The 144,179-nt window shown below is 33.7% G+C and overlaps 1 non-coding gene across 1 annotated transcript; it reads right to left on the reverse strand.

The window, feature by feature from the left end:
* Nucleotides 1-83,122: 83,122 nt before the first annotated feature.
* Nucleotides 83,123-83,229, reverse strand: LOC139856610 (small nucleolar RNA R71). The gene has a single exon (XR_011762081.1). It is a non-coding gene; the product is annotated as a small nucleolar RNA R71 (small nucleolar RNA).
* Nucleotides 83,230-144,179: the final 60,950 nt, after the last annotated feature.

Genomic DNA, 144,179 nt, shown 5'->3' on the forward strand with positions numbered 1-144,179 from the left:
AATTTTAACTTCTACCATGAGCTAGTCAACTAACTAGAACTCCTTTTAACCCCACTCACCACTCACCAATTACCACTCATCATTCACTCCATTTCACTTCCAATTCTCTTTCTAATTCTCTCTCAACACACCCACACTATTATGAACGTATTTTTCCAGTAGTTAATCATCATCTTCATCAAAAATCACTTCAAGAATCAAGCTATAATCATCATAGGAAGAACACTTCAAGAACACTTCAAAAATCCCTTCAAGTTTACTAATTTACTTCCAAGCTTTCTAATCCTTTCCAAGTAATCATCTAAGATCAAGAAACCTTTGTTATATACAGTAGGTTATCTTTCTTATTTAAGGTAATATTCATATTCAAACTTTGATTCAATTTCTATAACTATAAACTATCTTAATTCGAGTAAAAATCTTACTTGAACTTGTTTTTGTGTCATGATCCTACTTCAAGAACTTTCAAGCCATCCAAGATCCTTTGAAGCTAGATCATTTCTTGTCACTTCCAGTAGGTTTACCTACTAAACTTGAGGTAGTAATGATGTTCATAACATCATTCGATTCATATATATAAAACTATCTTATTCGAAGGTTTAAACTCGTAATCACTAGAACATAGTTTAGTTAATTCTAAACTTGTTCACAAACAAAAGTTAATCCTTCTAACTTGACTTTTAAAATTAACTACACACATGTTCTATATCTATATGATATGCTAACTTAATGATTTAAAACCTGGAAACACGAAAAATACCGTAAAACCGGATTTACGCCGTCGTAGTAACACCGCGGGCTGTTTTGGGTTAGTTAATTAAAAACTATGATAAACTTTGATTTAAAAGTTGTTATTCTGAGAAAATGATTTTTATTATAAACATGAAACTATATCCAAAAATTATGGTTAAACTCAAAGTGGAAGTATGTTTTCTAAAATGGTCATCTAGACGTCGTTCTTTCGACTGAAATGACTACCTTTACAAAAACGACTTGTAACTTATTTTTTCGACTATAAACCTATACTTTTCTGTTTAGATTCATAAAATAGAGTTCAATATGAAACCATATCAATTTGATTCACTCAAAACGGATTTAAAATGAAGAAGTTATGGGTAAAACAAGATTGGATAATTTTTCTCATTTTAGCTACGTGAAAATTGGTAACAAATCTATTCCAACCATAACTTAATCAACTTGTATTGTATATTATGTAAACTTGAGATACCATAGACACGTATACAATGTTTCGACCTATCATGTCGACACATCTATATATATTTCGGAACAACCATAGACACTCTATATGTGAATGTTGGAGTTAGCTATACAGGGTTGAGGTTGATTCCAAAATATTTATAGTTTGAGTTGTGATCAATACTGAGATACGTATACACTGGGTCGTGGATTGATTCAAGATAATATTTATCGATTTATTTATGTACATCTAACTGTGGACAACTAGTTGTAGGTTACTAACGAGGACAGCTGACTTAATAAACTTAAAACATCAAAATATATTAAAAGTGTTGTAAATATATTTTAAACATACTTTGATATATATGTATATATTGTTATAGGTTCGTGAATCAACCAGTGGCCAAGTTTTACTTCCCGGCGAAGTAAAAATCTGTGAAAGTGAGTTATAGTCCCACTTTTAAAATCTAATATTTTTGGGATGAGAATACATGCAGGTTTTATAAATGATTTACAAAATATACACAAGTACGTGAAACTACATTCTATGGTTGAATTATCGAAATCGAATATGCCCCTTTTTATTAAGTCTGGTAATCTAAGAATTAGGGAACAGACACCCTAATTGACGCGAATCCTAAAGATAGATCTATTGGGCCTAACAAACCCCATCCAAAGTACCGGATGCTTTAGTACTTCGAAATTTATATCATATCCGAAGGGTGTCCCGGAATGATGGGGATATTCTTATATATGCATCTTGTTAATGTCGGTTACCAGGTGTTCACCATATGAATGATTTTTATCTCTATGTATGGGATGTGTATTGAAATATGAAATCTTGTGGTCTATTGTTACGATTTGATATATATAGGTTAAACCTATAACTCACCAACATTTTTGTTGACGTTTAAAGCATATTTATTCTCAGGTGAATACTAAGAGCTTCCGCTGTTGCATACTAAAATAAGGACAAGATTTGGAGTCCATGTTTGTATGATATTGTGTAAAAACTGCATTCAAGAAACTGATTTCGATGTAACATATTTGTATTGTAAACCATTATGTAATGGTCGTGTGTAAACAGTATATTTTAGATTATCATTATTTGATAATCTACGTAAAGCTTTTTAAACCTTTATTTATGAAATAAAGGTTATGGTTTGTTTTAAAAATGAATGCAGTCTTTGAAAAACGTCTCATATAGAGGTCAAAACCTCGCAACGAAATCAATTAATATGGAACGTTTTTAATCAATAAGAACGGGACATTTCATGCGTGTCCCAAATAAAGTTTGGCGGCAAAGGTGCTTTGTCGATCTTGGTTAGTTTGTATGATGGGTTGACAATGTGAGTCATGGTTGAAGCGACCCGTCCTAACCCATCCGGACGAAGTCCATATCGATTACAAACGATTCACAATAGTTGGTTACATCGCGAGGTACTTGACCTCTATATGATACATTTTACAATCATTGCATTCGTTTTTAAAAGACAAACTTTCATTACATCGACAATTGATGGCATACATAACATTTCATAATATATCCAACTATAATTGACTTAATAATAATCTTGATGAACTCGACGACTCGAATGCAACGTCTTTTGAAATATGTCATGAATGACTCCAAATAATATCTCTAAGATGAGTAAATGCACAACGGAAGATTTCTTTCATACCTGAGAATAAACATGCTTTCAAGTGTCAACTAAAAGGTTGGTGAGTTCATTAGTTTAACATAAATAATCATTTCCATCATTTTAATAGACCACAAGATTTTCATTTTCAGTTCTCATAAATAAACGTCCCATGCATAGAGACAAAATATCATTCATATGGATTGAACACCTGGTAACCGATATTAACAAGATGCATATAATAATATCCCCTATCATTCCGGGAAATCTTTCGGACATGATAAAAACAACATCGAAGTACTAAAGCATCCGGTACTTTGGATTGGGTTCATCGGGCCCATAGATCTATCTTTAGGATTCGCGTCAATTAGTAGATCGGTTTACTAATTCTTAGGTTACCAAGTAAAAGGGGCATATTCGGCTTCGATCATTCAACCATATAATGTAGTTTCGATTACTTGTGTCTATTTCGTAAAACAGTTATAAAAGCGCATGTATTCTCAGTCCCAAATATATATATTGCAAAAGCATTTAAAAAGGGAGTAATGAAACTCACCAAACTGTATTTTGTAGTAAAAATACATACAACGACATTGAACATGTGTAGGGTTGGCCTCGGATTCACGAACCTATATCATTTGTATATTTATTAAAACATATATTTGTAATTGAACAATTTCATATTTATATCTTATTTATCTTTTATATACATATATATATATATATATATATATATATATATATATATATATATATATATATATATATATATATATATATATATATATATATATATATATATATATATATATATTCAATTTGTGTATATATTCAAATTTCTTATTATTTATATAGTTACATTATTATATATATATATATATCTGATTAGTATTTATAAAATAGATATTAATTTGTTATTTATGTAAAAGTCATTAATATCATTAGTACATACTTATATGTATTGTTATTTATAATGTTTTTATATACATAATGTTTATTTGATAAAATAATATTAATAATAGTAATGAAAATTGTATCTGATTATAATGATAATATCAATAATAACATTACTAATAATAATAATATTTATAGCAAATTTTATTACTAATAATAGTTAAGATAATAATTTTTAATAATATAATAATAATGATACTCATATTATTAATATTACTACCTATAATTATCTAATTATATTGATCATAATGATATTGACAATAATATTACGTGATGATAATACTAATAAATTTAGAATTATATTAATACTAATATTTATGATAATAATAGTAACTTATATTATATCCATAACAATAATAATAATATTCATAATGGTATCTAATATTATGATAATAAATGATAATTTTTATAAATACACCTATGTTAATAATATTACTAGTAGTAAGTATAATACATGTAATTATAACAATAATTAATAAGTACAAAAATAATGATAACAATAATAATAATTATAATTATAATAATGATAGATAAAAAAAAATGGTTATACCCTTTAATAAGCTTCTAAAAAACACGTTTGCCCATGACGGGGCTCGAACCCCCAACCCCTTGCACACCTGCTAGCAACCTTAACCACTCGTCCGGCCCTTGCTTTTCTGATATAACTTACAACTAATATATAATTAACCCGTTTAATACGTTCATCATTTTCTTCATCAGAAATCAAGCAGAAATTATAACTCGTTCAATCCCTCAGCAAAACCATTAATTTATGACTTGTAACAGAATGTGTAAATTAAATAGAAAACGACTTGTGATTGTTGTTTAATTAACAGAAAAAATAAAAGTTCATAACAGACCTGACGATCCTTCATATGAACTTAATTTCGAATTTCAAAATCTAGAACGTTTCAGCTCATGATTTCTAAATGAAATACATTCTAAGTCATTCCTTGAAACTGATCAAATCTTTAATTTTAACAGAAACGAACCATAAAACTTCAATTTAAGTGAAGAACACCGTTTTGACTTTTTGAGACCAAAACTTTGACTCGCGATTTGACGATCAATAAGAAGAATTGAAACTTCAAGTTTTGCAGAAAGTTTTCCTATAGGATTCCTAACAAGACCTCATTTATGGATTTTCAAATGGTTTTCGAATTTTGAGTTTTGACATTAAAGATGAAGAACAGAGCTTTTTACGGGTCTGTTTCCATTATTTTTAATTTAATTCGATTTGGTAACATTGTTGTGATAATAATTGATAGTGGAGATAATGGTTTAAGTTTAATTTCGCCTAAAGTGAGCTCAATACTCGTTATATAACTGGATGAATTCACAGATCCTTTAGGTCAACGAATAAAAAAAAATTAAATAAAAAGCTGATACAGACATCAAACAGATTTTTGGATTTGTTGTTTGGAAGAGAATCTGATTAGTACAAATTGTATCAATTATCTACAGAATGGAAAGTGATGTGGAACTGATTTCTAATCCTGAATCCAGTTAATCGATTTTATATATAATTGTATTTATATGTAAATATATAACTGTATATATATATATATATATATATATATATATATATATATATATATATATATATATATATATATATATATATATAACTTGTTTTTATTTATTCGCTTATATATATATATATATATATATATATATATATATATATATATATATATATATATATATATATCTGAATCTAATTCGAAACTTTGGGAATCAATAAGTATAATTATATTAATACTATAAATAATACAGTAATAATATTATTATTAACATTAATATTATTGATAAAAGAATTAGTAATAATAAATGATAATATGATAATATTAATTACTAATAAAAATGATAACTTTAATAATAATGATAATATTATTCATTTAATAATAATAATTCCTAATGATAATGGTAATATTACTAGATAATAATACTAATACTAGTCATATTAGTTAATAGTTATAACTTTAATACTAATTATAATTATAATGATATTAACAATGATAACAATGATAGCAATGATAATAATAATCATAACTAATCAAATTGTATCAAATTTTCCATTTATGTATAATAATAATAATACTGATATTTATATTAGATATTCATTCTAATATCAGTAATGAAAGTAGTAATAATAATACTTATTAGTAAAGATAACAAATTACATGTCTTAAATTTCATATTTATATATTATCTTTAATAATATAACAAATACTGTTATTAATTATTAATGTTAGTAATAATAAAGAAAGTAATAATAATATTACTATAACATCTACATTTTATCATGTTAATAGTATTTTATTAATTATATAATATTTAATAGTCATACATTATAATAACTTTTATAACATGTAATAATTACACATAGAAATCCTATATATTTATATATATAGATTCATTTTTAATTTACACTTAATTATTTTGTATTCTATTTTACATATTTAATTCTAATGCTTAAATTATATTTAAAATTTCAAATCAATATACATATACTTACATTTGGATATACATATTTATTTACAAATAATTGTTTGTGAATCGTCGAGAATAGTCAAAGGTCAATGAATATATTAAACACAGTCCAATGTTTTTAAGATTTCAACATTACAGACTCTGCTTATCGTGTCGGAAACATATAAAGATTAAGTTTAAATTTGGTCAAAAATTCCCGGGTCGTCACAATGGTTTTGACTATCTTCAAGTGGGAGATTGTTGGATGTGAAGAATATCAAAACAAAAGGATTCGGACGAACAGGGAGGTGCGCTGCGGCCTTGGAAGGCGCGACGCGGTCTAACATGTGAACAAAGCATCAGATTGGAAAACCTACTGTCCGGAGTTTTGCCTTTGAGGCGCGGCGCGGCCCCATATGGGCGCGACGCGGCTTGGTCTGACGGGAAGTTTCCATATTGACGTTTTTCTTGTTCTCCAAGGTGTTTCTTTGTTGTTTTTGGCCTATATAAGCATCCTATTGTAACCCTCATCTGTATTTACGAATTATATCAATAAAATTTCCTTAGTTGGTCCATGGATTAAAGTAATCGACATTCGATTACATATAACCAGGTTAAATCTCGTGTTCTTTAATTTTTCTTATTATTGTTCTTTCATTTTTCGAAGTGGGTGATTAATCTCAGGGATTAATCTTATTGTTTGAGTCCATTAATCCTTACAAAGGTTACCTTGATTGTTAAATTAGGTAACTTAGGTTACGTTTTCGAGCCATTTGCCTTTTATTTAATTAATATGAATGACATATTAGATAATTCACAAACATTTATTAAACCTCACAAAAAGTCAAGCATGGTACTCGTAGTAGTTTTAGAACGGAGTGAATATTATATACGCAAGTAGCCGTTATATACAAAATTCAAGTGTCAAAATGGATAAGGCATAAAAGGAAAGTTTCAAAATTAAGTGTCAAAATGGATAGGACATAAAAGGAAAGTTTGTACCACTTTTAAATGTATTATACTTTAAAACGATTGTTTTAAAGGTTGTCGTTAAAATGTAAAAAATATTTATATTTTATAATAAGTTATATGTAAATATCAACATTAATCACTTTACACAACACATCAACATATTAATCGTAACATCAATCACTAATGGAACTTGAATGGAAATTTGGAGAGACAAAAATTATCTATGATTAAATTATAAACGAATAAATAAATAAAGTTTTTCTTGTTTCAAGTTTCTCAAGAAATGATGGTATTTTTATTAGATTTACGCGGCATAATCGTGTAGTTCCATATTGTTTTTGACATTTACCCTTCCATCCCATAATATATAAGGTTTGAATTTAAAACCTCTTCTAAAATAAATTGCTAGTAATGCAGTTTCTATTTGCTTTTATCATTTTGGTAATAACATTTTCATATGAACTTAATTGATCTAATACCTCAAACCTCAACTCGAAGGACTAAAAGTTTCATTTAATAACCCAAACCTCAACTCAAAGCAACTCAAAGGACTATAAAATCCATTAGTTCCTTAAATCTCGGGGTTGCCCTCACAAAGCTTCACACTTGACATCAGTGATGATTGTAATTAATGAAGAATCTATTTGTATACACCCAAAATGAATACTTTGACTATAATAATGTGATTGACAAGCCATATATAGAATGTCAACTATAACATGCAACCCGACGGTGAGTGCAGGACGGCTTATTTTATGTATGAGCCTAGCCTTGGTCAACTCTTTCATCATAGTACTTGATCGATCATCATCATTTTTTCACGAGTATGTCTTTTATATAATTATATTAGCCGTTATGTATGTATTACACGACGTGTCATTTTTATATATTGTGCAGAAATTAAAAACATCTGAGTTTTTATATTTTTATTAACTGTAAATTGCAAGCCGATGATGATCGGTACGTACATGGCACAAGAGGGATGGCTTATTAACTTATTTTATGTATTGGCTAGGTTAGCCTTGGTAAATTGTATCATCATAGCATTACTTGATTTATATCTAGGGATGACAATGACCACCCGATCTAGTGGATTTTCACTCGACTCACCCGCTTTGTGATGGATATGGATGAACCTAAATAGATATGAATACGGATATGAATGAAACTAAATAGATATGGATCTATATGGACATGGATGAAAAGTTTCATCCATGGATATATCCATTATCACCCGAAATACATTTAAAAATACATAAATATAGATATATGCTTACATATATATTTACTAATATAAATGTATTACCGTTAAATTTACCAACTGCTTTCAATCTTATAATAAAATAACTATGATATTTTATAATAAAACACGTTTTTCTAACAAAATAAAGATACAAATTACATATTTAGTTTTTCATAATTTATGATTGATAATAATTCAATAAATTTTGTTCTATCTTCGATAAATATTACACATTATTGTGGATATAATTTAATTATGTCATGTTATAGTTGTTGTCGTTACACTACGTTTTGATTTTCATCGAATGTTAGAAATATTATAACGTTCTTTTAATATCCATTGGATATTCATTGCTTAATCCATTAGATATGTATATGAATGGATGAATTGAAATTAAATGAATATGAATATGGAGAACAATAACTAAATGAATATGGATATGAATACGGCTTCACCCGATCCACATCCGATCCATTATCATCCCTACTTGTATCTTGTAATGATAATTAGCTGGTAGAGGACATCAGATATTGGGTGAATCATATATGAATGTCGCATGCAATACATATAATGCTCGTACCCTAAAAAACATGTTAAAAATACAATAGTTATATCTTTTGTTACCTAAACAATTTAATGTGCCTTCAAAAAATTTAATCTCGTGTTTTGTTAGGAATCTACCATCGACAATGGTATGCCTTCGTTATCCAATTACTGAATTGAAGTGACGAGCACCCACAACCACTCACATGATCTACTACTAGATTGTTCAGAAAAGAATTCCTAATAGGTAAGATGGGTCTCTCGTGATGAGGTTAGGTAATGTAATGGAATGACATATATAGAATCAAGAACATTGATTTTGGCAACATATATAGCACAACTTATATTGAGACGGTAAAAAAAATGCCACGTGGCAAACCGGTATTTGAAACGCCGATTTGTCTTGTCACGCTGCCATCTGGACAAAGTGGACAAAATCCGACGTTTGAAACGCCGGTTTGAGTTGCCACGTGGCAAACCTACTTTTAAACTCCGGTTTTACTAGTTTTGTGAAAAAAAATTCCAAAATTCTAGTTTATAAACTTCTTTCTAAAGATTACTATTTAAAAAAAAAAACTCAAATTCCGTGAACTTTCGATAATTAATCATTGTGGATTTGAATTTAGGTACTAATGTTAATAGTGAAGATTTGTTGTTAGGAGCTTAAACGAGGAAAATGTCATAATAAATACGAAATTAGGCCCGTATGTGATGTTTTAAGCTAAAGAAACCTGAAAAATCTGGATATATAAACTACGCCCGTCAACCAGGCTAGTACATTGACATAACAGCCCGGTACTTCTCGAGTGAAGCAACTATTAGGGTGCAAACCAAAGTCCCACATCGGCCATGAGACAAAACAAATATATGTATATAAGTCTAAGGATATACATTTATTTATTTTACGCACTTTAAATAACGGGACACGTATGCAAGGTTTCGACTTATCATATCGACCCATCTATATATATATTTCGGAACAACCGTAGACACTCTATATGTGAAGGTGGGAGTTGGCTATACAGGGTCGGAGTTGATTCCAAAATATATATATGGTTTGAGTTGTGATCGACACTGAGACCGGTACACGGGTCACGATACGTATTAATTAATTCGAATATTATATATATTATTTATATATGAATTTGTTGGACCATTGGACAATCGGACTATTGGACTGCTAACTTTGGACAATTGAAATGAATTAAAATGTCGATTATAACATATGAAACTAAACAATTCTTCAAGTTTGCCACTTGATCCCATCTTAAACCTCATTTGTACCTCGACAGTTACAATCCGCGTTCAAATCTTTCTTGAAAACACCTCGATCGGAAGGATGAACCAGCCGCACTTTATCTACGTTTATGCACCTGAAAATTTTTCGAAACCGAAGTTATAGTTAAAACTTATCCGCGTCGAATTCCTTATCATTCATTAGCAAAAACAACCATACAATTCCTTTTCAAGAAGCTAATTTTGTCACAGCTCCACTTTGACTTCTCAGTAAAACTACTCTTATTATAACTTCGATATATACACGTTGTTCTTTCGCTATCGTTACCGGAGAACCTTTTATATTCCACCATATTACCATCAGCGTTTAATCATCTAAAAACACAATTCTTCTGAAACCACCTCGGTTTGAAAACCAATGACCCAGATCCATTAACTTTGAAAATGCTGACGAAGCAGCATGTTGTAGATGGTCTTAAAGGCCAAAAGTTGATGATAAATAATGGAGTATTGGAAACGCTCAATAGAAAAATTTAGTACTGAAAAGCGGTTTATGCGAAACTATGAAGGAAACTGTGAATAAATCACAAAGAATAAGTTTGACTTCAAAGGATCCAAATGATTCAGTGCCTGCTGAAATCATTAGTATGAACCCTACTCCTTATTCTAAACCTTTCCAGATGATGTCCTTCGTCATCATCTTATCTTAGATATTATAAGATATCTTCATATCTTCTGTTATACATATTCTCCATATTTCTGGAGATATTTTCACAACTATTCCTATCTGAGATCATTTATCTCTCCGTAACATCTGCGTTACAACATAAAAGAAACTGTGTTAGTTTCTAAGTTCTAAAACCTTCGAGTTTAAAATAGGAATGTTTAGAAGCAGTGTTGGGAGATGATGCATGAATTAGTATAATATAATGAAACTTGATCAACTTCATTATATTACAGTAAGTCATGTTGAGTTTCTAATGGAATGTGATGATTCACAGTACCATCATCATGTGCTATGTTATACTGCTCTTACATTCTATCTAATCTCTAAACACATCAAGAAAATATTTTTCTTGGTGACTCGGTCTTTTCCAGAGTATTCTGGTAATTTAACAAATCAGATCGTGCTATTACCTCTTCTTTCTGATTAGAAGATTTTCTCCAAATCCCTTAAACTCCGAAATCAATCCTATCTACGTCAAAAGATATGACGAATCTTTATCTTCTCATTCCACTCTTTTATAATAGCTTCATTCGTACTCTTCACATAATTGAGTTGTTTTATCCATATTATTTAAAGATGATAAAACTTTAAATTCTAGCTCATATGCGTCATGAAAACATTTTTATTGTTAGCCATGACGACCTCGACCAAATTTCGGGGACGAAATTTCTTTAACGGGTGGGTACTGTAACGACCCGGAAATTTCCGACCAAATTTAAACCTTAATCTTTATAGGTTTCCGACACGATAAGCAAAATCTGTAATGTTGAGTCTAGAAAGTTTGAAATCTATATTTGGTTAATCAGTTACCCTTTGACCATTTCCGACGATTCACGAACAACTAATTGTAAATAGATGAGTAGATAGTAATTAGTGAAGTTTAAGTGTGAATTGAAAATAAGGTATGGATATAGATATATTCAAGTAGCAGACATACTAGATTGACCATTAATTAGAGATGTAGTGGAATTGCTAATTAATCTAGTTATGTGTTGGGGTAAATTATAACTAGTACACGAATCTTGAAATATCATCCATATCTAAATTAAAATACCAATTAATCTAATCTAAATGATAAAAAAAAAACAACAAACTTATGGAAGTCAAACATTCAAGAAACGTACATAATAAGTTACACAAGTATTGGCTTAAGAAAATTTAAATGTTAGATTAGCTCAAGCTTTGATCCACTCATTGTCTATTGTCCTTCTACTCCGTATTATTTATTTGTTCACTTTTGTAGACCCATGCTCACTTGTCCTCACACAAATTGTGAAACCCACTAATTCTTTTATTACCTGATTGATTCACGTTTATTTTTTTCAATGTAATATTATATTATATTTCTTATATTATATATATGTATGTTATAAGCATATGCATAGTCACACACCACATTCACTGAATCAATCTATATTAGTGATTGAATTATTATATATAAAATTGAATTAGGATACTGTGTTTGATTGTCAACTAATACATGTGATAATGCTAAAAACGAACATATATTTCATAGCATTATTCCTCAAGAAAGACAAGCTTTTAGTTGCAGTTGTTCTATTTACAAGTGATATTCGTTTAAATAATAAAAGGTGAAGACAAAAGACAGATTCGACGAATTGAAGACGCAAACGACCAAAAAGCTCAAAAGTACAAAAGACAATCAAAAAGGTTCCAATTATTGATAAGAAACGTCTCGAAATTACAAGAGTACAAGATTCAAAACGCAAAGTACAAAATATAAAATTGTACGCAAGGACGTTCGAAAATCCGGAACCGGGACCAGAGTCAACTCTTAACGCTCGACGCAACGGACTAAAAATTACAAGTTAACTATGTATATAAATATAATATAATATATAATTAATTATATTAATTATATATATATATATATATTATATTTATATATAAAAAACCGTCGGCAGAGAAAACTCCAAGGACTGAGCTGTAAATACATCCTCCGCGACTCGCGGAGTTTGAAGGGGATTTTGCCGCGAGTCGCGGAGCCCCAAATTTCAACTCTGGCTATAAAGCAAACCGAATTCTGATCAAATTTCATATTCTATTTTTCTCTCATCTCTCAATATATACGATATATATATATATATAATTTATATTTTAATTTTAATTTTAATTATAATTCTAATAATAAGGGTATGTTAGCGAATGTTGTAAAGGTGTAAGTCGAAATTCTGTCCGTGTAACGCTACGCTATTTTTAATCATTGTAAGTTATGTTCAACCTTTTTATATTAATGTCTCGTAGCTAAGTTATTATTATGCTTATTTAAAACGAAGTAATCATGATGTTGGGCTAATTACTAAAATTGGGTAATTGGACTTTGTACCATAATTGGGGTTTGGATAAAAGAACGACACTTGTGGAAATTAGACTATGGGCTATTAATGAGCTTTATATTTGTTTAACTAAATGAAAGTTTGTTAATGTTAATATAAAGATTTACAATTGGGCGTCCCTATAAATTACCATATACACTCGATCGGACACGATGGGCGGGGTATTTATATGTACGAATAATCGTTCATTTAACCGGACACGGGAATGGATTAATAGCCACTAGAATAATTAAAACAGGGGTGAAATTACATTCAAGGGTAATTGGTGTAATTGTTAACAAAGTAGTAAAACCTTGGTTTACACGCAGTCGATAACCTGGTGTATTCATTAAACAAAGTATTAAAACCTTGTTACAATTCGAATCCCCAATTAATTGGAATATTTAACTTCGGGTATAATAATAATTTGACAAGGACACTCGCACTTTATATTTATGACTGATGGACTGTTATGGACAAAAACCAGACGGACATATTAAATAATCCAGGACAAAGGACAATTAACCCATGGGCATAAAACTAAAATCAACACGTCAAACATCATGATTACGGAAGTTTAAATAAGCATAATTCTTTTATTTCATATTTAATTTCCTTTATTTTATATTTAATTGTACTTCTAATTATCGCACTTTTATTTATTGTTATTTAATCGCACTTTTAATTATCGTACTTTTTAATTATCGTAAGTTTATTTTATCGCACTTTTATTATTCGCAATTTCATTATCGTTATTTACTTTACGCTTTAATTTAAGTCTTGTATTTATTTTATATTTTACATTAGGTTTTAACTGCGACTAAAGTTTTAAAATCGACAAACCGGTCATTAAACGGTAAAAACCCCCCTTTATAACAATAATATTACTTATATATATATTTGTATTTTTATAAAAGTAAACTAATATAGCGTTGAGCTTTGTTTAAAGATTTCCCTGTGGACTTACTAAAAATTACACTACTGTACGATTAGGTACACTGCCTATAAGTGTTGTAGCAAGGTTTAAGTATATCCATTCTATAAATAAATAAATATCTTGTGTAAAATTGTATCGTATTTAATAGTGTTTTCTGCTAAAATTAATAACTATTTTATATACACCTCGCATAACATCAAGTATTTTTGGCGCCGCTGCCGGGGACTATCTTAAAAGCCGGAAGCGCAACGCTAATATAAAAAAAAAAAAAGATTTTTAGTTAACTTTTATTAAAATTCGTTTTTGTAAAAATACGTTTTAATTATTCAAAAATATAAAAAGAAAAAACAAAAATATAAGTATTTTTAAGATTTTGTTAAATATTTAAGTTTTATAAGTTTCTTTATCTTTATTTTAGTTTATAAAAATATAAGTTTTATTTTAAAATCTTTTATTTATTTAAAAAACAGAAAACAGAAAATAAAAAAAAAATAAATAAAGAAAAACGCGTAAAAATTCAAACCTGTCAGCTGAATTCTGGAACCCCGCGACTCGCGGGGTTTGATGCAATAAATGCCGCGACTCGCGGAGGGTATCTGACAGGCGACAGGAAGCCCTAATCGAGCATTAATTACGGGTTATTATTATTAATTATATTTATTATTTAAACCTAATTATTATTATTATTATTATTATTAGTTTTATTTTTATTTTTACTTTTTATTTAATTTATGTATTTAGTATTAATTAAGTTTTATTAAATTGTAAAATTAGTAGTTTTATTAAAAAATAATATAAAAATAATATTTTTATAAAAATTGTAATTTTTACAACTTTTTGTATATTTTTATATTTTGTCCCTTTTTAATCGTTGTAGCATAACTTTTGTATTTTAAGCTCATATTTAATTTTAAACTTAGTTTTTGCTATAGTCATTTTTACTCCTAGATTTTTAGGCTTTGCCGTAGAATTCCTTAAGTGCTTTTTCTTTAGACTAAGATTTAGGTGCTTTAGAATTTTGCGACGCCTTTTTAAGTTTTAGTTTCTTTTTAAGTTATTTCCATTTGGGATTTAGTTTTTCCTTGTAAGCTTTAATATTTTTAGACACCTTTTACTATGTATCAATTGTCATTCTAATTAGTAATCTCAATTTGCGATTATAATTTTAAGTTAGTTGTAGTAATAAGGTTAGGTTAGTAAAGTATTTTTAAGTTTTTATAAGTTTCTTTTATTTTTCCGTCACCTTTTATTTTTCAACCATTTTTCTTTTTCGACCTTTTGCGACGAACTCTTTTTCTCTCTTATTTCTCGCCATTCTAGTTTTTAGGACTTAGAATTTTTTTCTACTTCTTATCTAAATTTCTTAAAATTACGAAAATTTATTTTAAGTGGTTAAATTGATAGACATCAAAATTTTCTGGTTCGTAGTAATAGTTGGATTTGTACGTGGACCGGGTTATTGGAGCCAAACAGTCCTCAATTATATTGAGACCAAACGAATCCTGCCCCTCTGCTGCATCTTTTGGCTATTCGAAACGTGGGCAAAATCAGAAAAGTCTATTAATTGGATAACTTATTATAATTTTTCTTTCCTTTTTAAAAACTAATAGGATATTCAGTGAATGCACCGAGCAAGACGTTCATCACCTTTTGTACGTTCACCACCTGTAACTAGATCAAGACATTTAGAAAATATAACCGCCGTTGATTTTTCTTTAGAATCGTCATCCAGTCAACCAAGTACTTCAGTTCAAATTTCCGATAATCCATTTTTTGAACCCAACCTCACAATTGAGAATCCAGAAAATATTCAGGAACGGTTCATAGATCCTGAACCATTAAACTTTCCTCCGGAATCACCAATCATTCAAACAGAGATTGTTGAGGAACGAACTATTAAATCAGAATCATCTAGTGATACCGATTCAACAAATTCAATTATGGAGAATTTGGAACCTTTAAGTATGGAAGACCGAATGAGAGCTAAACGCACTGGCCAAGGTCACGCAATTACTCATCCAGACATTAATGCGCCAGATTATGAAATCAAAGGACAAATTTTACACATGGTGACTAATCAATGCCAATTTAGTGGTGCGCCGAAGGAAGATCCAAATGAACATCTACGTACCTTTAATAGGATCTGCACACTATTTAAAATCCGAGAAGTGGAGGATGAACAGATATATCTCATGTTATTTCCCTGGACTTTAAAGGGAGAAGCCAAAGATTGGTTGGAATCGTTACCTGAAGGGGTGATCGATACATGGGACGTTTTAATTGACAAATTTCTTAAACAATTCTTTCCTGCATCTAAAGCCGTAAGACTTCAAGCAGAAATTGTTACGTTCACACAGAAACCAAATGAAACTCTATATGAGGCGTGGACAAGATATGGAAAGTTATTAAGAGGATGTCCGCAACATGGTTTAGACACCTGTCAAATAGTACAAATATTCTACCGAGGATGCGACATCACTACAAGGAAAGACATAGATATAGCAGCTGGTGGTTCTATTATGAAGAAAACCGAAACTGATGCTTACAAAATTATTGATAATACTGCTTCCCACTCACATGAGTGGCACCAAGAAAAAGATATCATTAGATCATCTAAAGCAGCTAGAGCCGATTCTAGCCATGACTTAGATTCCATTTCCGCAAAGATAGATGCTGTGGAGAGACGAATGGAAAAGATGACTAAAGATATTCACTCAATACGAATTAGTTGTGAGCAGTGTGGAGGACCACATTTGACAAAAGATTGTCTCAGTATTGAATTAACAATGGAACAAAGAGAGAATATTTCATACATAAACCAAAGGCCTGGAAATAATTATCAGAATAATTATCAACCGCCAAGACCGATTTACAATCAAAACCAGAATTATAACCGAAATATTCCATACAACAACCAACAAGGTCCTAGCAATCAACAAGTATCCAATAATACTTACAATCAGCAAAGACCTAATTTTCAAAACAAACCACCACAACAAACCGATGATAAAAAGCCAAATTTAGAAGATATGATGACGAAGCTAGTTGAAACTCAAACGCAGTTTTTCACATCTCAGAAACAAACCAATGAACAAAATGCTCAAGCATTTAGAAATCAACAAGCTTCTATTCAAAATCTGGAACAAGAAGTAAGTAACCTAGCAAGGTTAATAGGTGAAAGAAAACCGGGAAGTTTACCAAGCGATACAAATGCTAACCCCCGGAATGAAACAGCTAAAGCTATTACCACAAGAAGTGGTACAACACTTAAACCACCTGAAATACCTGTAACTTCTGATGAAACTATTCCTACTCCACAAGAACCACAACCTGATCAAGATAAGGAAAAAGAACCGGTAGTTGAAAAGGTTAATGAAGATAACACAGTTAAGGATAAACCTTATGTTAAACCATACCAACCACCACTTCCTTACCCGAGTAAAATGAAGAAAGAAAAACTTGAAGCCGAGCAATCCAAATTCTTGGATATGTTTAAACAGATAAATGTAAATCTTCCTTTCATTGATGTGATTTCAGGAATGCCAAGATATGCTAAATTCTTGAAAGATCTAATCTCAAATAGAAAGAAAATGGAAGAACTCTCGGCTATTACTATGAATGCTAATTGTTCAGCAGTACTGTTGAATAAGATACCAGAAAAATTATCTGATCCAGGAAGTTTCACAATTCCATGTTTTCTGGGTAGTCTTAGTTCAATAGAAGCATTGGCAGACTTAGGTGCTAGTATAAATCTAATGCCGTATTCACTATACGCTAAACTAGACCTTGGAGAATTGAAACCAACCAGAATAAGCATACAACTAGCCGATAGATCAATAAAATATCCTAGAGGGATAATGGAGAACATGCTAGTTAAAGTTGGTACTTTAGTATTTCCAGTAGATTTTGTTGTTTTGGACATGGAAGAAGATTCTCAAGTTCCTCTCATATTAGGAAGACCATTCTTAAATACGGCTAAAGCAATGATAGACGTGTTCGGTAAGAAACTGACCCTAAGTATAGAGGATGAGAGTGTTACCTTTTCAGTTGATAGAGCAATGCAACAACCACAATCTGCAGATGATACATGTTATTATATTCAAACTATAGATGCACATGCAGAATTATTAGAAGAATTTCCAGAATTACAAGGAACAGGAGAATGTTCTTTAGGAGAAGGTAATGAACCAATTGATGAAGCTGAAATGTTAGCTACACTTATAGCTAATGGATATGAACCAACAACAGAAGAAATTCAAATGCTAAAAGAAGAAGACAGATATCAATATAAATCATCGATAGAAGAACCTCCGAAATTAGAGTTAAAGCCACTTCCAAACCATTTGGAATACGCTTATTTACATGGTGAATCTGAATTACCTGTAATAATATCGTCTTCTCTTACTGAAAATGAGAAATCACAACTCATTTCTGTGTTGAAAGCTCATAAACCAGCCATTGCATGGAAGATTCATGATATTAAAGGAATAAGTCCTTCGTATTGCACACATAAAATCCTTATGGAAGAAGGTCATAAAAAGTATGTGCAACGCCAACGAAGACTAAATCCTAATATGCAAGATGTAGTTAAGAAAGAGATTATTAAACTGCTAGATGCAGGTTTGATATATCCAATTTCTGATAGCCCATGGGTAAGCCCAGTTCAATGCGTGCCTAAGAAGGGTGGCATGACTGTCATTACAAATGAGAAAAATGAGCTTATTCCTACTAGGACTGTAACAGGATGGCGTGTATGTATTGATTATAGAAAATTAAATGACGCCACCAGAAAAGATCACTTTCCCTTACCTTTCATAGATCAAATGTTGGAAAGATTAGCCGGAAATAGTTACTATTGTTTTCTAGATGGATTTTCCGGATATTTTCAAATTCTAATAGCACCCGAGGACCAAGAGAAAACCACATTCACGTGCCCTTATGGTACTTTTGCTTACAAACGCATGCCATTTGGACTTTGCAACGCCCCTGCAACCTTTCAAAGGTGTATGATGGCGATTTTTCACGACATGATAGAAGAATGCATGGAAGTTTTCATGGATGACTTTTCAGTCTTCGGTGATACATTTAAATCATGTCTAGTTAATCTGGAACGAATGCTAATTAGATGCGAAAAATCAAATCTAGTACTTAATTGGGAGAAATGCCATTTCATGGTTAAAGAAGGCATCGTTCTTGGACATAAAATTTCAAAAGAAGGAATTGAAGTGGATAGAGCTAAAGTAGATGTAATTGCTAAACTTCCACATCCCACAAATGTTAGAGGAGTTAGGAGTTTTCTAGGGCATGCCGGTTTTTACCGACGTTTCATAAAAGATTTTTCTAAAATTGCCACTCCTATGAATAAACTCCTAGAAAAGGATGCGCCATTCATCTTTTCAGATGAATGTATCAAATCTTTTAATATTCTTAAAGAAAAACTCACTAATGCACCGATCATGATAACACCAAATTGGAATCTACCATTTGAACTAATGTGCGATGCAAGTGATTTTGCAATGGGAGCCGTTTTAGGACAAAGGATTGAAAAACGATTTCAACCTATATATTATGCTAGTAAGACGTTACAAGGAGCACAAACGAACTATACAACTACTGAAAAAGAACTCCTTGCTATTGTCTTTGCTTTTGACAAATTTCGATCATATCTCGTTCTAGCAAAAACGGTGATCTATACCGACCATTCTGCTCTTAGATACCTATTTTCAAAACAAGATGCTAAACCAAGATTAATCCGTTGGATCTTACTCTTACAAGAGTTTGATATTGAAATCCGAGATAAAAGAGGAGCAGAAAATCTCGCCGCTGATCATCTTTCTCGTCTTGAAAATCCTGAGTTAGAAGTTCTAAATGAATCGGCCATACAAGACAACTTTCCTGATGAATATCTATTGAAGATAGATTATAAAGAAATCCCATGGTTTGCAGACTATGCAAACTACTTAGTTTGTGGATTCCTTGAAAAAGGATTATCGTACCAAAGACGAAAGAAATTCTTCAGTGATATAAAACACTATTTCTGGGAAGATCCACATCTGTTTAAAAGTTGTCCCGATGGAATAATACGCCGATGTGTATTTAGAGATGAAGCTAGTAAAATTTTAAACCATTGTCACACAGGACCAACAGGAGGGCATTATGGGCCTCAACTAACAGCAAGAAAAGTTTATGAAGCTGGATTCTATTGGCCTACAATTTACAAAGACGCACACCTTCTTTGCAAATCCTGTGATGCATGTCAAAGGGCCGGAAAAATAAGTCAACGTGATGAAATGCCACAAAATGTCATCCAAGTATGTGAAGTATTTGACATTTGGGGTATTGACTTTATGGGTCCATTTCCAAAATCTCATAATAATCTATATATACTCGTAGCCATTGATTATGTATCCAAATGGGCGGAAGCACAAGCTCTCCCAACTAACGATGCACGAGTTGTAGTCAACTTTTTAAAACGTATTTTTGCAAGGTTTGGAACACCGAAAGCTTTAATAAGTGATCGGGGTACTCATTTCTGTAATAATCAACTTGAGAAAGTTCTTAAAAGATATGGAGTAACTCATAAAATCTCCACCGCATATCATCCACAAACAAGTGGACAAGTTGAAAATACCAACCGAGCTTTAAAACGTATTCTAGAGAAAACCGTAGGATCAAATCCAAAGGAATGGTCCATTAAATTGGAGGATGCACTCTGGGCTTTTAGAACAGCCTACAAAACTCCAATTGGAACCACACCTTTTAGACTTGTTTATGGAAAAGCATGTCATCTTCCAGTAGAAATTGAACACAAAGCATTTTGGGCTTTGAAGACATGTAATCTTGATTTACATGAAGCTGGACGTCTACGATTAAGTCAACTAAATGAATTAGAAGAATTAAGACATGAAGCATACGAAAATTCGTTAATCTATAAAGAAAGAACGAAGAAATGGCATGATAAAAGAATCAGAAGTTCAAAAGAATTTAAAGAAGGAGACAGAGTTCTTCTTTTCAATTCACGATTCAAGCTATTTCCTGGAAAATTGAAATCAAGATGGTCTGTACCATTCATAGTCAAAAGAGTTTTCCCATACGGAACGATAGAATTAATAAATTCAAATGGGATTGAATTTAAAGTTAATGGTCACAGAGTTAAACATTACATACATGGTCCGATGGAAGTCGACAACGAAGTTAATCACAATTTCGATACCACAGCTAACTAAGTGTGGGGAGAATCAAGTCTTTAAAGGATAATATGTATTTCTGTTAGAGTTAGATTGTCTGTTTTCGTGTAGTTCTCGAAAATGGAACCCGAATGGTCTTTCCCTAGCAGACCCTAAAGAACTAGTCTTCTCCCCCCATTCTGAATTTTTATTTTTTTTAGGTTTTTACAAAATGAAGACTGCCTGTGAACTAAACCATGGTCTAATGCTACACGCTTTGATCACTAAAAGAAATAATGACATACTACCTAGTGAAATAGTATCAGTAATCAGAGAAAGAATGGACGGAGTTAGAAAAGAATCCAGATGCGAAGATAATAAGTTACAATTTGGTAAAGGAAAATCAAAATCCGCAGCAAAAAGAAGAGCACGACACCTAGAAAGATGTCACAAATGCGGAAAATGGTCACATGGAGGTAAATGTTCAAATAATCAAACCTATTCAAATACCGAATTTGTTACTTTATGCAGAGACGGACCGTTCATATGTTTAGAAGAAAAGACACTGAATGCTCGAGGTTACGCTTATGTAGCAATGGAAAATCAATTAAACCGACTATCTTATGAATGGAATAGATCATATAACTAAGAAATCTATTTCACAGGTATGTCTGTACAGTTTTTATTTTTATTTTTATTTTTAACCTTTTGATAATAAACGCTAATTTGTTCGCTAAAAAGTATTAAATTGGTATTAAATAAAATTAGGTTTGGCGACCGAAATTATTGATATCATTCAAAAATTTATTACATCACTGCGAAATTTAACGTTTATTCTTAAGGTATAAATATCTTTAATCAATCAACCCAAAATATTTCAAAAATTCGTCATGAGTTAAATTAGGTCTTGGAACCGAAATTACTTTACCGAAAAGAGGGGCGCATATTTTTGATAATATTTGATTGATTAAAGTGGGATAAAAAGACAAAAAGATTTTTAATTTTATTTTTACCATATTTTAAAAATTAATATTTAAATCTTAAATTAATATTGTAAACTTTGTAAAAACAATATATTTAAAATTGTAAATATTTGAAAAATTAATATAAGTTTGATATGAATTTATAAATTTTTAAATTAAGTTTGGTGTGAATTTTTAATTTTTAAAATATGAAATTTTAATTTTATGCATTTCAAATTTTAAGTTTGGTGTGAATTTTTAATTTTTAATTTTGAATTTTATATTTAAGTTGTGTGAATTTAAAAACAAAAATTTACTTTATCTCATTAAGTTAAGAATATGATTTTTAAATTCGTCGTAAGTTGAAGACTAGGTCTTTGAACCGAAATTGCTTTACCCGAGGGAGGGACGAGAACTTTTATTATCATTATTTTTAATCTTATTGATTTAAAGTATGCCAAAAAAATTAAAAAACCCAAAAATCTTAGCTTTTAAAACAATCGCTACAAAAAAAGACAAATTTTAAAATTTTGTCGAAGGACGGACTAGGACATCGATCCGAAACGACCTCGTCCTAAATAACAAGGGAAACAAAATTTTAAAATTAATTTCTTAATTGTTTTCAAAAGTTAATTATTATAAAAAAAAAAAAAAAAAAATACCAAACTCCGCGACTCGCGGAGTTTGGTGCTTAAATCTCCGCGACTCGCGGAGGGACCGAAAATCAGAAAAAAAAATATAAAGAGCTGAACGATCAGTTCACTCCCCCCACACAAAAACACCCGAAAACTGCTGCGAAAAACCCCGAAAAACCACCCAAAAACACCCCAAAAATACCAATTTTTAACCGTTAATCACCAAATTTTTTGCTAAAATCATGTTGAGAAGGATGCTATCTAAGAATTACTCAAGAAAAACGGTAAATTTCTACACCTAAACACCATTTAATCCGAATTTTGGTGTTCTTGAGCTATTTTTTCCCCAATTTGATTTTGATGCTTTTTAGTGTAATTAGACTTAAATTGTTTATGTATTATGCTTGTATAACCTAGATTGATGCTGTTTAACATGATTAGAAGCCTTAAACTTCAAATTTTGAATAATCTAGGGTTTGTGTTCTTGAGCAATTTGGGGCTTTTTGATATAAACAGGTTATGGCCGATTTTTGTCATGAATTGTTGCTAAATTGAGTAGTGTAACATGTCTAGGTAGTTAAATGATCCAAACTTTGAGCCTAAACATGATTTTGAGAATTAAAGTGGACTTTTTCAAGTCTAAAATTCATGAACTTGATTTTTGAAAGATAATGCCATTTGAGACTTGTTTAATTGCTAGTAATGATTATTTTGACATGTTATTTGAGTTGAATGCTTATGAACTTGGCGAACATTTTCGTATATGCTTATATGAAAAAGTGTAGATTTGATAAAAATGTGAAAATGAGCTTAAGTTTGATATAAATTGATAATGTCATTGTAATTATTTTGATTAATGATTTTGCTGACACTAATGCATATTTGGATGCACAAAAAAATTGTGTTTGATGTGTTTTGCAGAATGAAAGGGGTGAATCTTCATCCCAAGCCCGCAATGCTCCTGCTGAGAATTTGGAACAACAGGAGGTGGATAACTACTACAAATAGGATGTACCTCATCCAGTCATGACCTTTTCCGATATGCATTTGGAAGAGTTGCACCCGAACCTGAGATTTGACAGACTTTGGATAGATTATCCAAAATATCAACGGGGTTTGCATACTCTTCATTCCAAGGTTGTTGAGGTACCGAGGGTCATAGAATGGGGACCCTTAGAAGCTGTAGAATTGGCCGGGCCAATTAGGGAATTACTTGTACAGAGGTATGGTAATTCTTCTTTTAATGACTGGATATGTTTATTCACCATACGCAGACCTGTATATAAAGTATGGTGTGAAGAGTTGTTATGTAGTATAGAGTTGAATGATCGGGTAGCTAGTTTAACCGATCGTTCTTTTATTAGATTTTTGTTGGGCGGTTCAATGCGCCACATGTCTTTACTGGACATGGCTCAGGCTTTACGTATATATACGCCTGAGGAGTTAGCGTCTGCCGATTGTAGAGGATTGATACTAAACGGTAGAAAGATAGATGAAAATTTTGATACACACGGTGTGTGGAGTCAAATGACAAGCCATCACCGTTTCAAAGGGGGAAATTACTCTTATTTGGATATAGATAGAGCCAAATTAAGAGTGATACATAGGTTTTTAGCTAATTCGATTACACAAAGGGGTAAGAACAAAGAAAAAGTAAATGAACAGGATTTGTTTTACCATATGTGTATTCGAGACCCACAAAGCGCTGTAAGTATACCATATTGTGTGGGTTATTATTTATCAGCTATGGTTCGGGGGATGCGACCACATAGCATAATAGGAGGTGGTATTTTTATTACTTTGATTGGTGAATATCTCGGTGTGGATATAAGTCGGGGGGGATTATTACTAGAAGAGCCGGAACCCCGCGATACTATAGGTTTAAATGTATACCATGGTGCGAAAGTTTTGAAGAGGCGAAATAACGCCGCAGTACGATACCATGGTAGACATCCACAGGTGGAAAGAAACCAGCAACAAGGTAATGTAGGAGGGGGGAATGAGATGCAAGAAATGCATAGGTTTATAGCTTCTCAGGAATACGAAAATGCTAGACAGAGAGCATTTGAAGATTGGCAAGTTCATCAGAACCAGATCATAGCTCATTGCCAACATATAGGTAGAAACTATATTCCTACACCGAAACCCGTCTTCCCTCCTTGGTCGATAGAGATGCAGCCACCATATCCTACGTATGACCCTGCCGAAGCATTCTATAGCACTTATGGTTATGCCTGGAACCCCTATTGGTACCAATATCATCCTTAGTTTACTTATTATTTTTTATTATTTTGTAATTTGTAATTATTGATACATTTAATATTTTTTTTAATATTGTAATCATTTTTATAATTATCTAACTTTTATTCTTAGACTTTAATAATTTTTGAATGTGGGGTAATATACCAAACTTCAAAAATATGTATATATGTTTGCAGTTTATCTTATGTACACAACAGGGTAAAACAACGCATTTTCAAAGACTGACATTAAGTTCAGCAAAAGCAACTAATTTTGACGACAAGATGCAAAATATATGTGAAATAACAACAAGACGGAATGAACAAATGATGTGCACCATTTATCATTCAGCAAACAAACGCCAATATATTTGGAAATTTTGGTAAAATTTAATCATTTTCACACAAATCACCCTCAATAATTTAAATTGTTACTGATTTCTTGCAAATGAGGGCATTGCAAGATCTTAAGTGTGGGAAGGGGTTAAATTCTTTCGGATTTTAAAATTTTTTACTTTATACACTTGGTTACCATTAAAAATACTAGTAAAGCAGTAGTTGTATTAGAATCTAGTGCTCTCTGATAAAAAAGAACAGCCCTAGTCTTATATACTGACTACCCAATTCTAGTAAAATTTTTCAATTAAATGAATTCAAATCATGTTTATACATATTTATGAACGATAAAACTAGGTTTTAACACCGAAATTATTGTTACCTCGGAAAGGACATAAATTAAGAAACAAACTAAAATGTTAAAATTTATTTAAAATGGAATAGAGGACGATAAAAAGGAAAATAAAAGCCAAGTGTGGGAAAATTTACCAAGTTATTTTAAACATATGTCACATATATCTGTAACAAATAACTGAAAATACTTTTGCTTTGGACTAAACTAAACTGTTTTACCCGATGAAAGAAAAGAAGAGATGGATCTACATGATGAATCAATTCCATCATTAAAAGGAAGTAAAGTCTTCCGAAAAAGACACGCGCTTCTTGATTTAGGTCATGAAGTTGTCGTCCAGACCAGCTGTAGGTTGACGAAAAATCTAGAAAAGTCATCACTAAAATCAGCAGGAAATCCACGGACCTCAGCATTAAACAGGGTCGCCAAGTGGTCAGATTTATCCTAACCATGAGAAGGATTTATCTCGTACAATGGGGGGCACCATGCAAATTAGCTGGATAAGACTAATGAATCAGATCCCCAGAAAGGATAATCTTCTTAAAGATTAAAAATCAGCTTTTAAGACTGATATTACTCAATCCTAGAGATTGACCTTAAAGATTGAGAATTACAAACTCATGGAATTCGATGATATCTAAACTCGAGCTTAAACGAGAAAATATTTTGATCAAAATTATAAACCGATTTGTTTTCTGAAAACCCTATTTTCAATGCGTTCATTACCATTGAATGTAAAATCCTAGGAATTCACCTGGAATTCATTAGGTCACCTGAACTAAATCGGGTGTCAACCGTAAGAACGGTGGTTGCATAGCATGGTCAAAGACAGGACCTTGTGTCAAACCGACAAATTATAAGGGTGAGCTTTACTATTGCTCCTACCAAGGATAGTAATTGCGTCCGACACGTTATAGACCATAATCAAAAGCATGTCACGGGACATTGCCTTAACAGTTGCTTGTTCAACGCTTTCCTTTACAACCGGACGGTAGTTTGCCGAAAGGTAATATACGGAACAAGTAAACTGGACGTGTTGCTTTCCAAATACAAGGTTAGCAAGTGGGTGACACAAAACCGCAAGTTTGAGCTAAAATTTTCAAATCTGAAACCCACCAAACCCACAAAAATATTTTGCAAACACCGGTAAAGGGTTATTCCGGAAAACTTATCTAGGGTAAAAACTAGATTTCAAAAGATCAAATGTTTTCATAAAGATCCAATTTCCTTAATGGATCTAAATTTTTATAGTCATGTGGGACTGTAAACCATATCGTTACTACCATTGTTTATACCGCCGTATAGAAATCACTGATATACAAAGTGTGAAGAATAAAGAAGTGATTCTAGTATTTCAAGACAATATTGCTTGAGGACAAGCAACGCTCAAGTGTGGGAATATTTGATAATGCTAAAAACGAACATATATTTCATAGCATTATTCCTCAAGAAAGACAAGCTTTTAGTTGCAGTTGTTCTATTTACAAGTGATATTCGTTTAAATAATAAAAGGTGAAGACAAAAGACAGATTCGACGAATTGAAGACGCAAACGACCAAAAAGCTCAAAAGTACAAAAGACAATCAAAAAGGTTCCAATTATTGATAAGAAACGTCTCGAAATTACAAGAGTACAAGATTCAAAACGCAAAGTACAAAATATAAAATTGTACGCAAGGACGTTCGAAAATCCGGAACCGGGACCAGAGTCAACTCTTAACGCTCGACGCAACGGACTAAAAATTACAAGTTAACTATGTATATAAATATAATATAATATATAATTAATTATATTAATTATATATATTATATTTATATATAAAAAACTGTCGGCAGAGAAAACTCCAAGGACTGAGCTGTAAATACATCCTCCGCGACTCGCGGAGTTTGAAGGGGATTTTGCCGCGAGTCGCGGAGCCCCAAATTTCAACTCTGGCTATAAAGCAAACCGAATTCTGATCAAATTTCATATTCTATTTTTCTCTCATCTCTCAATATATACGATATATATATATATATATATATATATAATTTATATTTTAATTTTTATTTTAATTATAATTCTAATAATAAGGGTATGTTAGCGAATGTTGTAAAGGTGTAAGTCGAAATTCTGTCCGTGTAACGCTACGCTATTTTTAATCATTGTAAGTTATGTTCAACCTTTTTATATTAATGTCTCGTAGCTAAGTTATTATTATGATTATTTAAAACGAAGTAATCATGATGTTGGGCTAATTACTAAAATTGGGTAATTGGACTTTGTACCATAATTGGGGTTTGGATAAAAGAACGACACTTGTGGAAATTAGACTATGGGCTATTAATGAGCTTTATATTTGTTTAACTAAATGAAAGTTTGTTAATGTTAATATAAAGATTTACAATTGGGCGTCCCTATAAATTACCATATACACTCGATCGGACACGATGGGCGGGGTATTTATATGTACGAATAATCGTTCATTTAACCGGACACGGGAATGGATTAATAGCCACTAGAATAATTAAAACAGGGGTGAAATTACATTCAAGGGTAATTGGTGTAATTGTTAACAAAGTAGTAAAACCTTGGTTTACACGCAGTCGATAACCTGGTGTATTCATTAAACAAAGTATTAAAACCTTGTTACAATTCGAATCCCCAATTAGTTGGAATATTTAACTTCGGGTATAATAATAATTTGACAAGGACACTCGCACTTTATATTTATGACTGATGGACTGTTATGGACAAAAACCAGACGGACATATTAAATAATCCAGGACAAAGGACAATTAACCCATGGGCATAAAACTAAAATCAACACGTCAAACATCATGATTACGGAAGTTTAAATAAGCATAATTCTTTTATTTCATATTTAATTTCCTTTATTTTATATTTAATTGCACTTCTAATTATCGCACTTTTATTTATTGTTATTTAATCGCACTTTTAATTATCGTACTTTTTAATTATCGTAAGTTTATTTTATCGCACTTTTATTATTCGCAATTTCATTATCGTTATTTACTTTACGCTTTAATTTAAGTCTTGTATTTATTTTATATTTTACATTAGGTTTTAACTACGACTAAAGTTTTAAAATCGACAAACCGGTCATTAAACGGTAAAAACCCCCCTTTATAACAATAATATTACTTATATATATATTTGTATTTTTATAAAAGTAAACTAATATAGCGTTGAGCTTTGTTTAAAGATTTCCCTGTGGAACGAACCGGACTTACTAAAAACTACACTACTGTACGATTAGGTACACTGCCTATAAGTGTTGTAGCAAGGTTTAAGTATATCCATTCTATAAATAAATAAATATCTTGTGTAAAATTGTATCGTATTTAATAGTGTTTTCTGCTAAAATTAATAACTATTTTATATACACCTCGCATAACATCAACATGCATATCCAACTCATCCCACTATCATTTGCTAACCAAAAGTATAATTGATTCTTTCATCTAAATTCATATGATATTATATATAAGACCACCACTCTTTATTTATATCAACATATACATACATACAACAAATTATCTCTCTCTTCCCTTCTTCCTTCCTTGTGAACCCCAAACCATCGAGAACAGTCACTAACAATTACCACACATGATCACCTTCAACGATGGAACCCATTTAACCACCCAAACCCACAATTGATTGCTCGAAAATCACCTAGAACTCGTGAAGGACAACTGCTATAGTGTACCACTACTATACCGTACCAGTAAACTGCAGCTATGACTTGCTATTTCTATTCGATTCAAACCAAGAAGCAAACATTAAATCGTCACATAGCCACCGCCATACAAAGACGATTGCAACTGCTATCCCCTACAACTTGCAGCTAAACCGAAACCTTTGTGTTGCCTAAATGTGTTCTTGTTCAAACTGCAAGTCCATTTTATATTCGGTTTCGAAAGCAGGCTGCTCTCGTCTTTTGTCATCACAAACAACCACCCATGATCACAGCAAACAACCCACTACCCCAATCGCGTCTGCAGCCCCTATTGCTACTCGATCATCCATAACAACCACCACTACTTGCTGCTGTTTTGCAGCCATCAACACCATCATAAAACAACCATTGTAGCCGTCCCTATTGCTGCTACTGTTTACTGTTAAGTTTCCGAACCAACACCAATCTGTTGTCCACGAAAAGAACTACCCAAACCCAAACCAACAAAACAACACTGATGAACCACCACATCAAATCAAACCAACACATATACGATTACATATATATATATATATATATATATATATATATATATATATATATATATATATATATATATATATATATATATATACCATAAATTGAAAACATTATTGATCAATCAAACAATTATCAAACCTGCAAGATTCCTAGTAGTATACTTTCTGCTGCAACTATCCCTGTTTCGAACCCCATCATTGAACCTATTTTAGTTACAAGTGCTGCTGCTGTATTTGCATTCTGCTTCAGACTCAATTCAACCTATTAACAATCCACCAAGAACAATCATTAATTAATGTTCTTATTCACCCAAATAATTATACAGATATTGTAAGGAGGATTAAAGGAATTAAGTGAATACTTTTGAATCAAAAATATACTTGATAAATTAATTAACCGATTACCTGGAATCAATCAATGAACCGATTGCCTGAATAATCGATGACGAAGGCCAATGATAACGGTGTTGAACGAGGATAACGACAAATCGATTGACCTGCTACTCCACGATGATTGCCGTTCGATTAATCTGTTGATGATGATAACGATTGGGGATTGATTATCCGATGATGATGTTTTTTTTTTCTCTGATATATTTTTTTACCTCGATCGGTTTTGAGCAGCCATTAGAACGCGTTTTATATATATGAGGTATAATTATAATTACTATAATTATTATTCTTATCATTATAAGTACTTTTAATATTATTATTATTATTATTATTATTATTATTATTATTATTATTATTATTATTATTATTATTATCATTAAAATTATTTGTTTTTTTTAATTTAATATTAATAGTAAAAATTATCATTTTTAACATTATTATTATTATTAATATTATTATTATTATTATTATTATTACTATTATTATTACTCTTATTATTATAATTATTATTATCATTATTATTATTATTACAACATGATTTTTATTATATTTATTATTTATTATTATTATTATTAATATAAGAAATAAATATTTTGTATATAAAAATATACTTAAACTATAGTTATATTAATATTATCTATAATTATATATTAAAAATATTAACATTCTTATATACAAAATAGATACATATATAACATAAGATATAAAAAAAAATATATAAAATAAAATATATATTCGAATTTAGTACAAATTATATATAAACTACAATACAAAATATATATAAACACTATATAATTAATAGATGGAATTATTTGAAGTTCATTATATGTGTTAATATATATAAATGATATAGGTTCGTGAATCCGAGGCCAACCATATACTTGTTCAATGAAGTTAAATGTATTTTTACTACAAAATACAGTATGGTGAGTATATAGTCCCTTTTTGAACTTTAAATATTTTGGGCTGAGAATACATGCGCTGTTTTTATAAATGATTTACGTTATGGACACAAGTGATCAAAAATAACTTCTACGTTGAGTTGTACCATGGCATATTTCTTTATACTTGGTAGCTAATATTTACGTGAGGAGCGTAAACGCGAATCCTGTTGATAGATCTATCGGGCCTGACAACCCCAACCGGGCTGGACGACCAGTTTTAAACGGTTGCACAGTACTTCGTTTCGTTACTACACTTGGTACGGTGTAGGGTTTATTTAAGAATATGCTGCTGTGATTTAAATGTTAAGTATGGTTACCAAGTGCTCAACGACTTTTCATACACGAGGAGTGTATTATGTATAACATGAAATCTTGTGGTCCATAGTTATAACGCTGCTAGCATCAAACCTATATATCTCACCAACTTTATGTTGACTTTTAAAGCATGTTATTCTCAGGTACGAATTAAGTCTTCCGCTGTGCATTTACTCATACTAAAGACGTTACTTGGAGTCGATCACCGCAATGGAACCAGAAATTGATGATTTCGTCCAGGGGGAATTGGACGGGGTTTGACAGAATGGTATCAGAGCGGTGGTCTTAGCGAACCAGGTCTTGCATTAGTGTGTCTGACTAGTAGTTGTTAGGATACATTAATGAGTCTGGACTTTGACCGTGTCTACATGTCAAAAGTTTTGCTTATCATCTCTAGTCGGAAATCATCTGCTCATCATCCTTAGGGAATTGCCTGCGTATCATTCATAAGTCTAGACACGTCTTACTGCATTCACTGCATTGATAGTGTATAGACAAAAATTCATATCTTAGCGCATCTGTAGACTTGCTCGTCATATGCCGTAGATTCCTATGTAGGCTACGAAATCTTTAGTATTATATATAGATATTCTATGAAGTTGGAATATCATCCTATATTCAAAAATCATTTCACATTGAAGATCCTTCTCATTCATCAAATTGCCCTTTTGGCGATGAACCTGAAAGCACCTATCGGCGAATCTGTTCGAGAAACCATTTACCCTCTCATTTCTAGAATATCCCGTCACGATTATATAATATCCTATATTTTGAATCTTACTCACCCGCTCGTTTCAATCGTCAATCATCCCGACATAAGATAAGAAGTTAACGAACTACATGCTCGAGAATGGCTTTGGAGAATCTGGTGCGGAGGTTACAAACACCAGCAGCAGCACCAGCAGCATAATCCGTACCACCATCATCAACGCCGACAATACTCTTATCACCTTCAACCACAATCACGTCATAAATCTCAACGTCACGATCTGTACCTCGGATATCAACATCACACGCTTCAATATCATCATTTGTACTTCAAGTATACTCCTTGTTTTACATATCATTCTACATCGATTAATTTCGTTCTACGTATTGTTCTACCTCATTTACCCTCGTCTGGCATGACAATTATGTAATCTCTAAAGTTTTAGAGATCATGTAATCAAGTGCTAACAATAAATCAAATGAGTATAAAATCTTAATGACTCATTAAATCCATAATTACATCTGAAGAAAATATATATGCAAGTATATTTTCATAAAGATCGTAATTAAAAATTCTTTCGTACAAACTGTTAATGATAAAAATATTTTAACGGGTGGGTAGTACCCAAGGAATATTTAAAATTCACATTAACAAGTTACACTGTACATTCTTCGAATCTGATTCAACGGTCATTTACTATCCTACTTGCAATCACCGATATACGTATCCGTTCATCACAGAATAACCATTTCCATTCGAATTTCATATTTGGATTTTTACCTATCCGAATCCAACAAGTGGCATAAAGAAGAAACATTGGACAAATTAAAAATTGTTAGAAACACACGAATTAACTAATTGAAAATCTGTTCAGGATTCCACGCTAACTGTTCCGGCTAACTGTTCCCAGCTAACTGATTAACATTTAATTTATCGCAATTTACATTCTCGCAATTTTAATTTCTGCACTGTCGGGACACATGTACAACAATACGTCGGATTAATTCTGAGACAACACGTTGTATAATGGGTCATGATATACATTTATTTATTTTACGCACTTTAAATAACGGGACATGTATGCAAGGTTTCGACTTATCATATCGACCCATCTATATATATATTTCGGAACAACCGTAGACACTCTATATGTGAAGGTGGGAGTTGGCTATACAGGGTCGGAGTTGATTCCAAAATATATATATGGTTTGAGTTGTGATCGACACTGAGACCGGTACACGGGTCACGATACGTATTAATTAATTCGAATATTATATATATTATTTATATATGAATTTGTTGGACCATTGGACAATCGGACTATTGGACTGCTAACTTTGGACAATTGAAATGAATTAAAATGTCGATTATAACATATGAAACTAAACAATTCTTCAAGTTTGCCACTTGATCCCATCTTAAACCTCATTTGTACCTCGACAGTTACAATCCGCGTTCAAATCTTTCTTGAAAACACCTCGATCGGAAGGATGAACCAGCCGCACTTTATCTACGTTTATGCACCTGAAAAATTTTCGAAACCGAAGTTATAGTTAAAACTTATCCGCGTCAAATTCCTTATCATTCATTAGCAAAAACAACCATACAATTCCTTTTCAAGAAGCTAATTTTGTCACAGCTCCACTTTGACTTCTCAGTAAAACTACTCTTATTATAACTTCGATATATACACGTTGTTCTTTCGCTATCGTTACCGGAGAACCTTTTATATTCCACCATATTACCATCAGCGTTTAATCATCTAAAAACACAATTCTTCTGAAACCACCTCGGTTTGAAAACCAATGACCCAGATCCATTAACTTTGAAAATGCTGACGAAGCAGCATGTTGTAGATGGTCTTAAAGGCCAAAAGTTGATGATAAATAATGGAGTATTGGAAACGCTCAATAGAAAAATTTAGTACTGAAAAGCGGTTTATGCGAAACTATGAAGGAAACTGTGAATAAATCACAAAGAATAAGTTTGACTTCAAAGGATCCAAATGATTCAGTGCCTGCTGAAATCATTAGTATGAACCCTACTCCTTATTCTAAACCTTTCCAGATGATGTCCTTCGTCATCATCTTATCTTAGATATTATAAGATATCTTCATATCTTCTGTTATACATATTCTCCATATTTCTGGAGATATTTTCACAACTATTCCTATCTGAGATCATTTATCTCTCCGTAACATCTGCGTTACAACATAAAAGAAACTGTGTTAGTTTCTAAGTTCTAAAACCTTCGAGTTTAAAATAGGAATGTTTAGAAGCAGTGTTGGGAGATGATGCATGAATTAGTATAATATAATGAAACTTGATCAACTTCATTATATTACAGTAAGTCATGTTGAGTTTCTAATGGAATGTGATGATTCACAGTACCATCATCATGTGCTATGTTATACGGCTCTTACATTCTATCTAATCTCTAAACACATCAAGAAAATATTTTTCTTGGTGACTCGGTCTTTTCCAGAGTATTCTGGTAATTTAACAAATCAGATCGTGCTATTACCTCTTCTTTCTGATTAGAAGATTTTCTCCAAATCCCTTAAACTCCGAAATCAATCCTATCTACGTCAAAAGATATGACGAATCTTTATCTTCTCATTCCACTCTTTTATAATAGCTTCATTCGTACTCTTCACATAATTGAGTTGTTTTATCCATATTATTTAAAGATGATAAAACTTTAAATTCTAGCTCATATGCGTCATGAAAACATTTTTATTGTTAGCCATGACGACCTCGACCAAATTTCGGGGACGAAATTTCTTTAACGGGTGGGTACTGTAACGACCCGGAAATTTCCGACCAAATTTAAACCTTAATCTTTATAGGTTTCCGACACGATAAGCAAAATCTGTAATGTTGAGTCTAGAAAGTTTGAAATCTATATTTGGTTAATCAGTTACCCTTTGACCATTTCCGACGATTCACGAACAACTAATTGTAAATAGATGAGTAGATAGTAATTAGTGAAGTTTAAGTGTGAATTGAAAATAAGGTATGGATATAGATATATTCAAGTAGCAGACATACTAGATTGACCATTAATTAGAGATGTAGTGGAATTGCTAATTAATTTAGTTATGTGTTGGGGTAAATTATAACTAGTACACGAATCTTGAAATATCATCCATATCTAAATTAAAATACCAATTAATCTAATCTAAATGATAAAAAAAAAAACAACAAACTTATGGAAGTCAAACATTCAAGAAACGTACATAATAAGTTACACAAGTATTGGCTTAAGAAAATTTAAATGTTAGATTAGCTCAAGCTTTGATCCACTCATTGTCTATTGTCCTTCTACTCCGTATTATTTATTTGTTCACTTTTGTAGACCCATGCTCACTTGTCCTCACACAAATTGTGAAACCCATTAATTCTTTTATTACCTGATTGATTCACGTTTATTTTTTTCAATGTAATATTATATTATATTTCTTATATTATATATATGTATGCTATAAGCATATGCATAGTCACACACCACATTCACTGAATCAATCTATATTAGTGATTGAATTATTATATATAAAATTGAATTAGGATACTGTGTTTGATTGTCAACTAATACATGCATATCCAACTCATCCCACTATCATTTGCTAACCAAAAGTATAATTGATTCTTTCATCTAAATTCATATGATATTATATATAAGACCACCACTCTTTATTTATATCAACATATACATACATACAACAAATTATCTCTCTCTTCCCTTCTTCCTTCCTTGTGAACCCCAAACCATCGAGAACAGTCACTAACAATTACCACACATGATCACCTTCAACGATGGAACCCATTTAACCACCCAAACCCACAATTGATTGCTCGAAAATCACCTAGAACTCGTGAAGGACAACTGCTATAGTGTACCACTACTATACCGTACCAGTAAACTGCAGCTATGACTTGCTATTTCTATTCGATTCAAACCAAGAAGCAAGCATTAAATCGTCACATAGCCACCGCCATACAAAGACGATTGCAACTGCTATCCCCTACAACTTGCAGCTAAACCGAAACCTTTGTGTTGCCTAAATGTGTTCTTGTTCAAACTGCAAGTCCATTTTATATTCGGTTTCGAAAGCAGGCTGCTCTCGTCTTTTGTCATCACAAACAACCACCCATGATCACAGCAAACAACCCACTACCCCAATCGCGTCTGCAGCCCCTATTGCTACTCGATCATCCATAACAACCACCACTACTTGCTGCTGTTTTGCAGCCATCAACACCATCATAAAACAACCATTGTAGCCGTCCCTATTGCTGCTACTGTTTACTGTTAAGTTTCTGAACCAACACCAATCTGTTGTCCACGAAAAGAACTACCCAAACCCAAACCAACAAAACAACACTGATGAACCACCACATCAAATCAAACCAACACATATACGATTACATATATATATATATATATATATATATATATATATATATATATATATATATATATATATATATATATATATATATATATATACCATAAATTGAAAACATTATTGATCAATCAAACAATTATCAAACCTGCAAGATTCCTAGTAGTATACTTTCTGCTGCAACTATCCCTGTTTCGAACCCCATCATTGAACCCATTTTAGTTACAAGTGCTGCTGCTGTATTTGCATTCTGCTTCAGACTCAATTCAACATATTAACAATCCACCAAGAACAATCATTAATTAATGTTCTTATTCACCCAAATAATTATACAGATATTGTAAGGAGGATTAAAGGAATTAAGTGAATACTTTTGAATCAAAAATATACTTGATAAATTAATTAACCGATTACCTGGAATCAATCAATGAACCGATTGCCTGAATAATCGATGACGAAGGCCAATGATAACGGTGTTGAACGAGGATAACGACGAATCGATTGACCTGCTACTCCACGATGATTGCCTTTCGATTAATCTGTTGATGATGATAACGATTGGGGATTGATTATCCGATGATGATGTTTTTTTTTTCTCTGATATATTTTTTTACCTCGATCGGTTTTGAGCAGCCATTAGAACGCGTTTTATATATATGAGGTATAATTATAATTACTATAATTATTATTCTTATCATTATAAGTACTTTTAATATTATTATTATTATTATTATTATTATTATTATTATTATTATCATTAAAATTATTTTTTTTTTTTAATTTAATATTAATAGTAAAAATTATCATTTTTAACATTATTATTATTATTATTATTATTATTATTACTATTATTATTACTCTTATTATTATAATTATTATTATCATTATTATTATTATTACAACATGATTTTTATTATATTTATTATTTATTCTTATTATTATTAATATAAGAAATAAATATTTTGTATATAAAAATATACTTAAACTATAATTATATTAATATTATCTATAATTATATATTAAAAATATTAACATTCTTATATACAAAATAGATACATATATAACATAAGATATAAAAAAAAATATATAAAATAAAATATATATTCGAATTTAGTACAAATTATATATAAACTACAATACAAAATATATATAAACACTATATAATTAATAGATGGAATTATTTGAAGTTCATTATATGTGTTAATATATATAAATGATATAGTTTCGTGAATCCGAGGCCAACCATATACTTGTTCAATGAAGTTAAATGTATTTTTACTACAAAATACAGTATGGTGAGTATATAGTCCCTTTTTGAACTTTAAATATTTTGGGCTGAGAATACATGCGCTGTTTTTATAAATGATTTACGTTATGGACACAAGTGATCAAAAATAACTTCTACGTTGAGTTGTACCATGGCATATTTCTTTATACTTGGTAGCTAATATTTACGTGAGGAGCGTAAACGCGAATCCTGTTGATAGATCTATCGGGCCTGACAACCCCAACCGGGCTGGACGACCAGTTTTAAACGGTTGCACAGTACTTCGTTTCGTTACTACACTTGGTACGGTGTAGGGTTTATTTAAGAATATGCTGCTGTGATTTAAATGTTAAGTATGGTTACCAAGTGCTCAACGACTTTTCATACACGAGGAGTGTATTATGTATAACATGAAATCTTGTGGTCCATAGTTATAACGCTGCTAGCATCAAACCTATATATCTCACCAACTTTATGTTGACTTTTAAAGCATGTTATTCTCAGGTACGAATTAAGTCTTCCGCTGTGCATTTACTCATACTAAAGACGTTACTTGGAGTCGATCACCGCAATGGAACCAGAAATTGATGATTTCGTCCAGGGGGACTTGGACGGGGTTTGACAGTGAAGGAAATCATAGATGGACGGGAAATCCTGTACGAGGGTGATCATTGACATGTGTGTTCAGGATTGGACATGTCTAGAGTGATTGGTGAGGCGGTGTAGTCTCATGAAGAATCCTATATTTGAAGTATCGCATACTTCGATTGGTCTTCTAGTGTAAGAAGATGATCTTCGTGTTAGAAGATGGTGGCGATAGAAACCGAGATGGCCCAAGCTAGTAACTAAGAGATTGGATTATCGCTCAGCGGTGTTTTTTGGTGTCGAAAGACTTCACTTGCTCGTGGGTTAACGAGTGAAGTGCGGCGTGATTCGGGTGTCTCATCCGGCGGTATCAAAAGGAGTTGGTAATCGACTAATCTGGAGTTATTGTGGGTGTTGAATGAACATAGTTGACGAGTTGGCGAAGGTTGTTTAATGTCTCCTTCGAGTGGGAGATTGTTGAGTGCGAAGTCGATTAAACAAGGAAAGTAAATCAAGATAACTTGAAGGATAAGTTTTGCTTGGAGGTCAAGATAACTTGTGGAGCAAGTATCTAATTTATGGAATGTTCTTTAGCTTGAAGGAAAAGTCATACTTGGGCAACAAGTTGTTTCCTTTTATCGTTTTGCACTATAAATACAATCATATGTAACCTGTAATTGTGTGCACGAAAATTATAGTGAAAAATCTCTGGTTTGCGCCCGTGGAGTAAACCCTTCTCCGTGTTTTGGAGTTGGGATATAACCACGTTAAATCCCTTGTCGTTTATCGTTTCATGCTTTATTTTATCGTTTATCGTTGTGGGTGTGTGATTGGTTTAAATCACCGGTCTTGTTTGGGTCCATAATTCCTAACATATATTGCAGGACATTGTATTTGGGCTATGCGATCCTTATAACTGGTATCAGAGCTACGCTATAGCCCCGATGTGGTGGACGGCGTAATAGGCGCACCCCTGAGCGCACGCAGCGACGTAGCGCACCCCTGGCATGATGAGTTGATCCTAGAGCCTTGTATCGAAATCTCCCTGATCCTGGACCCAATCAGGTGGAGAGTTCCGAGGTTGCGGCGGTAAAGGTTGGATCCGGACTATCGTTGGAGGGGAGGCCCAGATGAACTTGGATTTGAGGGGAGGTTTGTTAGGGTGCAAACCAAAGTCCCACATTGGTCTTGGGACAAAACAAATGTATGTATATAAGTCTATAAGTCTAAGGGGAAGTCCCTCTATCACCAATTAGTTTTAGAAAAGGATGGACTCTTGGGCTTATATTGCAGGACATTGTGTTTTTGATTTTAGAAAAGGATAGACTATTGGGTTTATATTGCAGAACATTGTGTTTGGACTATGCGATCCTTACAACAACCAGACGGCTACAGATAATTAAAAACAAGTTCATGTACTTTTCCAAATACCAGCCGGGTCAGGGTCAACAGCTGAGTTACTTGGCTATAACATTACATATCACCTTTAAGGCATGGCCCTTGATTATTATCTCACAGTTTGAAAAACTGCTGGCTATATGACAAAATTATAAAACAATTTGGGGTAGCATGTACGTGTTTGAGCAACTCTGACTTGGTCATGCATGGGAATTGACCGAGTATTATGGAACGTGAATGGTGGTTATCCGAGTATTATGGATCATTATGGAGCTAGTTAGTCTGTCTAGTGGAATTAGTCTTAGAAGTTATTTTCTTTGTTATTAAAATCTAAATGCATTTTATTTATGTGTACGTGTAACTCATCTTCAGTATGATATATATTAATGAGAAAATTGCCCAAACAGTGTGTGTCATCTTAGCCTACATTCATACATATTCGATCCGTATTAAATTTGATTTAACCAATTAAATAAACTTGTTAGAATTATTGAAGATTTTAATTAATTAGATAGTGATAAATTAGTTTTAGTGTCGATGGAAAAAATAGTGATGGATGTTATCTTAAATATTATGAGGGGATTATTGTGTTAAGTACTAAATAGTGTAGACTTAGATTTAGAAAAGAAAGTCTTTTTATTACTTAGATTTGGTTGTGTGTTTGTTGTACATCAAGTTTGGTACATCTCTTGGCTATATATAGAGCTTAACTAGTTTACGAACCCTCGTTTTGCGTCGGGGGTTCGTTTTGCAACGTATTTTATTGTGTTTAGTCTGTAAAATTATTTCGTGTAACGATGATGTCGTTGAAGTGCAACTCGAGTCGAACTAAAAGGTATAATCCGTGAAAGTTTTAAATGTTATTTTAAATTAACAATACATGTGCATCTCCGCGTTTCGCTATGAAATTGTCGACTTTTAAAATTTTAACGCAAAATCAACGTGTATGAAAAGTACCTCAAATATTTAGCGTTTTTTAAAAAACGTCCGTTTTGCGCACAGTTAGTGACATTATGTTCCTAAAATTATTTCGAGTTTAACGATGGTGCCGGATAAATTTAACTCGTTGCGAGCGAGAAGATATGACCCGCTGAATATTTGGCTAGAGTTTATTTAAGATTTTTTATGAAAATATGTATTTGACACTTTACCCCCCTGTTTGGGGGGTCGATTTTAATTTTTGAAAAAAGTGTGGGTTTTTTTTGAAAAATAAAAGAAAGGTGGAGAAAAAAGTGAAAGGACGAAAATGCCCTTGGTACTATTCATGGATTTTGTCTCATATTAATATGGTAATAAGATTTTTTATGAAAATATGTATTTGACACTTTACCCCCTGTTTGGGGGTCGATTTTAATTTTTGAAAAAGGTGTGGGGTTTTTTTGGAAAATAAAAGAAAGGTGAAAAAAGGTAAAAGAACGAAAATGCCCTTATTACTATTCATGGATTTTGTATAATAGTTAGTATGGTAATGTCGGTGATCAAATGTGTCTAGCAACTACTAATATTTTGACTAGCTATCCTTTAGTAGCTTCTATAGTCGATAGAACTTAAATATCTTAACTAAATATCTAAAACAAGCTACTAATTCTAGACTAATCTATATTAATCTAGAAAAAAACATTATTATATTTTAACACTCCTCCTTAATGTTTTTCGAAGTTACTCCGAGCATGTTGCGTAGAAACTCGAAATTGGGTCTTGGTAGTGCTTTGGTAAAAAAAAATTTGCAATCTGCTCTTCGGTCTTGCAGTATTTTAATTCAATATATTTCTTGGCTGAGACTTCTCGTAGAAAGTGATATTTGATGTCAATATGTTTTGTTCTACCATGAAACACAGGATTCTTAGCCATCGAAATTGCACACTTGTTGTCGCAGAATATTTGTGTAGCTCCATCTTGTTTCTCGCCCATATCTTCTAGTATTCTTCTTAGCCATATAGCTTAATTAGCTGAGTTTGCAGCTGCTACGTACTCGGCTTCGGCTGACGATTGTGTCACCGTTTCTTGTTTCTTTGATGCCCATGAGAAGACACCAGATCCAAGTGAGAATGTGTATCCAGAAGTACTTCTCATGTCATCCACCGATTCTGTAACATCCCGCCTTTTTCCGTTTGCTTTCCATTTAACTATTTTACAGTCCGTTATATATTTATAACATCTCCCGTTGATACTCGTTTTAAATTATCTCGTTTAGGTAATTCACGCACCCGCAACCGAACTCGAGGGACTAGTTTCGCCAATTGATCAAAGGTGTGACTAGATGGATTAGTCAACACCCACCACCTCTTTTCATTTTCCATTTCATTTTTTCCTTTTTCTTTAATACTTTCACCAAATTCTCTCAAACACCAATCCAAAGATTCATCATCTAAATCAAATCGAGCAAGCACCAATCCAAACAAATTGCATTTTTGGAATCCTTGCAACTTCCTCTTCGATTCCATACCGATTTCATTACATTTGGGTCAAGACTAGCATTCGTTCTTGCACACGTTTACTTGTTGAAGTACTTTTACATACGTGCACTCAAGGTGAGATCATAGTTCTACTTTTACTCTTTTGAACTTACATTTGGGATGAGAAAACATAAACGTTTCTTTTTACTAAGTGAACACAAGTACAGGAAAACAAACATTCTACATACGAGTTTAGAACAAAATCCTCAATTCGATTATCATTAGTTACACTTGCCGGGTGTAAGCGAGAACTTATGTTGTATGGATCCATATGGGTTTGACAAACCCTCATTCAGACGGTTCGCTACCGTTTACGAATGAAATATATTTTTGAGAAACAGTGTATGTTCTAACACTATTGTGATGGGGTTCTATGGAAGGAATGTTAAGCATTGATAATTGGGTGCTCGTGAAATTAACTTTTAGAATGTATTACTATTATATCAATGTTACAAATCTTGTGGTTCACTTGTACTTACTTACTTAAACCTATGATTTCACCAACGTTTTCGTTGACAGATTTCTATGTTTTTCTCAGGTCCTTGAACGTTTTGTGATACATGCTTCTGCTCATTACTTTTGATACTTGCTTGGATGTCGAGTATACATGCATACATGGAGCGTCTTTTGGCTACTTTTAAATTGTGTCGCATATGTTTCAATTGTACTTTAAACTTTGTAATGTAACTAGTTGTCGAACTACCTTGTAAACCTTGAAACATCTTTACTTTTGAAATGAATGCGACATACTTTTGGTCAAACGTTGTTTTAAAGACTTATGACCACGTAACGAGACCTAAGTAGACGGCGCCGTCAATGACGATTTTGTCGGGTCGCTACAGATGGTATCAGAGCGTTGGTTGTAGGGATTTAGAGTTCATTGGTGTCAACCCCGAGTTATAGGGTACATTAGTGAGTCTAGACTACAACTGGCATATAGACTTGAAGTAGGAATTACTTGACTACTTGTGCATTTATACTCGAATGTTTCTACTCATAACTACTCTTAATTCATCTTAATCTCACGTTGTTTAATTTGATTGACACGCCACCTTGACTTAGTGAAATAATGTCGAATGCACATATGAATTAGGGTAATATAATTTCTGGGATTATATTACGGTGACTCATATGAACGTTCCGACATTATGACACAAAGAATTTAAGGCGAGTCAAGGAATTTTTTTTTTCTCTCTATCCTTTTTCCATATCATGATTAGTATTATTGAAAATACTAATCAACGGTATTCTTATGTTTTGAAGGAACAATGCCTCCTCGCCGTGTGCCACGCCATGAGACTCCCGAACAAGCCCTTCAACGGATGATAGCCACCGCCGTGGATGCGGCCATGGCCGGCTACTCTTCCAACAATAATAACAACAATCACAACAACAACAACAATGGAGCCGGTAATTCAAACGAGGGATGCTCCTATAAAGCTTTCATGGGGTGCAAACCTCATACTTTTGATGGGACCGGGGGACCGGTTACTCTCACTCGATGGTTCGAACAAACGGAGGCCGTCTTTAGCATAAGCGGTTGCCAGGACCAAGATAAGGTCAAATACTCCACTCACACTTTCGCCGGTATCGCCCTCACATGGTGGAACACCTATGTATAATCGGTGGGTACCGATGAAGCTCACGCCCTCTCTTGGGCCGACTTAAGGGAAAAGATGATCGTCGAATATTTCCCTCGTGAAGAAACCCGAAGGCTCGAACAAAAGCTAAGAACTTTGAAAGCGGTCGGAAACGATCTCAAGGCCTACAATCAACGATTTTCCGAACTAGCCTTGATGTGCCCAAACCTTGTGAACCCCGAATCTTTAAGGGTTGAACTTTACATGGATGGTCTTCCAAAGAGCATCAAACACGGGGTAATGTCATCCAAACCCACAAATCATCAAGAAGCTTTGAACATGGCCCGCAAATTGATAGAAACGGTGGACGAAATCGTAGTGTCGGCACCTAAAGCCGAGGATAAGTCTGGTAACAACAAAAGAAAATGGGAAGTCCCCCAATCAAGCAACAACAACTTTGCCAAGAAGCCTTTCACCTCCGACGGCAAGAAGGGTTATGCCGGAAACCTACCTCTTTGCAACAAATGCAACAAGAATCACTTTGGTGAATGTGGCAAGCTAATTTGCCATCGGTGCCAAGGAGTTGGTCATAAGGCCAATGAGTGTAAAAGTGTCGCCTGTAGTGACCCGAACTTTTCCATGTTTATATATATTAAATGAAATTGATATTTATATGATTAAGTGTTTCCAACATGTAAGCAATCAAACTTGTTAAGACTTGATTAATTGAAATAGGTTTCATATAGACAATTGACCACCCAAGTTGACCGGTGATTTACGAACGTTAAAACTTGTAAAAACTATACGATGACATATATATGGTTATATATATAGTTAACATGATTTTATTATAAGTAAGTATCTCATTAGGTATTTTTACAATGAGTTATATACATAAAAATGAGACTATTAAATTAAGAAACTCGAAAACGATATATATAACGATTATCGTTATAACAACGTCTTACTAGGTACATATGAATCATATTAAGATATTGATACACTTGGTTAATTATGTTAAATGATAAGTAAATATATCACTAAGTGTATTAACAATGAACTACATATGTAAAAATAAGACTACTAACTTAATGATTTCGAAACGAGACATATATGTAACGATTATCGTTGTAACGACATTTAACTGTATATATATATCATACTAAGATATATTATATATCATAATATCATGGTAATGTAACAATTTAACATCTCATTTGATATAATAAACAATGGGTTAACAACATTTAACAAGATCGTTAACCTAAAGGTTTCAAAACAACATTTACATGTAACGACTAACGATGACTTAACGACTCAGTTAAAATGTATATACATGTAGTGTTTTAATATGTATTCATACACTTTTGAAAGACTTCAAGACACTTATCAAAATACTTCTACTTAACAAAAATGCTTACAATTACATCCTCGTTCAGTTTCATCAACAATTCTACTCGTATGCACCCGTATTCGTACTCGTACAATACACAGCTTTTAGATGTATGTACTATTGGTATATACACTCCAATGATCAGCTCTTAGCAGCCCATGTGAGTCACCTAACACATGTGGGAACCATCATTTGGCAACTAGCATGAAATATCTCACAAAATTACAAAAATATGAGTAATCATTCATGACTTATTTACATGAAAATAAAATTACATATCCTTTATATCTAATCCATATACCAACGACCAAAAACACCTACAAACACTTTCATTCTTCAATTTTCTTCATCTAATTGATCTCTCTCAAGTTCCATCTTCAAGTTCTAAGTGTTCTTCATAAATTCCATAAGTATAGTTTCATAAAAATCAAGAATACTTCCAAGTTTGCAAGTCTACTTCCAAGCTTTCTAATCCATTCCAAGTAATCATCTAAGATCAAGGAACCTTTGTTATTTACAGTAGATTATCTTTCTAATTCAAGGTAATATTCATATTCAAACTTTGATTCAATTTCTACAACTATAACAATCTTATTTCGAGTTAAAATCTTACTTGAACTGTTTTCGTGTCATGATTCTGCTTCAAGAACTTTCAAGCCATCCAAGGATCCTTTGAAGCTAGATCCATTTTTCTCATTTCCAGTAGCTTTATCCAGAAAACTTAAGGTAGTAATGATGTTCATAACATTATTCGATTCATACATATAAAGCTATCTTATTCGAAGGTTTAAACTTGTAATTACTAGAACATAGTTTAGTTAATTCTAAACTTGTTTGCAAACAAAAGTTAATCCTTATAACTTGACTTTTAAAATCAACTAAACACATGTTCTATATCTATATGATATGCTAACTTAATGATTTAAAACCTGGAAACACGATGAACATCATAAAATCGGATATACGCCGTCGTAGTGAAACCGGGGGCTGTTTTGGTTTAGATAATTAAAAAATATGATAAACTTTGATTTAAAAGTTGTTCTTCTGGGAAAATGATTTTTCATATTAACATGAAACTATATCCAAAAATATTGGTTAAACTCAAACTGAAAGTATGTTTTTCAAAATGGTCATCAAGATGTCGTTCTTCCGATGGAAATGACTACCTCTTTAGTAATTGACATGTAACTTAAATTTCTGACAATAAAACTATACTTTTTCTGTTTGGAATCTTAAATTAGAGTTCAATATGAAACCATAGCAATTTGATTCACTCAAAACGGATTTAAAATGAAGAAGTTATGGGTAAAACAAGATTGGATATTTTTGATCTTTTTAGCTACGGGAAATGTTAAACAAATCTATACAAATCATATCCTAGCTAACTTATATTGTATTATACATGTATTCTAATATATTATGTAATCTTGGGATACCATAGACATGTATGCAAATATTTTGACATATCATATCGACCCATGTATATATATTATTTGGAACAACTATAGACACTCTATATGCAGTAATGTTGGAGTTAGCTATACAGGGTTGAGGTGGATTCCAAAAATATATATACTTTGAGTTGTGATCTAGCCTAAGACGTATATACACTGGGTCTTGGATTGATTCAAGATAATATATATATATATCGATTTATTTCTGTACATCTAACTTTGGACAACTAGTTGTAGGTTACTAACGAGGACAACTGACTTAATACACTCTAATCTTTAAAACATAATAAAAATGGTTGTAATTATATTTTGATCATACTTTGATATATATGTACATATTTGTATAGGTTCGTGAATCGATCCGTGGTCAAGTCTTATTTCCGAGCAAGGAAATATATGTGAAAGTGAGTTATAGTCCCACTTTTAAAATCTAATATTTTTGGGATGAGAATACATGCAGGTTTTATAAATGATTTACAAAATAGACACAAGTACGTGAAACTACATTCTATGGTTGAATTATCGAAATCGAATATGCCCCTTTTTATTAAGTCTGGTAATCTAAGAATTAGGGAACAGACACCCTAATTGACGCGAATCCTAAAGATAGATCTATTGGGCCTAACAAACCCCATCCAAATTACCGGATGCTTTAGTACTTCGAAATTTATATCATATCCGAAGGGTGTCCCGGAATGATGGGGATATTCTTATATATGCATCTTGTTAATGTCGGTTACCAGGTGTTCACCATATGAATGATATTTATCTCTATGTATGGGATGTGTATTGAAATATGAAATCTTGTGGTCTATTGTTACGATTTGATATATATATATAGGTTAAACCTATAACTCACCAACATTTTTTTTAACGTTTAAAGCATGTTTATTCTCAGGTGAATACTAAGAGCTTCCGTTGTTGCATACTAAAATAAGGACAAGATTTGGAGTCCATGTTTGTATGATATTGTGTAAAAACTGCATTCAAGAAGCATATGTCGATGTAATATATTTCTATTGTAAACCATTATGTAATGGTCGTGTGTAAATAGTATATTTTAGATTATCATTATTTGATAATCTACGTAATGTTTTTAAAACCTTTATTGATAAAATAAAGGTTATGGTTGTTTTAAAAATGAATGAAGTCTTTGAAAAACGTCTCATATAGAGGTCTAAACCTCGCAACGAAATCAATTAATATGGAACATTTATAATCAATATGAACGGGACATTTCAGTTGGTATCCGAACGTTGGTCTTAGAGAACCAGAAAATTTGCATTAGTGTGTCTTATCGAGTTTGTTAGGATGCATTAGTGAGTCTGGACTTCGACCGTGTTTTCTTTAAAAATGATTGCTTAACATTTTTGTTGGAAACTATATATTATTAACATGTAAATATTATGTGATATATTAATCTCTTAACATGTTTGATATTGTGTGATAGATGTCTACCTCTAGCACAAATCCCATTGACTCACCTAATAATAACGAAGAGTCGAATATATATTGGCAAGATTCACAAGTTCCCGAAGAAACGGAAGAAGAGGAAACGGAACCGGAAGAAGAGGAACCGGAAGAAGAGGAACCAGAAGAAGGGGAACCGGAAGAAGAAGAGGTTCCGGAGGGGGGAATAGTAGGAACCACAGAAAACCGGTCAAATAAAAGAAAATCCTCAACCAATGGACCAAAGTTAATAATGGTCAATGGTGTTTCCGCTAAGGAAGCAAAATATTGGGAAAATTACCAATTTTCCGATGAATCGGATCCTGATGAGTATTCCGATGATGTTATAGAAATTACCCCGACCCAATTTAATGAGGTAAAAGAAAATAATAAGGGAAAAGGCATCAAAATAGAGAAATTTGATTCCGACCCCGATGAACTTTATATGTACCGTCAACACCCGTATTTTCAATATCGTGACAATAACCCGGGAACCTCTAAACCACCAGGTTTTTCTAAACTAATGTGGAAAACGACGACTCGTATTAGAGGAACATCATATATCCCTAGAAGATTAGGAAAAAGAACCAAGTCCGAAGAAGAAGAAACCAGTGATTCAGATTAGAGGGGTGTGAGCATGTTGTGTAATAAATGTATTGTAGTGTGCTTGTACTTTTATGTTCTATGTAAAAATTTCTTGTATTGTTTGTTATTACGAATCTAATCCTTGTCTATTTTACAGTATAAAAACAAAATGGACGTTAAGGGTAGACAACCGAATATTTTAGAAGACCTACCAGAGGATATGATTGAGGAAATCTTGTCTAGAGTCGGTCAGAATTCATCAGTACATTTAGTTATGGCGAAATTAACTTGTCAAACATTTGAAAGACTTTCCAGAAATGCCTTAGTTTATAAAAGGCTTTCCTTTGATAGGTGGGGTATATCACATTGGGGAGACCGTAAGTTACGCCGTGTTTTCTTTAAAGCATTAAATGCGGGGAACCCAAATGCAATTTTACACTACGGGTTAAGAACCTACTTTGACTCAACATATCCCAACATAGGATTTCGTGAATTAGAAAGAGCTTTTAACATGCAACATAAAGAAGCATGTTATGCTTACGGGTTAGTGATGTTCGCTTCTTACCAAAGTGAGAAAAAGAACATCGGATTGCAGCTTTTAAATAAAACTTTCCCACAAGTGACGGATTCAGTAGTTGGGGTGAGAAACAAGGTTTTTAGATTATTACGGGGCTGTTGGACATTACGAAACCCTCGTCCTTTTGACGACATTACAACATGTTGCCTAGCTAATAGTCATAACGGTTATTTTCCACAAGACCAAGGATGGGAAGTCATCTTAGTAAAACCAGAATGCATGACTTGTTTATGGACTTATGAATTACGTGTCTTTATTTCCTTTGCTGAACAACTTGCGTATTAACTAGATTTATCTTCAAAACTGTCTTGTATCATAGTGTACTATATTTCATGTTATATGTAATATAGCGAAGTTGTAAGTTTGAAGAATATTTGTATGTGATATATTATTATAATTAGTTTTTCATATGGAATTGTAGTAGTTGAATTGTATATTAGCTACTAAGTATGAACTTAACGGGTAGGTAGTACCCGAATTTAAACTTATAAAACGCTAATATGAAGAAAAAGCTTTTATAAATGAGTTCATATTATGCTACGAGATACTATTGACTACTCTTAATATTATGTATGATTAAATTGTTTCATTTGACTATTTTGAAGGAAATGGCACCGACTACTCGACACACCTTGAATATGAGCGAAGAGGAATCTCATGCCTTTCTTGCTTCAAACATAGCCGCAGTACAGGCCGCGCTACATACCAATAATAATTCCGAATCTAGCAATACAGCTAATGGCGCAAGAAATCGTGTAGGATGCTCCTACAAGGAATTCACTGCCTGCAAACCTTCAGAATTTGATGGGACCGAAGGACCAATTGGATTGAAACGGTGGACCGAGAAAGTTGAATCGGTGTTTGCCATAAGTAAGTGTACTGAAGAGGACAAAGTTAAGTATGCTACGCATACCTTCACAGGTATTGCGTTAACATGGTCGAATACCTATCTAGAGCAAGTGGGACAAGATGCTGCTTACGCGCTACCGTGGTCAGCATTCAAGCACTTGATGAACGAGAAGTACCGTCCGAGAACCGAGGTCAATAAGCTCAAGTCAGAACTTAGAGGGTTACGAACACAGGGATTCGATAGTACTTCGTACGAAATACGATTCACATAATTGTGCCTATTGTATCCGAGAGCGTTCGAAGATGAGGAAGAGAAGATCGACGCGTTTGTGAAAGGGTTACCGGAGAGAATCCAAGAAGATATAAGTTCACACGAGCCTACCTCCATACAAAAGGCATGTAGAATGGCTCACAAACTAGTGAACCAGATTGAGGGAAGAATTAAAGAACAGGCGGCCGAAGAGGCCAACGTGAAGCTAGTCAAAAGAAAGTGGGAGAAAAACGGTGATAAGAGTCACCAAAACAACAACAACTATCCCAACAATCGCAACATCAATCGCAACTACAACAAATGGCAAAACAACAACAACAACAACAATAACTACAACAATCATCCCAACAACAATAACAACCGCGGCAACAACAACAATCAGAAGCAGCTATGCCAAAGGTGTGAAAAGTATCACTCGGGGTTCTGTACCAAATTTTGCAACAAGTGTAAAATAAATGGTCATAGCGCGGCGAAGTGTGAGGTCTACGGACCAGGGGTTATTAGAACGAAAGGAACAAATGGTGTCGGAACGAGTAATGGTGGAGCAAGTAGTGTCGGAGCAAGTTATGCCAATGTAGTTTGTTATAAATATGGAAAACCGGGCAACATTATTAGAAATTGCCCAAACCAGGAGAACACGAATGTACAAGGCCGCATAAGAGTTTTCAATATTAATGCGGCAGAGGCACAGGAAGACCCGGAGCTTGTTACGGGTACGTTTCTTATTGACAATAAATCTGCTTATGTTTTATTTGATTCGGGTGCGGATAGAAGCTATATGAGTAGAGATTTTTATGCTAAATTAAGTTGTCCATTTACGCCGTTGGATAGTAAATTTTTACTTGAATTAGCAAACGGTAAATTAATTTCAGCAGATTATATATGCCGGAATTGAGAAATTAAACTGGGTAGCGAAATATTTAAGATTGATTTGATACCAGTAGAGTTAGGGAGTTTTGATGTAATTGTTGGTATGGACTGGCTGAAGGAGATGAAAGCAGAGATCGTATGTTACAAAAATGCAATTCGCATTGTACGAGAAGAAGGAGAACCATTAATGGTGTACGGAGAAAAGGGCAACACGAAGCTACATCTTATTAGTAATTTGAAGGCACAAAAACTAATAAGAAAAGGTTGCTATGCTGTTCTAGCACACGTCGGGAAAGTACAAATTGAAGAAAAGAGCATCAATGATGTTCCCGTCGCAAAAGAATTTCCCGATGTATTTCTGAAAGAATTACCGGGACTACCTCCACATCGATCTGTTGAATTTCAAATAGATCTTGTACCAGGAGCTGCATCAATAGCTCGTGCTCCTTACAGACTCGTACCCAGTGAGATGAAAGAACTGCAAAGCCAACTGCAAGAACTATTAGAACGTGGTTTCATTCGACCAAGCACATCACCATGGGGAGCTCCTGTTTTGTTTGTCAAGAAGAAGGATGGTACATTTAGGTTGTGTATTGACTACAGAGAGTTGAATAAACTTACCATCAAAAATCGTTATCCACTGCCGAGAATTGACGACTTATTTGATCAACTACAAGGCTCGTCGGTTTATTCGAAAATCGATTTACGTTCTGGATATCATCAAATGCGAGTAAAGGAGGATGATATTCCAAATATTTCTTTTAGGACGCGTTATGGTCATTACGAGTTTATGGTTATGCCGTTTGGATTGACTAACGCACCAGCTGTATTCATGGACCTTATGAACCGAGTGTGTGGGCCATATCTTGACAATTTTTTCATTGTTTTCATCGATGACAAACTTATTTACTCAAAGAATGATCAAGAGCACGAAAAGCATTTGAGAAAAGTGCTAGAAGTATTGAGGAAAGAAAAACTGTACGCTAAGTTTTCAAAGTGTGCATTTTGGTTGGAAGAAGTTCAATTCCTCGGTCACATAGTGAACAAAGAAGGTATCCAGGTGGACCCGGCAAAGATCGAAACCGTTGAAAAGTGGAAAACCCCGAAAACTCCGAAACACATACGCCAGTTTTTAGGACTAGCTGGTTACTACAGAAGGTTCATCCAAGACTTTTCCAGAATAGCAAAACCCTTAACTGCATCAACGCATAAAGGGAAGAAATTTGAATGGAAGGATGAACAAGAGAAAGCATTTCAGTTATTGAAGAAAAAGTTAACTACGGCACCTATATTGTCATTACCTGAAGGGAATGATGATTTTATGATATATTGTGACGCCTCAAAGCAAGGTCTCGATTGTGTATTAATGCAACGAACGAAAGTAATTGCTTATGTGTCTAGACAATTGAAGATTCAAGAACAAAATTATACGACGCATGATTTGGAATTAGGCGCGGTTGTTTTTGCATTAAAGACTTGGAGGCACTACTTATATGGGGTCAAAAGTATTATATATACTGACCACAAAAGTCTTCAACACATATTTAATCAGAAACAACTGAATATGAGGTAGCGTAGGTGGATTGAATTGTTGAATGATTACGGCTTTGAGATTCGTTACCACCTGGGGAAGGCAAATGTGGCAGCCGATGCCTTGAGCAGGAAGAACAGAGAACCCATTCGAGTAAAATCTATGAATATAATGATTCACAATAACCTTACTACTTAAATAAAGGAGGCGCAACAAGGAGTTTTAAAAGAGGGAAATTTAAAGGATGAAATACCCAAAGGATTGGAGAAGCATCTTAATATTCGGGAAGACGAAACCCTGTATAGGGCTGAAAGGATTTGGGTACCAAAATTTGGAGATATGAGAGAAATGGTACTTAGAGAAGCTCATAAAACCAGATACTCAATACATCCTGGAACGGGGAAGATGTACAAGGATCTCAAGAAATATTTTTAGTGGCCGGGTATGAAAGCCGATGTTGCTAAATACGTAGGGGAATGTTTGACGTGTTCTAAGGTCAAAGCGGAGCATTAGAAACCATCAGGTCTACTTCAACAACCCGAAATCCCGGAATGGAAATGGGAAAACATTACCATGGATTTCATCACTAAATTGCCAAGGACTGCAAGTGGTTTTGATACTATTTGGGTAATAGTTGATCGTCTCACCAAATCAGCACACTTCGTGTCAATAAGAGAAGATGACAAGATGGAGAAGTTGAAGGAAGTCGTCTCCAGACATGGAATACCAATCTCTATTATCTCTAATAGGGATGGCAGATTTATTTCAAGATTCTGGCAGCCATTACAGCAAGCATTAGGAACTCGTATAGACATGAGTACTGCCTATCATCCACAAACTGATGGGCAGAGTGAAAGGACGATACAAACGCTTGAAGACATGCTACGAGCATGTGTTATTGATTTCGAAAACAGTTGGGATCGACATCTACCGTTAGCAGAATTTTCCTACAACAACAGCTACCATTCAAGCATTGAGATGGCACCGTTTGAAGCACTTTATGGTAGAAAGTGCAGGTCTCCGATTTGTTGGAGTGACGTGGGGGATAGACAGATTACGGGTCCGGAGATAATACAAGAAACTACCGAGAAGATCATCCAAATTCAACAACGGTTGAAAACAGCCCAAAGTCGACAAAAGAGCTACGCCGACATTAAAAGAAAAGATATAGAATTTGAAATTAGAGAGATGGTCATGCTTAAAGTTACACCTTGGAAAGGCGTTGTTCGATTTGGCAAACGAGAGAAATTAAATCCAAGGTATATTGGACCATTCAAGATTATTGATCGTGTCAGACCAGTAGCTTACCGACTTGAGTTACCTCAACAACTCGCGACTGTACATAACACTTTCCACGTCTCGAATTTGAAGAAATGTTTTGATAAAGAAGATCTCACTATTCCATTAGATGAAATCCAAATCAATGAAAAACTTCAATTCATTGAAGAACCCGTCGAAATAATGGATCGTGAGGTTAAGAGACTTAAACAAAACAAGATACCGATTGTTAAGGTTCGATGGAATGCTCGTAGAGGACCCGAGTTCACCTGGGAGCATGAAGATCAGATGAAGAAGAAATACCCGCATCTATTTCCAGAAGATTCGTCAACACTTTCAACAGCTTAAAATTTCGGGATGAAATTTATTTAACGGGTAGGTACTATAGTATAACAACCCTCACTTTTTGACTTCTGAAATTACTGAAATGACCCTAGGGTTTACTGTCTGACTATACGTATTAATTATTTAAGGGTTGTTATATACACAATCAATTTAACGTTGACCCAATAATAAATTTTTATTCGACACTCACTGCTAATTAAAATTTATGCATTTCAGTAATATTATTTATAACTATTAATCTATAAGTAATAAAGAAAAAGTGACATTTATATAAATAATAAAACAATTGGGAACTAAATAAAAATAAATATAAGTCATGAATTAGTAAAAAGAAAATAATACTTATCATGTAGTAAATGTAAAATAATAATAATAATAATAATAATAGTAATAATAATGAGACTAAAGAATCTTAAACAATTACATCCTTATGTTGACTAAAAATAAAGTATAAACTAGTACATCCTTATGTTGACTAATTATAAACTAGTACCACCTTTTGTTGACTAAAAATTATAAAACAAAATAAAATCATTAATTAGAACATCCTTATGTTGACTAACACTCTAATACTTGTACTATATAAACACTCCTAGACTCCTAGTTTCTCATTCACAAATCACACTAAAATTCTCTCTCAAAAACAATCTCTCCCTCTCCCTCTCTTGTGGTATTCGGATCTTCAAGCTTGTTCTTCGTGTTCTTCAAAAATCTTCAAGGAGTTCTTCAAGATTTTCAAGGCTTTGATCTTCCATCTTCATTGTGTTCATCTTTTCTTTGTTAATTATCTTGAATCTTCAAAGGTATAACATAAACCCTAAACTATTTACATAAACTTTAATCTTTGTTAATTCATATTCATATTATAAACTTGTTATTCATAAGTATATACATAAACACACCTAGATTTATATATACATATATACATGTAAAAAAAATATATTTTTATATATATATATACATATATATACGAATTATATATACATATACATATTAAAACCTTAAACCCTAATACTACTTATACTAGTACTTAACATGTATACACTATTACTATTACTATCACCTATAACCTACTATTTATATTGTAGCACAAAAACATTTTGGGATATGTATTAGAGATGTATAGATCTTCGAACTTTCTTGACGAATGGTTTCTACGAGATTCTAGGCAGAGGGTTTGGATTTCCGATTTAAAGGGTCCTATGGCTCAAGCCCCTAGATCTAAATTAGCCATTCGAAGGGAATGGGGTGATTGGAAGCTTATCTAATACAGCAAGTATCCCAAAATGGAAAACACTCATAAAAGTAGAAACTCTCTAGTCATAGAAACTTAGTAAAATAAGAAACTTTATAAAAATGGAAACTTTATAAAAATAGTAACTTACTAGGAATAGAAACTTAGTAAAACAAACTATACTTAAACACATACTTAAACTTAAACATGGGCAAAACACTTAACTACTCTTAAATGTCAATAGGTTGACTTTCCTGCTCACTCGTTCAACTCTTTATTCCGAGGAATAACTCTCTCTCTACTTACTAAGGTGATATCATAGCCCCACTCTTTATTGCTAGCAAACTTACTTACTTATTGGGGTGAGACACATGCTGTTTTTACATTTTACAACTTAGACACAAGTACCAAACTACTAAACTATGCTATACCCGGCTATATCCGACTAAGTCCCTACAATGATATTTTTAATTTCTCGTTGAATGCATGCTTAATTATTGGGGGTAGGCCTATCGGGTGTAACGTCCCCGATACATTTGACTAAGTCTTTGTATTACTTAATAATGAAATTAAACCGACAAGTATAAACTACAACTTGTCTTTGGGGCAAACTTGAACGTTTAGTCTAAATATCACGCACTGGCATAACTTTTGGATCTGCGAGATCTACTTTTTGATCCTGCGGGAGATAAACTTTACAACTAAATCTTGTGGTCTAAAAACAACGATAACTACTTTTGTTAAACCTATGAACTTCACTCAACCTTTTTGGTTGACACTTTAGCATGTTTTGTCTCAGGTGATGTTTAATTTAAGCTTTCCTATCTACTGCTTATGTGATGCTACTTGGACATAGGATTAAGAGATTATCGCATTTATTACTACTGCATTTAAACAATTACATATTTATTTTGTAACGACATTTCATTTTCCGCTGCGTACTCATTCCAGTTAATTTTATCATTTAGTATTGTTCTCCTATTATAATATGTTGGTTTATTTGATATTAGTAACGTTTCTTCCAGACCCTATTGGGAGGATGTTACAGATTGGTATCAGAGCATAACCAGGCTGTTATAGAGAACCAGGATTACATTTTTATGTGTGCCTTACTTGCTAGCTAGGGTGCCTTAGCAATCTAGGGAACTATAACCTTTCCTGCCTTAGACTTAAAGCACTTAGGATTGCCTTATAAACTTAACAATCATGCTTTACCAAACTTGACTTAAAGATTCTAATCAAAGTCTCTTTCCTAATATAGGACTACAACTTTCCTTGACCATAGTGCCTTTAATTGTTGCCTTTAACTGTTAAATGCTACACTATACTTTAGAAACTTTACTTATCTTAGAATGCCGAGCTAATCTAAGGACTCTGCTCACTTTCCTGAGTACTATCCAATTACACCACCACATCTAAATGTGACACAATGATTTCAGAAATTCTTGACATTCATAAGTCATCTATCATGGTTATGTGTATTACATATGTATTACATGAAATATTATCCATGATTTTGAAACTCTTATAATTGTTACTACTCACAATCAAACGTATATAACTCCCTATTATATCACGTACCTATATGCCTTATGCCTTCATGCATCGGTTTGCGAATCGAAAAATGTCATTGGGCTATCACAGTATACGAATTGAAAGTCTTTAATCAAAAGATTATTAGATTACATACTTATCACTTTATGATCTCGACACGTCATACTGCCATTATTAAAGTATAGACACATCATATCTTATTATATCTTATCGTATCTATCCCAATAGATTTTGTCTAACACTTTTCCTAAATTCCCACCGTAAATTATGGAAATCTTTTTGCTATATACACGTATTCGAGGAGACGAAAATATCATCCTGTATTCAACACTAATCTCATATCAAAAACCCTATTCCAAACACATAATATGGATTCCTCGAACTCTTCGAGCTCCAATGGCAGCGTAACTGGAATGAACGAACCAATCAGCCATCATCTATTTTGGATGAATTGGGGATGGGTTCGTAGTAAACTTAATCAATGGAGACAAGAAGAATGTGATCCCTTCCACCAACCGAATTCACCTCTTGATGAAGAACCTGAAGCACTTACTGGCGAACCCGTTCGGAACACTATTTTCACCCTCATTTCCAGGATATCCAGTCATGAATATATAATATCTAAAATTTTAGATCTTATTCATCCACTTGTCCGAACCGCCAATCATCCCAGAATAATAGAAGAAGTCAACGAGCTTCGCGCTCGAGTAGTGGCTCTGGAGAATATGGTGCGAAACCTACAAACACCAGCAGCAGCACCAGCAGCATAACCAGTACTACCAGTACCATCGGCTTCACCACCAACATCACCAGCTTCACCAACGACAACATCCGCATTCCACGCCTCAACATCACACTCAGTACCTCAAACATCAACATCATACACCCCATAGATACCAAGGAATATTAGTAATAATGAGTTAAGATGTATTGACTCATTCTTCGTGAAGAATTACATATGTATACTTTATATATATGGATTGGAACAATAATAAATCTTTTCGTACTAAGCTATTACGTGTGAATCTTAACTAGTATGTACTACATGGTTAATTCATATCATAATATGCTATGATGTACATCTTTTGTTAATAACTTAACAATCATTAATCATTGCTTCAACACAATAAACTCCATTTCGTAATAAACCAAGTGTATTACTCAAATACATGATTGATTGTATACTTTAATTTTCGATGTACTCGAAACTTTCTAGAAAACATCATTAGTGCCTTATGAATTTCACAAGAATTCCACGAGCACCAACATCATATACCGAAGTATATCAATAATAATGAATGATGAAGTATTGATTCATAACTTCATTAGCAAAATATTTCACGACAATTATGAAATCTCAAAGGTTTTGGAGATTATTTATTCTCGTTTCAACAACAAATCAAATGAGTTTAATATTATATTAACTCATTAAAACCATGATTACATCTGAAGAATACATATATGAACGTATATCTTCTCTTTTGTACAAACTGATAATTGTGAAAAATATTTTAACGGGTAGGTAAAACCCGAGAGATATTCATATCTCATATAAATATATTACATTGTACATTCTTCCATTCTGATTCAGCAGTTGTTAACTATACTACTTACATTCACATGATATATGTATATGTTCACCAAAGAACAACCATTTTCATACAAATTCAGTTACATATTCTGATTTTGACATACCGGAACTTAAGTAAAGCTTTAGCAAGTGTTATCTTCCTAAAGATCACTACATTCATGAATTATATTCATTCGTATTCTATGATGAATTATCACATCAAACCACCAAACTTACCATTCCTTACTTTTGAAAATCACAACATTTCTTCGTCAACCGTTAGATCCATTGATGGATGCATCTTACGCTTAAACACTTCAAATTCAAAATTCTTGAAAACATCCTTTGAATCTTGACGATCGCAATCAGCGTTTAATCATCTAAAAATGAAATTTCTTGAAACCATCTCAGATTGATAACCGATGATTCAAATATGGCTGCATTAAATGCAGAGGAAACAGAAAAATTGTAGATGGTCTTAAGGGCCAACAGTTTGATAATAAAGAATGGTACGTTGGAAAAGCTCAAAAGAAAATTTTGAACTGAAAAACGGATTGAGCTAACCATGGAGGAGACTAAGGATAAACACAAGGGCCAAATCCTATATTCAAAGAATCCAGGTAATTCTGGATCCGGTGAAATCTTTAGAGAATATCTTGCTCCGAAGTCATGTTAAAAGCTTGCGGAAAATTTTTCTTCATCAACTTTCAAACTTAGAAATTCCAAAATATCATCATAAATATCCTCTATATTTCGGAAGATATCTTCATAACGATTCATGTCCGCAATTAAGTATCTCTTTGCGATATCTTTATAAAGGAAACTGTTTTAGTTTCTATATTCTGTAAAATTCGAGTTTAAATTATAAATGCTTTGAAGAAGTGTTGGGAATTGAAGCATGAGTTAGTATAATATAATGATGTCAGGCCAACGTGATTATATTACAGTAAGTCATGCTAAGTTTTTAATGGAAGATGATGATTCATAGATTTTATAATCATCATTTGCCATGTTACACGACTCTTACATTCTATTTAACCTCTAAACATATCAATAAAATATTTTTCTTGATGATTCGGTCTTTTTCGGATATTCTGGTAATATGACAAATCAAATCGTGCTATTACCTTTCCTTTCTACTTTATATATTATGATCATTTTAAACTTCATACCTATGAATTCTGGACCATTACTCGCTTGACTTGAAGTCGAGAAGAAGAAACAAAAGCATAAAGCTCCGACATATAAGGGAAAATATAAAGCCCGATAACGACTCCGAAATTACAAACCGTGTATATCAATGCGTATAGCAATATAAACACACGGGATAATTAAAAACACTATAACCCCAAAAGCATAGTAGAAGTAAACAGATTCCTCTGGCGGTAAAAGAAAAAGAAGAATGACTGCATATATGGTCAATATAATAACCAGGATCAGAACTGGATTAAGCATTTTCTTAATCTTTTGGAAGTTTGAATTGAGGAAGAAAGTATAGAAGTGGTGAAGATAATGAAACGGAAGAAGCTAATTTATAGCAAAATTCCAAACACAACAATCGAGACAATCCACCGCATTTAATCAAAGAAAATCTCAAATTCCTTAATTACCGGAGAATCAAATCTTATAGATTACGAAGATTTCCTTTAATTCCTTGAATTCTGGAAATCAATCGTGACTACGTCAAAAGTTAAGGCGAACATTTAATTTTCTCATTTCACTCTTTTATGATTGCTTCGTTTATACTCTTCCTATAAACGAATCGTTTTATCCATATTATCCAATAGTGATAAAACTTTATTTTTCAACTTATATTCATCATTAAAATATTCTTGTTGTAAACATTGAAGATCTCTATCAAATTTCATGACTGTGATTTTCACGAACTCCTCTCTGTTTGTCTGCCCTAATATTGTGGCATAAAATGCTCAAGGTTTTAAATGAGCTCAATACTATTCATAATACATTTCATGTATCCAATTTACTGAAATGACTTGTATAACATCATCATTTTGAATGATCTTCGCATTAATGATAAAATGCACTTCGTTGAAGAACCTATAGAAATCATGGAAGGAGAGGTCAAACAAACGCGTAAAAGCAACATACCTATCATTAAAGTCTGTTGGAATTCGCGTAGAGGCCCCGAATATACCTGGGAACGCAAAGACCATATGAAACGGAAATATCCCCATCTCTTCTCAACTGCTGATGCATCCGAGAAGTCTACCTAAAACTTCGGGACGAAGTTTTTATTAACGGGGAGGTACTATAACAACCCTCACTTTTTGACTTCTGAAATTACTGAAATGACCCTAGGGTTTACTGTCTAACTATACGTATTAATTATTTAAGGGTTGTTATATACACAATCAATTTAATGTTGACCAAATAATAAATTTTTATTCGACACTCACTGCCAATTAAAATTTATGCATTTCAGTAATATTATTTATAACTATTAATCTATAAGTAATAAATAAAAAGTGACATTTATATAAATAATAAAACAATTGGGAACTAAATAAAAATAAATACAAGTCATGAATTAGTAAAAAGAAAATAATACTTATCATGTAGTAAATGTAAAATAATAATAATAATAATAATAATAATAATAATAATAATAATAATAATAATAATAATAATAATAATAATAATAATAATAATAATAATAATAATAATAATAATAATAATAATAATAATAATGAGACTAAAGAATCTTAAACAATTACATCCTTATGTTGACTAAAAATAAAGTATAAACTAGTACATCCTTATGTTGACTAATTATAAACTAGTACCACCATTTGTTGACTAAAAATTATAAAACAAAATAAAATCATTAATTAGAACATCCTTATGTTGACTAACACTCTAATACTTGCACTATCTAAACACTCCTAGACTCCTAGTTTCTCATTCACAAATCACACCAAAATCCTCTCTCAAAAACAATCTCTCCCTCTCCCTCTCTTGTGGTATTCGGATCTTCAAGCTTGTTCTTCGTGTTCTTCAAGAATCTTCAAGGAGTTCTTCAAGATTTTCAAGGCTTTGATCTTCCATCTTCATCGTGTTCATCTTTTCTTTGTTAATTATCTTGAATCTTCAAAGGTATAACATAAACCCTAAACTATTTACATAAACTTTAATCTTTGTTAATTCATATTCATATTATAAACTTGTTATTCATAAGTATATACATAAACACACCTAGATTTATATATACATATATACATGTAAAAAAATATATTTATATATATATATATACATATATATACGAATTATATATACATATACATATTAAAACCTTAAACCCTAATACTACTTATACTAGTACTTAACATGTATACACTATTACTATTACTAGCACCTATAACCTACTATTTATATTGTAGCACAAAAACATTTTGGGATATGTATTAGAGATGTATAGATCTTCGAACTTTCTTGACGAATGGTTTCTACGAGATTCTAGGCAGAGGGTTTGGATTTCCGATTTAAAAGGTCCTATGGCTCAAGCCCCTAGATCTAAATTAGCCATTCGAAGGGAAAGAGGTGATTGGAAGCTTATCTAATACAGCAAGTATCCCAAAATGAAAAACACTCATAAAAGTAGAAACTCTCTAGTCATAGAAACTTAGTAAAATAAGAAACTTTATAAAAATGGAAACTTTATAAAAATAGTAACTTACTAGGAATAGAAACTTAGTAAAACAAACTATACTTAAACACATACTTAAACTTAAACATGGGCAAAACACTTAACTACTCTTAAATGTCAATAGGTTGACTTTCCTGCTCACTCGTTCAACTCTTTATTCCGAGGAATAACTCTCTCTCTACTTACTAAGGTGATATCATAGCCCCACTCTTTATTGCTAGCAAACTTACTTACTTATTGGGGTGAGACACATGCTGTTTTTACATTTTACAACTTAGACACAAGTACCAAACTACTAAACTATGCTATACCCGGCTATGTCCGACTAAGTCCCTACAGTGATATTTTTAATTGCTTGTTGAATGCATGCTTAATTATTGGGGGTAGGCCTATCGGGTGTAACGTCCCCGATACATTTGACTAAGTCTTTGTATTACTTAATAATGAAATTAAACCGACAAGTATAAACTACAACTTGTCTTTGGGGCAAACTTGAACGTTTAGTCTAAATATCACGCACTGGCATAACTTTTGGATCTGCGAGATCTACTTTTTGATCCTGCGGGAGATCAACTTTACAACTAAATCTTGTGGTCTAAAAACAACGATAACTACTTTTGTTAAACCTATGAACTTCACTCAACCTTTTTGGTAGACACTTTAGCATGTTTTGTCTCAGGTGATGTTTAATTCAAGCTTTCCTATCTACTGCTTATGTGATGCTACTTGGACATAGGATCAAGAGATTATCGCATTTATTACTACTGCATTTAAACAATTACATATTTCTTTTGTAACGACATTTCATTTTCCGCTGCATACTCATTCCAATTAATTTTATCATTTAGTATTGTTCTCCTTTTATAATATGTTGGTTTATTTGATATTAGTAACGTTTCTTCCAGACCCTATTGGGAGGACGTTACATGTAGTGACCTGAACTTTTCCATGTTTATATATATTAAATGAAATTGATATTTATATGATTAAGTGTTTCCAACATGTTAAGCAATCAAACTTGTTAAGACTTGATTAATTGAAATAGGTTTCATATAGACAATTGACCACCCAAGTTGACCGGTGATTCACGAACGTTAAAACTTGTAAAAACTATACGATGACATATATATGGTTATATATATAGTTAACATGATTTTATTATACGTAAGTATCTCATTAGGTATTTTAACAATGAGTTATATACATAAAAATGAGACTATTAAATTAAGAAACTCGAAAACGATATATATAACGATTATCGTTATAACAACGTCTTACTAGGTAAATATGAATCATATTAAGATATTGATACAATTGGTTAATTATGTTAAATGATAAGTAAATATATCACTAAGTGTATTAACAATGAACTACATATGTAAAAATAAGACTACTAACTTAATGATTTCGAAACGAGACATATATGTAACGATTATCGTTGTAACGACATTTAACTGTATATATATCATACTAAGATATATTATATATCATAATATCATTATAATGTAACAATTTAATATCTCATTTTATATAATAAACAATGGGTAAACAACATTTAACAAGATCGTTAACCTAAAGGTTTCAAAACAACATTTACATGTAACGACTAACGATGACTTAACGACTCAGTTAAAATGTATATACATGTAGTGTTTTAATATGTATTCATACACTTTTGAAAGACTTCAAGACACTTATCAAAATACTTCTACTTAACAAAAATGCTTACAATTACATCCTCGTTCAGTTTCATCAACAATTCTACTCGTATGCACCCGTATTCGTACTCGTACAATACACAGCTTTTAGATGTATGTACTATTGGTATATACACTCCAATGATCAGCTCTTAGCAGCCCATGTGAGTCACCTAACACATGTGGGAACCATCATTTGGCAACTAGCATGAAATATCTCATAAAATTACAAAAATATGAGTAATCATTCATGACTTATTTACATGAAAACAAAATTACATATCCTTTATATCTAATCCATATACCAACGACCAAAAACACCTACAAACACTTTCATTCTTCAATTTTCTTCATCTAATTGATCTCTCTCAAGTTCCATCTTCAAGTTCTAAGTGTTCTTCATAAATTCCATAAGTATAGTTTCATAAAAATCAAGAATATTTCCAAGTTTGCAAGTCTACTTCCAAGCTTTCTAATCCATTCCAAGTAATCATCTAAGATCAAGGAACCTTTGTTATTTACAGTAGGTTATCTTTCTAATTCAAGGTAATATTCATATTCAAACTTTGATTCAATTTCTACAACTATAACAATCTTATTTCGAGTTAAAATCTTACTTGAACTGTTTTCGTGTCATGATTCTGCTTCAAGAACTTTCAAGCCATCCAAGGATCCTTTGAAGCTAGATTAATTTTTCTCATTTCCAGTAGCTTTATCTAGAAAACTTGAGGTAGTAATGATGTTCATAACATCATTCGATTCATACAAGCTATCTTATTCGAAGGTTTAAACTTGTAATCACTAGAACATAGTTTAGTTAATTCTAAACTTGTTCGCAAACAAAAGTTAATCCTTCTAACTTGACTTTTAAAATCAACTAAACACATGTTCTATATCTATATGATATGATAACTTAATGATTTAAAACCTGAAAACACGATGAACACCATAAAATCGGATATACGCCGTCGTAGTGAAACCGGGGGTTGTTTTGGTTTGGATAATTAAAAACTATGATAAACTTTGATTTAAAAGTTGTTCTTCTGGGAAAATGATTTTTTATATTAACATGAAACTATATCCAAAAATCTTGGTTAAACTCAAAGTGAAAGTATGTTTTTCAAAATGGTCATCAAGATATCGTTCTTTCGACGGAAATGACTACCTCTTTTGTAAGACCCAAATATTTATTGTACATAATGTATTTATGGTGTACGATGCGTGTATGAAGGGTACGTGTTACTTGCTCGAACGCCGAAGGAAACTGGACGTTGTCTGAAGTGGCAAGGTGTGTACGTATCTTTTCAACCCCAAATAAAGTTTGTGTTGATGTTTCAAAGCCTTACCATTGGAAAGGAAATCTTATCACGTTTCCAACGATATTTGATTCATCGAAAACGGAGCTACGGTCAAAAAGTTATGGCCAAAACAAGAAACTGAAAACTGACCTGAAGGTTGGAGCGGCGCTCCACCTTTCGGCGCGGCACGCCGAACCTGTCTGATGCAATTTTCAGCCTTTTTAAAGGCTTAAATGAAGGGTACTTTGGTCTTTTCACTTAGGGTCGGTTTGGGGTCATCAAAGCTGATCTAGAACTCCATTGGAGCTCATTTCTCCCCCACACAAACACTCTCATCCACATTTAGAGAGAGAGGAAGAGTTCTAGAGTGAGAGAGCTTGAATTGGAGAAGAAGGAGCTTGAATTAATCAAAGTCTCGGGTTTTAAAGTTGTTCACCTCGTTCCTAGCTACGTTTTGGTTGTTGTGGTAAGTTCTAACTTCGAATTTCATTGTTTGATTTGATATTCAAAGTTAGGGTTTGAACTTAAATTGTTAAGAAACCCATTTAAACTCATGAAGTGAGTTTAGTGATGCTAGTAATCGGGTTTATTGTTAGTGTTGGTGGATTTTGGGTTGGTGAACAAATTGGTTATGTTTAGAACTTGAATTTGGGTTTAATCACTAGGTTTAGTGATTATGGAAGTATTGGAACCCATTTAGGGTTATTTGGTTGACTAATTTTGACTATGGGTCAAAATTAGGGTTTGGTGACGGTTATGACCCAATTGTCGATTTAATAAGGTTTATAAACTTAAAATGGATTAAGTTGAAGCATAGAACCGAGTTAAATATGTTTTGGTGTCAAAACTTGCTAATGGCGTGATATTGACTTCTTATGGGTCAAATTAGGGTTTAAGTGTCTTTTTGGGCAAGATAGGTGTTTAACACCTATGATCGGGTTTAATTAGCGTATTAAGACCATTTTCACTTGTGTTAGTGATTATTGGTTAATTTTGGGCGCGGTTTGTACTTGGAAGTGCATTTGGGTCGAAATTGCACTAAGTGTCATATGGGTTGGTTTGTAAGTCAACCCTAATCGTGTTATTGTATTTGTGATAATGGAATAGGTACTTTCCATTGGCGCGTGGTGGTTTATTTGGAAGCATTCATCAAGGCGACAAGGTGAGTGTTAATATCCTATGTGCATATGTTTGTGTAGGATGGGTGCGGGTCGGGTTGAAGTGTTTCTTGGTTATAGAGCTCACTTCACATATAGGTGGATTTGATGGACTTGTGTATAGGTCCAATTGGCACGGTTGTGCGTTTTGGTTGGCCACCTTTGGCGGGGTACACAATTTGTGCGTACATTATCACACGCGGTATGATGTGGATTATATAACCCCAATGGCGAAGGGTTAATATTGGGATGCGGACTTAGATATAACCCCAATGGCGAAGGGTAGTATTGTGAGTGAAATAATTATACGTATGTGTATATGGCGTATTTATTTGTGAATGTTATGGTATGAACCATCGAGCCGGTAGTGCCATAATGTGTGTGTGTGATAGGATGTGAACCACGAGCCGGTAGCATCGAGTGTGAACCACGAGCCGGTAGCACTATAAAATAATTGATGTGAACCACGAGCCGGTAGCATCGAGTGTGAACCACGAGCCGGTAGCACTATAAAATAATTGATGTGAACCACGAGCCGGTAGCATCGAGTGTGAACCACGAGCCGGTAGCACTATAAAAGAGTATGACTCAATTGCGTATGGTGTGAACCACGAGCCGGTAGCACCATAGCGTTATGGTTAACCTTGGGAGTTTTACGCGTTGTTATATATATATTGTATACGTATAATGTTGTATTGACGTGATGTAGCTAACCTTCTGGTTGTAGCTTATTGGCATTGTTCGCAATGTTGTTTGCGAACTTACTATATTGTTGGTGTTGTTAGCTTGTGCTTAGTGAACGTACGGTATGCTAGGTTTAGCTTGCCTTATACTTGGATGCTTCGGTATGCGCTATTTGATTATTATTGTGGCGTGTCCATTTTATACATATATATGTATGTAGTATATTTTCACTCACTAAGCGTTAGCTTACCCTCTCGTTGTTGACTTTTTTATAGATTGCATGGATGCGGAGGCTCGGGTAAGCAGGGACTAGTGGACTCGCGTAGTTGCTTTAGAAGGCTTGCTTTTGGATTGATTAGGATTGGGTAGCGTATCCCCAATCTCCATGCTCGACCTTAATTTTGTATTACAAATCATGTGGTTGAAAACTTGTATTTTCGTACGAAAGTCGTAAAACGGCCAATGTGGGCCCGGTCTTCGTAAAACTAATTTTATTAATGGAACGTGTTTGTTCTACATATATTAATGTATGGTTAAAAGCGTTTTGTCTAAATACGTCGGGAAGTGGTCAAACTTTTTCGCATTTCATGACTTTTTGGACAGGCCACTTTTGGCGCGCCGCGCCATGTGCTGTACCAGCAAAATAATTTTTTTTTTCCAGCGTTATTGGTTGGTTAACGGGTTGGGTTGTTACAAGTGGTATCAGAGCATGGTCTAAGGGATTTAGGTGACTTGAGATAGGTGCCTAGACTTAGACTTGTGTGTGTGCTTAATTGTTGCGGGACTTGTAGGATTACGGGTCGGAATGGGTTATAGTTAGTGCCTTGTTTGTAAGTGGACTAACGTTTATATTAGTAATGCGGATATTATTAATATACTTTTGTGTTGTGATAATAATTCTCGCGTGTGTTTATATCGCGTAGAATTTTATTTGTGTTTGTTTATATCATCGAGCGAGGCGGTCGTTTTACTAACGAGCCGATACGGCGTGTATGCGTAATAAGGACTTGCAAACCTTATTACGGGTGCAAATCTTGTCTAGTAAGTGATGTACGACTAGTGTTTAGCAAGATGGGACGGTGTTGTGCGTGTGGTTTATACGTCCGTGATCTAATCATTTGCATTCCTTAGAATGAAAACAGAAGATGGATGCGGAACGAGTGAGCCTATTCACGAAGGGAAGGATGAGTTAACGTTAAAGATTGAGGCTGTGTTTGAACGATATGTCTCGATTTTCACTGGCAGAGTTAGAGAAGTAACCAAGGAGTTGGTCGAAGGACAAATGACGAAAGTAGTCAGAGACCAAGTGACTAAAGTTGTAAAGGAAGAGTTTGAAAAGAGGTTTCCCAACCCTCGAGGTAGCGATGATGAAGATGTACTTGCAAGGTTAGGATTACATGGTGCTCATGGTAAGAGGGCACGAAGTACGCCTGAAGGCGTCGAGAATGTGAAGAAGAAGAGTAAGAAGGGTTACAAGCTTACGTGCTTTAAGTGTGGGGAACGGGGTCATTTGGCACAAGATTGTACGGTGGTGCCTTTAGGTTCAATCAGATGTTTCATTTGCCGAATGGAGGGACACCGGAAGTCAGAGTGTTCCGAATCGCATGACGATCGGGTCAGGACGTTAGAGCGCGAATATATGATGGGAAGTGGAGCACGGAAGCCCAACAGCGCTACATCAGGTACTTTTAGTACGAAATCATATGTCATTCGTTTGTAATAACATGCGGTATGTGCGTAAGTCTTAGCTAAACTTTATTCTCCGTTGGAGATAATTTGTAGCAAGCGGGCGGTTTACGTTTATGGTTCCGGTTTGCTCTCAGCAGAGCGTATAAGTGGTGAATTGTGCCTTGACTCTATGGTGTGAATCCTTGGGTGCTTAGGCATTTTGGTTGGTATCGGGTTGTTTAGCTCGTTCGAGTGAGACCCTTAAGGTCTCAATTGTGTTATGCATGTTATTGATATGGGTGATGTTCCTAATGGAAGTACCCTATGGTGACTTTGGATTGTCGGGCGAAGGGCGTAAGACTTGGCGTAACCAAGCATTCCTTAGTATTTGGGAAATGTCTCTACCAAGCCATGGAAATGAGTTTTGGTGTTCGGATGTTAGAGCGTGTTCGCTCTCGTGTTGAAGTTGATGAACCATGAGGTTCGACGGGTGGGATGAAACCCGAGAAATCGAGTGTTTTGGATCTCGATGTATGTTGGTAAAGGATTCTATGTGACGCGACATTAGGTGCCTCTTTTATACCTACTAGCGTGGTGTTCGACTCCGATTGTGTTGCGGTTACATTATACTTAGGGTACCGAAGTGAAACCCTTAGGTTCATGAGTGATCGGGTAAAATTCAACAAACTAAAGCAATTGGATGATTGCGAGTGTATAGTTCGTGTAATTTGTGCACTTTTCGTTCGAAATGTTCAAGGATAGGTTAGGATCCTTGGTATGCTCAAAGTTGGAGCAAGACATGGTGATGGGCCGTGCGAACCCAATTATTGGTAAAGTCTACCTTTGGTAGCATTGTACGGGTGTACGAGATGCGGTTATGGAACGTAATACCAAGTGGAGGAGTTACACTCCCGCACGAGGAGGTTTTAGTGTGAGATTTCGGACAATGTTTTAGTAAACCGAAACTTGTTTCGGGACCTAGATTTGGTCGATTGTGGTAGAGTACAATTTCGGTTAAATTGTACTTATGATTTTGGATTTGAATTATCACCAAGGTGGTAATGTGGTAAATCTCGTTGAGAGATAATGGACGTGTTTGGCAAGCAAGGTGAAATCCCTCGGTTAAGGGATGTGTGTGTCGGATTCTCTTTTAGAGAATTATTGTTTTGTACCTATGTTTGATATAGGTGGTTCTTGCTCGATTGTGTGGATGGTTAGTGGTATCCGTTAGGGTTCACTATAGTGTAACAGAGTGTGATGTTGCACTACTCGTTGTTCGAGGCCAAAAGTATGTGATTGGTGAAGCATGACCTTCGGGGTCCGCTGACTTCATCATAGTATTTTTGATTGGTGGAGCATGACCTTCGGGGTTCGCTGACTTTATCCGGTGTTGAGTGATCTATTGGTTGTTTTATACACTGATGGTGGGATCGTGAGGACCATGTTGTGTGATTAGTGATTGCGATAGCCGTGTATCGCTCACGTGTTGTTACGGGTGTGACAATAGTCGATTTTGGACACCTTAGGATTAGCGTTGCCATAGTCGTTTTGGGCGCTTTTGGTTTTAGTCGTTGCTTATGATGTTAGGATAGTGGCGTATTGGTTGTATTGCACACTACAAAGGATGTTTAGTGGTAAGAGTAATCCGTGAGGATTCATGTGGTTCGATCTTCAACGTTCGGATTGTTGACTTTAGGTTGAGACTTGGTCACTTTTAGCGTTGTCCGTGGTAAAGGTACGCTAAGGAATTTATATCTTGGTACGAGGTTGATTGAGTTTTTCCCGATATGGGAAATTGAGCAGGTTTTAGTGCTCGGATTATGGTTTTGATAAATCACGGTTGACGATTTTAGTTGTTAAAAGTGATCCATTGGGAAGAATTGTCTAGGAAAGTTCGTATTGGGACTTGAGTGAGGATCGTTGAGTAGGTCCGGATTGGTTAAGTGGAGAAGATCACGAGGACGTGATCGAGTTTAAGTGGGGGAGAGTTGTAAGACCCAAATATTTATTGTACATAATGTATTTATGGTGTACGATGCGTGTATGAAGGGTACGTGTTGCTTGCTCGAACGCCGAAGGAAACTGGACGTTGTCTGAAGTGGCAAGGTGTGTACGTATCTTTTCAACCCCAAATAAAGTTTGTGTTGATGTTTCAAAGCCTTACCATTGGAAAGGAAATCTTATCACGTTTCCAACGATATTTGATTCATCGAAAACGGAGCTACGGTCAAAAAGTTATGGCCAAAACAAGAAACTGAAAACTGACCTGAAGGTTGGAGCGGCGCTCCACCTTTCGGCGCGGTGCGCCGAACCCGTCTGATGCAATTTTCAGCCTTTTTTAAAGGCTTAAATGAAGGGTACTTTGGTCTTTTCACTTAGGGTCGGTTTGGGGTCATCAAAGCTGATCTAGAACTCCATTGGAGCTCATTTCTCCCCCACACAAACACTCTCATCCACATTTAGAGAGAGAGGAAGAGTTCTAGAGTGAGAGAGCTTGAATTGGAGAAGAAGGAGCTTGAATTGATCAAAGTGTCGGGTTTTAAAGTTGTTCACCTCGTTCCTAGCTACGTTTTGATTGTTGTGGTAAGTTCTAACTTCGAATTTCATTGTTTGATTTGATATTCAAAGTTAGGGTTTGAACATAAATTGTTAAGAAACCCATTTAAACTCATCAAGTGAGTTTAGTGATGCTAGTAATCGGGTTTATTGTTAGTGTTGGTGGATTTTGGGTTGGTGAACAAATTGGTTATGTTTAGAACTTGAATTTGGGTTTAATCACTAGGTTTAGTGATTATGGAAGTATTGGAACCCATTTAGGGTTATTTGGTTGACTAATTTTGACTATGGGTCAAAATTAGGGTTTGGTGACGGTTATGACCCAATTGTCGATTTAATAAGGTTTATAAACTTAAAATGGATTAAGTTGAAGCATAGAACCGAGTTAAATATGTTTTGGTGTCAAAACTTGCTAATAGCGTGATATTGACTTCTTATGGGTCAAATTAGGGTTTAAGTGTCTTTTTGGGCAAGATAGGTGTTTAACACCTATGATCGGGTTTAATTAGCGTATTAAGACCATTTTCACTTGTGTTAGTGATTATTGGTTAATTTTGGGCGCGGTTTGTACTTGGAAGTGCATTTGGGTCGAAATTGCACTAAGTGTCATATGGGTTGGTTTGTAAGTCAACCCTAATCGTGTTATTGTATTTGTGATAATGGAATAGGTACTTTCCATTGGCGCGTGGCGGTTTATTTGGAAGCATTCATCAAGGCGACAAGGTGAGTGTTAATATCCTATGTGCATATGTATGTGTAGGATGGGTGCGGGTCGGGTTGAAGTGTTTCTTGGTTATAGAGCTCACTTCACATATAGGTGGATTTGATGGACTTGTGTATAGGTCCAATTGGCACGGTTGTGCGTTTTGGTTGGCCACCTTTGGCGGGGTACACAATTTGTGTGTACATTATCACACGCGGTATGATGTGGATTATATAACCCCAATGGCGAAGGGTTAATATTGGGATGCGGACTTAGATATAACCCCAATGTCGAAGGGTAGTATTGTGAGTGGAATAATTATACGTATGTGTATATGGCGTATTTATTTGTGAATGTTATGGTATGAACCATCGAGCCGGTAGTGCCATAATGTGTGTGTGTGATAGGATGTGAACCACGAGCCGGTAGCATCGAGTGTGAACCACGAGACGGTAGCACTATAAAATAATTGATGTGAACCACGAGCCGGTAGCATCGAGTGTGAACCACGAGCCGGTAGCACTATAAAATAATTGATGTGAACCACGAGCCGGTAGCATCGAGTGTGAACCACGAGCCGGTAGCACTATAAAATAATTGATGTGAACCACGAGCCGGTAGCATCGAGTGTGAACCACGAGCCGGTAGCACTATAAAAGAGTATGACTCAATTGCGTATGGTGTGAACCACGAGCTGGTAGCACCATAGCGTTATGGTTAACCTTGGGAGTTTTACGCGTTGTTATATATATATATATTGTATACGTATAATGTTGTATTGACGTGATGTAGCTAACCTTCTGGTTGTAGCTTATTGGCATTGTTCGCAACGTTGTTTGCGAACTTACTATATTGTTGGTGTTGTTAGCTTCTGCTTAGTGAACGTACGGTATGCTAGGTTTAGCTTGCCTTATACTTGGATGCTTCGGTATGCGCTATTTGATTATTATTGTGGCGTGTCCATTTTATACATATATATGTATATAGTATATTTTTACTCACTAAGCGTTAGCTTACCCTCTCGTTGTTGACTTTTTATAGATTGCATGGATGCGGAGGCTCGGGTAAGTGGGGACTAGTGGGCTCGCGTAGTTGCTTTAGAAGGCTTGCTTTTGGATTGATTAGGATTGGGTAGCGTATCCCCAATCGCCATGCTCGACCTTAATTTTGTATTACAAATCATGTGGTTGAAAACTTGTATTTTCGTACGAAAGTCGTAAAACGGCCAATGTGGGCCCGGTCTTCGTAAAACTAATTTTATTAATGGAACGTGTTAGTTCTACATATATTAATGTATGGTTAAAAGCGTTTTGTCTAAATACGTCGGGAAGTGGACAAACTTTTTCGCATTTCATGACTTTTTGGACATGCCACTTTGGCGCGCCGTGCGGCCATATGGCGCGCCGCGCCATGTGCTGTACCAGCAAAATAATTTTTTTTTTTCAGCGTTATTGGTTGGTTAACGGGTTGGGTTGTTACAAGTGGTATCAGAGCATGGTCTAAGGGATTTAGGTGACTTGAGATAGGTGCCTAGACTTAGACTTGTGTGTGTGCTTAATTGTTGCGGGACTTGTAGGATTACGGGTCGGAATGGGTTATAGTTAGTGCCTTGTTTGTAAGTGGACTAACGTTTATATTAGTAATGCGGATATTATTAATATACTTTTGTGTTGTGATAATAATTCTCGCGTGTGTTTATATCGCGTAGAATTTTATTTGTGTTTGTTTATATCATCGAGCGAGGCGATCGTTGTACTAACGAACCGATACGGCGTGTATGCCTAATAAGGACTTGCAAACCTTATTACGGGTGCAAATCTTGTCTAGTAAGTGATGTACGACTAGTGTTTAGCAAGATGGGACGGTGTTGTGCGTGTGGTTTATACGTCCGTGATCTAATCGTTTGCATTCCTTAGAATGAAAACGGAAGATGGATGCGGAACGAGTGAGCCTATTCACGAAGGGAAGGATGAGTTAACGTTAAAGATTGAGGCTGTGTTTGAACGATATGTCTCGATTTTCACCGGCAGAGTAAGAGAAGTAACTAAGGAGTTGGTCGAAGGACAAATGACGAAAGTAGTCCGAGACCAAGTGACTAAAGTTGTAAAGGAAGAGTTTGAAAAGAGGTTTCCCAAACCTCGAGGTAGCGATGATGAAGATGTACTTTCAAGGTTAGGATTACATGGTGCTCATGGTAAGAGGGCACGAAGTACACCTGAAGGCGTCGAGAATGTGAAGAAGAAGAGTAAGAAGGGTTACAAGCTTACGTGCTTTAAGTGTGGGGAACGGGGTCATTTGGCACAAGATTGTACGGTGGTGCCTTTAGGTTCAATCAGATGTTTCATTTGCCGAATGGAGGGACACCGAAAGTCAGAGTGTTCCGAATCGCATGACGATCGGGTCAGGAGGTTAGAGCGCGAATATATGATGGGAAGTGGAGCACGGAAGCCCAACAGCGCTACATCAGGTACTTTTAGTACGAAATCATATGTCATTCGTTTGTAATAACATGCGGTATGTGCGTAAGTCTTAGCTAAACTTTATTCTCCGTTGGAGATAATTTGTAGCAAGCGGGCGGTTTACGTTTATGGTTCCGGTTTGCTCTCAGCAGAGCATATAAGTGGTGAGTTGTGCCTTGACTCTATGGTGTGAATCCTTGGGTGCTTAGGCATTTTGGTTGGTATCGGGTTGTTTAGCTCGTTCGAGTGAGACCCTTAAGGTCTCAATTGTGTTATGCATGTTATTGATATGGGTGACGTTCCTAATGGAAGTACCCTATGGTGACTTTGGATTGTCGGGCGAAGGGCGTAAGACTTGGCGTAACCAAGCATTCCTTAGTATTTGGGAAATGTCTCTACCAAGCCATGGAAATGAGTTTTGGTGTTCGGATGTTAGAGCGTGTTCGCTCTCGTGTTGAAGTTGATGAACCATGAGGTTCGACGGGTGGGATGAAACCCGAGAAATCGAGTGTTTTGGATCTCGATGTATGTTGGTAAAGGATTGTACGTGACGCGACATTAGGTGCCTCTTTTATACCTACTAGCGTGGTGTTCGACTCCGATTGTGTTGCGGTTACATTGTACTCAGGGTACCGAAGTGAAACCCTTAGGTTCATGAGTGATCGGGTAAAATTCGACAAACTAAAGCAATTGGATGATTGCGAGTGTATAGTTCGTGTAATTTGTGGTACACTTTTCGTTCGAAATGTTCAAGGATAGGTTAGGATCCTTGGTATGCTCAAAGTTGGAGCAAGACATGGTGATGGGCCGTGCGAACCCAATTATTGGTAAAATCTACCTTTGGTAGCATTGTACGGGTGTACGAGATGCGGTTATGGAACGTAATTCCAAGTGGAGGAGTTACACACCCGCACGAGGAGGTTTTAGTGTGAGATTTCGGACAATGTTTTAGTAAACCGAAACTTGTGTCGGGACCTAGATTTGGTCGATTGTGGTAGAGTACAATTTCGGTTAAATTGTACTTATGATTTTGGATTTGAATTATCACCAAGGTGGTAATGTGGTAAATCTCGTTGAGAGATAATGGACGTGTTTGGCAAGCAAGGTGAAATCCCTCGATTAAGGGATGTGTGTGTCGGATTCTCTTTTAGAGAATTATTGTTTTGTACCTATGTTTGATATAGGTGGTTCTTGCTCGATTGTGTGGATGGTTAGTGGTATCCGTTAGGGATGAGAATACATGCAGGTTTTATAAATGATTTACAAAATAGACACAAGTACGTGAAACTACATTCTATGGTTGAATTATCGAAATCGAATATGCCCCTTTTTATTAAGTCTGGTAATCTAAGAATTAGGGAACAGACACCCTTATTGACGCGAATCCTAACGATAGATCTATTGGGCCTAACAAACCCCATCCAAAGTACTGGATGCTTTAGTACTTCGAAATTTATATCATATCCGAAGGGTGTCCCGGAATGATGGGGATATTCTTATATATGCATCTTGTTAATGTCGATTACCAGGTGTTTACCATATGAATGATTTTTATCTCTATGTATGGGATGTGTATTGAAATATGAAATCTTGTGGTCTATTGTTACGATTTGATATATATAGGTTAAACCTATGACTCACCAACATTTTTGTTGACGTTTAAAGCATGTTTATTCTCAGGTGAATACTAAGAGCTTCCGCTATTGCATACTAAAATAAGGACAAGATTTAGAGTCCATGTTTGTATGATATTGTGTAAAAACTGCATTCAAGAAGCATATGTCGATGTAATATATTTCTATTGTAAACCATTATGTAATGGTCGTGTGTAAATAGTATATTTTAGATTATCATTATTTGGTAATCTACGTAATGTTTTGAAAACCTTTATTGATAAAATAAAGGTTATGGTTGTTTTAAAAATGAATGCAGTCTTTGAAAAACGTCTCACATAGAGGTCAAACCTCGCAACGAAATCAATTAATATGGAACGTTTATAATCAATATGAACGGGACATTTCAGTTGGTATCCGAGCGTTGGTCTTAGAGAACCAGAAAATTTGCATTAGTGTGTCTTATCGAGTTTGTTAGGATGCATTAGTGAGTCTGGACTTCGATCGTATTTTCTTTAAAAATGATTGCTTAACATTTTTGTTGGAAACTATATATTATTAACATATAAATATTATGTGATATATTAATCTCTTAACATGTTTGATATTGTGTGATAGATGTCTACCTCTAGCACAAATCCCATTGACTCACCTAATAATAACGAAGAGTCGAATATATATTGGCAAGATTCACAAGTTCCCGAAGAACCGGAAGAAGAGGAAACGGAACCGGAAGAAGAGGAACCGGAAGAAGAGGAACCAGAAACAGAGGAACCGGAAGAAGAAGAGGTTCCGGAGGGGGGAATAGTAGGAACCACAGAAAACCTGTCATCGACCGGTAGAATTCCAAATCGATCTTATTCCGAGAGCCGCACCCGTAGCACGTGCACCGTATAGACTTGCTCCATTCGAAATGCAAGAATTGCAAAGTCAAATCCAAGAACTACTTGACCGTGGTTTTATCCAACCTAGCCATTCACCATGGGGCGCTCCGATTTTGTTCGTTAAGATGAAAGACGGATCCCTACGAATGTGCATTGATTATCGTGAACTAAATAAATTGACGGTTAAGAACCAATATCCTCTTCCTCGCATCGATGACCTCTTTGATCAACTACAAGGGTCTTGTGTATATTCTAAAATCGATCTCTGCTCGGGTTATCATCAATTAAGGGTTAAGGGGGAAGATGTCTCCAAAACCGCTTTCCGGGCTCGTTATGGCAGTTATGAATTTCTTATTATGCCATTTGGTCTCACTAACGCACCGGCGATGTTCATGGATCTTATGAACCGCGTGTGCAAACCGTATCTCAATAAATTCGTTATTGTGTTCATCAATAACATCTTGGTCTATTCTAAAAGCGAAGAAGAGCACGAACAACATCTCCGACTTGTGCTTGAACTCTTGAGACAAGAACGACTCTATGCCAAATTCTCCAAGTGTGAATTTTTGTTGAAGGAAGTTCAATTTCTTGGTCATGTTGTAAGTGATCAAGGTATTAAAGTCGATCCCACGAAAATCGAAGCCATTAGTAAATGGGAGACTCCTACTACTCCTACTCACATTCGACAATTTTTGGGTCTTGTCGGATACTATCGTAGATTCATCTAAAACTTCTCCTTGGTTGCTCGTCCTCTAACCGCGTTAACTCATAAGGGAAAGAAATTCATTTGGTCAACAGAACAAGAATCCGCATTTCAAATCTTGAAGACAAAGCTAACCACTGCTCCTATCTTGTCACTTCCCGAAGGCAATGATGATTTTGTTGTATATTGCGATGCCTCGAAACATGGTTTTGGGTGCGTACTGATGCAACGAAAGAAAGTAATTGCTTATGCCTCCCGATAACTCAAAATTCATGAACGGAACTATACAACACATGATCTCAAACTCGGAGCCGTTGTCTTCGCACTCAAGATGTGGAGACACTATCTTTATGGAACCAAAAGTACCATCTTCACCGATCACAAAAGCCTTCAACACATCTTCGATCAAAAGCAACTAAACATGAGACAACGACGGTGGATTGAAACTTTAAATGATTATGATTGTGAGCTTCGTTACCATCCCGGAAAGGTAAACGTAGTAGCCGATGCCTTAAGTCGAAAGGAAAGAGCGATTCATCTTCGTGTCCGAGCTTTAAACATCACCATTCACACCAACCTCAATAGTCAAATTCGTGTAGCCCAAGACGAGGCTCTTAAGGATGAAAACATCTCTCTCAAACACTTGAACGTCCTCACCTCTCGATTTGAAGTTAAAGAAACCGGACTCCGATATTTCGTCGGAAGAATTTGGGTGCCTAGTTATGGGGACTTGCGAAGCCTTATTTTAGACAAAGCCCATAAGTCAAGATATTCGATTCACCCCGGTGCCAATAAGATGTACCACGAACTCAAAGAACAATATTGGTGGCTGATAATGCTAAAAACGAACATATATTTCATAGCATTATCTCTCAAGAAAGACAAGCTTTTAGTTGCAACTGTTCTATTTACAAGTGATATTCGTTTAAATAATAAAAGGTGAAGACAAAAGACAGATTCGACGAATTGAAGACGCAAACGACCAAAAAGCTCAAAAGTACAAAATACAATCAAAATGGTTCCAATTATTGATGAGAAACGTCTCAAAATTACAAGAGTACAAGACGCGAAACGCAAAGTACAAGATATTAAATTGTACGCAAGGACGTTCGAAAATCCTGAACCGGGACCAGAGTCAACTCTCAACGCTCAACGCAACGGACTAAAAATTACAAGTCAACTATGCACATAAATATAATATAATATTTAAATAATTCTTTTAATTATTTATATATTATATTAATTTATTAAAACGTCGACAAACAAGAAAACAAAGAATTGTGAGCTGTTACCTACCACCATGCGATCGCATGGCCTGGAGGCACAAAAGCCATACGATCGCATGGCCCTGAAATCCAGGCCACATTGCTATAAAAAGACAGTTTGTCGAACGAAATAAAAACATATATCCATCCATCTCTCTATCTATAAACGTATATATATTTATATTTTAATTTTAATTTTAATTTTAATTTTAAATTCTAATAATAAGGGTATGTTAGCGAATGTTGTAAGGGTGTAAGTAGAAATTCTGTCCGTGTAACGTTACGCTATTTTTAATCACTGTAAGTTATGGTTAATGTTATTTTTAAATTAATATCTCGTAGCTAAGTTATTATTATGCTTATTTAAGCCAAAGTAATCATGATGTTGGGCTAAAAATATTAAAATTGGGTAATTGGGCTTTGTACCATAATTGGGGTTTGGACAAAAGAACGACACTTGTGGAAATTAGACTATGGGCTATTAATGGGCTTTATATTTGTTTAACTAAATGATAGTTTGTTAATTTTAATATAAAGATTTACAATTGGACGTACCTATAAATAACCATATACACTCGATCGAACACGATGAGCGGGATATTTATATGTACGAATAATCGTTCATTTAACCGGACACGGGAATGGATTAATAGTTAATAGACTTATTAAAACAGGGGTGAAATTATGTACAAGGACACTTGGCGTAATTGTTAACAAAGTATTAAAATCTTGGGTTACACGCAGTCGATATCCTGGTGTAATTATTAAACAAAGTATTAAGACCTTGTTACAGTTTAAGTCCCCAATTAGTTGGAATATTTGACTTCGGATATAAGGATAATTTGACGAGGACACTCGCACTTTATATTTATGACTGATGGACTGTTATGGACAAAAACCAGACAGACATATTGAATAATCCAGGACAAAGGACAATTAACCCATGGGAATAAACTAAAATCAACACGTCAAACATCATGATTACGGAAGTTTAAATAAGCATAATTCCTTTTATTTCATATTTAATTGCACTTTTAATTATCGCACTTTTATTTATTGTCATTGTATTTAATTGCACTTTTAATTATCGTACTCTTTAATTATCGCAATTTTATTTTATCACACTTTTATTTATCGCAATTTCATTATCGTTATTTACTTTACGCTTAAAATTAAGTTATATTTATTTTTAATATTTTACATTAGGTTTTAACTGCGACTAAAGTTTTAAAATCGACAAACCGGTCATTAAACGGAAAAACCCCCTTTTATAATAATAATACTACTTATATATATTTTTGTATTTTTACAATTATAAGTTAAAACTAATATAGCGTTAAGCTTGTTTAAGAGTTCCCTGTGGACGAACCGGACTTACTAAAAAGTACACTACTGTACGATTAGGTACACTACCTATAAGTGTTGTAGCATGGTTTAGGTATATCCATTCTATAAATAAATAAATATCTTGTGTAAAATTGTATCGTATTTAATAGTATTTCGTTGCAAAAATAATACTATTTCCTAGTACACCTCGCAAACATCAAGTATTTTTGGTGCCGCTGCCTGAGAAATTCTTGCTTAAACGCCGAAAGCGCAACGCTATATATAAAAAAAAAGATTTTTATTAATTTTTAGTTTCCTTTTATAAAAATACGCTTTTGTAAAAATACGTTTTAAATATACGAAAATATAAAAAGAAAAACAAAAATATAAATATTTTTAATAGTTTCTTAAATATATATATATATATAAAACTATAAAGTTTCTTTATTTTTATTTTGTAAAAATATAATTTTTATTTAATTTATATAAATATATTATATATATATAAATCAGAAAACAGAAAAAAAATAATAAAAATTACCCGAGGCCCGGTACGGTAGCAGCCCGTAACCTGGCCCGAAACCCTAGTTCATGCGATCGCATGAGCCCGAAGGCAAAACTTCATGCGATCGCATGAAGCTGTCTGACACGCCCCAGTTTTACCCTAATTCCACAATCATTACGTAATTATTATTATTATTATTTATTTAAACCTTAATTAGGTTTTAAGTTATTTAATTATTTAGTTTAATTTTAATTAATTTATATTATTAAGTTTAATTAGTTTTAATAAATTATAAAATTAATAGTTTTATAAAATAAATAATATAAAAATAATATTTTTATAAAAATTGTACTTTTTATACTTTAAGTTTATTTTTATATTTTGTATCTTTTTATTCGTTTTAGCGTAATATTTGTATTTTTCGCTCGTATTTAGTTCTAAGATATAGTTTTTGTCGTAGTTATTTTTATTTCTAGATTTTTAGGCTTTGCCGTAAAATCCCTTAAGTGCTTTTTCTTTAGACTAAGATTTAAGTGCTTTAGAATTTTGCGACGCCGTTTTTAGTACTTTTTAAGTTATTGCCATTTTGGATATATTATTCCTTTTAAGATTTAATATTTTTACACGCAACTTTTAATTCTTAGTTTTTAGTTCCTTTTTAAGTATCGACGCGCTACGTTCTTTTTATTATTTTTCGACCTTTTATTTTTCGACATTTTTCGACGCGCTCTTTTTCTTTCTTATTTCTCGCCGCTCTAGTTTTTAGGACTTAGATTTTTTCTATTTCTTCTTTAAATTTCTTTAAAATTTAAACAAAAAATTATTTTAAACGGTTAAATTGATAGACATCAAAATTTTCTGGTTCGTAGTAATAGTTGGATTTGTACGTGGACCGGGTTATTGGAGCCAAACAGCACTCAATTATATTGAGACCAAACGAATCCTGCCCCTCTGCTGCATCTTTTGGCTATTCGAAACGTGGGCAAAATCAGAAAAGTCTATTAATTTGATAACTTATATAATTTTTCTTATTTTTATAACTAATAGGATATTCAGTGAATGCACCGAGCAAAACGTTCACCACCTTTTGTACGTTCACCACCTGTAACTCGATCAAGACATCTAGCAAATATTTTCGCCGTTGATTTTTCTTTAGAATCGTCATCCAGTCAACCAAGTACTCCAATTCAAATTTCCGGTAATCCATTTTTTGAACCCGACCTCACAATTGAGAATCCGGAGAATATTCAGGGACAATTCATAGATCCTGAACCATTAATCTTTCCTCCAGAACCACTAATCATTCAAACAGAGATTGTTGAGGAACCAACCATTAAATCAGAATCCTCTAGTGATTCAGATTCAACAAATTCAATTATGGAAAATCTGGAACCTCTAAGTATGGAAGACCGAATGCGAGCTAAACGCACTGGCCAAGGTCACGCAATTACTCAACCAGACATTAATGCGCCAGATTATGAAATCAAAGGACAAATTCTACACATGGTAACTAATCAATGCCAATTTAGTGGTGCGCCGAAGGAAGATCCAAATGAACATCTTCGTACCTTTAATAGGATCTGTACACTATTTAAAATCCGAGAAGTGGAGGATGAACAGATATATCTCATGTTATTTCCCTGGACTTTAAAGGGAGAAGCCAAAGATTGGTTAGAATCGTTACCAGAAGGGGCGATTGATACATGGGATGTTTTAGTTGAAAAATTTCTTAAACAATTCTTTCCGGCATCAAAAGCCGTAAGACTTCAAGGAGAAATTGTTACGTTCACACAGAAGCCAAATGAAACTTTATATGAAGCATGGACAAGATTTGGAAAGTTATTAAGAGGATGTCCGCAACATGGTTTAGACACTTGTTAAATAGTACAAATATTCTACCAAGGATGCGACATCACTACACGAAAAGACATCGATATAGCAGCCGGTGGTTCCATTATGAAGAAAACCGCAACTGATGCTTACAAAATTATTGATAACACTGCTTCCCACTTACATGAGTGGCACCAATAAAAAGATATTGTTAGATCATCTAAAGCAGCTAGAGCCGATTCTAGCCATGACTTAGATTCCATTTCTGCAAAGATAGATGCTGTCGAGAGACGAATGGAAAAGATGACTAAAGATATTCACTCAATACGAATTAGTTGTGAGCAGTGTGGAGGACCACATTTGAAAAAAGATTGTATCAGTATTGAACTAACAATGGAACAAAGAGAGAATGTTTCCTATATAAACCAAAGGCCTGGAAATAATTATCAGAATAATTATCAACCGCCAAGACCAATCTACAATCAAAATCAGAATTATAACCTAAATTTTCCATACAACAATCAACAAGGTGCTAGTAATCAACCAGTATCCAACAATACTTACAATCAGCAAAGACCTAATTTTCAAAACAAACCACCACAAATCAATGATAAAAAGCCAAATTTAGAAGACATGATGTCGAAGCTAGTTGATTCTCAAACGCAGTTTTTCACATCTCAGAAACAAACTAATGAACAAAATGCTCAAGCATTTAGAAATCAACAAGCTTCTATTCAAAATTTGGAACAAGAAGTAAGCAACTTAGCAAGGTTAATAGGTGAAAGAAAACCGAGAAGTCTACCTAGTGATACAAATGTAACCCCCGGAATGAAACAGCTAAAGCCATTACCACAAGAAGTGGTATTACACTTAAACCACCTGAAATGCCTGTAATTTTTGATAAAACTGTAACACCCTAGGCAAATCCCACATCGCCCACGAACATGAGTGATCATGGGATTATAAGGTAATACTCATGCTTAAATGACACAACGCGTTTTGGGATCACAGGCTGAGTAGAAGTGCGAGTACGTTGTGGTTAAGCGTGCTTGGGTGAGAGCACTACCAGGATGGGTGACCTCCTGGGAAAGTGCTTCTCGTGTGTGGTCGCCAAGAAAAAGCCGTGCGCCTGCGGGCAAAGCGGACAATATTGTGGTCATGTTAAGCTGGGGTGTTACAGAATGGTATCAGAGCCACTCATGTGCCGTTGGGGGTGGTGGGGCAAACCTCATCGAGGACGATGAGTCCCTAAGGGGGGGTGAATGTAACACCCTAGGCAAATCCCACATCGCCCACGAACATGAGTGATCATGGGATTATAAGGTAATACTCACGCTTAAATGACACAACGCGTTTTGGGATCACATGCTGAGTAGAAGTGCGAGTACGTTGTGGTTAAGCGTGCTTGGGTGAGAGCACTACCAGGATGGGTGACCTCCTGGGAAAGTGCTTCTCGTGTGTGGTCGCCAAGAAAAAGCCGTGCGCCTGCGGGCAAAGCGGACAATATTGTGGTCATGTTAAGCTGGGGTGTTACAAAAACTATTCCTACTCCACAAGAACCACAACCTGATCAAAATAAGGAAAAAGAACCGGTAGTTGAAAAGGTTAATGAAGATAACACAGTTAAGGCTATACCTTATGTTAAACCATACCATCCACCACTTCCTTACCCGAGTAAAATGAGAAAAGAGAGACTTGAAGCCGAGCAATCCAAATTCTTGGATATGTTTAAACAGATAAATGTCAATCTTCCTTTCATTGATGTGATTTCAGGAATGCCTAGATATGCTAAATTTCTGAAAGATCTAATCACAAATAGAAAGAAAATGGAAGAACTCTCGGCTGTTACTATGAATGCTAATTGTTCTGCAGTACTGTTGAATAAGATACCAGAAAAACTATCAGATCCAGGAAGTTTCACAATTTCATGTTTTCTGGGTAGTCTTAGTTCAATAGAAGCATTGGTAGACTTAGGTGCTAGTATAAATTTAATGCCGTATTCACTATACGCTAAACTAGACCTTGGAGAATTGAAACCAACACGAATAAGCATACAACTAGCAGATAGATCAGTAAAATATCCTAGAGGGATAATGGAGAACATGCTAGTTAAAGTTGGTACTTTAGTATTTCCAGTAGATTTTGTTATTCTGGACATGGAAGAAGATTCTCGAGTACCTCTCATATTAGGAAGACCATTCTTAAACACGGCCAAAGCAATAATAGACGTGTTTGGTAAGAAACTGACCCTAAGTATAGAGGACGAGAGTGTTACCTTTTCAGTTGATAGAGCAATGCAACAACCGCAATCTGCAGATGATACATGTTATTATATTCAAACTATAGAATCACATGCAGAATTGTTAGAAGAATTTCGAGAATTACAAGGAACAGGAGAATGTTCTTTAGGAGAAGGAACTGAACCAATTGATGAAACTGAAATGTTAGCTCTACTTATGGCTAATGGATATGAACCAACAACAGAAGAAATTCAAATGCTAAAAGAGGAAGACAAATATCGATATAAATCATTCGATAGAAGAACCACCGACATTAGAGTTAAAGCCACTTCCAAACCATTTGGAATTTGTTTATTTACATGGTGAGTCTGAATTACCTGTAATAATATCGTCTTCTCTTACTGAAATTGAAAAATCTCAACTCATTTCTGTGCTAAAAGCTCATAAACCAGCTATTGCATGGAAAATTCATGATATTAAAGGAATAAGTCCTTCGTATTGCACACATAAAATCCTTATGGAAGAAGGTCATAAAACATATGTGCAACGTCAACGAAGACTAAATCCTAATATTTAAGATGTTGTTAAGAAAGAAATTATTAAACTGCTTGATGCAGGTTTAATTTATCCAATTTCTGATAGTCCATGGGTAAGCCCAGTTCAATGCGTGCCTAAGAAGGGTGGCATGACTGTCATCACAAATGAGAAAAATGAGCTTATTCCTACTAGGACTGTAACAGGATGGCGTGTTTGTATTGATTATAGAAAATTAAATGATGCCACCAGAAAAGATCACTTTCCCTTACCTTTCATTGATCAAATGTTGGAAAGATTAGCCGGAAATAGTTACTATTATTTTCTTGATGGTTTTTCCGGATATTTTCAAATTCCAATAGCACCCGAGGATCAAGAGAAAACCATATTCACGTGCCCTTATGGTACTTTTGCTTACAAACGCATGCCATTTGGACTTTGCAACGCCCCTGCAACCTTTCAAAGGTGCATGATGGCGATTTTTCACGACATGATAGAAGAATGCATGGAAGTTTTCATGGATGACTTTTCAGTCTTCGGTGATACATTTGAATCATGTATAGTTAATCTTGAACGAATGCTTATTAGATGCGAACAATCAAATCTAGTACTTAATTGGGAGAAATGCCATTTCATGGTTAAAGAAGGCATCGTTCTTGGTCATAAAATTTCAAAGGAAGGCATTGAAGTGGATAGAGCTGAAGTAGATGTAATTGCTAAACTTTCACATCCCACCAATGTTAGAGGAGTTAGGAGTTTTCTAGGGCTTGCCGGTTTTTACCGACGTTTCATAAAAGATTTTTCTAAAATTGCCACTCCTATGAATAAACTCCTAGAAAAGGATGCTCCATTCATCTTTTCAGATGAATGCATCAAATCTTTTAATATTCTTAAAGAAAAACTCACTAATGCGCCGATTATGATAACACCAAATTGGAATCTACCGTTTGAACTTATCTGCGATGCAAGTGATTTTGCAATGGGAGCCGTTTTAGGACAAAGGATTGAAAAATGATTTCAACCTATTTATTATGCTAGTAAGACATTACAAGGAGCACAAACGAATTATACAACTACTGAAAAAGAACTACTTGCTATTGTCTTTGCTTTTGACAAATTTCGATCATATCTCGTTCTAGCTAAAACGGTGGTCTATACCGACCATTCTGCTCTTAGATACCTATTTTCAAAACAAGATGCCAAACCAAGATTAATCCGTTGGATCTTACTCTTACAAGAGTTTGATATTGAAATCCGAGATAAAAAGGGAGCAGAAAATCTCGCCGCTGATCATCTTTCTCGTCTTGAAAATCCCGAATTAGAAGTTCTAAATGAATCGGCCATACAAGACAACTTTCCTGATGAATATCTATTGAAGATAGATTATAATGAAATTCCATGGTTTGCAGATTATGCAAACTACTTAGTATGTAGATTCCTTGAAAAAGGATTGTCGTACCAAAAACGAAAGAAATTCTTTAGTGATATAAAACACTATTTCTGGGAAGATCCACATTTGTTTAAAAGTTGTCCCAATGAAATAATACGCCGATGTGTATTCGGAGATGAAGCTAGTCAAATCTTAAACCTTTGTCACACAGGACCAACAGGAGGGCATTATGGGCCTCAACTCACAGCAAGAAAAGTTTATGATGCTGGATTCTATTGGCCTACAATTTTCAAAGACGCACACCTTCTTTGCAAATCCTGTGATGCTTGTCAAAGGGCCGGAAAAATAAGTCAACATGATGAAATGCCACAAAATGTCATTCAAGTATGTGAAGTATTTGACATTTGGGGTATTGACTTTATGGGTCCATTTCCAAAATCTCATAATAATCTATACATTCTCGTAGCCATTGATTATGTATCTAAATGGGCGAAAGCACAAGCTCTCCCAACTAACGATGCACGAGTTGTAGTCAACTTTTTAAAACGTCTTTTTTCTAGGTTTGGAACACTGAAAGCTTTAATAAGTGATCGGGGTACTCATTTTTGTAATAATCAACTTGAGAAAGTTCTTAAAATATATGGAGTAACTCATAAAATCTCCATCGCTTATCATCCACAAACAAGTGGACAAGTTAAAAATACCAACCGAGCTTTAAAACATATTCTAGAGAAAACCGTAGGATCAAATCCGAAGGAATGGTCCATTAAATTGGAGGATGCACTCTGGGCTTTTAGAACAGCCTACAAAACTCCAATTGGAACCACACCTTTTAAACTAGTTTACGGAAAAGCATGTCATCTTCCAGTAGAAATTGAACACAAAGCATTTTGGGCTTTGAAGACATGTAATCTTGATTTACATAAAGCTGGACGTCTACGGTTAAGTCAATTAAACGAATTAGAAGAATTAAGACATGAAGCATACGAAAATTCGTTAATCTATAAGGAAAGAACGAAGAAATGGCATGATAAAAGAATCAGAAGTTCAAAAGAATTTAAAGAAGGAGACAGAGTTCTTCTTTTCAATTCATGATTCAAGCTATTTCCTGGAAAATTGAAATCAAGATGATCTGGACCATTTATAGTCAAAAGAGTTTTTCCATACCGAACTGTAGAATTAATAAATTCAAATGGGATTGCATTTAAGGTTAATGGTCACAGAGTTAAACATTACATAGATGGTCCAATGGAAGTTGACAACGAAGTTAATCACAATTTCGACACCACAGCTAACTAAGTGTGGGGAGAATCAAGTTTTTAAAGGATAATATGTATTTCTGTTAGAGTTAGATGTTCTGTTTTCGTGTAGTTTCCGAGAATTGAATCCGAATGGTCTTTCCCTAGCAGACCCTAAAGAACTAGTCTTCTCCCCCCATTCTGAATTTTTATTTTTTTTAGGTTTTACGAGATGAAGACTTCCTGTGAATTAAACCATGGTCTAATGCTACACGCTTTGATCACTAAACGTAATAATGACACCCTTCCAAGTGAATTGGTATTATTAATCAGAGGTAAATTGGACGGAGTAAGAAAAGAATCCAGGAACGAAAATAATAAGTTACAGTTTGGTAAAGAAAAATCAAAATCCGCAGCAAAAAGAAGAGCACGACACCTTGAAAGATGTCACAAATGCGGAAAATGGTCACACGAAGGAAAATGTTCGACGAATCAGACATATTCCAATACCGAATTCGTTACTTTATGCAGAGATGGACCGTTCATATGTTTCGAAGAATAAACGTTAAATGCTCGAGGTTACGCCTATGTAGCTATGGAAAATCAATTAGTCCGACTATCTTATGAGTGGGCTAAAGCAGGTCACTAAGAATTCTATTTCACAGGTAAGTTTGTACAGTTTTCAGTTTTTATTTTTATTTTTATTTTTAACCTTTTGATAATAAACGCTAAATCGTTCGCTATAAAGTATTAAATTGGTACTCAGTAAAATTAGATTTTGCGACCGAAATTATTGATATCATACAAAAATTTACTACATCACTGCGAAATTTACCATTTATTCTTAAGGTATAAATATCTTTAATCAATCAACCCAAAATATTTCAGAAATTCGTCAGGAGTAAAACTAGGTAAAACAGCCGAAATTACTTTACCGAAAAGAGGGGCGTATATTTTTTGATAATATTTGATTGATTAAAGTGGGATAAAAGACCAAAAAGATTTTTAATTTTATTTTTACTTTGTTTTTTAAATTAAAATTAATATTAAATTATTAATGTAACTTTTTAAAATTAATATATTTAAAATTGTAAATATTTGAAAAATTAATACTTTTAATATAAGTTTGTATGAATAAAAACAAAAATATAATATAAGTTTGGTGTGAATTTTTTTTTAATATTATTAATATGAATTTTTAATTTTATACATTTTAAATTTATGTTTTGTGTGAATTTAAAAACAAAAATTTACTTTATTTCGCTAAGTTAAAAATTGATTTCTAAAAATTCGTCGTGAGTTGAAGACTAGGTCGTTGAACCGAAATTGCTCTACCCAAGAGAGGGACGAGAACTTTTATTATCATTATTTTTAATCTTATTGAATTAAAGTATGCCAAAAACATTTAAAAAACCCAAAAATCTTTACTTTTAAAACAGCGCTTTGAATTGACAAATTTTAAAATTTTGTTGAGGGACGGACTAGGACATCGATCCGAAACGCCCTCATCCTAAAAAGAAACAAATTTTTAAAATTTTATTAATTATATGTTTTATAAGTTTTAAGGTTTTTTATTTAAAAAAAAAAATACTGTACCCGGACCCCCATGCGATCGCATGGGGTTTGCACTACAACCTCATGCGATCGCATGAGGCTGTATTTTTGGCCAGAAACAAAAAGGGCAGCGAGTTCTGCTCCTTCTCACTTTTAACACACACATACACGAACCATCTCCTAAATCACCACTAAAATTCGCAATTTTCACCATAATTCGTCAAAATTCTCGCTCTAATCATGAAATTGTTCAGAAGTTATCAAAAAAGGTAAAAATTACACCCCTAAATCTCTTTAAATTTAATTTTTAGTGTTCTTGAGCTATATTTTACCTAATTTGATTTTGTTAGTTTCTAGTGTAATTAGAGTTAAATTGTTAGTATTTTATGCATGTATAACCTAGATTGATGCTATTTAACATGATTTGAAGCCAAAAACTTCAAAATTTTTAGAAATCTAGGGTTTGTGTTCTTGAGCAATTTGGGGCTTTTTGATATAAACAGGTTATGGCCAATTTTTGTCATGAATTATTGCTAAATTGAGTAGTATAACATGTTTAGGTAGCTAAATGATCCAAACTTTAATCCTAAACATGATTTTTGAAGATTAAAGTGGACTTTTTAGTTGCAAAATTCATGAACTTGATTAATTTGATATAATTGCCAATTGAGACTTGTTTAATTGTTAGTAATGACTATTTTGACATGTTATTTGAGTTAAATACTTATGAACTTTGTCTACATTTTCATATGTGCTTATTTGAAAAAGTGTAGAATTATAAAAAAATGTGAAAATGTGTATAAGTTTAATTTTGATTTAACATGTTATTGTGATTGTTTTAAGTTGTTATTTTGCTAACACTAATGCATATATGGATGCACAAATTTTGTGTTTAATGTGTTTTGCAGAGAACCGATACTGGAGGTTCATCATCATCATCTAGACGACCTGCTCCAGAACCTGAACCAGAAATGCAATATGAACCCGAACAAGAACCACAACAGGAACCACAACATCAGCCTGATCAACATGTACCTTATTATGATCCGCTACAGTTTGTTAATGAATTCATAGTATTTCCGATGCATCCGCCTGTAGAATACCCAACGATTCCTGAACACACGTTGCTTCCTAATCTGAGATTCGATAGACGATGGAGAGATTACTCGACATATCAAAGTAATAAATTCAAATTAGTAACGAAAGATGTAGAGGTGCCTAGGGTAATTGATTGGGATCCTTTGGAAAGGGTCCAACTTGCTGACCGTGTTAAGGAGCATTTGATCCAAAGGTATGGCAGTTCTTCTTTTATTGATTGGGAACGCTTATTCACCATTCGTAGACCTGTATATAAGGAATGGTGTGTTGAGCTGATGAGTACTATAGCGTTAAATGTAGATGTAGATAGATTAGATGATAGAAGTTTTCTTAGATTTATACTTGGCGGTAGGATGTACAGGATGTCCATGCTGGACATGGCCAGGGCATTACAGATTTACACTCCTAGTGAATTACTACTACCCGATTGTATGAATTTGATTTATCGTGGTGAAAGGGTAGATAGGAATTTTGATGCGAACGCCATCTGGAGGCGTATGTCAGACTATAATGTTTTTGAGCGGGGAGGAACACATACCTACTTACATATTAACAGAGCCGAGCTTCGTATAATTCATAGATTTTTGGCTAACTCGATTACACAGAGAGGTCACAACAAGGAAAAATTGACCTTACATGATTTATTTTACCTAAAGTGTATTCGAGACCCAAGAGGCTTTGTTAATATCCCTTACTGTGTTGGTTTTTATTTATCTAAGATGGTTGAAGGAATACAGGAAGGGGGGATTATAGGAGGAGGTATTTTTGTTACTCTCATTGGAGAGTATTTAGGTGTAGATAAGGACCAAGGAGGTCCACTTTTGAAATGTAGGGGACAGGTTAAGCTTTTAGGATTGAGGGTTTCTGCGGGTGCAAAGGTATTAAAGAGTAGACGCAACCAGGCAATACCCTATGAAGGTAGTCATCCTCAGGTAGAGAGAGGCTCAGATGAGGAGATGGAGGAAGCGAGTGACATTAGGGATGTCATTCGGGAGGCTATGACTGATTTCTACCAGCGTGTAGAGGAGGTAGATATGACAAATGCGGAGAGATTTCGTCGGATGGAGCAGTGGCAAGCCCGGAATGATTACGAGCATTCCAGGAAACGACAGCATGATAGATGTGTAGTGACCCGAACTTTTCTGAACCTTTCTATGATTATATGTTTAATGAAAACTATATTTACATGATTAAATGTTTCCAACATGTTAAGCAATCAAACTTGTTAAGACTTGGTTAATTGAAACGGAAATTTTGTAAACGTCTGATTACGCAGTTTGACCAATGATTCACGAACGCTATAAGTTGTATATGACATGATGATACATAAATGAATAAATATATATGTTTAACATGATATAATGATCATCAAGTATCTCATTAAAAATAGTAACAATAAGTTATATACTTAAAAAGGAAACTATTGACGTATGAAACTCGAAACGATACATATAACGATTATCGTTATAACCACGTCTTACTAAATATATATGAAGCATATTAATACATTGTTATATTATATATAACATGATAATATGATAATTAAATATATCATTAAGTGTATTAACAATGAACTACATAAGTAAAAACAAGACTACTAACTTAAGGATTTCGAAACGAGACATACATGTAACGATTATCGTTGTAACGACATTTAAATGTATATATCATATTAAGATATATTAATATATCATAATATCATGATAATATAATAATTTAAAATCTCATTTGATATTATAAACTTTGGGTTAACAACATTTAACAAGATCGTTAACCTAAAGGTCTCAAAACAACACTTACATGTAACGATTAACGATGACTTAACGACTCAGTTAAAATGTATATACATGTAGTGTTTTAATATGTATTCATACACTTTTGAAAGACTTCAAGACACTTATCAAAATACTTCTACTTAACAAAAATGCTTACAATTACATCCTCGTTCAGTTTCATCAACAATTCTACTCGTATGCACCCGTATTCGTACTCGTACAATACACAGCTTTTAGATGTATGTACTATTGGTATATACACTCTAATGATTAGCTCTTAGCAGACCATGTGAGTCATCTAACACATGTGGGAACCATCATTTGGCAACTAGCATGAAATATCTCATAAAATTACAAAAATATGAGTAATCATTCATGACTTATTTACATGAAAACAAAATTACATATCCTTTATATCTAATCCATATACCAACGACCAAAAACACCTAAAAACACTTTCATTCTTCAATTTTATTCATATAATTGATCTCTCTCAAGTTCTAACTTCAAGTTCTAAGTGTTCTTCATAAATTCTACAAGTTCTAGTTACATAAAATCAAGAATACTTTCAAGTTTGCTAGCTCACTTCCAATCTTGTAAGGTGATCATCCAACCTCAAGAAATCCTTGTTTCTTATAGTAGGTTATCATTCTAATACAAGTTAATAATCATATTCAAACTTTGGTTCAATTTCTATAACTATAACAATCTTATTTCAAGTGATGATCTTACTTGAACTTGTTTTTGTGTCATGATTCTGCTTCAAGAACTTTGAGCCATCCAAGGATCCGTTGAAGCTAGATCCATTTTTCTATTTTTCAGTAGGTTTATCCAAGGAACTTAAGGTAGTAATGATGTTCATAACATCATTCAATTCATACATAAAAAGCTATCATATTCGAAGTGGTAAACTAGTAATCACTAGAACATAGTTTAGTTAATTCTAAACTTGTTCGCAAATAAAGTTAATCCTTCTAACTACACTTTTAAAATCAACTATACACATGATCTATATCTATATGATATGCTAACTTAATGATTTAAAACCCGGAAATACGATAAACACCATAAAACCGGATTTACGCCGTCGTAGTTACAACCGGGGGCTGTTTTGGTTTGGATAATTAAAAACTATGAAAAAATTTGATTTAAAAGCTATACTTCTGGGAAAATGATTTTTCTTATGAACATGAAACCATATCCAAAAATTATGGTTAAACTCAAAGTGAAAGTATGTTTTTCAAAACAGTCATCAAGATGTCGTTCTTTCGACGGAAATGACTACCTCTTTCAAAAACGACTTGTAACGTGTATTTCCGACTATAAACCTATAACTTTTATGTTTAGTTTCATAAAGTCAAGTTCAATACGAAACCGTGGCCGCTTAAATCACTCAAAACGGATTAGAAACGAAGAAATGGCGAGCAAAACAAAATTGGTAAAAACTACTCATTTTAGCTACGTGAAAATTGGTAACAAATCTATTCCAACCATAACTTAATCAACTTGTATTGTATATTATGTAATCTTGAGATACCATAGACATGTATACAATGTTTCGACCTATCATGTCGACACATCTATATATATTTCGGAACAACCATAGACACTCTATATGTAATGTTGGAGTTAGCTATACAGGGTTGAGTTTGATTCCAAAATATATATAGTTTGAGTTGTGATCAATACTGAGATATGTATACACTGGGTCGTGGATTGATTCAAGATAATATATATCGATTTATTTCTGTACATCTAACTGTGGACAACTAGTTGTAGGTTACTAACGAGGACAGCTGACTTAATAAACTTAAAACATCAAAATGTATTAAAAATGTTGTAAATATATTTTGAACATACTTTGATATATATGTACATATTTGTTATAGGTTCGTGAATCGATCAGTGGCCAAGTCTTACTTCCCGACGAAGTAAAAAAATATGTGAAAGTGAGTTATAGTCCCACTTTTAAAATCTAATATTTTTGGGATGAGAATACATGCAGGTTTTATAAATGATTTACAAAATAGACACAAGTACGTGAAACTACATTCTATGGTTGAATTATCGAAATCGAATATGCCCTTTTTATTAAGTCTGGTAATCTAAGAATTAGGGAACAGACACCCTAATTGACGCGAATCCTAAAGATAGATCTATTGGGCCTAACAAACCCCATCCAAAGTACCGGATGCTTTAGTACTTCGAAATTTATATCATATCCGAAGGGTGTCCCGGAATGATGGAGATATTCTTAAATATGCATCTTGTTAATGTCGGTTACTAGGTGTTCACCATATGAATGATTTTTATCTCTATGTATGGGATGTGTATTGAAATATGAAATCTTGTGGTCTATTATTATGATTTGATAATATATAGGTTAAACCTATAACTCACCAACATTTTTGTTGACGTTTTAAGCATGTTTATTCTCAGGTGATTATTAAGAGTTTCCGCTGTCGCATACTTAAATAAGGACGAGATTTGGAGTCCATGCTTGTATGATATTGTGTAAAAACTGCATTCAAGAAACTTATTTCGTTGTAACATATTTGTATTGTAAACCATTATGTAATGGTCGTGTGTAAACAGGATATTTTAGATTATCATTATTTGATAATCTACGTAAAGCTTTTTAAACCTTTATTGATGAAATAAAGGTTATGGTTTGTTTTAAAATGAATGCAGTCTTTGAAAAACGTCTCATATAGAGGTCAAAACCTCGCAACGAAATCAATTAATATGGAACGTTTTTAATCAATAAGAACGGGACATTTCAGTTGGTATTCGAGCGTTGGTCTTAAAGAACCAGAATTTTGCATTAGTGTATCTTATCGAGTTTGTTAGGATGTATTAGTGAGTCTGGACTTCGACCGTGTTTACTTGAAAAATGATTGCTTAAAATTTTTTTTTGTTGGAAACTATATATTTTTAACATGTGAATATTATGCGATATATTAATCTCTTAATGTGTTTGATATTATGTGATAGATGTCTACCTCTAGAACAAGTCCCATTGATTCACCTAATAATAATGAAGAGTCAAATGTAAATTGGAATGATTCGTGGACTGATTCACAAGTTCCCGAAGATTAACCGGAAGAAGAGTCGGAACTGGAAGAAGAATCAGAACCGGAAGAAGAATCGGAACCAGAAGAAGAAATAGAACCAGTGGGGGAAATAATAAAACGGTTAAGTAGAAGAAAATCCTCAACCAACCGACCAAAGTTAATTATGGTCAATGGTGTTTCCGCCAAGGAAGCAAAGTATTGGGAGGATTACCAATTCTCCGATGAATCGGATCCCGACAAGGATTCCGATGATGTTATAGAAATTACCCCAACATAATTTAATAAGGCAAAAGAGAACAATAAGGGAAAGGGCATAAAAATAGAGAAATTTGATTCCAAACCCGATGAACTTTATATGTATCGTCAACACCCGTATTTCTTAAGTTGTGACAATAACCCGGGAACCTCTAAACCACCAGGTTTTTCTAAACCAATGTGGAAAATGACGGCTCGTATTAGGGGAACATCATATACCCCTAGGAACTTGGCAAAACGAACCAAAACCGAAGAATAAGAAACGAGCGAGTCGGAATAAGATAGTTGTATTCGTGTGGTGTAATATATGTAATATAGGGTGCTTATGCTTTATGATATATGTAAAAATTGCTTGTATTAATAAGTATTTTTTTATGAATCTAACTCTTGTCTATTTTACAGTATAAAAACACAAAATGGATAGACAACCCAATATTTTAAGAGACCTACCCGGAGACATGATTGATGAAATCTTGTCTAGAGTCGATCAGAATTCCTCGGCACAACTATTTAAGGCGAGATCAGTTTGTAAGACATTCGAAGAACGTTCCAAGAATGCCTTGGTTTATAAAAGGCTTTCGTTTGAAAGATGGGGGATATCACATTGGGAAATCCATAAGTTACGATGTGTTTACTTTGACGCATATATTGCGGGGAACCCAAATGCTATTTTACGCAACGGGTTAAGAAATTATTTTGACTCAATATATCTGAATATAGGACTTCGTGATTTAGAAAAAGCGGCTAACATGCAACATAAAGAAGCATGTTATGCTTACGGGTTAGTAATGTTCGCTTCTCACCAAAGTGAGAACAAGAACATCGGGCTACAACTATTAAACAAAACGTTCCCACAAGTGACGGAGTCGGTAATTGGGGTAAGAAATGAGGTTTTTAGATTGTTACAGGACTGTTGGACATTACGTAACCCTCGTCCCTTTGACGACGTTACAACACGCTGTCTTATCAACGGCCATAACGGTTATGTTCCACAAGACCAAGGATGGGAAGTAGTCCTAGTAAAACCAGAATGCATGACTTGTTTTTGGACGTATGAATTACGTGTCTTTATTGCCTTTGCTGAACGACTTGTGTACTAGCTAGAATTATCTTCACAACCATCTTGTATCAAATTTATTGTGTGCTATATTTCATGCTATATGTAAAATAACCGGTATTGTAAGTTTGTAAAATATTGTGTAAAAGTTTGAACGCGAAATAATCAGTTTTTCATATAGAATTGTAGTAGTTGAATTGTATATTAGCTACTAAGTATGAACTTAGCGGGTAGGTACTACCCGAATTTAAACTTATAAAACGCTAATATGAAGAAAAAGCTTTTATAAATGAGTTCATATTATGCTACGAGATACTATTGACTACTCTTAATATTCTGTATGATTAACTTGTTTCATTTGACTATTTTGAAGGAAATGGCACCAACTACTCGACACACCTTGAATATGAGCGAAGAGGAATTTCGTGCCTTTCTTGCTTCAATCATAGCCGCAGTACAGGCTGCGCTACATACCAACAATAACCTTGGATCTAGCAGTACAGGAAATCGTGTAGGATGCACTTACAAAGAATTCACTGCCTGCAAACCTTTGGAATTTGATGGAATCGAAGGACCGATCGGATTGAAACGGTGGACCGAGAAGGTCGAATCGGTGTTTGCCATAAGTAAGTGTACTGAAGAGGATAAAGTGAAGTACGCTACACATACCTTCACAGGTACTGCGTTAACATGGTGGAATACCTATCTAGAGCAAGTGGGACAAGATGATGCTTATGTACTACCGTGGTCAGCATTCAAGCACTTGATGAACGAGAAGTACCGTCCCAGAACCGAGGTCAATAAGCTCAAGACAGAACTTAGAGGGTTACGAACCCAAGGATTTGATATTATTACGTATGAAAGAAGATTCACAAAATTGTGCCTATTGTGTCCGGGAGCGTTCGAAGATGAGGAAGAGAAGATCGATGCGTTTGTGAAAGGATTTCCGGAAAGAATCCAAGAAGATATAAGTTCACACGAGCCCGCCTCCATACAACAAGCATGTAGAATGGCTCACAAACTAGTGAACCAGATTGAGGAAAGAATTAAAGAACAGGCGGCTGAAGAGGCCAATGTGAAGCAAGTCAAAAGAAAGTGGGAGGAAAACGGTGATAAGAATCACCAATACAACAACAACAGCAATTACAACAATAATCGCAACAACTATCCCAACAATCGGAACATCAATCGCAACTACAATAAACGACCCAACAACAACAACAACAACAACAACAACAACAACAATAACAACAGCAACTATAACAATCATCCCAACAACAATAACAACCGCAACAACAACAATAATCAGAAGCAGCTATGCCAAAGGTGTGAAAAGTATCACTCGGGGTTCTGCACCAAATTTTGCAACAAGTGTAAAAGAAATGGTCATAGCGCGGCGAAGTGTGAGGTCTACGGACCAGGGGTTAATAGAACGAAAGGAAAAAATGGTGTCGGAATGAGTAACGGTGGAGCAAGTAGTGTCGGAGCAAGTTATGCCAATGTAGTTTGTTATAAATGTGGAAAACTGGGCCACATTATTAGAAATTGCCCGAACCAGGAGAACACGAATGGACAAGGCCGCGGAAGAGTTTTCAATATTAATGCGGTAGAGGCACAGGAAGACCCGGAGCTTGTTACGGGTACATTTCTTATTGACAATAAATCTGCTTACGTTTTATTTGATTCGGGTGCGGATAGAAGCTATATGAGTAGAGATTTTTGTGCTAAATTAAGTTGTCCATTGACGCCATTGGATAGTAAATTTTTACTTGAATTAGCAAACGGTAAATTAATTTTAGCAGATTATATATGCCGGAATCGAGAAATTAAACTGGGTAGCGAAATATTTAAGATTGATTTGATACCAGTAGAGTTAGGGAGTTTTGATGTAATAGTTGGCATGGACTGGCTGAAGAAGGTGAAAGCAGAGATCGTATGTTATAAAAATGCAACTCGCATTGTACGAGAAGAAGGAGAACCCTTAATGGTGTACGGAGAAAAGGGCAACACGAAGCTACATCTTATTAGTAATTTGAAGGCACAAAAACTAATAAGAAAAGGTTGCTATGCTGTTCTAGCACATGTCGAGAAAGTACAAACTGAAGAAAAGAGCATCAATGATGTTTTTGTCGCAAAAGAATTTCCCGATGTATTTCTGAAAGAATTACCGGGACTACCTCCACATCGATCTGTTGAATTTCAAATAGATCTTGTACCAGGAGCTGCACCAATAGCTCGTGCTCCTTACAGACTCGCACCCAGCGAGATGAAAGAACTGCAAAGCCAACTGCAAGAACTATTAGAACGTGGTTTCATTCGACCAAGCACATCACCATGGGGAGCTCCTGTTTTGTTTGTCAAGAAGAAAGATGGTACATTTAGGTTGTGTATTGACTACAGAGAGTTGAATAAACTTACCATCAAAAACCGTTATCCACTACCGAGAATTGACGACTTATTTGATCAACTACAAGGCTCGTCGGTTTATTCGAAGATCGATTTACGTTCTGGATATCATCAAATGCGAGTAAATTAGGATGATATTCCAAAAACTGCTTTTAGGACGCGTTATGGTCATTACGAGTTTATGGTTATGCCGTTTGGATTGACTAACGCACCAGCTGTGTTCATGGACCTTATGAACCGAGTGTGTGGGCCATATCTTGACAAGTTTGTCATTTTTTTCATCGATGACATACTTATTTACTCAAAGAATGATCAAGAGCACGAAGAACATTTGAGAAAAGTGCTAGAAGTATTGAGGAAAGAAAAACTGTACGCTAAGTTTTCAAAGTGTGCATTTTGGTTGGAAGAAGTTCAATTCCTCGGTCACATAGTGAACAAAGAAGGTATCCAGGTGGACTCGGCAAAGATCGAAACCGTTGAAAAGTGGGAAACCCCAAAAACTCCGAAGCATATACGTCAATTTTTAGGATTGGCTAGTTACTACAGAAGATTCATCCAAGATTTCTCCAAAATAGCAAAACCCTTGACTGCATTAACGCATAAAGGGAAGAAATTTGAATGGAAGGATGAACAAGAGAAGGCGTTTCAGTTATTGAAGAAAAAGCTAACTACGGCACCTATATTGTCATTGCCTGAAGGGAATGATGATTTTGTGATATATTGTGACGCCTCAAAGCAAGGTCTCGGTTGTGTATTAATGCAACGAACGAAGGTAATTGCTTATGCGTCTAGACAATTGAAGATTCACGAGCAAAATTATACGACGCATGATTTGGAATTAGGCGCGGTTGTTTTTGCATTAAATACTTGGAGGCACTACTTATATGGGGTCAAAAGTATTATATATACCGACCACAAAAGTCTTCAACACATATTTAATCAGAAACAACTAAACATGAGGCAGCGTAGGTGGATTGAATTGTTGAATGATTACGACTTTGAGATTCGTTACCACCCGGGGAAGGCAAATGTGGTAGCCGACGCCTTGAGTAGAAAGGACAGAGAACCCATTCGAGTAAAATCTATGAATATAATGATTCACAATAACCTTACTACTCAAATAAAGGAGGCGCAACAAGGAGTTTTAAAAGAGGGAAATTTAAAGAATGAAATACCCAAAGGATCGGAGAAGCATCTTAATATTCGGGAAGATAGAACCCGGTATAGGGCTGAAAGGATTTGGGTACCAAAATTTGGAGATATGAGAGAAATGGTATTTAGAGAAGCTCATAAAACCAGATACTCAATACATCCTGGAACGGGGAAGATGTACAAGGATCTCAAGAAACATTTTTGGTGGCCAGGTATGAAAGCCGATGTTGCTAAATACGTAGGGGAATGTTTGACGTGTTCTAAGGTCAAAGCGGAGCATCAGAAACCATCAGGTCTACTTCAACAACCCAAAATCCCGGAATGGAAATGGGAAAAGATTACCATGGATTTCATCACTAAATTGCCAAGGACTGCAAGTGGTTTTGATACTATTTGGGTAATAGTTGATCGTCTCACCAAATCAGCACACTTCCTGCTAATTAGAGAAGATGACAAGATGGAGAAGTTAGCACGACTGTATTTGAAGGAAGTCGTCTCCAGACATGGAATACCAATCTCTATTATCTCTGATAGGGATGGCAGATTTATTTCAAGATTCTGGCAGACATTACAGCAAGCATTAGGAACTCGTCTAGACATGAGTACTGCCTATCATCCACAAACTGATGGGCAGAGTGAAAGGACGATACAAACACTTGAAGACATGCTACGAGCATGTGTTATTGATTTCGGAAACAGTTGGGATCGACATCTACCGTTAGCAGAATTTTCCTACAACAATAGCTACCATTCAAGCATTGAGATGGCTCCGTTTGAAGCACTTTATGGTAGAAAGTGCAGGTCTCCGATTTGTTGGAGTGAAGTGGGGGATAGACAGATTACGGGTTCAAAGATAATACAAGAAACTACTGAGAAGATCATCCAAATTCAACAACGGTTGAAAACCGCCCAAAGTCGACAAAAGAGCTACGCCGACATTAAAAGAAAAGATATAGAATTTGAAATTGGAGAGATGGTCATGCTTAAGGTTGCACCTTGGAAAGGTGTTGTTCAATTTGGTAAACGAGGGAAATTAAATCCAAGGTATATTGGACCATTCAAGATTATTGATCGTGTCGGACCAGTAGCTTACCGACTTGAGTTACCTCAACAACTCGCGGCTGTACATAACACTTTCCATGTCTCGAATTTGAAGAAATGTTTTGTTAAAGAAGATCTCACTATTTCGTTGGACGAAATCCAAATCAATGAAAAACTTCAATTCATTGAAGAACCCGTTGAAATAATGGATCGTGAGGTTAAGAGACTTAAACAAAACAAGATACCAATTGTTAAGGTTCGATGGAATGCTCATAGAGGACCCGAGTTCACCTGGGAACGAGAAGATCAGATAAAGAAGAAGTACCCGCACTTATTTCCAGAAGATGAGTCAACACCTCCAATCGCTTAAAATTTCGGGACGAAATTCATTTAACGGGTAGGTACTGTAGTGACCCGAACTTTTCTGAACCTTTCTATGATTATATGTTTAATGAAAACTATATTTACATGATTAAATGTTTCCAACATGTTAAGCAATCAAAATTGTTAAGACTTGGTTAATTGAAACGAAAATTTTGTAAACGTCTGATTACCCAGTTTGACCAATGATTCACGAACGCTATAAGTTGTATATGACATGATGATACATAAATGAATAAATATATATGTTTAACATGATATAATGATCATCAAGTATCTCATTAAAAATAGTAACAATAAGTTATATACTTAAAAAGGAGACTATTGACGTATGAAACTCGAAACGATAGATATAACGATTATCGTTATAACCACGTCTTACTAAATATATATGAAGCATATTAATACATTGTTATATTATATATAACATGATAATATGATAATTAAATATATCATTAAGTGTATTAACAATGAACTACATAAGTAAAAACAAGACTACTAACTTAAGGATTTCGAAACGAGACATATATGTAACGGTTATCGTTGTAACGACATTTAAATGTATATATCATATTAAGATATATTAATATATCATAATATCATGATAATATAATAATTTAAAATCTCATTTGATATTATAAACTTTGGGTTAACAACATTTAACAAGATCGTTAACCTAAAGGTCTCAAAACAACACTTACATGTAACGATTAACGATGACTTAACGACTCAGTTAAAATGTATATACATGTAGTGTTTTAATATGTATTTATACACTTTTGAAAGACTTCAAGACACTTATCAAAATACTTCTACTTAACAAAAATGCTTACAATTACATCCTCGTTCAGTTTCATCAACAATTCTACTCGTATGCACCCGTATTCGTACTCGTACAATACACAGCTTTTAGATGTATGTACTATTGGTATATACACTCCAATGATCAGCTCTTAGCAGCCCATGTGAGTCATATAACACATGTGGGAACCATCATTTGGCAACTAGCATGAAATATCTCATAAAATTACAAAAATATGAGTAATCATTCATGACTTATTTACATGAAAACAAAATTACATATCCTTTATATCTAATCCATATACCAACGACCAAAAACGCCTACAAACACTTTCATTCTTCAATTTTATTCATCTAATTGATCTCTCTCAAGTTCTAACTTCAAGTTCTAAGTGTTCTTCATAAATTCTACAAGTTCTAGTTACATAAAATCAAGAATACTTTCAAGTTTGCTAGCTCACTTCCAATCTTGTAAGGTGGTCATCCAACCTCAAGAAATCCTTGTTTCTTATAGTAGGTTATCATTCTAATACAAGGTAATAATCATATTCAAACTTTGGTTCAATTTCTATAACTATAACAATCTTATTTCAAGTGATGATCTTACTTGAACTTGTTTTCGTGTCATGATTCTGCTTCAAGAACTTCGAGCCATCCAAGGATCCGTTGAAGCTAGATCCATTTTTCTATTTTCTAGTAGGTTTATCCAAGGAACTTAAGGTAGTAATGATGTTCATAACATCATTCGATTCATACATAAAAAGCTATCATATTCGAAGTGGTAAACTAGTAATCACTAGAACATACTTTAGTTAATTCTAAACTTGTTCGCAAATAAAGTTAATCCTTCTAACTACACTTTTAAAATCAACTATACACATGATCTATATCTATATGATATGCTAACTTAATGATTTAAAACCCGAAAATACGATAAACACCATAAAACCGGATTTACGCCGTCGTAGTTACAACCGGGGGCTGTTTTGGTTTGGATAATTAAAGCCTATGAAAAATTTGATTTAAAAGCTATACTTCTGGGAAAATGATTTTTCTTATGAACATGAAACCATATCCAAAAATCATGGTTAAACTCAAAGTGAAAGTATGTTTTTCAAAACAGTCATCAAGATGTCATTCTTTCGACGGAAATGACTACCTCTTTCAAAAACGACTTGTAACTTGTATTTCTGACTATAAACCTATACCTTTTCTGTTTAGTTTCATAAAGTCAAGTTCAATACGAAACCGTGGCTGCTTAAATCACTCAAAACGGATTAGAAACGAAGAAATGGCGAGCAAAACAAAATTGGTAAAAACTACTCATTTTAGCTACGTGAAAATTGGTAATAAATCTATTCCAACCATAACTACTCACTTGTATTGTATATTATGTAATCTTGAGATACCATAGACACGTATACAATGTTTCAACCTATCATGTCGACACATCTATATATATTTCGGAACAACCATAGACACTCTATATGTGAATGTTGGAGTTAGCTATACAGGGTTGAGGTTGATTCCAAAATATATATAGTTTGAGTTGTGATCAATACTGAGATATGTATACACTGGGTCGTGGATTGATTCAAGATAATATATATCGATTTATTTCGGTACATCTAACTGTGGACAACTAGTTGTAGGTTACTAACCAGGACAGCTGACTTAATAAACTTAAAACATCAAAATGTATTAAAAATGTTGTAAATATATTTTGAACATACTTTGATATATATGTACATATTTGTTATAGGTTCGTGAATCGATCAGTGGCCAAGTCTTACTTCCCGACGAAGTAAAAAAATCTGTGAAAGTGAGTTATAGTCCCACTTTTAAAATCTAATATTTTTGGGATGAGAATACATGCAGGTTTTATAAATGATTTACAAAATAGACACAAGTACGTGAAACTACATTCTATGGTTGAATTATCGAAATCGAATATGCCCCTTTTTATTAAGTCTGGTAATCTAAGAATTAGGGAACAGACACCCTAATTGACGCGAATCCTAAAGATAGATCTATTGGGCCTAACAAACCCCATCCAAAGTACCAGATGCTTTAGTACTTCGAAATTTATATCATATCCGAAGGGTGTCCCGGAATGATGGGGATATTCTTAAATATGCATCTTGTTAATGTCGGTTAGCAGGTGTTCACCATATGAATGATTTTTATCTCTATGTATGGGATGTGTATTGAAATATGAAATCTTGTGGTCTATTATTATGATTTGATAATATATAGGTTAAACCTATAACTCACCAACATTTTTGTTGACGTTTTAAGCATGTTTATTCTCAGGTGATTATTAAGAGCTTCCGCTGTCACATACTTAAATAAGGACGAGATTTGGAGTCCATGCTTGTATGATATTGTGTTAAAACTGCATTCAAGAAACTTATTTCGTTGTAACATATTTGTATTGTAAACCATTATGTAATGGTCGTGTGTAAACAGGATATTTTAGATTATCATTATTTGATAATCTACGTAAAGCTTTTTAAACCTTTATTAATGAAATAAAGGTTATGGTTTGTTTTAAAATGAATGCAGTCTTTGAAAAACGTCTCATATAGAGGTCAAAACCTCGCAACGAAATCAATTAATATGGAACGTTTTTAATCAATAAGAACGGGACATTTCAAGATGGGACTATCATCAGCGTCAGATTATGAGCCGGTTGTCACCTCAGGATCACTACGTTCTGACCCGACCCACTTACTATCCTCAACACCAGCCCGAGATGAGACCACCTTATACTCTCTACGACCCTAACCAGGCCTACCAGTACACCTATTACCAACCATGGAACCCGGACGATGACATGAACTGGAACCCCTATCCAGATTGATTTAGTTCCGGTTGATAATTTATATGATTTTTAATTTTTATTATTTCTGTTTATTTATGTTTAAACACATTATATTATGATACTTTTATTGTAATGTTTAATATTTTTATTATGTTGTACTAATATTTCATATTTGATTTGAAAGTGGGATTTTAAGTCCCATTTCAAATTACCATGCATGTTTATATTTGTATGTATGTATATTGTTAATTGTACAAATAGGGTAAAACAGCGCATTTTCAAAGACTGGCATTAAGTTCAGCAAAAGCTACTAATTTTGACGACAAAACGAAAAACAAATGTGATGTAACAACAAGATGGAATGAACAAATGATGTGCACCATTTATCATTCAGCAAACAAACGTCAATATGTTTGGAAACTTTGGTAAAATTTAATCATTTTTCTACGCTAATCACCCTCAATAATTTAAATTGTTACTGATTTCTTGCAAATGAGGGCATTGCAAGATCTTAAGTGTGGGAAGGGGTTAAATTCTTTCGGATTTTAAAAATTTTTGATTTAAACACTTGGTTACCATTAAAAATACTAGTAACGCAGTAGTTGTATTAGAATCTAGTGCTCTCTGATAATAAAGAAAAGCCCTAGTCTTATATACTGACTACCCAATTCTAGTAAAATTTTTCAAAATTTTCAATTAAATGAACTCAAAATCATGTTTATACATATTTATGAACAATAAAACTAGGTGTTAACACCGAAATTATTGTTACCTCGGAAAGGACATAAATTGAGAAACAAACCAAAATGTTAGAATTCATTTAAAATGGAATAGAGGACAATAAAAAGGAAAATAAAAGCCAAGTGTGGGAAAATTTACCAAGTTATTTAAAACATATATAACATATTTTTGTACAAATAACTGAAGATACTTTTGCTTTGGACTAATCTAAACAGCTTACCCAATTTACTGTAATACATTTAAAAGAAAGATGGATCTACACGATGAATCAATTCCATCATTAAAAGGAAGTAAAGTCTTCCGAAAAAGAAACGCGCTTCTTGATTTAGGTCATGAACTTGTCGTCCAGACCAGCTGTAGGTTGACGAAAAATCTAGAAAAGTCATCTCTAAAATCAGCAGGAAATCCACGGACCTCAGCATCAAACAGGGTCGCCAAGTGGTCAGACTTATCCTAACCATGAGAGGATCTGTCTTGTAAAATGGGGAGGACGCCGTGCAAATTAGCTTGATAAGACTAATGAATCAGACCCCCAGAAAAGGATAATCTCCTTAAAAGATCAAAAATTAGCTTTTAAGACTGATATTACCCAATCCTTGAGATTAACTTTTAAAGATTGAGAATTACAAACTCATGGAATTCGATGATATCTAAACTCGAGCTTGAACGAGAAAATATTTTGATCAAAATTACAAACTGATTTGTTTTCTAAAAACCCATTTTCAATGCGTTCATTACCATTGAACGTAAAATCCTAGGAATTCACCTGGAATTCATTAGGTCACATGAACCAAATCGGGTGTCAACTGTAAGAACGGTGGTTGCATAGTATGGTCGAAGACAGGATCTTGTGCCAAACCAAAAAATTATAGGGTGAACTTTACTATTGCTCCTACCAAGGATAGTAATTGCATCCGAAACGTTATAGACAATAATTACAAGCATGTCAGGGGACATTGCCTTAACAGTTGCTTGTTCAACGCTTTCCTTTACAATCGGACGGTAGTTTACCGAAAGGTAATATACGGAGCAAGTATACTGGACGTGTTGCTTTCCCAATACAAGGTTAGCAAGTGGGTGACACAAAACCATAAGTTTTGAGCTAAAATTTTCAAATCTGAAACCCACCAAACCCACAAAAATAATTTGCAAACACCGGTGAAGGGTTATTCCGGAAAACTTATCTAGGGTAAAAGCTAGATTTAATTTTCAAAAGATCAAATGTTTTCATAAAGATCCAATTTCCTTAAAGGATCTAAATTTTTATAGTCATGTGGGACTGTAAACCACATCGTTACTACCATTGTTCATATCGCCGTATAGAAATCACTGATGTACAAAGTGTGAAGAATAAAGAAGTGATTCTAGTATTTTTATTTCAAGACTATATTGCTTGAGGACAAGCAATGCTCAAGTGTGGGAATATTTGATAATGCTAAAAACGAACATATATTTCATAGCATTATCTCTCAAGAAAGACAAGCTTTTAGTTCCAACTGTTCTATTTACAAGTGATATTCGTTTAATTAATAAAAGGTGAAGACAAAAGACAGATTCGACGAATTGAAGACGCAAACGACCAAAAAACTCAAAAGTACAAAATACAATCAAAATGGTTCCAATTATTGATGAGAAACGTCTCAAAATTACAAGAGTACAAGACGCGAAACGCAAAGTACAAGATATTAAATTGTACGCAAGGACGTTCGAAAATACGGAACTGGGACCAGAGTCAACTCTCAACGCTCGACGCAACGGACTAAAAATTACAAGTCAACTATGCACATAAATATAATATAATATTTAAATAATTCTTATAATTATTTATATATTATATTTATTTATTAAAACGTCGACAAACAAGAAAACAAAGAATTGTGACCTGTTACCTACCACCATGCGATCGCATGGCCTGGAGGCACAAAAGCCATGCGATTGCATGGCCCTGAAATCCAGGCCACATTGCTATAAAAAAATAGTTTGTCGAACGAAATAAAAACATATATCCATCCATCTCTCTATCTATAAACGTATATATATTTATATTTTAATTTTAATTTTAATTTTAATTTTAATTTTAATTTTAAATTCTAATAATAAGGGTATGTTAGCGAATGTTGTAAGGGTGTAAGTCGAAATTATGTCCGTGTAACGCTACGCTATTTTTAATCACTGTAAGTTATGGTTAATGTTATTTTTAAATTAATCTCTCGTAGCTAAGTTATTATTATGCTTATTTAAGCCAAAGTAATCATGATGTTAGGCTAAAAATATTAAAATTAGGTAATTGGGCTTTGTACCATAATTGGGGTTTGGACAAAAGAACGACACTTGTGGAAATTAGACTATGGGCTATTAATGGGCTTTATATTTGTTTAACTAAATGATAGTTTGTTAATTTTAATATAAAGATTTACAATTGGACGTACCTATAAATAACCATATACACTCGATCGGACACGATGGGCGGGATATTTATATGTACGAATAATCGTTCATTTAACCGGACACGAGAATGGATTAATAGTTAATAGACTTATTAAAACATGGGTGAAATTATGTACAAGGACACTTGGCATAATTGCTAACAAAGTATTAAAACCTTGGGTTACACGCAGTCGATATCCTGGTGTAATTATTAAACAAAGTATTAAGACCTTGTTACAGTTTAAGTCCTCAATTAGTTGGAATATTTGACTTCGGATATAAGGATAATTTGACGAGGACACTCGCACTTTATATTTATGACTGATGGACTGTTATGGACAAAAACCAGACGGACATATTGAATAATCCAGGGCAAAGGACAGTTAACCCATGGGAATAAACTAAAATCAACACGTCAAACATCATGATTACGGAAGTTTAAATAAGCATAATTCCTTTTATTTCATATTTAATTGCACTTTTAATTATCGCACTTTTATTTATTGTCATTGTGTTTAATTGCACTTTTAATTATCGTACTCTTTAATTATCACAATTTTATTTTATCACACTTTTATTTATCGCAATTTCATTATCGTTATTTACTTTACGCTTAAAATTAAGTTATATTTATTTTTAATATTTTACATTTGGTTTTAACTGCGACTAAAGTTTTAAAATCGACAAACCGGTCATTAAACGGTAAAACCCCCTTTTATAATAATAATACTACTTATATATATTTTTGTATTTTTACAATTATAAGTTAAAACTAATATAGCGTTAAGCTTGTTTAAGAGTTCCCTGTGGACGAACTGGACTTACTAAAAACTACACTACTGTATGATTAGGTACACTGCCTATAAGTGTTGTAGCAAGATTTAGGTATATCCATTCTATAAATAAATAAATATCTTGTGTAAAATTGTATCGTATTTAATAGTATTTCGTTGCAAAAATAATACTATTTCCTAGTATACCTCGCAAACATCAGTGGCCGAACATTAAAAAGGACGTTGCTACTTATGTTGGAAAGTGCCTAACTTGCTCCAAAGTCAAAGCCGAACATCAAAGACCGTTCGGACTACTTCAACAACCCGAAATCCCGCAATGGAAGTGGGAAAGGATAACGATGGATTTTATCACCAAACTACCAAAGACGGTTGGCGGTTATGATACTATTTGGGTTATTGTTGACCGTCTCACTAAATCCGCGCACTTCTTGGCCATGAAGGAAACCGACAACATGGAGAAACTCACACAACTTTACATTAAAGAAATCGTAGCCCGACACGGTGTACCCTTATCGATTATCTACGATCGAGATGGCCGATTTGTTTCTAGATTTTGGCATACTTTACAAGAAGCGTTGGGAACACGTTTAGACATGAGCACCGCATATCATCCACAAACTGACGGACAAAGCGAACGCACAATTCAAACTTTGGAAGACATGCTGCGAGCTTGTGTTATCGACTTTGGAAAAGCTTGGGATAAGCACTTGCCTCTCGCCGAATTCTCCTACAACAATAGTTATCACGCGAGTATTAACGCCGCACCATTCAAAGCTTTATATGGCCGAAAATGTCGTTCACCTCTTTGTTGGGCCGAAGTAGGCGACACACAAATCACCGGACCCGAACTCATTCATGAAACAACCGAGAAGATCGTTCAAATCCGAGATAGGCTTAGGACGGCCCGAAGTCGTCAAAAGAGCTATACCGACAAACGACGCAACGACCTTGAATTTCAAGTCGGTGATCGCGTAATGTTAACAGTCGCACCTTGGAAAGGTGTAATCCGTTTTGGGAAACGCGGGAAGCTAAATCCGCAGTATATTGGTCCTTTCGAAATCTTGGAGCGTGTTGGAACCGTTGCTTATCGTTTAGATCTTCCACCACAATTGAGCTCCGTTCATCCTACTTTCCATGTATCCAACTTGAAAAAGTGCCTTGCCGAACCCGATATCGTCATCCCTCTCGAGGAGCTTACCATTGATGACAAACTTCATTTCGTGGAGGAACTGGTTGAAATTGTGGACACCTTCATCAAAACGTTAAAACAAAGCCGAATCCTAATTGTCAAGGTCCGTTGGAACGCCAAAAGGGGACCCGAGTTTACTTGGGAAAGACAAGATCAAATGCAAAGGAAGTATCCTCATCTATTCGCGAATTCGGAAACGCAAAATCTCGAGGAAGAAACAACGACTACTAAGCCTACTTAAATTTCGGGATAAAATTTCTTTTAAGAAGTAGGTAATGTAACATCCCGCCTTTTTCCATTTTCTTTTCGTTTAACTATTTTAAAGTCCGTTATATATTTATAACATCTCCCGTTGATACGCGTTTTAAATTATCTCGTTTAGGTAATTCACGCACCCGCAACCGAACTCGAGGGACTAGTTTCGCCAATTGATCAAAGGTGTGACTAGAGGGACTAGTCAACACCCACCACCTCTTTTCATTTTCCATTTCATTTTTTCCTTTTTCTTTAATACTTTCACTAAATTCTCTCAAACACCAATCCAAAGATTCATCATCTAAATCAAATAGAGCAAGCATCAATCCAAACAAATTTCATTTTTGGAATCCTTGCAACTTCCTCTTCGATTTCATACCGATTTTATTACATTTGGGTTAAGACTAGCATTCGTTCTTGCACACGTCTACTTGTTGAAGTACTTTTACATACGTGCACTCAAGGTGAGATCATAGTCCCACTTTTACTCTTTTGAACTTACATTTGGGATGAGAAAACATAAACGTTTCTTTTTACTAAGTGAACACAAGTACAGGAAAACAAACATTCTACATACGAGTTTAGAACAAAATCCTCAATTCGATTATCATTAGTTACACTTGCCGAGTGTAAGCGAGAACTTATGTTGTATGGATCCATATGGGTTTGACAAACCCTTATTCAGATGGTTCGCTACCGTTTACGAATGAAATATATTTTTGAGAAACAGTGTATGTTCTAACACTATTGTGATGGAGTTCTATGGAAGGAATGTTAAGCATTGATAATTGGGTGCTCGTGAATATTAACTTTTAGAATGTATTACTATTATATCAATGTTACAAATCTTGTAGTTCACTTGTACTTACTTACTTAAACCTATGATTTCACCAACGTTTTCGTTGACAGATTTCTATGTTTTTCTCAGGTCCTTGAACGTTTTGTGATACATGCTTCCGCTCATTACTTTTGATACTTGCTTGGATGTCGAGTATACATGCATACGTGAAGCGTCTTTTGGCTACTTTTAAATTATGTCGCATATGTTTCAATTGTACTTTAAACTTTGTAATGTAACTAGTTGTCTAACTACCTTGTAAACCTTGAAATATCTTTACTTTTGAAATGAATGCGACATACTTTTGGTCAAACGTTGTTTTAAAGACTTATGACCACGTAACGGGACCTAAGTAGACGGCGCCGTCAATGACGATTTTTTCAGCCCAATCACTATCCGTGTATCCATGAAGCTTCGAGTCTATAGTGGGCTTGTACCATATTCCATAGTCCATGGTACCTTGCGAGTATCTTAATATTCTTTCAAAAGCTCCATAATGTATTTTAGTAGGGTTTTGCATGTACCTGGATAGTAGACTGGTTACGTACATAATGTCAGGTCTTGTTGCTGTTAGATAAAGTCGGATTCCAATGAGATTTCTGAATCTTGAGGTGTATGCTTTCTCAGATCCATCTTCTTTTCTCATTTTCTCAGTGATGACTAGTGGCGTGGCTACATTTTTACAACCATATAGTTTAAACTTTTTCAGGAGATTTTTCGTGTATTTCTTTTGGCATATGAAGATGCCTTCATTTTCTTGACTGGTTTCGATGCCAAGAAAATAACGCATTAATTCAAGGTCGCTCATCTCGAACGTTTGCATCATATCATGTTTAAACTCTTGTATCATTCTCTCATTATTTCCAGTATAGATAAGATCATTAACATATAAGGAAATGATGAGAGTGTCAGAGTTACCTTGGGTTTTGATGTAGAGCGTGGGCTCACTTTGACTCCTCCTGAATCCTGAACTTGTGAAGTAGCTGTCAATGCGGCTATACTAAGCACGTGGCGCTTGTTTAAGTCCATATAAGGCTTTCTTTAGCTTTAGGACTTGATCTTCCTTTCCTTTCTGGATGAACCTTTGTGGTTGCTCTACATATATTTCTTCTTCTAGAATCCATTTAGAAAGGCATATTTCACATCTAGTTGGTAAATCTTCTACCTTCGTTGAGCTGCTAACACCACAAGTGCTCTTATAGTATCTAGTCGAGCTACAGGTGCTAAAGTTTCGGTGTAGTCAACTCCGGGTTGTTGTAAGTAGCCTTTTTCTAATAGTCTTGCTTTATGTTTTTGTATAGAACCGTCATGGTTGAGCTTTGTTTTGTAAACCCACTTAACTCCAATTATTTCTTTGTCTTTGGGATGATCAACTAATTCCCATGTGTTGTTTTTCTCGATCATTCAAATTTCTTCGTTCATTGCAGTCACCCATTTTGCATCTTTGGCTGCAACTTCATAGCTTTCAGGTTCTATAGTTGTGAAGTTGCATGTCTCGCATACCTCTATTAACTTTTTGACTCTTCCAGGTGTTATGTAACATCCTGTTTTTCATCATACATGTCCGAGGTACGTGATTGATCATTAGAATGTTCATATTTGGTTGTAGAATAGTATAAAGATGATTGTACGATGAGTGTATGAAGTGTACCAAGCGTGTACGTGTTGCTTGTTCGTATGTCGAAGAAAACTGGACGTTGTTTGAGTTACAAGGTGTGTACGTACCTTTTCGACCCCAAATAAAGTTTGAGTTAATGTTTCAAAACCTTACCATTAGAAATAAAATCTTATTACGTTTCCAACGATATTTTGGTCATCGAAAACGGAGTTACGGTCAAAAAGTTATGGCCAAAATAAGTTGTTGAAGTTCGGATGAAATAGGCTATTGCCACGGCGCGACCAGAATGGCCACGGCACGACAATTGCCAATTTTGAGGGTCAGAAAGCTTAAAAAAGTGATCTAAAATCACCCTTTGGGCCACGGCGCGGAGGGTTTGCTCCGCGGCGCGACAATAGGCACGATCTGATGCTTTTCAGCCTTTTAATGAGTTAAATGAAGGGCAAAGTTGGTATTTCACATGTGGACGGGTTTGGGGCCATAAAACTGATCCCAATCTTATCCAAACCTCATTTCCTTCTCATTTCTTCCCTCCCACTCACACACCAAACCCTATAGAGAGAGAGTAAAGGGTTTAGAGAGAGAAAGCTCGAATCGGGGAAGAAGAAGAGTGTTTTCGGTCGGGTCTCAAGAGTTAAAGTTGTTCTCCTCGTTCACGGCTACGTTGTGGTAGTGATGGTAAGTTCTAACTCCGAAATTCATCTTTATGTTTTGATATTCAAGTTAGGGTTTTGAGCTTTTTAGTTGTAAAACCCATTTAGATGATGAAGTGGGTTTATGAAAACTAGTTATTTTTGATACATGGCGGGTTTTGGGTTGATTGATGTTTTGGCCATGATTAGGCTTTGGTTTTGGGTGTAATCACTTAGTTTAGTGATTTTGGTAGTGTTGGAACCCTTTTGGGTGTATTTGGGTTGACTAATTTTGAAATGTGTCAAAATTAGGGTTTATGTGTCAAATCGGGTGAGCTAAGTGTTTAACACTTGTGATTTAGTTTAATTGGTATATTAGGGCCATTTTCACTTGTGTTAGTGATTATTGGTTAGTTTGGGCATTTTTATGACTTCGGTCAAAATGGGTAAATTGAATTGGGTCAAACTTGATGATAACACTAGTTTTGGTCAAACGATTGTTTAAACACTAGTGTTAAGTGTTAAAGGACGTGTTTGGATGTGAATTAATCGTTGAAAATGATTTTGGGTTGAAATTTGGTGTTTTGGCAATAAAGTCAAACTTGGTCAACCATGGAATGGGTTTTTGTGTAAAATGCAAACTATTATGCATTTAAAGGTTAAAGTTGATGTATTTGGGTATTTTGGGAACGCGGGAACTAGTCTCGTTGGTTTTAGACCTTCGGGTAGCGTTAAAAGTGCAAAAGGGTGTATTTTGCACTTATAGTTCATTTAGGTGGGTCAAGAGTCCAAATGAGGTTGTATGTTGATTATGTGTATACCTATATGCGTATTATAGGTAAAATCTTGATCGGTTGCGTGTGGTGGAGATTTCACGCATGGTTTGTAATGCTCGAGTTCACAAGGTGAGTGGAGTAATTATATATGTATGTATATAATTTATTTACTTGTGGGTTATGGGTTTAAAGTTCGATGTTGACGATACCATATCCTCGTGCAAGTTGCTATTTAATGTATGGATTTAAAGTTCGATGTTGACGATGCCATACCATTATTGTTTGTTTGATGAGGGTTTAAAGTTCGGTGTTGACGATACCTCATGTATGGAGTTAAAGTTCGATGTTGACGATGCCATACCACTATTTGTAGTGATTTTAATGAGGGGTTAAAGTTCGATGTTGACGATACCTCATATGTGGGTTTTAAGTTCGATGTAGACGATACCACATTAAATGGATCGAATGGGGTTTAAGTTCGATGTTGACGATACCATTTGCGGGGCTAGCCTTCAATACTAATGGATGTTGTGAACATCAACGTTTTATGTGTTGTAGTGTTGCATATTGTATTACTCGTGTTATATGCTATTGTTTGTGCTAGCTTGCGTATTGGAGATTTTAGCGTTATACTTTGCGATGGTATGCTAATTAAAATGCTAGCGTGTATGCGGTAATTGTGTAAGTGATTGCAAGTAAGTAGATTATATATGTACATGTATAATTATTGCATTAACTAAGCGTTAGCTTACCCCTCTCGTTGTTTACCTTTTTACAGATATTGTGATTGTGAAGCTAGGTAGTCGTTAGACTAGATGCATAGGAGCGCTTGGGCTCGATGGGTATCTTTCAGATATGGATGTGGATTAGGGATTTGGTAGATCCTCGGGATTATGCTCTTGGTATCGGGTTGGGCTATTGTGTCTTAACCGTGATGTTGAATAAATGTTTCGAGGTCGTATTGTTTTGTTGTGTCGAATCAAACCTTGTATATGAAATACATTCTCGTAAGGATGTATGATGTCAATTGTAAACCCAGAGTCGAGATAAAACGTTAACGTGTTGTTATGATAAATTGTATACGGAAAACTATTTTGAAATGGTTGTGTACTTGGATGCTATTGGGACCTAACTTATATAATAAAAAAAATGTACTTCGTTTTTGGTTTAACGGATCGGGGTTGTTTCATGTTAACTCTGGACTTTACTCGTCTTGTGCTAATGGTAATGTTGCCGACGGAGAAGTTGGCGTAGTAGGGCTCATTTCTCCAGTACTTTTCTCTTGCCCAGAATGCTCAACTTGTAGTGGTTGTTGAGTTGGAGTGTCCATAGATATTGTAACGACCCGCCAAAATCGCTATGGACGCGGTATGTTATTCATTGATTTCATAGTGAGGTTTTGACCTCTACATGATACGTTTTGTAAACATTGCATTCTTTTGAAAAGGCACACCATAAATGAATATCCAATTCCAAGGTTTTTGACATCTGATGATTTCTACATATAGACAATCACCGTAAATAATAGTTTACAATAATTCATCCGTTGACAATGCAGTCAAAATAAGATACATGGTGATGATTTTGTGAATGCAAAGTTTTCTTGAATAAATCATGTATGACTCCATGCACATAGCTTGTATAACGTATAAGCAAACAGCGGAAGACTTCTAGGAACCTGAGAATAAACATGCTTAAAAGTGTCAACACAAAGGTTGGTGAGTTCATAGTTTTAATATTGCGCATAATCTGTATATAAATGTGGATCACAAGATTTCAGTTGTTTCAACCAAAACGTTTATCAAAATATTCTATGAAATTGAGCACCCTGGTAACTAAACTTAACGTATATATAATAATTACCCCTGTTTTAACATACACGCAACCAACATGTACAATACACGCAAACTAACGTGTACTAAACTCAAAGAGCATACGTCCGCTTTTAGTTCAGGCTAGGGTCTCTATACCTGGAACGGACGGGGATGTCAAGCCCTATGGATCTATATACAACTATTCGTGCCACCAGATCTTATAACCGGCAGCTACTAGCTACCAAAGCTAAGGGATTTTCGATTTTAACTCAGTGTAGAATTAAGTATGTACTTGTTTCCATTGCTTATAATGTGACAACCCAGAAATTTTTGACCAAATTTAAATTTTATCTTTATATTATTCCTACACGATAAGCAAAGTTTGTTAAGTTGAATCTTAAGAATTTTAAACTGTGTTCATACATTCATTTAACCTCGACCAAATTCCGACGATTCACGAACCATTATATAAATGGATATGATTATATATATACGTATATATATTATAACTTGAGAATGTTAACAAAGTATTAAACGTATAATACTTTACATGAACGTATTTGTTTCAATATGTTTATCGATGGAATTAGAGGATAATATCAAATGATTGATTTAACAGATATATTGTGATATGATTACGGGTCTCTGTTGAGAGGTCCAATTTGATTTAGGAAACCTTTCCTTTTTAACGGTATTCGGAATAATTGGTAAAATGATTTACAAGAAAGAACAAAGTGTCAATTAACGGGAATCAGACAGGGGTTAGTGGAGTTTCCTGTTCGATTTCCTATATAGGTGTTAACTAGTTAACTTTCATATTATTTAGGGTGAAAGTGAAATGTTGGGAAAATAGATAACTTAGAAAATGGATATCGACAAGTTAAGAAAAATGACATTTTTCATTAAAGTAATTTCATACGTTTATCTAACCTTCGGACTTTATCTTACGCTTCACCAGCAAATGGTAATTTAAAAACTTGAAAACCTGTTATGGGTTATATACGATTTTACTTTTCTAAAACATTTTATGATATAACGATTTCCATTAGTTTAACCTTTAAACAAAATGATTCCTAAATATATTTAACTTTGAAAAACAAATTATAATATTTATTTGATTTAGTTTCAAATATATTAAAACGTTTTCAGTTTAAGAAGGACTTTATTATTAAAATATTATATAAAGTAATTTGATTATATATATTGGAACATAATTAAAGCTTTGTAATTGCAAATATATTTAGATAAATGTAATACGGAATACTAATTTCTCAATGGTTTTTAATTATAATAAATTTTTAAATATATTAGTTTTGAGAAACTAAATATTATATTATCAAGTAAACATTTCAATTATATATAGGGTATGCAAATTTATAATTTTCTAAATGAATATATATATATATATATATATATATATATATATATATATATATATATATATATATATATATATATATATATATATATATATATATATATATATATATATATATATATATATATATATATATATATATATATATATATATATATATATATATATATATATATATATAACGAGGCGACGATTTATTGAAGCAAATGACCAGAACACTCGAACATTCAAGTTACATTTAGAGTGATATAGTTTATTGACAATTTGAGTCAAATTATTGATAAAGGTACATGTCGCGAAACGTAAAGTACTAGTTTTCTAAGCGTACGAAACGTCGTTCGAAAAATCGAAACTGAGACATAAGTCGAGCGTCAACGTACAAGTCATCAGAACTAATTTTACAAGTCAACTATGCATGTGAATATAATATAATATATAATTAATTATATAAATTAAATATATTATATATATATTATTATATAAACCGTCGGCAGCCTTGAAATCATTGGGAATGAGCTGGATAGTGAAGCTCCACGATCGAGAAGCATATAGGCACAAAACCTCCGCGATCGTGGAGGTATCAGTTTCAGGATTTGTGTATAAAGCTCACATTTTTCTGCCGAATCCATCTACCTCTTCTCTCAATCTCTCGATCTCTATCTATATTAATATTTATTATTATTATTATTATTATTATTATTATTATTATTATTAAGATTAATATTATTATTATTAATCGTATTATTATTATTAGTAGTAGTATTATTATTAGTATTATTATACATAAAATACTACGATGAGGTTATGGGCAAGTTTTTTCAAAACTGGTTTTCGAGTGGGATGGAGTTAAGGAAATTATGGATTATAGCTATGGAGGTTATGAGTATTGTTCGGGGGTATTGCTCATGAGGTCAAACTAGTGTTCATCATCTCCGTTACGTCTACGTACTTTCCTGCAATATTGAAGCACAATATTGATACGTAAGCACTCATATCCTATCTTTTATATATTAATAGTGTATCCCTGACTAGTGCTCTAGTATATATGATTATGCATGCTTGTATGCTTAATTTCGTCGTTAAATAGTTTATGATAAATCATGAATTTAATACATATGCTACTGAGATAAGTGATAATGCTAAAAACGAACATATATTTCATAGCATTATCCCTCAAGAAAGACAAGTTTTTAGTTGCAATTGTTCTATTTACAAGTGATATGCGTTTAAATAATAAAAGGTGAAGACAAAAGACAGATTCGACGAATTGAAGACGCAAACGACCAAAAAGCTCAAAAGTACAAAGTACAATCAAAGAGGTTCAAATTATTGATGAGAAACGTCTCAAAATTACAAGAGTACAAGACACAAAACGCAAAATACAAGATATTAAATTGTACGCAAGGACGTTCGAAAATCCGAAACCGAGACCAGAGTCAACTCTCAACGCTCGACGCAAAGGACTAAAAATTACAAGTCAACTATGCACACGAATATAATATAATATTTAAATAATTCTATAAATTATTTATATATTATATTATTATTAAAAAATCGTCGGCAAGAAAGAAAACAAAGTCATGTGAACTCTCCCAGCTGGCCATGCGATTACATGGCCTGGAAGAACAAAAGCCATGCAATCGCATGGCCCCAGAAGTCAGGCCACATCTATAAATTTCGCGTGTTTTGGCCAGTTTTAATATATCTTTTTCTCTATCTCTCTCACGAATACACACACACACACACACACACACACACACACACACACACATATATATATATATATATATATATATATATATATATATATATATATATATATATATATATATATATATATATATATATATTATAATTTTAATTTTAATTTTAATTTTAATAATAAGGGTATTTTAGCGAATGTTGTAAGGGTCTAAGTCGAAATTCTGTCCGTGTAACGCTACGCTATTTTTAATCATTGTAAGTTATGTTCAACCTTTTTAAATTAATGTCTCGTAGCTAAGTTATTATTATGCTTATTTAAGCCGAAGTAATCGTGATGTTGGGCTAAATATTAAAATTGGGTAATTGGACTTTGTACCATAATTGGGGTTTGGACAAAAGAACGACACTTGTGGAAATTAGAGTATGGGCTATTAATGGGTTTTATATTAACTAAATGATACCTCGTTGATTTAATATATAGACTTATAATTTGACGTATTTATATATAACCACATACGCTTGACTAGGTACGGTGGGCTAGATATCTATAAATACCAATAATTGTTCATTTTACCGGACACGGAACTGGATTAATAGTTAATAGACTTGTTGAAACAGGGGTGGATTACATTCAAGGGTAATTGGTGTAATTGTTAACAAAGTAGTAAAACCTTGGTTTACACGCAGTCGATAACCTGGTATATTCATTAAACAAAGTATTAAGACCTTGTTACAATTCGAATCCTCAATTAGTTGGAATATTTGACTTCAGGAATAAGAATAATTTGACGAAGACTTCCGCATTTTATGATTATGACTGATGGACTATTATGGACAAATCCGTATGGACATATCGAATAATCCAGGACAAAGAACAATTAACCCATGGTACTAAACTAAAAAAAACACCTCGAACATCATGATTACGGAAGTTTAAATAAGCATAATTCCTTTATTTCATATTTAATTGCACTTTTAATTATCGCACTTTAATTTATTGTCATTTTAATTATCGTTCTCTTTAATTATCGCAATTTTATTTTATCGCACTTTTATTTATCGCAATTTCATTATCGTTATTTACTTTATGCTTTAAATTAAGTTATATTTATTTTTAATATTTTATATTAGGTTTTAACTACGACTAAAATTTTAAAATCGACAAACCGGTCATTAAATGGTAAAAACCCCCTTTTATAATAATAATACTACTTATATATATTTTTGTATTTTTACAAATATAGTTTTTTAAAAAAAAAATATAGCGTTAAACTTGGCGAGTTCCCTGTAGACGAACCGGACTTACTAAAAACTACACTACTGTATGATTAGGTACACTACCTATAAGTGTTGTAGCAAGGTTTAGGTATATCCACTCTATAAATAAATAAATAACTTGTGTAAAATTGTATCGTATTTAATAGTATTTCCTTGTAAAAATATAACTATTTTGTATACACCTCTACGCACATCAAGTATTTTTGGCACCGCTGCCGGGGAAAGCTAAACGCCGAAAGCGCAATGCTATAAAAAAAGATTTTTATTTAGTTCTTTTTATAAAAATATACGTTTTAAAAATTAAAAATACAAAAATATAAAAAGAAAATATAAAAAAATATATATATATTTGTTTTTAAGAGTTGTTAAAAATATATAAAGTTAAAAAGTATTTTTATTTTAGTTTTTAAAATTAAATTTTTATTTAAGTTATATTTATATTTTATAAAAACAAAAAAACAGAAAAAAAATATATGTAAAAAATCACTCGGCCCGAGAACTGTAGCAGCCCAGAATTGTGGCCCAGATCCAAGAGTCATGCGATCGCATGGCTTGTATGAACAAAACTCATGCGACAGCATGATCAGCCCTGACACGCCAGGTTTGACTTGATTACAACAATAATTACGGAGTATATTATTATTATTATTTTTAAAACCCTAATTAGGGTTTAGTTTTTAATTAATTAGTTTAGTTTTTATTATTAATTTGTATTTTTAGTTTAATTAGTTTTATTAATATACAAAAATTAATAGTTTTATAAAATAAATAATATAAAAATAATATTTTTATAAAAATTGTACTTTTTACAACTTTAAGTTTATTTTTATATTTTATAACTTTTTATTTGTTTTAGCATAATTTTTGTATTTTTCGTTCGTATTTTGTTTTAAGTCATAGTTTTTGCCGTAGTTATTTTTATTTCTAGATTTTTAGGCTTTGCCGTAAAATCTCTTAAGTACTTTTTCTTTAGACTAAGATTTAGGTGCTTTAGAATTTTGAGACACTGTTTTAATATTTTAGTACCTTTTTAAGTAATTACCATTTTGGATATAGAATTCCTTTTAAGCTTTAATATTTTTAGACGCAACTTTTAATTCTTAGTTTTTAGACTTTTAAGTTTCGACGCTCTACGTTCTTTTTATTATTTTTCGACCTTTTATTTTTCGACATTTTTCGACGCGCTCTTTTTCTTTCTTATTTTTCGCCACTCTAGTTTTTAGGACATAGAATTTTCTATTTCTTATCTAAAATTTATTTAAATTTCAACGAAAAATTATTTTAAGTGGTTAAATTGATAGATATCCAAATTTTCTGCTTCGTAGTAATAGTTGGATTTGTTAGTGGCTGAGTTGTGAGCTTCCGATTTAAAGGGTTCTGGCTCCCTGCTGTATCTATTGGCTATTCGAAACGTGGGCAAAAGCATAAAAGTCTATTATTTTGATAACTTATATAATTTTTTATCTTTTATAACTAATAGGATATTCAGTGAATGCACCGAGCAAAACGTTCACCACCTTTTGTACGTTCACCACTTGTAACCAGATCAAGACATCTAGCCAATATTGTCGCCGTTGATTTTTCTTTAGAATCGTCATCTAGTCAACCAAGTACTCCAATTCAAATTTCCGATAATCCATTTTTTGAACCTGACCTCACAATTGAGAATCCGGAGGATATTCAGGGACAATTCAGAGATCCTGAACCACTAATCTTTCCTCCAGAACCACCAATCATTCAAACAGAGATTGTCGAGGAGACAACCATTAAATCAGAATCCTATAGTGATTCAGATTCAACAAACTCAATCATGGAGAATTTGGAACCTCTAAGTATGGAAGACCGAATGCGAGCTAAACGCACTGGCCAAGGTTACACAATTACTCAACCAGACATTAATGCGCCAGATTATGAAATCAAAGGATAAATTCTACACATGGTAATTAATCAATGCCAATTTAGTGGTGCACCGAAGGAAGATCCAAATGAACATCTTCGTACCTTTAATAGGATCTGTACTCTATTTAAAATAAGAGAAGTAGAGGATGAACAGATATATCTCATGTTATTTCCCTGGACTTTAAAGGGAGAAGCCAAAGATTGGTTAGAATCGTTACCTGAAGGGGCGATTGATACATGGGATGTTTTAGTTGAAAAATTTCTTAAACAATTCTTTCCGGCATCTAAAGCCGTGAGACTTCAAGGAGAAATTGTTATGTTCACACAAAAGCCAAATGAAACTCTATATGAAGCGTGGACAAGATTTGGAAAATTATTAAGAGGTTGTCCGCAACATGGTTTAGACACTTGTCAAATAGTACAAATATTCTACCAAGGATGCGACATCACTACACGAAAAGACATCGATATAGCAGCTGGTGGTTGCATTATGAAGAAAACCGCAACTGACGCTTACAAAATTATTGATAAGACTGCTTCCCACTCACATGAGTGGCACTAAGAAAAAGATATCGTTAGATCATCTAAAGCAGCTAGAGCCATTTCTAGCCATGACTTAGATTCCATTTTCGCAAAGATAGATGCTGTCAAGAGACAAATGGAAAAGATGACTAAAGATATTCACTCAATACGAATTAGTTGTGAGCAGTGTGGAGGACCACATTTGACAAAAGATTGTCTCAGTATTGAACTAACAATGGAACAAAGAGAGAATGTTTCATACATAAACCAAAGGCCTGGAAATAATTATCAGAATAATTATCAACCGCCAAGACCAATCTACAATCAAAACCAGAATTATAACCGAAATGTTCCATACAATAACCAACAAGGTCCTAACAATCAACAAGTATCCAATAATACTTATAATCAGCAAAGACCTATTTTTCAAAACAAACCACCACAAACCGATGATAAAAATCCAAATTTAGAAGATATGATGTCAAAGCTAGTTGAATCTAAAACTCAATTTTTCACATCTCAGAAACAAACCAATGAACAAAATGTTCAAGCATTTAGAAATCAACAAGCTTCTATTCAAAATCTGGAACAAGAAGTAAGTAACCTAGCAAGGTTAATAGGTGAAAGAAAACCGGGAAGTCTACCTAGTGATACAAATGCTAACCCCCGGAATGAAACAGCTAAAGCCATTACCATAAGAAGTGGTATTACACTTAAACCACCTGAAATGCCTGTAATTTCTGATGAAGCTATTCCTACTCCACAAGAACCACAATCTAAACAAGATAAGAAAACAGAACCGGTAGTTGAAAAGGTTAATGAAGATAACACAGTTAAGGCTAAACCTTATGTTAAACCATACCAACCACCACTTCCTTACCCGAGTAAAATGAGAAAAGAGAGACTTGAAGCCGAGCAATCCAAATTCTTGGATATGTTTAAACAAATAAATGTAAATCTTCTTTTCATTGATGTGATTTCAGGAATGCCTAGATATGCTAAATTCTTGAAAGATCTATTCACAAATAGAAAGAAAATGGAAGAACTCTCGGCTGTTACTATGAATGCAAATTGTTCTGCAGTACTGTTGAATAAGATACCAAAAAAATTATCAGATCCAGGAAGTTTCAAAATTCCATGTTTTCTGGGTAGTCTTAGTTCAATAGAAGCATTGGCAGACTTAGGTGCTAGTATAAATTTAATGCCGTATTCACTATACGCTAAACTAGACCTTGGAGAATTGAAACCAACACGAATAAGCATACAACTAGCCGATCGATCAGTAAAATATCCTAGAGGGATAATGGAAAACATGCTAGTGAAAGTTGGTACTTTAGTATTTCCAGTAGATTTTGTTATTCTGGACATGGAAGAAGATTCTCGAGTTCCTCTCATATTAGGAAGACCATTCTTAAACACGGCTAAAACAATAATAGACGTGTTTGGTAAGAAACTGATCCTAAGTATAGAGGACGAGAGTGTTACCTTTTCTGTTGATAGAGCCATGCAACAACCGCAATCTGCAGATGATACATGTTATTATAATCAAACTATAGATTCACATGCAGAATTATTAGAAGAATTTCCAGAATTACAAGGAACAGGAGAATGTTCTTTAGGAGAAGGAACTGAACCAATTGATGAAACTGAAATGTTAGCTACACTTATGGCTAATGGATATGAACCAACAACAGAAGAAATTCAAATGCTAAAAGAGGAAGACAGATATCGATATAAATCATCGATAGAAGAACCACCGACATTAGAGTTAAAGCCACTTCCAAACCATTTGGAATATGCTTATTTACATGGTGAATCTGAATTACCTGTAATAATATTGTCTTCTCTTACTGAAAATGAAAAATCTCAACTCATTTATGTGCTAAAAGCTCATAAACCAGCTATTGCATGAAAGATTCATGATATTAAAGGCATAAGTCCTTCGTATTGCACACATAAAATCCTTATGGAAGAAGGTCATAAAACGTATGTGCAACGCCAACGAAGACTAAATCCTAATATGCAAGATGTTGTTAAGAAAGATTATTATTAAACTGCTTGATGCAGGTTTAATTTATCCAATCTTTGATAGTCTATGCGTAAGCCCAGTTCAATGCGTACCTAAGAAGGGTGGCATGACTGTCATCACAAATGAGAAAAATGAGCTTATTCTTACTAGGACTGTAACACGATGGCGTGTTTGTATTGATTATAGAAAATTAAATGACGCCACCAGAAAAGATCACTTTCCATTACCTTTCATTGATCAAATGTTGGAAAGATTAGCAAGAAATAGTTACTATTGTTTTCTTGATGGTTTTTCCGGATATTTTCAAATTCCAATAGCACCCGAGGACCAAGAGAAAACCACATTCACGTGCCCTTATGGTACTTTTGCTTACAAACGCATGCCATTTGGACTTTGCAACGCCCCTGCAACCTTTCAAAGGTGCATGGTGGCGATTTTTCACGACATGATAGAAGAATGCATGGAAGTTTTCATGGATGAATTTTCAGTCTTCAGTGATACTTTTGAATCATGTCTAGTTAATCTTGAACGAATGCTTATTAGATGCGACCAATCAAATCTAGTTCTTAATTAGGAGAAATGCCATTTCATGGTTAAAGAAGGCATCGTTCTTGGTTATAAAATCTCAAAGGAAGGAATTGAAGTGGATAGAGCTAAAGTAGATGTAATTGGTAAACTTCCACATCCCACCAATGTTAGAGGAGTTAGGAGTTTTCTAGGGCATGTCGGTTTTTACCTACGTTTCATAAAAGATTTTTCTAAAATTGCCACTCCTATGAATAAACTCTTAGAAAAGGATGCTCCATTCATCTTTTCAGAAGAATGTATCAAATCTTTTAATATTCTTAAAGAAAAACTCACTAATGCGCCGATCTTGATAACTCCAAATTGGAATCTACCGTTTGAACTTATGTGCGATGCAAGTGATTTTGCAATGGGAGCCGTTTTAGGACAAAGGATTGAAAAATGATTTCAACCTATTTATTATGCTAGTAAGACGTTACAAGGAGCACAAACAAATTACACAACTACTGAAAAAGAACTCCTTGCTATTGTCTTTGCTTTTGACAAATTTCGTTCATATCTCGTTCTAGCAAAAACAGTGGTCTATACTGACCATTCTGCTCTTAGATACCTATTTTCGAAACAAGATGCCAAACCAAGATTAATCCGTTGGATCTTACTCTTACAAGAGTTTGATATTGAAATCCGAGATAAAAAGGGAGCAGAAAATTTCGCCGCTGATCATCTTTCTCGTCTTGAAAATCCTGAATTAGAAGTTCTAAATGAATCGGCCATACAAGACAACTTTCCTGATGAATATCTATTGAAGATAGATTATAATGAAATTTCATGGTTTGCAGACTATGCAAACTACTTAGTATGTGGATTCCTTGAAAAAGGGTTGTAGTACCAAAAACGAAAGAAATTCTTTAGTGATATAAAACACTATTTCTGGGAAGATCCACATTTGTTTAAAAGTTGTCCCGATGGAATAATACGCCGATGTGTATTCGGAGATGAAGCTAGTCAAATCGTAAACCATTGTCACACAGGACCAACAGGGGGGCATTATGGGCCTCAACTTATAGCAAGAAAAGTTTACGACGCTGGATTCTATTGGCCTACAATTTTCAAAGACGCACACCTTCTTTGCAAATCCTGTGATGCTTGTCAAAGGGCAGGAAAAATAAGTCAACGTGATGAAATGCCACAAAATATCATTCAAGTATGTGAAGTATTTGACATTTGGGGTATTGACTTTATGGGTCCATTTCCAAAATCTCATAATAATCTCTACATTCTCGTTGCCATTGATTATGTATCTAAATGGGCGGAAGCACAAGCTCTCCCAACTAACGATGCATGAGTTGTAGTCAACTTTTTAAAATGTCTTTTTGCAAGGTTCGGAACACCGAAAGCTTTAATAAGTGATCGGGGTACTCATTTTTGTAATAATCAACTTGAGAAAGTTCTCAAAAGATATGGAGTAACTCATAAAATCTCAACCGCTTATCATCCACAAACAAGTGGACAAGTTGAAAATACCAACCGAGCTTTAAAACGTATTCTAGAGAAAATCGTAGGATCAAATCCGAAGGAATGGTCCATGAAATTGGAGGATGCACTATGGGCTTTTAGAACAGCCTACAAAACTCCAATTGGAACCACACCTTTTAAACTCGTTTACGGAAAAGCATGTCATCTTCCTGTACAAATTGAGCACAAAGCATTTTGGGCTTTGAAGACATGTAATCTTGATTTACATGAAGCCGGACGTCTACGATTAAGTCAATTAAACGAATTAGAAGAATTAAGACATGAAGCATACGAAAATTCATTAATCTATAAAGAAAGAACGAAGAAATGACATGATAAAAGAATCAGAAGTTCAAAAGAATTTAAGGAAGGAGACAGAGTTCTTCTTTTCAATTCACGATTCAAGCTATTTCCTGGAAAATTGAAATCAAGATGGTCTGGACCATTTATAGTCAAAATAGTTTTCCCATACGGAACAATAGAGTTAATAAATTCAAATGGGATTGAATTTAAAGTTAATGGTCACAGAATTAAATATTACATACATTGTCCGATGGAAGTTGACAATGAAGTCAATCATAATTTCACCACCCAAGAAAACCTTCAAAATGAACACATAAATATGTTATCAACAACATATGAAAAATCAAAATTGTAAAATAGGGAGGATTAAAATTAGAGTGACGAAGAAGAATTCTTATACAAACCTCCCATTCCAAGAAACGAAGAAAAATGTGAACAAGAAGTTCAAATAGAAGTGAAAGAACCAAGAAAAGAACACCCGAAAAAGGTTTACAAACCAACTCGACTTACGAAAGTAGGAGACCCGGGCGAATTTATCATTTCTTGCTTGCTTAATGATGGTGCTATATATAATGGACTTGCAGATTTAGGAGCAAGTGCAAATATTATGCCTCTTTCCTTATACAAAAGATTAGGTATGGGTAAATTAAAACCAACTAAAATAGGTGTTCAATCATTTGACCTAACCATTAAACACCCGGTTGGAATAGCAAATAATTTACTTGTTAACGTGGGAAGTTTGACCTTTGTTGCAAACTTCATAGTGATTAATATGGAGGAAAACCTTGATATTCCTCTAATTTTAGGTCGCCCATTTTTAGCAACCACCGAGGCGTTCATTGATGTAAGGGAAGGTAGAATGACACTTAGGAATGGTGATAAATCGATCACCTTTGTGAACCGAAAGTTTAGATCTCCACCAACCAAAATGGTTAAACCAATAAAAATGCATAAGTGTGGGGAAGATGAAGAAACACTTAATGATGATCCGATCACAAAGAACCCCGTTGATGATACGAAATTAGATGAACCCGTTTTTAACAGTTCAATGAAGAAACTTTATAAACGGATTCACGATGCTAGGATTAAGGGAAACTTTAAGTTATATAACCGATTACTATCCAATTTATCACCAAAATAAAAGGCGATGTTAGTTGAATTTGTGAAAGTTACGGAGGAAATCAACAAATGGATTGAAGCAAACGTCAGAGATATACAAGTTGTTGATGATCCAATTGAAAATAACGTTAATCACAATTTCAACACCACATCTAACTAAGTGTGGGGAGGTTCGAATCTTTTTAGGGTAATATATATTTCTGTTAGAGTTAGATATTCTATTTTCGTGTAGTTCTCGAGAATGGAATCCGTATGGTCTTTCCCTAGCAGACCCTAAAGAACTAGTCTTCTCCCCCCATTCTGAATTTTTATTTTTTTTAGGTTTTACGAGATGAAGAATTCCTTTGATCTGAACCATGGTCTAATGCTACATGCTATGATTACTAAACGTAATAATGACACACTTCCGAGTGAACTGGTATCATTCATAAGAGAAAAATGGACGGAGTAAGAAAAGAACTCAGAAAAGATCATCATAAGATCTATTTTTGTAAAGGAAAATCAAAATCCGCAACAAAAAGAAGAGCACGACACCTTGAAAGATGTTACAAATGCGGAAAATGGTCACACGAAGGTAAAATAATCAAACATATTCAAATACCGAATTTGTTACTCTATGCAGAGAAGGACCGTTTATATGTTTAGAAGAAAAGATATTAAAGATTTGAGGTTATGCTTACGTAGCTATGGAGAACCAAATCACACGACTCTCCTATGAGTCGGCTAAAGCAGGTCTCTGAGAATTCTTTCTCACAGGTAAGTATGTACAGTTTTTATTTTTATTTTTATTGCTTTTAACCTTTTGATAATAAACGCTGAATCGTTCACTATAAAGTATTAAATTGGTATTCAATAAAATTAGGTATGCGTAACCGAAATTATTGATATCATACAAAAATTTATTACATCACTGCGAAATTTACCGTTTATTCTTAAGGTATAAATATCTTTAATCAATCAACCCAAAATATTTCAGAAATTCGTCAGGAGTAAAACTAGGTAATATAGCCGAAATTACTTTATCAAAAAGAGGGGCGTATATTTTTGATAATATTTGATTTGTTAAAGTGGGATAAAAAAACCAAAAAGATTTTTAATTTTATTTTTACTTTGTTTTTAAAATTAATATTAAATTAATATTGTAAACTTTTTAAAATTAATATATTTAAGTTTGTAAATATTTGAAAAATTAATTTTTTTAATATAAGTTTGTATGTATAAAAATGATATTTATATGAATTTGTAATTTTATGCAATTTAAATTTAAGTTTGGTGTGAATTTAAAAACAAAAATTTACTTTATTTCACTAAGTTAAAAATTTGATTTTTAAAATTCGTCGTGAGTTGAAAACTAGGTCGTTGAACCGAAATTGCTCTTCCCAAGGGAGGGACGAGAACTTTTATTATCATTATTTTTAATCTTATTGAATTAAAGTATGCCAAAACATTAAAAAAACCCAAAAAATCTTTACTTTTAAAACAACGCTTAGAAAGTGACAAATTTTAAAATTTTGTCGAGGGACGGACTAGGACAACGATCCGAAACGTCCTCATTCGTAAAAGAAACAAATTTTTAAAATTTAATTTAATTATTTTGTGTTAAAAGTAATGGTTTTTATTTAAAAAAAATATATATATACAGACCCTCATGCGATCGCATGGGGATTGCAAGGGGAACCCATGCGATCGCATGGGCACCCTGAACTGGTGAGAAACAAAAGGCCAGTCGACCTGTGCTTCTGCCTCACTCCACACTCACACACACATACGAACATACACACATATACCACTCTAAAATCACCATTTTTCACCAAATTCAACCAAATTTCGTCCTACAATCCGCTACAATCATGCCTAGATTCGGATTTTTCAACAAGAAGGTAAAAATTACACCCCTAAACTCTTAAAATTCATAGTTTTTGTGATATTTATCAATATTTTACCTAATTTGATTTTGTCAATTTCTAGTGTAATTAGAGTTAAATTGTTAGTATATTATGCATGTATAACCTAGATTGATGCTATTTAACATGATTTAAAGCCAAAAACTTCAAAATTTTTAGGAATCTAGGGTTTGTGTTCTTGAGCAATTTGGGGCTTTTTGATATAAACAGGTTATGGCCGATTTTTGTCATGAATTATTGCTAAATTAAGTAGTGTAACACGTTGAGGTAGCTAAATGATCCAAACTTTGATCCTAAACATGATTTTTGAGAATTAAAGTGGACTTTTTAGGTATAAAATTCATGAACTTGATTAAATTGATGTAAATGCCATTTGAAACTTGTTTAATTGCTAGTAATGGCTATTTTGACATATTATTTAATTTAAATGCTTATGAACATTGTATACATTTTCATATATGCTTATTTGAAAAAGTGTAAATTTTGATAAAAATATGAAAATGAGCATAAGTTTAATATAGATTAAACATGTCATTGTGATTGTTTTAAGTTGTTATTTTGCTAACACTAATGCATATTTGAATGCACAAATTTTGTGTTTAATGTGTTTTGCAGAAATATACTGAAACTGGAGGTGCATCATCATCATCTAGACAACCACAACCGGAACCTGAGCCAGAATTGCAATACGAGCCAGAACCCGAATAAGAACCACAACAGGAACAACAACATCAACCTGATCAACACGTACCTTATTATGATCCGCTACAATTTGTTGATGCCTTCATAGTATTTTCGATGCATCCGCCTGTAGAATACCCAACGATTCCTGAACACACGTTGCATCCTAACCTAAGATTCGATAGAAGCTGGAGAGATTACCCGACATATCAAAGTAACAAATTCAAACTGATACCGAAAAATGTAGAAGTGCCAAGGGTAATCGATTGGGAGCCTTTAGAAAGGGTCCAACTAGTTAACTCAGTTAGGGAGCATTTGATCCAAAGGTATGGCAACTCTTCTTTTCATGATTGGGAACGTTTATTCACCATTCGTAGACCTGTATATAAGCAATGGTGCATTGAGCTTTTGAGTACTATAGCATTAAATGCAGATGTAGATAGATTAGATGATAGAAGTTTTCTTAGATTTATACTTGGCCGTAGGATGTACAGGATGTCCATGCTGGACATGGCCAGGGCTTTGCAGATATATACTCCTGGTGAATTACTACTACCCGATTGTATGAATTTGATTTATCGTGGTGAAAGGGTAGATAGGAATTTTGACGCGAACGCCGTCTGGAGGCGTATGTCAGATTATAATGTTTTTACGCTGGGAGGAAAACACTTCTACTTACATATTAACAAAGCCGAGCTTCATATAATTCATAGATTTTTGGCTAACTCGATTACACAGAGAGGTCACAATAAGGAGAAAATGACCTTACATGATTTATTTGACCTAAAGTGTATTCGAGACCCAAGAGGCTTTGTTAATATCCCTTACTGTGTTGGTTTTTATTTGTATAAAATGGTAGAAGGAATACAGGAAGGGGGAATAATAGGAGGAGGTATTTTTGTTACTCTCATTAGAGAGTATTTGGGTGTAGATAGGGACCAAGGGGGTCCACTTTTGGAATGTAGGGAACAGGTTGAGCCTTTAGGATTGAGGGTCTATCAGGGTGCTAAGGTATTGAAGAGTAGACGCAATCAGGCAATACCATATGTTGGTAATCATCGTCAGGTAGAGAGAGGTTCAGATGAGGAAATGGAGGAAGTGGATGACATTAGGGATGTCATTAGGGAGGCTATGACTGACGTCTACCAGCGTGTAGATGAGGTAGATATGACAAACGGGGAGAGATTTAGTCGGATGGAGCAGTGGCAAGCCCAGAATGATTACTGTAGAAACCAGTCTTAATCCATCCGGACGAAGTCCATATCGATTACAAACGATTCACAACAGTTGATTACATCGCGAGGTAATTGACCTCTATATGATAAATTTTACAAACATTGCATTCGTTTTTAAAAGACAAACTTTCGTTACATCGACAGTTGACAGGCATGTAAAGCATTTCATAATATATCCAAATATAATTGACTTAATAATAATCTTGATGAACTCAACGACTCGAATGCAACATCTTTTGAAATATGTCATGAATGACTCCAAGTAATATCTCTAATATGAGCAAATGCACAGCGGAAGATTTCTTTCGTACCTGAGAATAAACATGCTTTAAAGTGTCAACCAAAAGGTTGGTGAGTTCATTAGTATATCATAAAGAATCATTTCATAATTTTAATAGACCACAAGATTTCATATTTCCATTTCTCATAATCATACGTCCCATGCATAGAGACAAAAATATCATTCATATGGATTGAACACCTGGTAACCGACATTCACAATATGCATATAAGAATATCCCCATCATTCCGGGATCCTCCTTCGAACATGATATAAATTTCGAAGTACTAAAGCATCCGGTACTTTGGATGGGACTTGTTGGGCCCGATAGATCTATCTTTAGAGTTCGCGTCAATTAGGGTGTCTGTTCCCTAATTCTTAGATTACCAGACTTAATAAAAAGGGGCATATTCAGTTTCGATCATTCAACCATAGAACATAATTTCGATTACTTGTTTCTATTTCGTAAAACAGTTATAAAAGTTGCGCATGTATTCTCAGCCCAAAAATATAAAGGGTAAAAAGGTAAATGAAACTCACAATACTGTATTTTGTAGTAAAAATACATATGACGACATTGAACAATGCAGGGTTGGCCTCGGATTCACGAACCTATATCAAGTATTAACACATTATAGTATAAATCAATTAAGTTTATATATTTGTTATGTATTAATTATTCTTATAATATATTATGATACTTATTTGATATTTAATTAATGTTATATCAATAATATTAGTTGAAACATAATTTTATGTAATATTAGTATATTTTATGTAATAATATATTTACATATATATCTTTTGTTTTGTAAAATTAATAATTGTAGAAATACCTAAGGATAATAATAATAATATTAATAATAATAATAATTTTTAAAAGTATAAAACTACCTTAGGAGTCAGTTTTAAAAAAATTGCACCAAGCCGGGCTCGATCCCAAGACCTCTCGTTCACTCATCAACACCCTTAACCATTCCTCCATTTCAGTTTTTCTGATTTATAATACAAACCCAAATACTTATCTATTACATGTTTCAACCCACTTCATGTTCTTCACCAAAATCTAAACAATCAAACAACTTCATTCTTAATAGTCAATCATCAAAATGGTTTTAGGACTTCTAAACAAACATGAAACAAAAAAATAAAAATGTGTTCATGATATAAAAAAAATGAGGAAAAAAAACAAAAAAATCCTACTGCTTGCGCATAGCCAAGAAAAAAAAAAATTTGTTTTCAATTTTGAGTTCGTTTTGGACAATCTTTACAACATGAAACATGTTTCAAATCATTCCTAAAAACTATTGAAATCGTCAATTGAACTTAAAACATCAAAACAAGCTCTAATTTCTCAAAGAACAAAACAGTTGACTTTTGACAATTTAACTTTGACTCGCAAATTCGAATTCGTTATCAAGAATTGGAACTTGAGATTTTGCAGGAAGTTTAAGTAAATGATTCCTAACAACTCTACATTTTTAGTTTTTGAAATTTGTTTCGAATTCACGTTAGTGTATATCACTGTGAAGAACTCAAGAACTCAAAAAATTGATTTTTAGATTAAGAGTGTTATAGGTTATGATTACAACATGAATTGTGTTGCAAATCATTCCTATAATCTTTATGGATCATCAAATTAACTGGAGATATCAAAACAAACTCGAATTTGATTCAAGAACACTTAGTTGACTTTGAAAACCAAAACTTTGACTCTCAAATTAGAAATTAATAGAAATAATTGAGGATTGAAAACTTACAGATAGTTTAGATAGACGATTCCTAACATGACTGCATTATTACATTTTAAAATTTTGTTCTAAATCAAAATATGGTGAAAAAGATGAATGTACAGAGTGTCGAGCTTATTTTATGGGTTTTCTTTGTTTTCAACTCAAATTGCAGTTTGTAACTTATATAGAGTGATTAGGTACATGATTTAACAGTTAAATTGATTTCTAATTGATTTGTGAAGTAGACTTGTAACAAACTGGAGACATGAAGTACGTAAATTATTTTCATGTGAAGAAAAAGAAAAAAAATTGATAGTTACTTCTAACATAATGGGATTCCCTATTTTTATTTTTAATAAATATTAATAGTAAATAGTAAATACCCTAATAATATTAATAATAATTCTAATAAAATAACTAAATAATATCATAAAAATGATAATAAATAAAAATAAGAATTCGTTTAAATCATAAATAAATTTTAATCTTAATTATCTTGTACATTATTTTACATTTTCAATTCAAATGATTATTTTGTATTTTATTAATACAACTTAATATGCACTCTTATATTTATACATGTATATATATTTACATATTTATTTACACACAATTGTTCGTGAATCGTCGGAAATAGTCACAGGTTAAATGAATCTATATAAATAGTTCAAACATTTCGAGACTCAACATTACAGGCTTTGCTTATTGTGTTGGAACATATAAAGATTAAGTTTTAATTTGGTCGGAAATTTCCGGGTCGTCACAGTACCTACCCGTTAAAGAAATTTCGTCCCGAAATTTGAGTGGAATGGTCATGGCTGACAATAAGTATGTTTTCATAACGTATCTGAGCTAGAAATTAGAGTTTTATCATCAGTGAGTAATATAGGTAAAAAAAAATTTGATTACGCGAAGAGTATAATCGAAGCTATCGCAAGAGAGGGAACTGATGACGTAGTTATGATTGATTTCCGGAATTCATGGGATTTAAAGAAAATCTTCGTAATAAGATTTGGTTCTTCGGTGATATAGGAAATCAGATCTTCTTTGATTAAATGCAATAATCTGTTTCGATTGCTCTATCGGATATTTTACTATAAATCCACTCCCTTCGTTTCTTTATTTTCACGGCTCACACCTTCCATTCTTTCTCCCCTGATTCATATTTTTAAAGCATTCATTAATATACTCCATCCAGTTCTGATCCTTGATATACTCTTAACTTTCATATCTGTCATTCTTCTCTTTCATCTACCACCGGAGGATTATATTTACTTCTACTATTATCTTGGGGTTATAGTGTTTTTAATTTTCCCGTGCCTTTACGTGGCAATACGTATTGATATGCACGGTTTGTAATTTATGTGTTGTTGTCGAGCTTTATATTTTCTTTATATTTCAAGTCAAGCGAATAATGGTCCGGAATTCGTAGATATGGATTTTGAAATGAACATAGTTAATGTTCTAGAAGGAAATCGTAATGGCACGATCTTGATTTTTCAAATTACTAGAATATCTGAAAAGATAGAACTATTAAGAATATATGTTCTTGATATACTTGGAGATTGGGTAGAATGTAAGAGTCGTGTAACATGGCACATGATGACGTTATGATCTGTGAATCATCACGTTCCATTAGAAACTCAGCATGACTTACTGTAATATAATCACGTTGATCAAGTGTCATTATATTATACTAACTCATGCATCAGTTCCCAACATTACTTCAATAACATTCATATTTCAAGCTCGAAAGTTTACAGAATATAGAAACTAACAGTTTCTATATGATGTAACACTGATAGCACGAAGAGATTAATGATTTCAGATAAGAATTGTTATGAAAATATTCTCGGAAATATCAAAGATATTTATGATGATATTTTCAGAATTTCTGAGATCGAATGTTGATGAAGAAAATCCTTTCGCAAGGATTTAGAATAAATAAGGAGCAAGATATTCACTAAAGACTTCATCAGAAACAGAATCATCAGGGTTCTTTATGTACAAGTTTAGTCCTTGTGATTTGCTCAGAGTCTCCTTCATGGTTTGCTCAATTAGTTTTTCAGTACCAAACTTCCTTTTGAGCTTTTCCAACGTATCTTTTTTTTTTTTTCAAACTTTTGACTGTTAAAATCATCCATAGTTTTTGTTGCTTCATTCAACTTTTCAAAATTTAGAGCATTAATTCACAGACTGGGTGCTTTTCTGAATTTCAGAATGGAAGATCATAGTTCTAAGAGATAAATGTTATATGGATACATATAACTGTTGATGTGGAAACGTTGCGAGACTCAAAATACAAATTTGCTAATTCCCGGTAATTGGTATGGCAGTTCTCGTTACAAGATGCGGATGAGTATATGATAGGGTTTCAATGAATAAATATAATGATTTGTCAGAGAGATTTAAGCCAAAAAAAACAACGAGGCTGCTGGTACGTCTTCTGGTAATATGGTGGAATATAAAAGAATTCTCTGTTATAAAAAGGGTAATTGTATATATCAGGATTATAGTAAGGCTACTTCGAATGAAAAGTCGAAGTTGACTTGCTGGAGCTGTGACAAAATTGGCTACTTTGAAAAATGATCGCAAAGTTATTTTTGCTAATAAATGCCAAAGGATCTGATGCGGCTACGTGTTAAACTTTTACTCAGTTGCCGAGAGTTTCTCAAGTGCATAACTATATGCATAAACCTTTCCTTCCATAGATGAAGTGCGGTTGATTCATCCTATCGATTGAGGTGTTTTCAAGAATCATGAAAGGTTTGAACGCAGATTGTAATCGTCAAGATACAGATGAGGTTTAAGATGAGATCAAGTGGTAAACTTGAAGATATGTTTAGTTTCATATGTTATAATCAATATTTTAATTTTAATTCATTTTAATTATCCAATGTCGACAGTCCATATTTGATAGTCCACAATTAACAGTCCGATAATACATATATAGCTTAATATATAATATCCGAATTAATTAATACGTATCAGGACCCGTGTACATGTCTCAGACTCGATCACAACTCAAAGTATATATATTATTATAGAATCAACCTCAACCCTGTATAGAGAACTCGATCATTACTGTATATAGAGTGTCTATGGTAATTCCAAATAATATATATAGATGCATCGATATGATATGTCAAAACCTTGTATACGTGTCCCGATATTTAAAGTGCGTAAAATAAATAACATGAATTAAATAACGATAACTAAAGTGCGTAAAGTAAATAACAGAAATTAGATGACAATAAATAAAATTGCGGGAATGTAATTGCGATAATTAAATTGCAATAAATAAAATGCGATAAATAGAATGTAATCAGTTAGCTAGGAACAGTTAGCTGGAACAGTTAGCATGGTTTCTTAACAAAATTCCATATTGTTAATTAGTCTGTTTCTAATCAATTTTTATTGTATCCATTATTTCTTCATTATGCCACTTGTTGGATTCTGGCAAGTAAAAATCCAAATATGAAATTGAATTTGAATGAAAATGGTTATTCTGTGGTGAACGGATTGGTATATCGATAGATGTAGGTAGGATGATAATCGACCGTTGAATCAGATTCGAAGACTGTACAATGTAACTTATTAATGTGAAATCTTAAATATTTCTCGAGTATTACCTACCCGTTAAAATATTTTTACCATTAACAGTTTGTACGAAAGAATTTTTAATCACAATCTTTATGAAAATATATTTACATATATATTTTATTCAGATGTAATTATGGATTTAATGAGTCAATGTGATATTAAACTCATCAGATTTACGATTAGAACTATGATACATAATCTCTAAAACATTAAAGTTTACATAATCGTCATGTCGAACGAAGATAAATGATGTAGAATGATTTGTGGAACGATAATTATACTCGAGGTACAGAATGAGATGTTGAGGCATGGATTGTTGAAACTTGGGTTGTTGGTGGTACTGGTGCCATTGGTGCTAAGGCTGGTGATGTTACTGGTGTTGGTGATACTGTTGATGATTGCAAATTGTATACCGTGCTCTCTAAAGTTAATACTCAAGCTCGGAGTTCTCTAACTTCTTCTACTAACACAAGTTGTTTATCAATGTGAGGTAGAGGTCGGATATCTTCTCTAGTTCCATTAATGGTAGTTTCAAGACGAAAAATTCTTGCAAATAGGGTATAAACGGTATTGCGAACGGGTTCGCCGGTGAGCGGGTCAAGTACTCCAAGGTTAGGTGGTAGATTTGATTCATGATATGGAGTACCTTCTTCCTTTCTCCATAGGGTGAGTATGTCGCGAACCCATCCCCATTTTCTCCAGTAATCACGGTAGTTGATTGGTTGGTGTGCTCCTGTCACGCTGTCTTCGGAGTCAGAGGAACTTGGTCGATTCGTAGAGGCCATCTTAAACGATCTCAGGAAAGATTTTTGGTATGAAGAGTTTAGTGGCATCAACTGATAGTTAGATGGTATTCTCAATGCATAATTTGCATAGATATATATAGTACGAGGATCCCTTAAATTAAGGAGAAATTTACGAGAGATATCAGGCAAGGTCTACAGTAATAGATACACTAAGATATGAATTGTCAGATACGCTAAGATATGAATTTTGTCTATACACTATTCATGCAGTCAATGCAGTAAAATGTGTCTAGACTAAGAATAATGAGTAGGTAATTTCCTAAGGATGATAAGCAGATGTTTTCCGATAAAAATGATAAGCAAAACTTTTGACATGCAGACACGGTCGAAGTCCAGACTCACTAATGCATCCTAACGACTATCAGTTAGGCACGCTAATGCAAGACCTGGTTCCCTAAGACCACCGCTCTGATACCAACTGTAGAGACCAGTCCTAATCCATCCGGACGAAGTCCATATCGATTACAAACGATTCACAACAGTTGATTACATCGCGAGGTAATTGATCTCTATATGATAGATTTTATAAACATTGCATTCGTTTTTAAAAGACAAACTTTCGTTACATCGACAGTTGACAGGCATGTAAAGCATTTCATAATATATCCAAATATAATTGACTTAATAATAATCTTGATGAACTCAACGACTCGAATGCAACATCTTTTGAAATATGTCATGAATGACTCCAAGTAATATCTCTAATATGAGCAAATGCACAGCGGAATATTTCTTTCGTACCTGAGAATAAACATGCTTTAAAGTGTCAACCAAAAGGTTGGTGAGTTCATTAGTTTATCATAAAGAATCATTTCATAATTTTAATAGACCACAAGATTTCATACTTCCATTTCTCATAATCATACGTCCCATGCATAGAGACAAAAATATCATTCATATGGATTGAACACCTGGTAACCGACATTCACAATACGCATATAAGAATATCCCCATCATTCCGGGATCCTCCTTCGGACTTGATATAAATTTCGAAGTACTAAAGCATCCGGTACTTTGGATGGGGCTTGTTGGGCCCGATAGATCTATCTTTAGAGTTCGCGTCAATTAGGGTGTCTGTTCCCTAATTCTTAGATTACCAGACTTAATAAAAAGGGGCATATTCAGTTTCGATCATTCAACCATAGAACGTAATTTCGATTACTTGTGTCTATTTCGTAAAACAGTTATAAAAGTTGCGCATGTATTCTCAGCCCAAAAATATAAAGGGTAAAAAGGTAAATGAAACTCACAATACTGTATTTTGTAGTAAAAATACATATGACGACATTGAACAATGCAGGGTTGGCCTCGGATTCACGAACCTATATCAAGTATTAACACATTATAGTATAAATCAATTAAGTTTATATATTTGTTATGTATTAATTATTCTTATAATATATTATGATACTTATTTGATATTTAATTAATGTTATATCAATAATATTAGTTGAAACATAATTTTATGTAATATTAGTATATTTTATGTAATAATATATTTACATATATATCTTTTGTTTTGTAAAATTAATAATTGTAGAAATACCTAAGGATAATAATAATAATATTAATAATAATAATAATTTTTAAAAGTATAAAACTACCTTAGGAGTCAGTTTTAAAAAAATTGCACCAAGCCGGGCTCGAACCCGAGACCTCTCGTTCACTCATCAACACCCTTAACCATTCCTCCTTTTCAGTTTTTCTGATTTATAATACAAACCCAAATACTTATCTATTACATGTTTCAACCCACTTCATCTTCTTCACCAAAATCTAAACAATCAAACAACTTCATTCTTAATAGTCAATCATCAAAATGGTTTTAGGACTTCTAAACAAACATGAAACAAAAAATAAAAATGTGTTCATGATATAAAAAAAATGAGAAAAAAAAAACAAAAAAATCCTACTTGCTCGTAGCCAAGAAAAAAAAATTTTGTTTTCAATTTTGAGTTCGTTTTGGACAATCTTTACAACATGAAACATGTTTCAAATCATTCCTAAAAACTATTGAAATCGTCAATTGAACTTAAAACATCAAAACAAGCTCTAATTTTCCAAGAACAAAACAGTTGACTTTTGACAATTTAACTTTGACTCGCAAATTCGAATTCGTTATCAAGAATTGGAACTTGAGATTTTGCAGGAAGTTTAAGTAAATGATTCCTAACAACTCTACATTTTTAGTTTTTGAAATTTGTTTCGAATTCACGTTAGTGTATATCACTGTGAAGAACTCAAGAACTCAAAAATTGATTTTTACATTAAGAGTGTTATAGGTTATGATTACAACATGAATTGTGTTGCAAATCATTCCTATAATCTTTATGGATCATCAAATTAACTGGAGATATCAAAACAAACTCGAATTTGATTCAAGAACACTTAGTTGACTTTGAAAACCAAAACTTTGACTCTCAAATTAGAAATTAATAGAAAGAATTGAGGATTGAAAACTTACAGATAGTTTAGATAGACGATTCCTAACATGACTGCATTATTACATTTTGAAAATTTGTTCTAAATCAAAATATGGTGAAAAAGATGAATGTACAGAGTGTCGAGCTTATTTTCTGGGTTTTCTTTGTTTTCAACTCAAATTGCAGTTTGTAACTTATATAGAGTGATTAGGTACATGATTTAAAAGTTAAATTGATTTCCAATTGATTTTTGAAGTAGACTTGTAACAAACTGGAGACATGAAGTACGTAAATTATTTTCATGTGAAGAAAAAGAAAAAAAATTGATAGTTACTTCTAACATAACGGGATTCCCTATTTTTATTTTTAATAAATATTAATAGTAAATAGTAAATACCCTAATAATATTAATAATAATTCTAATAAAATAACTAAATAATATCATAAAAATGATAATAAATAAAAATAAGAATTCGTTTAAATCATAAATAAATTTTAATCTTAATTATCTTGTACATTATTTTACATTTTCAATTCAAATGATTATTTTATATTTTATTAAAACAACTTAATATGCACTCTTATATTTATACATGTATATATATTTACATATTTATTTACACACAATTGTTCGTGAATCGTCGGAAATAGTCACAGGTTAAATGAATCTATATAAATAGTTCAAACATTTCGAGACTCAACATTACAGGCTTTGCTTATTGTGTTGGAACATATAAAGATTAAGTTTTAATTTGGTCGGAAATTTCCGGGTCGTCACAATTACGAGTATTCCAAGCAACGACAGCATGATAGATGGGACTATCATCAGCGTCAGATCACGAGCCGGCTGTCACCTCAGGATCACTACGTACCGACCCGACCCGCTTACTATCCTCCACACCAGCCCGAGATGAGACCACCATATACTCTCTACGACCCTAATCAGGCCTACCAGTACACCTATCACCAACCATGGAACCCGACCGATGACATGAACTGGAACCCCTATCCAGATTGATATAGTTCCTGTTGGTGATTTCTATGATTTTTATTTTTATTATTTCTATTTATTTATGTTTAAACTATGATATATTGATACTTTTATGTAAGTTTAATATTTTTATTATGTTGTACTAATATTTCAAATATGATTTGAAAGTGGGATTTAAAGTCCCATTTCAAATTACCATGCATGTTATATTTGTATGTATGTATATTGTCAATTGTACACAACAGGGTAAAACAACGCATTTTCAAAGACTGGCATTAAGTTCAGCAAAAGCTACTAATTTTGACGACAAAACGAAAACAAATGTGATGTAACAACAAGATGGAATGAACAAATGATGTGCACCATTTATCATTCAGCAAACAAACGCCAATATGTTTGGAAACTTTGGTAAAATTTAATCATTTTTCTACGCTAATCACCCTTAATAATTTAATCTGTTACTGATTTCTTGCAAATGAGGGCATTGCAAGATCTTAAGTGTGGGAAGGGGTTAAATTCTTTCGGATTTTTAAAAATGTTAACTTATACACTTGGTTACCATTAAAAATACTAGTAACGCAGTAGTTGTATTAGAATCTAGTGCTCTCTGATAATAAAGAACAACCCTAGTCTTATATACTGACTACCCAATTCTAGTAAAAATTTTCAAAATTTTCAAATAAATGAATTCAAAATCATGTTTAAACATATTTATGAACTATAAAACTAGGTGTTAACACCAAAATTATTGTTACCTCGGAAAGGACATAAATTGAGAAACAAACCAAAATATTAGAATTCATTTAAAATGGAATAGATTGAAAGGACCCGTTCATATACATTATAAACGATTCACAATAGTTGATTACATTGCGAGGTATTTGACCTTTATATGATACATTTTACAAACATTGCATTCGTTTTTAAAAGACAAACTTTCTTTACATCAAAAATTGACAGGCATGCATACCATTTCATAATATCCACTATCCAACTATAAATTGATTTAATAATAATCTTTGATGAACTCAATGACTCGAATGCAACGTTCTTCGAAATATGCTATGAAAGACTCCAAGTAATATCTTTAAAATGAGCAAATGCACAGCGAAAGATTTCTTTAACACCTGAGAATAAACATGCTTTAAAGTGTCAA

The sequence above is a fragment of the Rutidosis leptorrhynchoides genome, chromosome 6, assembly GCF_046630445.1.
Source record: "Rutidosis leptorrhynchoides isolate AG116_Rl617_1_P2 chromosome 6, CSIRO_AGI_Rlap_v1, whole genome shotgun sequence".
In the NCBI taxonomy this organism is placed as follows: Eukaryota; Viridiplantae; Streptophyta; class Magnoliopsida; order Asterales; family Asteraceae; genus Rutidosis; species Rutidosis leptorrhynchoides.